The sequence below is a fragment of the Lathyrus oleraceus genome, chromosome 7, assembly GCF_024323335.1.
Source record: "Lathyrus oleraceus cultivar Zhongwan6 chromosome 7, CAAS_Psat_ZW6_1.0, whole genome shotgun sequence".
In the NCBI taxonomy this organism is placed as follows: Eukaryota; Viridiplantae; Streptophyta; class Magnoliopsida; order Fabales; family Fabaceae; genus Lathyrus; species Lathyrus oleraceus.
The window spans coordinates 510,127,453-510,265,676 of record NC_066585.1 but is presented as its reverse complement, the minus strand read 5'-3'; the positions used below and the strand labels follow the sequence as shown (position 1 = coordinate 510,265,676).

General features: G+C 34.9%; 5 protein-coding genes, 1 non-coding gene and 1 pseudogene across 10 annotated transcripts; 2 read left to right on the top strand and 5 right to left on the bottom strand.

Annotated features, from left to right (window-relative positions):
* Nucleotides 1–12,294: 12,294 nt before the first annotated feature.
* Nucleotides 12,295–12,380, bottom strand: TRNAY-GUA (transfer RNA tyrosine (anticodon GUA)). The gene is given in 2 exon segments: nucleotides 12,295–12,330; nucleotides 12,344–12,380. It is a non-coding gene; the product is annotated as a tRNA-Tyr (tRNA).
* A 3,697-nt stretch (nucleotides 12,381–16,077) lies between these two features.
* On the bottom strand, nucleotides 16,078–20,771 carry LOC127105719 (TATA-box-binding protein). Of its 3 annotated transcripts, none has more exons than XM_051042917.1 (10): nucleotides 20,494–20,765; nucleotides 20,173–20,254; nucleotides 18,488–18,575; nucleotides 18,108–18,179; nucleotides 17,860–17,910; nucleotides 17,664–17,708; nucleotides 17,443–17,535; nucleotides 17,063–17,164; nucleotides 16,902–16,975; nucleotides 16,078–16,476 (listed from the first exon to the last, which is right to left on the bottom strand). In XM_051042917.1, coding segments are annotated over exons 2-10 (603 nt in total). In that variant the 5' UTR covers nucleotides 20,250–20,254; nucleotides 20,494–20,765; the 3' UTR covers nucleotides 16,078–16,475. The 3 variants fall into 3 exon arrangements, with proteins under 3 accessions (XP_050898874.1, XP_050898873.1, XP_050898875.1); XM_051042916.1 differs by having other exon boundaries at nucleotides 16,384–16,808; nucleotides 20,494–20,771; XM_051042918.1 differs by having other exon boundaries at nucleotides 16,384–16,800.
* A 35,000-nt stretch (nucleotides 20,772–55,771) lies between these two features.
* Nucleotides 55,772–55,871, top strand: LOC127109197 (uncharacterized; annotated as a pseudogene).
* Nucleotides 55,872–68,510: 12,639 nt separating this feature from the next.
* Nucleotides 68,511–71,736, bottom strand: LOC127105718 (CBL-interacting protein kinase 2). The gene is made up of 2 exons (XM_051042915.1): nucleotides 71,557–71,736; nucleotides 68,511–70,530 (listed from the first exon to the last, which is right to left on the bottom strand). The coding sequence occupies exon 2, from the start codon at nucleotides 70,124–70,126 to the stop codon at nucleotides 68,750–68,752; it is 1,377 nt and encodes a 458-aa protein (XP_050898872.1). The 5' UTR covers nucleotides 70,127–70,530; nucleotides 71,557–71,736; the 3' UTR covers nucleotides 68,511–68,749.
* A 33,659-nt stretch (nucleotides 71,737–105,395) lies between these two features.
* On the bottom strand, nucleotides 105,396–108,113 carry LOC127105717 (uncharacterized). 2 transcript variants are annotated; one of them, XM_051042913.1, is made up of 6 exons: nucleotides 107,934–108,113; nucleotides 107,513–107,599; nucleotides 106,746–106,891; nucleotides 106,363–106,560; nucleotides 105,847–105,906; nucleotides 105,396–105,774 (listed from the first exon to the last, which is right to left on the bottom strand). In XM_051042913.1, the coding sequence occupies exons 2-6, from the start codon at nucleotides 107,592–107,594 to the stop codon at nucleotides 105,610–105,612; spliced, it is 651 nt and encodes a 216-aa protein (XP_050898870.1). In that variant the 5' UTR covers nucleotides 107,595–107,599; nucleotides 107,934–108,113; the 3' UTR covers nucleotides 105,396–105,609. The 2 variants fall into 2 exon arrangements, with proteins under 2 accessions (XP_050898870.1, XP_050898871.1); XM_051042914.1 differs by lacking the exon at nucleotides 107,934–108,113 and adding an exon at nucleotides 107,811–107,900.
* An 11,568-nt stretch (nucleotides 108,114–119,681) lies between these two features.
* LOC127105716 (WEB family protein At2g38370) lies at nucleotides 119,682–122,527 on the bottom strand. Of its 2 annotated transcripts, none has more exons than XM_051042911.1 (2): nucleotides 122,078–122,527; nucleotides 119,682–121,331 (listed from the first exon to the last, which is right to left on the bottom strand). In XM_051042911.1, the coding sequence occupies exons 1-2, from the start codon at nucleotides 122,459–122,461 to the stop codon at nucleotides 119,853–119,855; spliced, it is 1,863 nt and encodes a 620-aa protein (XP_050898868.1). In that variant the 5' UTR covers nucleotides 122,462–122,527; the 3' UTR covers nucleotides 119,682–119,852. The 2 variants fall into 2 exon arrangements, with proteins under 2 accessions (XP_050898868.1, XP_050898869.1); XM_051042912.1 differs by having other exon boundaries at nucleotides 119,682–121,328; nucleotides 122,078–122,461.
* A 3,888-nt stretch (nucleotides 122,528–126,415) lies between these two features.
* LOC127104652 (zinc finger BED domain-containing protein RICESLEEPER 2-like) lies at nucleotides 126,416–130,305 on the top strand. Its single transcript, XM_051041828.1, has 9 exons — nucleotides 126,416–126,932; nucleotides 127,131–128,198; nucleotides 128,286–128,494; nucleotides 128,569–128,653; nucleotides 128,933–128,992; nucleotides 129,741–129,816; nucleotides 129,968–130,001; nucleotides 130,069–130,171; nucleotides 130,265–130,305. Exons 1-9 carry the CDS (start codon nucleotides 126,416–126,418, stop codon nucleotides 130,303–130,305), a joined length of 2,193 nt encoding a protein of 730 aa, XP_050897785.1.
* The last annotated feature ends 7,919 nt before the right edge of the window (nucleotides 130,306–138,224 follow it).

The window sequence follows — 138,224 nt, the reverse complement described above, 5'->3', positions numbered from 1 at the left end:
TAACGTTAACTTCAAATAAAGTTATGGAAATGGATTTCCTAATACAGAAAGAGACGTTAACTCCAAAATTCAAATGAAAAGGAACTATTTTTGAAAAGTAGTCATTCAAGGAGAGAAAGTTGTTTTGGCAACAAGCAACATAAGTTATGGCACTAATTATTATTCAAGAGTTATTATCTGCTATGATTTTTCAACGGATCCTTCTCTTCTATATAAAGGATTGCAAATCAACATTGAGGGTACTACAAGATTTTACTGAAACATCAACACACATAAAAACGTTTTATTCTCTCAATCTTCACGAAGCTTTTGCTTAGTACGTGAAACACTTTGTTCTTACTGTTGTAATATTTGCTTATCTTAGAAGCACTCTAGATTACATTGTCTTTCATCTATTGTTTTTATTTTCCTCAAGTGACTATGCGTAGTCTGTATACTTGAGAGGACTAAGAGATCTTTCTCTTAGACGTTGTTTGTAAACAATCTTTCAAGATTAGTGGATTAAGTCCTTGTTGAAGGCGAAATCACCTTGGTCGGGTGGACTGGAGTAGCTTTGTGTTATAAGCGAACCAGTATAAAATCCTTGTGTGATTTTCATTTTGAAAAAGCGCTTATTTTCCAAAAACAATTCAAACCCCCCTTTCTTGTTTTTCTCACCTTCAAAACCTTGATATCATTATCCCAATGATATCACATGTGTTTAATTATGCTCATGTTGAATTCTTGAGCTTTACTAGTGTATGTGTTTAATTGGCTGCATTATATGGTAAAACACTGGTTGGATTCTAATGTCTTGACTGATGTCATGACATGGTGTGTAAGTGTGACTGCATTGTAGGTTAGAATATCTAATTGTACTCTGATGTCTTGACTGATGTTATGACACACTTGAGTAGTTACTGCAGGATTAGCTAATACAGGATTTATTGAATGTCAATCTGGATACTGTGACATTCATCCCTGTCAGCAGATACTGAGGAATAGAACAGTTGGTGTTCTGTTAGAGCTCAGTATTCATTTGCAGTCTGGTTATCAAGGAAAAACCAGACCTGACATAAGGCCTACTGTATGAATGTCAAACTGGATGTTATGACATTCATCATGGACAGTATATACTGAATAATAGACATAGTGGTGTTCTGCTACACTTCAGTATGTTTCTTAGTTTGTTCTCCAAGAGGATAACAGAACTAACTTAAGGCCAAATGTGTAAATGTCAAATTGGATACTTTGACATTTATTAATGTAAGTTGTTACTGTAGTATGGTCATTTTGGTCATGTACAGGTCAGCAAAATTGTACAGTCTGTTTTCTGGAAAAACAGACTCAGCATATGATCCTTGATGTCAAGCTGAATGTCGTGACATTCATTCCTGACAGCATATGCTAAATTGTAGGTTGTTCAGTTTTCTGTTTCAGCTTTTTCTCAGGCTATTCTTCAGGGATTCAACAGTTGAGAGAAAATCCAGGAAATCAACAACCAAGTTACATTTAATGAACCTAACAAATAGCCTATTTGTTATTAACCTAGATATTGAATTTATGGGAACTCGTGTGACCTTAAATTCAGGAGAATACAAGTGCAAAAGCCCAGGTACTGCAATATAAAAGGAAGTCGTTCCTTCATTCAGTTTTGGGGATTTTGAGGCGTGAAGATTAAGTGTGTCCATCATACTTCACTGCTGTATTTTTGTGAGTCTTGTATTAGACATATCTTGTAAGCCAAGCCTTTATCACGTTGATGATTGCTTTGGCATAGGGTGTTCATTGAGTTGTAAGTGTTGTGTCGCTCAAAGCTTTTAAGCGTGAGTGCTGTGTATCTTGATTAAAGCTGTTAAGCACAATCAAGAGTTGTTTGAAGTGTGACTTCAAAGTTGTCTTTAATATTGATTAAAGGTAGTAATCACTGAGGTGATTGAGGGGGAGTGAGTAGGAACTCTGATCTTAGAGTAAGATTGAAAATGCATTGGATAGGGATTAAGTGACAAGTCGTAAACGGGTGAGTTTAGCTTTGAATTAATACTACTAATAGTGGATTTCCTCCCTGGCTTGGTAGCCCCCAGATGTAGGTCATGTTGGACTGAACTGGGTAAATAATTACTTGTGTTATTTACTGCACTTACTGTTAAGTTCTGCATAATTCTTGTCTGTGCAGAATTGGATGTCATAACAACCCGTGTGACATCTAAAGTCTGATAACTAGAATTTCAATTGGCATCAGAGCAGGCACCCTGCCTGTGAATTTCTGGGTGAGATCTAGGGAAGTTACTTTCTAGTACCATGGACAAGGATATAGGACACTCAAATAGACCACCCATGTTGGATGGCTCTAATTATGATGACTGGAAGCCTCGTATGATAGCCTTCTTAAGGTCTCTAGATAGCAAAGTCTGGAGAGCTGTCAACAAAGGATGGGAGCATCCAACGAAGACAGGTGAAGATGGAATCAGTGTGCAGATTCCTGAAGAAGAGTGGGACAAAGAGCAAGAGGCATTAGCTCTTGGAAATTCCAAGGCCTTGAATGCATTGTTCAATGGAATCAGTAAGAACATCTTCAGGCTGGTGCAGCACTGTGAACTAGCTAAGGAAGTTTGGGATACCCTCAAGGTAACTCATGAAGGTACTTCCAAGGTGAAGATGTCCAAACTTCAGATGCTGACCATCAAGTTTGAAAATCTGAGGATGAAAGAGGATGAGACTATTCATGACTTTCACATGAATATTCTTGAAATTGCAAACACCTCTGGTGGACTAGGTGAGAAAATGGCTGAAGAGAAACTTGTAAGAAAGATTCTCAGGTCCTTGCCTAAGAGATTTGCTATGAAGGTCACAGCCATAGAGGAGGCACAGGACATCTGCAATATGAAGGTGGATGAGCTCATTGGTTCTCTCCAAACCTTTGAAATGGGCTTGTGTGAGAATGCTGAAAAGAAGAACAAAAGCGTAGCTTTTGTATCTAATGCTGAAGAGGAGTCAGAAGCAGGATATATTGAAGGTGATGAAAGTATATCAGAAGCCTTAGCCATGCTTGGGAGACAGTTCAACAAGCTCATAAAGAAATTTGATCAACAGGGTAGACCTAATGTCAAGAACATCCCGTCTGACATAAGGAAAAGATCAACTTCTGAAGAAAAGTTCAACCAAGGCAAGGGAATCCAGTGCCATGGATGTGAAGGATATGGTCATATTAAGGCTGACTGCCCTACCTTTCTCATGATGCAAAGGAAAGGGCTATCTGTCACCTGGTCAGAAGAAGACACTGAGAGTGAATCTGAAGGAGAATCTGCCAAACATGTCACTGCTATGACCAGTGTATGTGCCTCAGAGGATAACTCAAGTGGGGATGAGCTCACCTTGGATGAACTTGCTACCTCATATAAAGAACTATGTGTTAAAAGTGCAGAAGTTTGTATCCAAGGAGAAAAGCAGAAGAAACTCAGCAAAGAGCTAGAAGCTGAGAAACTAGAGCAGCTGAAAGTCATAGAGGGTCTGAAAGGTGAGATTTCCTTGCTGACCTCTAAGCTAGACCAAATGACCAAATCCATCAAAATGTTGAATAAAGGATCTGACACCTTGGAAGAAATCCTAAAGGTGGGACAGAAGTCAGGACTCATGTCTGACTTAGGAAGCACTAAGCACTATTCATCTGAACTCAAAAAGCCTAAGGCTGTATTTCAGAAATTCAAGCAGAAGTCACATCCAATGTCTCAACATCGGAGAACCAGAATGAGCAATCATCAGAAGAAGAAATTTAAGAGATGGAGATGTCATTACTGTGGTAGATTCGGTCACATAAAACCCTTCTGCTATAGGTTGCATGGTTACCCAAACCAGACCTCGCAAGGTAGGCCTAAGAAGAAGGTGTCTAAGCTTAATGTCCCCATTAAGAAACAAACATGGGCGGCTAAGCAGACATCTCAGGTCAATCCTAAGCAGCAGGCATCTAAGCTTCACTCCTATCCTGAGAATCAACAATGTGTTGCTAACCTTGCTCACACATCTTCAAGGGCTCATATAAGACAAGACTGGTACCTTGATAGTGGTTGCTCAAGGCATATGACTGGGATGAGCAACCTAGTGGTGAATCTACATCCTCCTACCACCAAGTTTGTGACATTTGGTGATGGAACTAAAAGAGAAGTCGAGGGTGTTGGTAAGCTGGACTGTCCTGAAGCTCCAAAATTGAGTGGTGTATTGTTAGTAAAAGGACTAACTGTGAACCTCATAAGCATAAGCCAGCTATGTGACCAAGGATGCAAGGTGGAATTTACTAAGGGAGGATGTGTGGTGTTGAATGGGTGCAATCAAGAAGTGATGAGAGGAGACAGATCCAAAGATAATTGCTATCTATGGAAATCTAAAGACTCTCTCAACTTTCCCAAGTGTCCTTTAGCCAAGGGAGATCAGGAAGGGAAGCTGGGATATGGAAGAGTTGACCACCTTCAGGTAAAAGGAATGAAGAAGAGCAGTTCCAAGAGAACTATGAGAAGAGTCTCATATCTGTCTTTAGATAAAAGGACAGACTGTGGAAAATGTCTGATTGAAAGTAATGAGCCATTGGCCCCTATTGGTCATCATACAAATGATATGACAGCAAGGGATAGACAGAGGTGTGTATTATTGTCGTCTGCAGAAACTCAATACCTAGCGTGTGGTAGCAGGTGGTCAACCCTAGTATGGAGGAACCTGATGCAGACAGAGTACAATGTCACCCGGAATGTCATGACATTGTACGCTGCTAAGTGTGACAATAGTAAGGGCAAAGAGGGAATGCGTACGTCTGAAAATTTATAGCAACTAATGAAGTTAGTTAGCTACTGTTTAGTAAGGCAAATTATTAAACAACAAATAGTGAGCTCTGAGTGGTCAAAATCTAATAGACCTTACTCTTGCATAAAGCGTTTCATATTCTGTCGCTTCAAACCCCATTCGTGCAAACCCTCTTCCAAAGAAACGGTTCAACTTCCCTCTGAGATATTCAGCATGGCACACCAATACGATACCACCTCCTACACTACCGTGTCTGATTCTCACAGCACGGAGTTTGGCAACCCCAACCGGGAGGAAGTTAGTGTCAACGCTGCAACGTCGTCCCATGCAAGAAGACCAAAAGAAACGGTCTCCAGAATCTCCTCAGCTATCGCTCTGGACAACCCTTCCAAGGAAGGATCGAGGTATGTGCAGAATGCCATTGCCTCTATGGTCACTAAGATTCTGTCCGGTGATCAGAATGTTCCTGGGGTTTCCGTTCCCTTGAACAGTATCGTACCCGATGATGTTGCATGTCGTGAAACCGCAGTTGTGTTAAGGGAGAATGTGTCTGGATTACCTGAAGAGGGTCCTAAGAATGATAAACATGTAAGCAAGGTGAGAGGTGAGAAGGTAAGTGTCCCTCAAGATGTTGAGGCCAACCCTAGAGCTGACACAGTCAACCTGGAAGAGTTCTCTGATAACGAACTGTTGGCCTCAGTTATCCCTAGCATAGCCAAGAGGGTCAGGACTAGGAGAGGGAAAAAGACAGTGATGCAAAGGTCTCCATCCAAGGAAGTTGATGAGACAACTTCTCCCAAGCAAACAGTGACAGAAAGTGCACGCAAGAGAAAAGGACATGGACCTGCTAAATCTTGGAGCAAAGAGGTGCCCAAGAAAATGAAGACCAAGGCAGTTGTGGTGGAGTCTGATTCGGATGTTCCATGTGATGCCACAACATCCCTGTCCAAGAAGAAGCCAACCTCTAGCAAGTTGGCTGCTAGTGTTCCAGAGGTTCCCATTGACAATGTGTCCTTCCACTTTGCCTCGAGTGTGAACAGGTGGAAGTATGTCTACCACAAAAGACTGGCCTTGGAGAGGGAACTGGCTCAGAATGCCTTGGAATGTAAGGAAATTGTGGAGCTGATTAAAGAAGCAGGGCTAATGAGGACTGTGACTCAACTCCCAAAGTGTTATGAGACCTTGGTGAAGGAGTTCATTGTCAATCTATCTGAGGAATGTGCAGATGGAAAGTCCCATGAATTTAGAAAGGTCTATGTGTGTGGCAAGTGTGTGACCTTTTCCCCCTCAGTAATCAATCTGTATTTGGGAAGAGCAGATGAGGTGCGCCCAGAGCTTGAAGTGACTGACAACAGAATCTGTCAAGTCATCACTGCAAATCAGGTCAGGAAGTGGCCTCTTAAAGGGAAGCTGGTGGCTAGTCAACTCAGTGTGAAATATGCCATGTTACACAAAGTTGGAGCTGCAAACTGGGTCCCTACTAATCACAAGTCAACTGTGTCTGTGATGTTAGGAAAGTTCATCTATGCTGTTGGTACCAAGGCAAAGGTGGACTATGGTACTTACATCTTTGATCAGACCATGAAACATGCAGGAAGTTTCAGTGTGAAGGGACCTATAGCCTTCTCGTCCCTCATTTGTGGCATTGTGTTGAACCAATTCCCAAACATCTTGACAGACAATGACTTTGTGCAAAGAAGAGAGAGTCCATTGGCCTTCAGCTACAAACTGTTTCTGGGTAAGCATGTTCCTGACATTGCTATGACATCTGGAGAAACATCCAATGTTGGCAACCATCCAGACAAGGTTGCTGTCATTGCTGTGCTCAGAGAGACATGCAAAGAACTGGAGGTTAGGAAGCTCACCTTGGAAAAGATGATCCTTCAATTGGAGATGTCTGCTGAGGATACAGATGGAGCTGCAAGGCAAAGCTCAGAGGGTGAGGAGGAGGCTAGTTCTGAGGAGGAGGCTGATGATGAAGTTGAGGAGTAAATACTTGTCTTTTTGTGTTTTCTGTCGTTTCTGTGTAATTCTGCTTACTGTTTGTGGATCTGTAACTTAAAGTGTTGCTTTGGCAACATTTTTGACAAAAAGGGGGAGTGACAAGTGATACCCCAGGACAACAGAATTTTATTATTTTGTTAAAACAGGTTCATGACATATTCAAGTTTTCCTCTCCTGCAGCTGATGTGTGATGAAGTTTGTATTTAACTTCTGTTTGTATGTTGTTGTGTGTGTGAAGTTTTTATTTAACTTCCTCCCCTGCAGCTGATGTGTGTTAAAGTTTTGTATTTAACTTCTGTTCCTCTGTATGTGTGCTGCTTTGTGAAGTTTTTATTTAACTTCCATATATGTGAGTGTGTTGCCACTCTAAGTGTATTAGCTAGGTTTATTTCCTGCTAGATGTGTGATTCCGCTGCTATGAACTCTGTTATGGGGATCAAAGTGTTTTAGCCAAAAATTTGCCAAAGGGGGAGTTTGTAGGTGTTTAATTGGCTGCATTATATGGTAAAACACTGGCTGGATTCTAATGTCTTGACTGATGTCATGACATGGTGTGTAAGTGTGACTGCATTGTAGGTTAGAATATCTAACTGTACTCTGATGTCTTGACTGATGTTATGACACACTTGAGTAGTTACTGCAGGATTAGCTAATACAGGATTTATTGAATGTCAATCTGAATACTGTGACATTCATCCCTGTCAGCAGATACTGAGGAATAGAACAGTTGGTGTTCTGTTAGAGCTCAGTATTCATTTGCAGTCTGGTTATCAAGGAAAAACCAGACCTGGCATAAGGCCTACTGTATGAATGTCAAACTGGATGTTATGACGTTCATCATGGACAGTATATACTGAATAATAGACATAGTGGTGTTCTGCTACACTTCAGTATGTTTCTTAGTTTGTTCTCCAAGAGGATAACAGAACTAACTTAAGGCCAAATGTGTAAATGTCAAATTGGATACTTTGACATTTATTAATGTAAGCTGTTACTGTAGTATGGTCATTTTGGTCATGTACAGGTCAGCAAAATTGTACAGTCTGTTTTCTGGAAAAACAGACTCAACATATGATCCTTGATGTCAAGCTGAATGTCGTGACATTCATTCCTGACAGCATATGCTAAATTGTAGGTTGTTCAGTTTTCTGTTTCAGCTTTTTCTCAGGCTATTCTTCAGGGATTCAACAGCTGAGAGAAAATCCAGGAAATCAACAACCAAGTTACATTTAATGAACCTAACAAATAGCCTATTTGTTAGTAACCTAGATATTGAATTTATGGGAACTCGTGTGACCTTAAATTCAGGAGAATACAAGTGCAAAAGCCCAGGTACTGCAATATAAAAGGAAGTCGTTCCTTCATTCAGTTTTGGGGATTTTGAGGCGTGAAGATTAAGTGTGTCCATCATACTTCACTGCTGTATTTTTGTGAGTCTTGTATTAGACATATCTTGTAAGCCAAGCCTCTATCACGTTGATGATTGCTTTGGCATAGGGTGTTCATTGAGTTGTAAGTGTTGTGTCGCTCAAAGCTTTTAAGCGTGAGTGCTGTGTATCTTGATTAAAGCTGTTAAGCACAATCAAGAGTTGTTTGAAGTGTGACTTCAAAGTTGTCTTTAATATTGATTAAAGGTAGTAATCACTGAGGTGATTGAGGGGGAGTGAGTAGGAACTCTGATCTTAGAGTAAGATTGAAATTGCATTGGGTAGGGATTAAGTGACAAGTTGTAAACAGGTGAGTTTAGCTTTGAATTAATACTACTAATAGTGGATTTCCTCCCTGGCTTGGTAGCCCCCAGATGTAGGTCATGTTGGACTAAACTGGGTAAACAATTACTTGTGTTATTTACTGCACTTACTGTTAAGTTCTGCATAATTCTTATCTGTGCAGAATTGGATGTCATAACAACCCGTGTGACATCTAAAGTCTGATAACTAGAATTTCAACTAGGAGATATGTTCTCAAGGTTTGTCACGCCAATACAAAAATGCTTTAGAAACTTTGCAATCATTGAAACCTAACATAGAGAAGACCCTATGTTACAATATAGCAAACATTCTAGAACCAGAGTAGTTTGGCCAATTGATAGGAACTTTATGTTAAAGTAGATACATTAGATGAACCTAAGCTATGTCAATTTGAGAATCACCATCCTTTCATAGGTGCAACACATGAGTCACAATCCAATGTAGAATACATGGATTTTTCTTCAAATAACCCGTTGACATTTTAGCCAAGTTATTTTCTTCCCAAGGGGCTTTGAGACAAGAATTTAGGTAACATATCAAATCAAAATTAGGATGAAAGGAATAATCATAAAAGGTATAGTAATTAGAGAATATAGATAACCCAAATACTTCCATTCATGTGTCTTCCAGAACATGATAGGAGTGTTTTCCCATTTGAAAACGAAAATTGCATCCTTGCCTTGACTCGAATCCAGCATAAAAGACTCGAATCAAGTCTTCATTGTAATCCATTAAGAATTTTAAACAATTGTTGATCTCTTGACAATTCATCAAATCAACAATCTCTGAAATGTGTAACTCACCGGCAACAACAGGATCATACACATGTTGCTTAATCACAATCTGATGCCTTAAGGATTTTTCAAAATCAGCAACACAAGAAGGATGTAATAATGAAAGAGAACTTACAGGTGTTGATGAAGAAGTGCCAACAAAATTTTTCCCTTTGTTCAATTTAGGAGCCATAATTTTCAGGTTTAAAGGAGTGCACACCAGGTGTTTGAGAAAAGGTGTGCATGAAAATGGGTATATTTGAAGTGATATTGAATAACTCAACTACCCAACCTAAGAGAGATAGATCTTAATCACACAAATTAGAAAACAAGATATGAAAATAATAGATTTTGAAAAATAATGAAAAATGATGACAAAAAGGTTTTATATGTGTTTGAGATTAAGCACAAAATATGGTTGAAAATGTTATTTAGATTCGAATCAAGAGCATTTCATTATTTGAATAAACTGAACAGGTGAAGTGAAATAAAAGAAAAACAGAGTGTTGATCAATTTTTCAGTTAATTCTAATCAATAGAAAAGTATGATTTGAATCAAAGACCCTGTGATTCGAATCAAGTGTTATTTCTAATTTGAATTAATCAAGTTGAGCCAACAAAAAAATATGGAAAATTGTCTGATTTGAATCAGGTGTAAAGTCTAATTCGAATCAATTCTAGCAGGGGTGAAGCAGAATTGGATGATTCGAAATATATGTAAATTTTGATTCGAATCGAAGTGTTTGAAAAAATTTGGTTTGCCTCTGTCCAAAGTGCCGAATCAGGATATGTGTTTGATTCAAATCAAACACACAAAATCTCAATTTTTCATAATTTTCAAAAGACTTTGAGATTTTTCTTTCCACCTAACTTGAATCAATAACATATATTGTTCTTATTTCACTGACTCATGCAGTTGATCAAAAGCATCATAATCAAGTTCAAACCTAACAAATGGTTTATGCATACTAAAATCAAATCATTTCAAAACTTGATCCAGAGACGTGCAATCATGAAGGAGACTCAATAATCAAAAGTAAATCAAAATGAAAGCGATAAAACAAGTAACAAAATAATCATATGGGGTGCTCCCCTGAATGTAATAGGGACATACAACTACAAAATGAACATAATAATAATATATAAGTGAAATAGAAAACCTTTAATTGCAGTGTATAATCAGTACAAACTTGCTATAGAGAGAATTTCAACAATAACATAAACTTAAGCTTGCAGAAGAATAAAATGCAGAAAACTCTAAATTGTTTAGAAATGGAAATTGTATGTAAACTTCGTAATTTTTTTTGAGCTTACAAGCTAATATATATGCCTGGGGTAATAAAATTTGCATTAAAGCCTTTAACTATGGAGAAAAACGGCAGAGAAGTAGAATGGTCGTCAAAGAAAACGTCGAAATGTGAAAAGCCAACTTTGATACTGCAGTTATTACGACCGTGGTAGGATATACAGGTTGCCCGTAATAATCTCAGTGGTGTTAATTCTTGCTACGCTCTTAGCGTAATTTCTAATGATGGCTCATAATTGTAATATCCTCTTAAGAGGAAATTACGGTCGTAATATACATTACGTGCAGATCGTGATTTCCACTTATGGTTGTTTTTTCTTTGGTTTTGAGTCCAAACCATTATTCATTGGTCTTGTACTTTGAAAATACCTAAAACACAGACAAAGTAGAAATACGGAGATAAAAATGAATAAAACGGAGCAAAAGCTTAAGAAGAACAATGAAATATTATTGATTAGTAACCAACATACAACATTTTCATATATATGCATCTTACTCTAAAATTTTGTCCCCTGATCCCTACCTATATTTTGTATAGTGAGTGTTCCACTTTTGAGGGTTATAGGAACTTAAAGAGTGGGGTATGTATCCCCTCGTTTGTACAAGATATCATAGATGGTGGATTATGGGTCGTGATTGTTTTCTAACCTTAGAGGCTTCTTTAACAACTTTGTAGAATCTTTTTTATAAAATATACTTCATGATTGGCGTCATCGAGGTTGTTTTAGAGGGCAATGGTTGTAGATAAGTTGTTACCTCAACATAGACATTGGGACAATTAATTTCTTATGTATTATTTACTTATGATTTCATGTTTAGTGTGATGTCTAGATTTTATAATATATTTGCGCGCACGTTTTTTTCTCGAAAATCATGTTGGATCTAAGCAGTTGAGAATTTTCCCATGATTTATTCAGAAGTAGCAAGTACTTTTGTATGATAGATTCCTTGGCTTGGCACTATTGTAGGAAGGCAATTTGTGAGGACGTCAATTGCAAGTTTCTGCGATGTTTTACTTCTTCTGCTTCGACTTCGAACTATTTGGTTATGTTAATTCATTTTAAACATGCTTCATATTTGACTTTGTTGTGAGAGGTTTAGAAAGAGAATCTTAGTTATACTTTAATATGGAGAATGACTTTGTTCTTGAGAATGATTCATTCCATATCGTCTTTGGTGTTTGACGAACTGTCTACGAACACAATCCATTTGAGAAGGATTTACTTGATTGGGAGTGTCATCTCAACTATGAAATCTACAAGGGTTTGAGACTTTCAAAAAAATTTTATCCTTTAAGAATTCATATAATTTAGGTAAACATCTCGTCATTCTTCCAGCAACTTCAAATTAAAAAAGTTAATATATTTCAAATTAAACTTTAAAAGGTTTATAAATGAAAAAAAATATTTAATTTAATTCATATCACAGTTAGCATTTTCAAACTAAATATATTTTAAAATAAATTTAAATATTCAAAAATAAATATTTTAACTTATTAATTTTTAAAAAAAAATTACATCATTTTGTTTTTACTAGATTTTATAAAATATTATTATTTCAATCAGTAGATTTTCCGAACCTTTTTAATTTCAATTACATAATTCTTTAACAATAAATTTACATGCCAGCCGTTTACTTTGATTGGAGATTCAGTACATGCAAATAATAAAGAAAAAATAAAATCAAGTTTTCCGACCTACCGGATTCGAACCAGTGACCTAAGGATATCTGCTTAACCACTACAGTCCTCCGCTCTACCAACTGAGCTAAGGTCGGATGATGGTATTGGTTGTCGTAATTATTTATTTATACTATACTTAATAAAAAAGTTGTAATGTTAGTCACTTTGAAGATATCTATTTCGTTTTCAATACAATTATGTGCAATATTTTCTGCTTTTTATCTATAAATTTAGGAGAGATAGGTTTTGAATTGTGCTAAAAGGTGATCTTTACAAAATTAACTTCTACATTTTTAATAAACTTTTTTTAAAGTTATTCTTTTATAATTAACATGAGACTTAAGGTTTTTTCTCATTATTACAACTCTTCAACATTAATATATTAATGGTTTTTTTGTCTTTTCTATATCATTTCTTTTAAATTTAAAATATATTAATTATTTTTAAACTAATATACTCATAATTATGTTTTTTTTTTACAATGTGTAATAGATATTTTTATATAAAAATTAAATGATTATCCCTATTAAAAAAGTAATATGAGTAGTTTCAAATTTCTCATCCGTTTTTTACATGCATAATGATAATGTTCTTTCTCATCCTATATCAGCGGCTAGGAGGGTTGGTGTAGGGGAATTTTACATGTATAAAGTCAATGTATTTTCTCATCCTATATCAGCAGTTTTAATAGTTGGTGTGGGGGAATTTTATGTCAATGTTTTTTTCATCCTATATCAATAATTGGGAGAGTTGGTGTAGGGGAAAGAAACGGGGTTAAATGTGTGGGTAAGGTGGGGTGACTAGAGGTATTTTTTTCTTAAATTATGAAGCTAGTGAGTTATAATGTTAAGGGGTTAGGTGGTGAGGTAAAAAAGAATAAGGTACTGATTTGGAAACACAATTTAGATGCAATTTGTATTTAAGAGGTATTATTGTTTAAAGTGTTTTTTAAGAAAACATATGATTCAGTGGATTGGAAATATCTAGAATATGTGATAGAGAGAATGGGATTCAACGAAAATGAAGGGGTTGGTTTGAATGTCAGATGTCGGAGGTCATTTCTGTCTTAGTGAATGGTAGCCTAGTGGAAGAGTTCTAGATGTGTAAAGGGTTGAGGCAAGGCGATCCCTTATCACCCTTCTTATTCTTATTGGAAACAAAATATCTAAACTTGATCATGGCTAAAATGTAAAGTTGAACATATTTGGTCAATTTCAACTTAGGAGTCAGGGAATGTGTGCTTCCCACCTTCCGTACGCAGACAATACGTTAATAATATTAAGGCTAGTTTGCATCTTTTTGAACTAGTGTCTAGATTGAAATTTAATCTTTATAAAATCTTCCTAATCATGGTCAACATTCAACAATCCTGGATGAATGAGGCGGCGTTATAACTAAACTGCATGTGTCATTCAAATACTTGGGTTTTCCTATCGAAGGTAATCATAGATGGGAAGGGTGTGGAATTCAGCTGTAGATATAGTCAAAAATAGGATGTAATATTGGAACAATCGACATCTCTTAATTGGTGGTTGTATTATCGTCTTGAAGTCTTTTCTATATGTCTTACATGTCTATTTTTTCTCATTCTTCAAGGCTCCAACAAGTATAATCTTAAAATATGAGTCTTTTTTAAATGGTGGGTGGAGAAGTGGAAAATAGGAAAGTCAATGGGGTTCATTGAGAGAATTTGTGTAGAGATAAGGAAGCAGGAGGGTTGGATTTAAAAAATTTAAAGGTATTTAATCTAGCTTTATTGGGTAAGTGGAAATGGAGATTTTGAATGAAAAAAATAGTATGTGGGTTAAAGTATTAGAAAGAAAATATGAAAATTATGTTCTGGGAAGCATCGTGGTTGGAAGCGATATTGTTAAAGAACTTATATTCGAATATGTATATTTAAGTTGAAAATAAAGGTGAATTTATTATATGGGTGGGCGAGGAGGTATATGGAATCTTTTGAAGTCTTGGGATAAGAAAAGACAAGTGTAGTGGGGGAAATTAGAGAAGGGTGAGAAGGGTAGTGTTTGTTGAGTGAGTTTTTCACTAGGGAATATTGAACATTATGGGACTTCTTCTTTATAGAGCAACACCTTTGTGAGAGACACGCCATATATATCACCCAAAATCTTAAAGTGGTAGGTGGGTGGATTTTCTCACTTATAAATGCTCAAGTCTCCATATTTCTAACAAATGTGGGACTCTTACCCACACTACTCACACTTGATACATTCTCAACACTCTCCCTCAAGTGTAAGTCCACAATGTTTTCCCTCAAATGAAAGTTCATCTTACTTCAACAAACTCTTGTACCGCACGGAACGTTTCTTATTCATCACACTGGCGTCGTTGACACTCTTCAACGAAACATATACTTGCGCCATTAAATTTCGATACAAGTAAGTCAGACACTTTCTCGAATCAGAGGATCATGATACCATTTATTAGGGGAATTTTTCACTATGGAGCATTGAACACTATGAGACATATTTTCTAGAGCAACACCTTTGTGAGAGATACACCACATATTCACTCAAAATCTTAAGGTGATAAGTGGATGGATTCTCTCACTTATAAATGCTCAAGTCTTCATATTTCCAACCAATATGGGACTATTATCCACACTACTCACACTTGATACATTCTCAACAGTGTTGAAAGAGAATGTGAAGGATACATGGATCTAGTCCAAAAGCATTTATTCGGCTAAAGAGACTTATTCAGTCATTACCAAGAATTTGGCATATAGTTCTAAGGTCATACCTATATCTCTTTTAGTGGTGTGGTGTAAGCCGATTCCTTTAAAGGATTCGGTGTTAGTTTGGAGAGTTTGGCTAAACAAAGTTCTAACAAGAGGCGATCTAGTAAAAAAAGTCATCTTGGTTGAATCTCAAAATTCATGTTCGTTTGGATAAGAAAATGAGAAAATGTATCTCACTTTCCTTTAATGTCTGTTATCATCGTTGGCATGGAGTGAGGTCTTAAGATGGCTCAAATTTTCTTCAGCATTGCATAATTCAACTCTGGTGCATTTTTTGCAAGTCGGAGGTTTGATCAGTATGGAAAAATCCCTCAGAGAAAGATTCAATACCATTTGATATGTTATTTAACAAAATCCTAATAATAGAATATCCAGGAAGGGTGGTAGTGTTAAAGTTGATAATTATGTTGTTAGAATTTATTTGAAGTCTCACATTGTTTAAATTCCTAAATTGTTGATTGTATAAATATGTGAGGGCAATTTTACCCTTTAAACCATCTTTTGGAGTTGAAATTCAAATATATTTAACATGATATCAGAGTCGGATTAAGGACTATAATGTGGACATTTGATTCATAACCACACTAGCTATGAGGATGAGTACTTAAGTTGATAGTTGTATTATTGAAGTTTGTTTGAAATCTCACTTTACTTAGATTCTCTGACGATTGATTGTATAAATGTGTGAAAACAACCTATTCTTTAAGATAACTTTTGGGATTGAGATCCAAGTATATTTACCCATGAGAATGGAGATATGTGGTTGAAAGTAATACAGTTGCTTTTTTTAAATGGTTAAAGACCATATGAATAGATTATAGCTGGATATTAAATCCTACGGGGTGTTTAGGGATGACCAAAAACAGTGAGTTCTGACTTCTCCAGAATTGTTTCATTCTTAGAATTGTTTCATTCTTCTAATGCTTTGATCTTATAGTTGTTGGCTTGGGTTTAAATTTGTAACATATGAATAAATTACATCAACTTTTAGTATTCTTAAACCAAATTTGTATATTAAATTGGCCTCTCCATAAACAAAAACTATAAACTTCATACAACAAAAAGAGCTGTTTATTTTTACAGTTAAATGTCAGAAGCTGTTCCAATAATGGTTTTAACTTTGTTAACTGAAACTGACAGTTAAAAAATCAAGCAACCATAGTTCAAAATTTCATGAGATGATAACTGTCAGAAAATGTTATTCCATCTAGCTCCTCCCACTTTGTTTTTTTTTTTTTCTTTCTTCTGCCTCTTCAAAATCTTTTTTTTTTTCAAAATGTCAATTCAATAGTAAAATATCCTTCACATAATACCAAAACTAGAACCAGAGAACTACATTCAATTTTATCAATTCAGATAACTCCTTTGTCTTAGTTTATGTACAATTCGACGAGCTTCTCCGCAAGAACACCACTTCTTTTGACAAAATTCTGCAATAAAATCAAATATTCATAAATGATTTTGGTACATATTGTTGTTTTTACCACTTGTGACACACCATGTTGGTACATACAATCAATTTCATTTGCCTAAATTGTAATTGTTGTAATTGGTGTCTACATGTAAGTTTCGTGTATAGTAGTGCATACATATTGCTCCTTCTAACACTTGTGCCACACAATGTTGGTACATACAATCAGTTTCATTTGCCTAAAATGTATCTGGTGTCTGGTGTATATGTGTCAGTATCAGTATCGTGTACAATGTCTATGAATGTGCTTCACAAATACAACCTACGCCCAATGCAGATATATCTGGACAGCTAAAGGAGGAAATCAGAATAGTAGTAGACACAACTAGCATTGATTCATTGAAATTATAACAATATGAATCATAAATAAATTTGTGTCCATACCATTGTTGATTTTTCCTGAACTCAGTAAGCACTGGATATATGTTTTCAAAGGCTGCATAAGTCTCATCTCTCACCTAATAAAATGAAAAATATATAAATTTGAATGAACCAATATTTTGAGGATGAAAATTCTAAAATGGGATTGTATATAAAAATGTTACCTTGGCTCCGGTTAGAACTATTTTTCCAGAGACGAAAATAAGCAAGACTATCTTCGGTTGCTTCATACGGTATATTAATCCGGGAAACAGCTCTGGTTCATACTACCACCACATATACCAAGTTTAGCATATATTTTTCTAACTTATAGACATTCATACATATATAAATATAAAGACTCAATATCCTAGACATTTAACACAAGCATCAGGATTTCAGCACCACAAGCTATGGTTATAGATAGAACATTATGGTTAAAGTTGATCCATGTAGCCGACCCCACTTAGTGGAATAAGACTTGGTTGTTGTTGTTGTAAGCTATGCTTAAGTAACTTTAAAACAACAATTATAAACGAACAGAGTGGGTAATAAAATAGCTTACACTAGAGAAAGCACCATGGGAATATGCAAGACCCTCCAACCGTATCGGGAACTTAACATCACAGGAGCCAACAATGTTCTGGATCTTGAAATCCTGAAGCATGAGGCCAAAGGAACAACTACTTGATCAAGTACTACTTAGGTACTACGAGACAAAGCGCAAATAGACCGTGGTTGATGAAAATTTTCAGTTAGGCTAATCTGAAAGGGTATATATTTTACCTTAAATTTGGCCGGGAAACCAAGTTTTTGGATGATACGCGCATACTGAAAGCACAAGTAGAAAAGGTAAATTAGAAAATATCAGAAATTTCTGAAAAATAAACAGGCTCAAATCCAATTCAACACAAATGGCTTAGTTCTCCGGCCGAGTGCCGTCAATGGTGGATGGCGGGCCATGGAAGAACAAAGAACACACCTTCCTTGCTGCCAGTTTAGACTGTTGCTCACTCTTGGCTCCAGTACAAACCTAGTCATACCAGTTAAATTAGAACATAAGAAAGAGAAACCCTTCACTAGAGCCATGCCAATTTATTTTTGTTTAACAAAAGGAACATTAGGGACATGGGCAAAAACTTTACAATCTTTTTGTTTGACTACAATGTTAAAAAGACAAACAAAAATCACTTCTTTGACAAAGGCGGAAAGTGCAACAAACGAACATACCATCTTGCCAGAAGCAAAGATAAGTGCAGTTGTTTTCGGTTCTCTGATTCTCATAATGACAGCAGCAAAACGCTGCAAAGAATTGATCACAATCATCAGTGTCGACATCAGTATTGGCAGATTATTGAATTTGTGTAACAAAAGAATGGCAACAAGTAATTGATATCAAAAGGGACATTAATATAAAATACTAGTAATATGATAAACTAAGTTTCTCTAGTCTAGAAAGAAGTGCAAGAATTTTCAAATTTTGGGATAGACAGCAGTGTAACCATCAAGTCAACTTTTACTACCAATGCAATGGAAAAAGGAAAGACGCGTATTGCATACATAACAAAGATGTGTTTGAATAAAATTCACTATCAACGAATAAACCTTGCCTTGGGATTGTACTCTGCATTACGAGCTTGGAGTGCAATTGCTTTGAGGTCCAACTTACAGTCCAAATTGACTGTTGAAACAATATTTCTGGAAGTACAAACACCTTAGTAATTAGTTTATTCTAAAGTAAATAGGAAAAAAAGTTACTATTAGATATGCCAATCTAAAGTGAAGCAAATTTATTACACACTCCAATCTTCAAAGTAAATAATAACTAGCAAAATTATTAGATATTTTAATGTAAAATGAAGTAAACGACAAAATGGCCTTTCTCAACTTGGTGGCGAATAACAATATGAATTAAGCAGCGGAATATTTTCCAGTTGAGAGTGATGTCCAAAGAAAGACAGGACAAACAACTAACTTTAATTCTTATTAATAATTTGGCTTGTGGGTTTTATTAGTTTCTTTCTACCTTTGATTAAAGGCTAACCTCCATGTGATTCACTTTTCTTAGAAACGCTTCCGAAAAATCTTCCCGATACAAACTACACAATAAAGACGATTATCTACCATCTTTTACACAATAAGTTGTGACCGGAGTTTCTCTCTAAAGCTTTGTTTTATAATCTTAACCTGTGCATTTCAATTTTGTCTTATTTTCTTGTCAACTCTTTACCGCCTAATATTTATTTCGATATAATGCCACAAATCTAATGATTATGAGATAAAATTAATTATTTTGCTTAGGTAATATTTTCTATCGCCTTTCATTTATTCCATATAAACCATGTGGTTTGTCGAGTATTTATTGGCCACTTAATGTAATTAGTTGACTTATTAAAGTTCACTGTGAAAACTCGGACACAAACATTAATATCATAGCCTCTCCTCCAACAGCTACAATGTTATATGCACTAATTACAATTGTTACAATTCAAAAGAAAGACACATTGACAGATTCAAAAATTATCCTCAATCCAGGTAAATCCATCATTGATTTTCCCCGTGCAAAATCACAAGATAACCAGCAGTATCAGTCAATGTACAGAAACAGAGCTATGAGGGGGACGGAGTAACTATGGAACTAAAGGCTTGACAATAGAAATAGTTTATATGTACATACGCCAGAGAATAATATTGAGGCCAAAGTTTTGTTAGGCAGTCACGCTAAACGCTGTAGCACCAACACCTCAAAAAAGGTGCGCCCGTGTCAATGTCTTATGTTTAATTTATTCATTTTTTAAAATTATTATCTATGTCGACATATCAGTGTTGTGTTTCCGGTGTCTGTGCTTCACTTCATAACTTCCAACTTCTTCCTTTAGTTACATGCATTGCTTAATTTGTCTAACATCCAATCCATCCTCCCCTCAAATCTCTTAAAGCTTATAATACTTATTGCCCACAAAATAATTAGGTGTGCTTCACTACCCTTTGATGTTTATATTTTTTGTTGAACCCTCCCCCACCCCTCAGTTCTAGCTCAACTACCAACCATTATTCAGACAAAAATTCCCAATACCATTATCATAAACATCCATTGGGGGAATCACTTCAACAGTTTAATTGGATACTAACCATTTCAAGTCACTATCATCTCAAAACAAAACAAAAAAAGAGTATAAACCCACAACTCAAAACCCTCCAATCATCCAACAAAACCAACAAAACCTATGATTTATTCATACCCATTAACTAAACAGTAGGTTAAAAATATATATAAATATATTTAGATACTCACTGAAGGGTGGGCACAATCCCAGAAGGATGTTTCTGTAGATCTACCGGCTGGCTCCCTTCCAATCCTTGATCAGCCATCAACCCTAATATATATATTTATAATAATAACAAATTAAACCCTTAATCAATCAAACACAGAACCACCCATCAACAGAAAACCAAACACCATTTTCCAAATCAATCATTCACTTACAACAATTTTCATCTAAAAAAAATTGGGTGAAAAAAAAGTCAATTAAATAGGGTTTTCATGAATCTAATTCAAAATTTGGGGATTTTTTTTATGTATAACGATTTAGATGAAGGTAGGTTAAAATCAGACCTTATTTTGTAGAGAGAGAAATTAGGGTTTATATAGGATAAGAGAAGTTGGGTGAAAAGGGAGTGGAGAGAGCGCGAATGATTTGAAAAATGGTTCTTTTATATAGAGAGAGTGATGGAGAAATAGAGATTTGTATTGTGAGGTTTTTATAAGAGAGAGTGTGATTTGGGTTTGTGCAGATTTGCGATGAATTTAGAGAGAGAAACAAGAGAGAGAAAGAGAGAGAAAAGTGGGTATTTGTATTGTGATTGTGGAAAGATCTGGAAGTTATATGGAGCGAGAGTTTGATGGCTGTGACCTTATTTATATGAGAGACGAGAGTTAGGGTAATGATATTCTCACATTGTGAATTTGATTAGGAGCCAATGGATGTGTGACACGTGTTATATCGGTTCAGTGAACTACGGTGATAATATAATAGTGAGATTAATTTTGCTAAAATTTAATTGATTTTTTTATTTAAAATTGTTTTTTATAATTATTTTACGAGTGTGTTTAAAGAATCAAATTACTCTTATAAATTAGTCTCATAAAAATAGTTTTATGTATAAATTTCTAATGTTTTTACAATAATATTTATGGCTATTATTGTTTTAAAAACAAATTTAAAAATTAATAAAGGAAGATAATATATGGCTTTGATAATCTTCATATAATAGAGACAATTTTTTCGGGTATTTATCACAGAACTATATATTAATTTTTAAATAGTTATTTTTTATAAAAAAATAATTAAAATATAAATAAGTATAATATGATAAGTTCATTTTTTTAAAATAAGTATCATTATCGATCCTAAAGATAATTAGATTATTTTTTATAAAAGAGGGCTAAAGAAGATAAGGAAAAAATTAAAAACTTTAATAAGCTTAGAGAATGAGATTTTAGAGATATTATTAGCTATTATAATCTTCAACGAAGAATGAATAGTTGGCTAGTCAAACTTCATATTGATTTTCTTGTCGATAGTAGTTCAATTAATCACTAATTTTATTGAGACATTTTTTTGATTCTACATACTAAGGTTTGAAAGTTGTAATTCTTTTTTGCCAAAACGGCTTCATCCCATGCAAATTGTTCACATTTATGTAATAAAAGCATCACACAAACATATTTTCTATACATATCTCTTATCTCAATTTTCAAAGAAAACCCTAAATAAGCCTCTACATCTGTTCATGGATGTAAACTTCTTATAAGTATCATCACAATTTAGCTTAATCCAATTGTTGAACATGTTTGATCTCTGAATTTATGGATTGTTATGGGTTGGCCAAAGACCTAGAGCGAAAAACTCTATTATAAGTGTCATTCACGTATTATTATAAAAATATTTTTTTAATCAATTAATAAGTGACACGTAGTTTTCTTAAAATTGTATGCAACTATGACCTATTTTTTCTCGTATTCGAATCAATGATTTTTTTTTTATGAACTTTTTGTGATTGTATCAAGTACATAAAAAATTATTATATAGTCATCATTGTATAGCATACGTGGTATAAAATTAACATCTTACCATAAATTTAAATTTAAATATTACTAATTATATTTTGATATATTATAGTGTTTGTAATGGTAGGTAATATGTTATTTTTTTAATTGTTAAATAGTGTTACGTTTCATGATAATTACTTTTGTTAATGATAAGATTTGATAGTATTTAAAACATTTACTTTATTTATAACATTTAAGGTATGAATGTTTATGATTGACTTTTTATCAATGTAATAAAAATCAGATTGGATTAACCAATTCAACAGAATTCGGATTCAAAATCTGGTCCGAATAAGCCTTAAATTCGTTGTGATAATAAATCAAATAATAAATTCAAAAACCAGACAGAACCAGAAGTTTAAATGATTCACTGGTTTGAATATATTTGATTTATCTCTTAAAAAAATGAAAAAATGGAATATTTTCAGATTTAATTGTCTTTTTCCACCTTTAATTTTATTTAAAATATAAATAGAACAATAGTAAGATGTAGAAATCGGGATATTCTTAATCATTCAAATTATTAGTATAAGATTAAGGAAAGAGAAGTGGAAAGAAACTATGATCGAGAAGAAATAAAGAAGACAACAAAGGAGAAGAAAAATGAAAAGAAAATGTATATTTAAAAAGTTAATAATGAAGAATGAGAGAAGAGACGGAAACAACTCGGTGACGGCTCTTGCTTTAGTGATTTGGTTTTTTAATACTAAGGTTATTAAAAGATCATGAGCTAGATAAATTAAAGTCATATAATATTATGGGTGTAATCGGTTCGGTTGAACCGGTTTTTAGTCAAAAAATTGTCTGAATCAATGATATTTTCATCGGTTTGTTTCGGTTTGATTTTTAGTGTTTTTTAAAAATGGAACTAAACCAAACTAACTGGTTTGGTTCGGTTTGGTTGATCTATTTATAACACTTTTTTTAAACATTATATTCATCTATGTATTATCTGCTATCATGTATTTTATGCTACTATTTTTTCAAGAGATTAATTGTTATACATTGTCAGTGTAAAAAAATTTACACTGTCAATACATTACAATTATCTGTTTGTATTACTTTATATGTGATTATAATAAAAGTCAAACTTCTCTAATAAATCAATGGTTGTAATTAACGGACAGTGTAAAATATCTTTACACTGTCAGAACATTTCAATTAAATCATTTTTTCAAATATACATTTTATATAATATATTTAATGTACTACTTTTCAAACAACTTATAATTTGTTCTTAATACATATGAAGCATGGACATGATTTTAATTGCATCATAAAATAAATTCATTATCGAATATAAAAATTAGCGTTTTCCATGAGAAGACTTAGAAAGGGTTTGAAAGATTAAAAACATAAAACACAACAATAATAACAAAAAGTTTCAATACACATAAATTAACATGTTTCACACCTCAAACACGCATGCAAATTATTCTGTAACAACATTAGAAGGAAATTCGTTGAAGAAGAAGAAACAAAAAAATATAAAAATAAATAAATGAAAATTAACGAAGAGAACTTGAATACGAAGGAAAAAATTTGGGAGTAAGGTTTTTTTATGTTGGGAGTAAGGTTTACTTGCATGTATTGTTGAAAGGAAAGAAGTGTCAACAAAGATGGAGAATAGTTGGAGAGATACAAAATTTAGATTTCATAAAGAGATAAATAAAAAATTAAGGGGTGTATATAGTCACCAGTTTGGTTCTTCGATTTGGCGGTTCCTAAAAATAAAAAATTGAGAACAGAACCAAATCACCTCGGTTTTTATTGTTTTGGTTCGGTTTTTGAATCGAACAAAAAAAACAATAGATTTTTTTTTCGATTTGATTTGGTTTGAATTGTGGATTTAATTAATGTTTTACAATCCACTTACACCCCTGTATAACACTAATGAAAAATTGAAATTTAGCTCATGGAGATATATTTTTTTGGTAAATTAGCCTATGGTAATTGTACTATCAGATTAATAGATGTACTCATGTATAATCAAAACCAATACATCAAATATTATTTAATTAATAATAATACAATTTTTTTCTACAAATGTATTTCCTTCTTCATTTTAAATTAATGAAATTTGTGAAATAAATAATGTAAATAATTAATACCAGTTCGATAACAGTGGAATCTTTAAATCTTAAACTCCCCCTATCTTTACTGGTTTAGTGCCCGATCCAATTTTAGTTATCTTACATTTTATCTATTAAAATTAAATATTAAATATATATCATATTTAAAATAAATAGTAAACAATATGTTAGAAAAAACAGTACCAGAATTAAATTCCCCTGTATAGGGAAAAGTCTTAAGGTGAGAGAGATAATATTAGAATAAGAATATTATACTTTTCTGCCCTTTTTCATTTATCTGTCATTCCCTTTATAGAGTAGGGATCCACAATTACATTCTAGTAGAAGGATCTAGAGACACTTGTCCTTATCCTTCAAAAATAAAACAAAATTCTAAATTATTGTTTGTTCTTATCCTTTTGCAGGATAGCTGTTGACAGCTTACAGTACCAAAATCCAGCTCAATACTAGTACTATTGGATGCTTAATCAGGAATTCTTCAAGTGATAAATCTAATGGGCTTTTGTATCTTCCTTTCTGACTTACGAACAGGCCCATGTTGTGTTGTTTTAGTAAGCCCAGTTAGACTTTTCTGAACTGTTTCCTTTGGCTTTGTAACATTACCGTACCCATTGAGACAAATCTTGTCCTCAAGATTAAAGTGCGGAAATTTCGATGTCAGTTCACAAGTGCTTTCCCACGTGGCCTCAGATGCTTGATGTCCTTCCCATTGGATCAAAACCTCGGTGATTTCATTGTTGATGGTGCGATGGTTCAAAACGGCGAAGGGGTTAGGGGTCGCCGGCGGAAAAGCGTCTAGATCCGGTAATGGAGCGGTTTGGGTAGTAGGGGTTCCCTGACAAAGTTTGAGTAGAGAAACGTGAAATACAGGGTGGATTCGTGAAGCCTTGGGGAGATCCAATTCATAAGCCACAGAACCAATCTTCTTGATGATCCGGAACGGTCCAAAGTAACGTTTCGCGAGTTTCTGAGAAGATCGTTGGTGGACAAAGCTTTGGCGATAAGGCTGAAGTTTTAGGAAAACGCATTGGTCTACTGCAAAGGATTTGTCCTTCCTATGACGATTTGCCTGTTGAACCATCCGATTTCTAGCTCTGGTAAGGTTTTCCTTTAAAACTCTGAGGATTCTGGATTTGTTAGACAAAATCTCATCTAATGATTGAATGTTGGATTTTCCTGCAGGATATGGTAACAAGGATGGAGGTTTTCGACCATAAAGTGCTTCGAAAGGCGTCATGCCAATTGAAGAATGGAATGAAGTGTTGTACCAAAACTCGGCAAGGGAGAGAAAACGTGTCCACAACTTAGGTTCTTCGCTGACAAAACACCTAAGATAAGTTTCCAAACACCTATTCAAAACTTCTATCTGACCATCTGATTGGGGATGGTATGAGCTGCTAAAGTGTAATGTTGTGCCCAGGTGTTTGAAGAGAGAACGCCAAAATTGGCTCACGAAAATACGGTCCCGATCGCTGACAATGGTTTTGGGGGCACCATGAAGTTGTAGATTTCAGAAATGAAAGTTGGGGCTAGGGATGCTGCTGTAAAACTTGTGGGGAGCGCTATGAAGTGAGAAAATTTGGTGAGACGATCTACGATGACCCAGATGGCAGTTTTGTTGTTGGAACATGGAAGATGGGTGATGAAATCCATCGAGATATCGTCCCATACTTGTTGAGGTAATGGTAAAGGTTGCAAAAGACCATATGGGGCATGAGTATTATACTTGTTGTGTTGACAAATGTGACAAGCATTAACAAACGTTTTGACATCTTTATGCATTCCAGGCCAATAAAAGGAAGCGGACAAACGAGCAAGGGTGGCTTGAATGCCGGAGTGGCCACCTAGAGGAGATGCATGGAATACTGTTAGCAGTGAGGAAATGAGCCCTGATTCTGTAGGTATGAATAGTTTGTCTTTGAAGTAGAGCAAATCTGCCTTAACTGTGAATTTTTGCTGCATGAGTTGATCTTCCGATGCTTTCTTTAACAGCTTCTGACCTGCAGGGTTAGTCAAGAAAAAATTTTGCAATTTGGAAATAACAAGGGAGCAGGGGGAACTAATCATGGCACAAATTTCTGCAACTGGTGGCTCATTTACTCGCGATAATGCATCTGCGACAACATTCTCTTTACCAGGTTTGTAATGGATCTCATAGCTATAGCCAACTAATTTAGTCAACCATTTTTGTTGTTCGGGTGTTTGGATGGTTTGGGTCATGAGGTTTTTGAGGCTTTTGTGGTCAGTGTAAATTTTGAAGGTGGATCCTAATAGGTATTGTCTCCATTTTTTTATTGCTTCAGTTAAAGCATAGAGCTCACGCACGTATGTGGAGGACAAACTCAGTCTGGGGCACAACTTTTTGCTAAAGAAGGCTAAGGGTCGGGAGTTCTGAGATAACACAGCGCCTATGGCAGTGTTTGAAGCATCTGTGGTCACTTCAAAATGATGCTCGAAATCTGGAAGGGTAAGTGCTGGTAGTTTTGCCATTGCTTGTTTTAATTTCTCGAAAGCTGTGGCTGCGGTGTCTGTCCATACGAAAGCGTTAGCTTTGAGTAAATCCGTAAGAGGGCTAGCTATCGCTGCGTAATTTAGGACAAAGCGTCTGTAGAATCCAGTTAGACCCAGGAATGCGCGAAGGCCTGTGATATTTTTAGGTGTTGGCCAGGCAGTCATGACTTGGATTTTAGTTGGGTCAGCTTGTACACTACTGTTTGTGATGGTATGCCCTAAGTAGTCAACAGAGTGCACACCAAATTGGCATTTTGCTAGCTTGGCAAAAAATTTATGGGTAGATAGGATGGACAGAACTTGGTGTAGGTGAGTAAGGTGAGTTTCCCATGAGGGACTGTATACAAGGATGTCATCAAAGAAAACAAGCGCAAATTTGCGCAAGAATGGTCGAAGAAGGTCATTCATGGCAGCTTGGAAAGTAGAGGGGGCGTTAGAAAGACCAAAGGGCATAACGAGGAACTCGTAATGCCCATCAAAAGTGCGAAATCCTGTTTTATGGATGTCTTCTGGGACCAATCTGATTTGGTGATATCCCGAACGGAGGTCTATTTTTGAGAAGAATATCGCACCATGCAACTCATCTAAGAGTTCGTCAATAGTGGGAATGGGGAATCGGTCTTTGATGGTGATGGTGTTTAAGGCTCTATAGTCGACACAAAAACGCCAAGTGCCGTCCTTTTTCTTGACCAATAGTACCGGGGATGAGTAAGGGCTAGTGCTTAGTTGGATGATACCATCTTAAAGCATTTCTGAAATGAGTTTTGTCATAGCGTCTTTTTGGTAATGGGGGTATCGGTATGGTTTGATGTTGATGGGTTGGGTGTTGGGGTTTAGATGTATGTGGTGATCGTGTGGTCTTGTTGGTGGAAGAGTTTTTGGTTTGTCAAAAATGTGGGAAAATTGAAGGAGTAGTTGTTGTATATCTGGGTGACAGTTGAGGATAAAGTTGTCCCGGTTTGTTGAATCATTTTGTGCATGAGTTATGGTAGATTGGGTGAGGGGTATCATGGTAACCGAGTGGAATGTGGCCACTGAGTGTGTGTGTATCATTCTGTTAAGTTGGTGGATGGATGCGGGAGTGGCAAGTTGTGGTTTGGTGCTGGTGATTGTAAGTTGTGTATTTTGGTGGTGGAATTTCATTGAGGGGACGGAGAAATCAGAGATAAAAGGTCCTAGTGTTTGCAGCCATTGGACTCCTAGGACTAGGTCTGCCCCTTGAATTGGTAGTACATAGAGAGGGATTGTGAAAAGATGGTTTTGAATCATTAATGGTGTATCCATACATAGGCCGGAACAATGCAAGTATTCACCATTTCCAACCATGACAGGGAAAGATGGGAAATTGTGAATGGGTAGGTGTAGGAATGTTGCAATTCTAGGTTGTATAATGTTGTGGGAGCTTCCTGAGTCAACTAGGACAGTGCGATTGTGGCCATAAATGGAGGCAGTGAAACGAAGGGTGCGTGGAGATGGTTGGCCGGTGGCTGCCTGTAATGAAAGTTGAATGGAATCTGGGGCTGTTTCAGATTCGGTTTCCGTAGGAAATGCAGGTGAATCATGGGTTTCAACAGGGGTGGAAGTGGGGTCAGTTGTGTCGGTTAGGGTTAAATGTTCTTCATCTGTGAGTAAAAGCAAGAAGGGTTTTGTTTTGCAGCGGTGACCGGGATGGAAACGTTCATCGCAATTGAAACAAAGGCCTTGGGATTTTCGTTGTTGCATTTCCGTTGGGTTTAGACGGCGTATTAGAATATGCTGTTGTGGGTCTGGTGGTTTTGGTAAAGTAGGAGTGAAAGGAGTGGGTAACAGTGGTGGTTTAGAAAACTTAGAGGGGTTAGTTTGGTAAGGTCGGGAAGCAAGTGTTTTTGAATCGATTAGTTTTGCCAAGCCAATAGCTTGCGATATGCTGGTGGGTTGGTGGATAGCTAACTCATTTTGAATATGATTTTTCAAACCAGAAATGAAACAATCAATTATAGCGGTAGGTGAAAGACCGTTTACCCTGTTGCAGAGGCGTTCAAATTCTCTTTGGTAATCTGTCACTGTTGTTGTTTGTTTGAGTTTAAACAATGCTTGTTGATGGTTGTCATAAGCAGCGGGACCAAAAGGGACCTCCAAAGCCTTAATGAAAGCATCCCATGTCGACAATAGAAGGTTGTGAAACATCCATTGATACCATCCAAGGGCATCACCTTGCATATAACCTGCTACATGAGCCAAGCGTTGGTGGTTGGGAATGGAGTGGTGGGTGAAAAATTGGTTAGCTTGAAAAATCCAATCAAGTGGGTTATTTCCATCAAATGGTGACAGACGTAATTTTGGGGGTTTGATTGTAGGTTCTTGGTTATTGTTTGAGCCACTATTGGAATGTCGGTTGTTACTAGGGGTAGGGGTAGATATTTGTGAGTGAAGGGTTTGAATTGAGGTGAGATAACTTTCATGGCGGTGGTCTTGTTGTTCACGAAAAGATGTAAAAGCTGCTGCTAAATTGTTGACAGATTCCTGCAATTGCTGCAGTGATGGTGGTTCAGGTGGTTGTTGTCGGGGAGGCATGATGTAAGCAAATGAGAGCACCAAATTGTTAGAAAAAACAGTACCAGAATTAAATTCCCCTGTATAGGGAAAAGTCTTAAGGTGAGAGAGATAATATTAGAATAAGAATATTATACTTTTCTGCCCTTTTTCATTTATCTGTCATTCCCTTTATAGGTAGGGATCCACAATTACATTCTAGTAGAAGGATCTAGAGACACTTGTCCTTATCCTTCAAAAATAAAACAAAATTCTAAATTATTGTTTGTTCTTATCCTTTTGCAGGACAGCTGTTGACAGCTTACAGTACCAAAATCCAGCTCAATACTAGTACTATTGGATGCTTAATCAGGAATTCTTCAAGTGATAAATCTAATGGGCTTTTGTATCTTCCTTTCTGACTTACGAACAGGCCCATGTTGTGTTGTTTTAGTAAGCCCAGTTAGACTTTTCTGAACTGTTTCCTTTGGCTTTGTAACACAATAAGAAAATAAATTACTTATAAGTGTTATCTATATTGATTTCATGTATAAAGAAAGAAAAAATATCATGCATAAGTATATTAAAATATATAATAAACTATTATTAAATAATATTGATTTCATTCTCTCATTCTCAAAGTCATAAACTTTAACATTTATCCTTTAACATATTCTCATTCTCATGTGTATTTGGTTCTCAACGTTTTTTAAAGATAATTACCTATTTTTTATCATCTCAAGCTCCTCCACATATTTGTATAAGCAGAATTTTAAAAGGAATTCGCTTGAGAATGAGTCATCTTTAAAGATGTATTTCTAATTATTTGGTCTTTATCTCTTAAAATTTCACTTGCATGAAAAAAAAATATTCATATTCTTTTAAGAGGATAAAGATTGTGTATTGTTACCGTAAAAAAAATATTATATTGATATCCAATCAAAATATTTTATATTGTCAAATCATAATAGTATTTTAAAAATGTGATTGACAATATAAAAATATTTTACACTGTTAGTACATAATCTTTTTTCTCTTTTTTTAATACGAAGAGTTTGAATTTACAAATACTTTTTATGGATTTAGTTTTTTTTTTGTTGTTTTTTTAATTTTATTATGCCCTTTTATTTTTTATTGTAGATATGGTGGATTTAATTTTTTGTTTTTTATCAGACAATTTGAAAAAAAAATAGTGGTAAATAAATAAAAAATCTTGATATAATTCATAAATTTAATTTTGTTGAAAAACATAAAAATTTAAAATTGAGTTTTTTTGTAAGTTAAAAAAATTACTTATTTTCTTTTATTGATACATTATTAATGAATTTATGAAGAGAAAAAAATCTATGAATTTTTATTTATTTGATTATTTAAAAAAGATGCTATTTATTATTTAACAAAAAAGGATAAAGTTGTGAAATGTAAAAGAACATAATTTATAAAAGTATTTGTAGAAGAATATATTACTACGAATATACTCATTTTACTCGGACGTAAAGAGGATTTTACCTCGGTTAGACAAGCGAGGTAACAAAGGGCGACATAAAAATATGTCATTTTAGCCCTCAGTTTCTGAATAATCGAGAGGATAGTTGAAAAGATTATTGGTTCGATTTCTGACAACATTGTTTTTTTTATTTCAAAACTATGTAGCATGCTTCATATACCTCTCGATTTTTGTTAATAACCAGGGGGGAAAAGACCCATTTTATGTCAGTTTTTGTTAATAACCAAAGGATTTAACATTTTTTTTGTTTTAAATCTCACATTTTGAGACTTGTATCATTTTTTTTACTGATAACATATCAATTATGTGACAAAATCAAATCATTTGTGTTTTATACATAACATAACATAGAATACCAAATATAAATTGTTTACAAAACCAAATGTACAATACTTACAATGACATTTGGGATACACAAAACATTTACAAAGAGAACCTATACATATTTGAACTTATTCATATTTGCATCTATAGTGACAAAACCTTTATACAATGCTTACAACAACCAAGTAAAACTATTTTTTATGAGATTCATGATAAGATAGGAAGACATCGGCCCAACATGATCGGATGTCATCTACATCTTCTTGTTGGAATGACATTTCAGCGCTAAACTCCTATAATTTAAACACAATTTAAATCATGATAAGCTAATAACATCAACATTAACTTAACAAATATACATAAATTACATGTACATGGATAAAGTTAATAAACTAATTCATCAATTGATAATGCCTCCGAAGACAATATTAAACATATGTCTCATAACATGGTATCCACATTCAAAGCTTTTAGGTTGTTTTCGCTACTACAAATAAATTTTATACAGTTACTAATTAATACACACAAAGCACAAGTAATACATTAGCAAAAATAAAAGAATGTCAAAAAGCATAACTAATACTTACATGTGGTTGTATGAACTTTGGCTTTCTACCTTGTAGATTACGTTTCAGAAAATTGTATCCCTCCATAGTGTCGGTAAAAATTAAACATGAATAAAAGATATTCAAAACTAAAGGTAAAATTTGAGTATTACAAATAATACCACTTATCCGCTCGAAGCCTTTTGCATATCTTCATCAAGTTTGTAGTGTAACGAGCATAACATAAATACAACATTTTGTTTCATACATAAAATAATTAGGTGTCAACGGTCCTTTCATAAGCACTCAAAATAATTAATAATATGTATAAAATTGATTTATAAATGAAAACACAAATTAAAGCATATACTTACTTATGGATAAACGGTGCCAGGAAACATTCTTTATTCTCATTCACCAACTTATTTTGTATGTGCATATGAGTAGTGCTTGTTGCATTACCTCAAAATTGAATGTTCAATGAATCTAAGAAATAATATTTTTTTCAATTTCCTTTCAACGCATAACTCATGCGAGACCCTAATTAAAAGTTAATGCGAAAGTCAAATCTTTATGTTAAAGTATGAAAACAATGAATATAAACCGAAATCACTATAAAAATTATACTTACATTCACCACAATTGTATTACGAGTATGTTCAGCCAACCATCTACCTTCAAAAATTCTACAAGACAACTCTTATGAAGTATAAAAGATTGTTGTTGTTCATGTTTTAATTTAAACTCAGAGAGTTATGGAATCTCGTTTATTATCCTTGATAGTCTATGAGTGTTATCTACTTGAGATGGTGTGGTCTCAATATTATGATGCGAGGTAGAACAACTATCTTTTGTATTTTCACCATCCATAACAACTTTCTCAACTAATTTCTCATGTATGTCCAACAAATTTGGAATTGGGCGGTTGAGTACACCCATTGATTTCAAATTCTACATAATAAAAACAACTGAAATACAATACAAAAATTAAAATACACAAACAATAAAAACAACATACAACACAAATATTTTAAATTATACTTATACCTCAATCACATCGTTGGTACACTTCTCTCGTTCAATCTTCTCCCGCTCCTCCTGCAACATTGTCTTTCGCTCTTCTCGCACCTCCTGCAAATCATATTTAGCTCTTCTTGCACCTCCTACAACACCATATCCCGCTCCTGTTGCAATATCATTTCCCACTCCTCAAGATGCACCATCTCACGTTCCTCCCGAGTCCACTTCTCCATCACCTCATGAGTCCACTTTTCTCACTCCTATCTTAATACCTCCTTTATATTTTCAATAACTATCTCTTTAATTTCTCTCCTACGATTTACTTTGTTAATTCATTACGATGGTCCAAAAAATAACTTCAAGTCAACTCCTCTTCCAAGACCACGGACACGTCTAACATGCTCCTCGATTCCAATCGTTTCTACCAAGATGTCACAACGTTCTTATGAAATGAAGATACCAACTTTGACTTGTTCACCTAGTACATCCTACAATACATATAAAAGTTTAGTGATATTTACCAAATCGAATTAACTAAAATAAGTAATATTGAAAAAAGAATCTCCTTACAATCTTTTCAGCCACTTTGTGTGTAGCCTCTGATGTGAACTCGTCATTCGGTCTTTGACGTGCCCTCTTCTATTTCTTATGGCGTGATGGTGGAGATGGACTTTGATCAAGGATTCTAGAGAGACCTCCCAACTCTAGTTCCCTTTGTTTTCTTTTTTCATTGATCATTTTCTATTCAAGTTTATCATATCATCCACGAGACAATCTATGTGGATAGATATTTCTAGCTCTATTCTCCTTTCCATTTTGGCTCTTAGCTAAGAATTCAGAAGTGGTGCGAGACTTTACAAAATCCTTCCAACCTTTCTTATCAATAAATGAATACTTCACGTATGGATGCTCTACATAATCTTTTGGATGTTTAATATTTTTTCGTACCTCGAAAAATATGATCCTTCATAAAGCGTATTACACACTCGCGGAAAATAATTCGAACAGAGTCGCCACCAAACTTTATTTATTCCAATAAAGGAATAAGTAAATATTGATAAAACCTTTAAAAAGGAAAATGGTCGTCGCAGCCAAATTCGGGTTCAGAAGTCAATTACGCAAAGGGATGGTATTAGTACCCCCCACGTCTGTTGTACTCAACGAGAACCTTTTAGTTAGATTAGTGATTGAATGTTAGCCTACGTCAATTGTTTTCTTCGAGTTGTCATAAAGTAAAAGAGAAAAAGAAAGAGGTCACAAAAAGTTTTTTTATTAATGTGTTTGACAAGATCGTGGGTCTTGCTCCTACGTATCTCCAGGTGCGATGGAGAACTCAAGGCTACATAGTTATGGGTAGAAAAATATTTTGTTTGTTGGCCGATTTTAGTGAAAGGCACTTAGTCGCAATCGAGCAGAAAACATTGCTTACTACCCAAAACATGGAGAAGTGAACATTGACATCGCATCATAATGGATAACATAATACATATCCTCACATATTTGCTTTTGTCACATTCGAGTAGAAAGTGTTCTAACTTCTTGCACATGCAAGAACAAAGCTTGTTTGCGTCGTCTCGGAGTGAACGAAGCATATTTCATTTATGAAAAAAGGTTTTGATCGCACGAGGCGGGAAAAGATATGTTTGATTGGTTTTAGTGTGTTTTAAGCTTGAAAGATGAGTATGCATGACTTACAAGCGATTAACACTTGGCCTAATACTCGGTACTATGACTGGACCTTTCACCCAATAGTCTTTTTCTTTCAATTTTTTTACAAAAATGTTTGAATATTTACAAGTGTTTTGAATGAAAGACGAACACTTGGGCTTGCATGCAATTACTATTGGGGCTTAGTGTTCGGGACTATGACTGGACCTTTCACCTAAGTAGTATTTTTCTTTTGATTTATTATGAAATTGAGACACACTTGTATCTTAGTGAAAGACAATATATTTATGGCTTGCAAGCGATTACCACTTGGGCCTAATACTCGAGACTATGACTAGACCTTTCACTCAGGTAACATTTTTCTTTCATTATTGTTTGAAATGGTCAAAGTATGAATTAGTCATTTTGATTTTGATTGTAAAAAAGGGCTTGATGTTGGGTAAAGCGTTTGATTTGCATATGAGGGTGAATTGAGTTATGAAAATGGTTTAGAGTATGAATGGGATCGAATGAGCTTGGTTTGAAAATGATTGTTGAAATGATATTGAAATGGTTTTATTTGTGAAAATTGTTCGACGCTGGGTCGAGTATATTTTGTTCTTTTTGAAAGATGATTGATTTTACGCAATAGGAAAGCGGTAAAATTGTCACATGTCATGGGAATTGGGGTACATTTTGTCGAATGGGGATATAATAAAGCGATTAAGAGAAAAACCGTCAAACAAGTAAATTCAAACAAAAGATCTCGTTGTAAGAAGGCCTAAGAGCAATCTACGGGACCGAAAACCAATCAAAATCAAAGGCATACTGAATTTAACGCTAAACTAACTTAAGATGGATTCATCTAAGAATCACTCTATAAGAAGCTGAGTAAAAATCTATGAACCCAAATGATTTTTGAAAGTTAAATTGGATTTAAACTCGAAAATCGTAATGCAATGAATTAAACCAAACAACATTAACTTATCATAATCATAAAAAACACATGAAAACCAACCTGAGGTGTAAATAGAAAGAGATAGATGAGCTTGAACCAAGTTCTAGAGACAAGCCCAAAAAGCAAACATTTGTTTCTTTCTTACACCAATTGAAAATAATAATAAGAGAAGAGAAATGAAAATAAATATTCTCTACCTTTATCACATGAAGTTCTTCTTCACATAAGCAAACATGGTAGAACATGTCAAAGCAACATGAGTGGCACGAAAATGTTGTTCATCTTTTCTACGTGAAAACAGTGGCATCCAAACAATAACGGAATATTCGAAACAAGATGAGAACGATACCTCGCATTTGTGGTTTTGAATACGTTTCGGAAACTATTTCTCCTACAATAGTAGCTTGTTGTAGCGGAAAAGAGAAGAGGTTGTCACGTGGTGTTGGTGACTTGTTTTTTTTTTGTGAGTCTTGCGGTTCTTCAAGGGTGTTTGAGAAGGTTTAATGGTTGTTCAAAGGTGGGTTGAGTAGTGAAGAATATGAGGTGTTACATGGTGTTGAGAGAAGGAAGAAGGAGGGAGATCGGCCCTGAATAGTAAGTGCGTATGCATAGTGAATTGTCGATCATTGGTTGAGCTCAACAAACCTCATGCCAACACACATAGAGCGCTCTAGAAACTTTTTTTCACATCCTTGAACGTATCAACACAAACTTATACATACTCAAGCTATCACGAATTTGAAACAATGGTTTGTGATGTGGTGAACATGAAAGCTTATGAGTTTCATGGTGTATTGAGATGTTGTTAGGGTGGTTTGAGAGATATTCCGTATGAAGAAGGTGTTAGGATATGGTTATGTAGGTGATGGATGAAGCATGTGTGTGTCATACCCTAAATTTCACCCTGCGTTTTCACTCGCATCAGCATAGCATAAATTAATCCATTTTGTCGTGCATTTTTATCAGTTAAAAAGAATTCATCAGTCACATTTTTCAGTTTGAGCTTTTTAACCTAGTGTAGTCATTTTAATTTTTTTATTACTTTTTCAGTCACATTTTAATCCGTCTGAGCTTTTTAACCGGTCGTTTTTTATTTCAAAATTTGATCAAATTTTGTATGTTTCTGAGAAGTTTATTTCGTGTTGATCATTTTAATGCATTCCGTTTAATTTTTCATCCACTTTTGCATCCAATTTTTATCCATTTTTATCCGTTTATTTTGGTTTCTTTTGTCAAAATATATGAAAGAATTAAATAGAAATTGTTATGCTTTTATTTTAGTTTTATTTTAATTGTCTAATTTTGTTTAAATTTTTATTTAATTAATTGGTTTTGAAGTATTTTGTCACTAAGTATTTATTTAAAAGATTTTTTTTGTGACATCCATTAAAATCAAAAAATAAATTATTAGAACATAATTTTAAATTGTTGCTGCAAATTGAGGATGGATGGCAAAATCACAAACCGACCTAACTTGTTGAGGATATTTTTCTCAAATTTTCAAATAAGGCAATGGGAGAAGACACACAAAAATATACTTCCTTCTCTCTTTCTCTCGCCTCACATTCTTTTTCTCAAATTTTCAAATAAGTCAATGGGAGAAGACACACAAAAATGATACTTCTCTCTTTCAAACTAGACATCACCATCATTAGTTAATATATTTATATGTATATTATTACTAGGTTATTATTATTATTATATGTATTATTATTTTTATTTGATTATTTATTAATATTTATTATTATTATTTACATTATTATTATTATTATTGATTATTATTAATTATTATTTATTACTATTATTATGATTGATTATTATTTATTGATTATTATCATTATTAATTATTGATTATTATTATATTATGTATTATTCTTATTTATTATTTATTATAATCTTGGTTAATATAATAATGATAATAATTAATATCAGTATTTATTTCTATTGTTTATCATTATTATTTATTATTATGATTATTATTTGTTTATTTTTTATTTTTTTCATATTTATTTATTGATATTTATTTTATTTTAAAAAATTGTTAAAAAAAAGAAGAATTTTTTTTTTGTCCGATTGGTTTTTCACATATGCATTGCAGTTTCGGAGTTAAAATTCAATTTAACTTCATAAACTGCTTAAACGCATACAATTTTGTTGACCGACCTCAGATAGGGTGATTCCTACATGAACCGCTTTACGATTGCTTAATATAGCACTAAATTTCTTTTAGTTAAATTTTTTATTTTTAATCAGAGTCCCTTGACTTTCTCTTGGGCCTTATCACAATGAGATTCTTTTATTTTATAATTGTCTTTCAAAACTTGTATGATTTAGTTATTGTGTTGCATCCCCATTCAGCAAAAATGTACCCCCATTCCCAAAATGTATAATAAGTTCATCGTTTTTATTTACTTTACTATATCAGTTGATTGTTAACTCAAGATTAAAATCAACAACTTTTAGAAAAGAACAAAAACAAACACTCAATCCAACGTCGAGTCTTTTTCCTAAATCAAATCCAAATCGAATACAAAGTCGAGTAAACCCCCGCGACATCCAAACTCTTTTCATAATCAAACCTTAGGTTAAACTCATTTTTGTAATAAACTTGGACGAAAAAGGAGGTCGTCTGGAGCCTTCCATTCCCTTTCCCGAGTACTTGGATACAAGTAGCCTTACTCGGTCATTCGATTATTTATCGTCCATCCAAAATATATTAATTTTATCTAAATCCTTTTACAATTAAGGATGAAAAATAAGATGATCTAGAGCTTTTTATTTCTCTTCTTGAGTACTTGGATACGAGTAGCCTTACTCGGTCATTCGAGTAATCGTCATCCAATAAAACACTCAACCAACCAAACTTATTTTCCGCCCTTGTGCGACCCCAAAAACATTTTTAAAAAAAGAGTATGCTACATCCATTTTGATGCGAAACAAACAAAGACTTCAACCTCCAAGAGCGAGCAACAAGTAAAGGTTTAATTGCTCAAATATGATCCAAACATTACTCTCTTTAAAAGCAATGCATCCAATAGTTCTCTTTGAGTAAAACTACGTATGCCTTGAGTTCTTCATAGCACCTGAAGATACGTAAGAGCAGGATTGCGAAATCTTGTTAGGCATATTAATATTAGAAAACCCTAAGTCTTTCATTTCTTTCTTTCTTTTTCTAGCTTAGTAAGTAGAAGATAACGATTGACATTAGCTAACACTCTATCTCAAATCTAACTAAGTGGTTGTCGTTGACTACAACGGATGTGAGGGGTGCTAATACCTTCCCCTTGCATAACCGACTCCCGAACTCGAATTTGATTGTGACGATCATTTTCTTTTTTTTGTTTTTCGTGGATTTTATTGATATTTTCCTTTTCTTATTTGGAATAAATAAAGTTCGGTGGCGACTCTGTTTGAACATATTTTCCGCGAGCATGCGAGCGCCTTGTGAAGGATCGCGTTTTTTTAGATGCGACAGTGTGAGGATGAGAAAATGAAGGTTTGATCATATGGTGTTGTTGTTAGTTCACTATGTATGCATGAAAAAGAAAGAGATATGAGTTTTCTTTGAAGTGTGGTTGTAATAATGAGTGAATATTGGTAAGGCTTATTGTTGTGTGGAAGGTGGTAGGTAGGTTGTAGGAGATCCGGATCAAGTGGTATAAGGTGAAGGGTGGAAGTATGAATGGCATTTGAAGGATTTCCGATGGGTGAGTCTTGCTTTGCCGACGATGTTTAACAGAGGAAGGATTTGGAATAAGAACAAGGTTGTTGGAAGAGGTGTAAGAAGGTTAAGGGTTTGTTGTTATGAGGTTTTTGTTGTAGTAAGGTTGAAGAAAGAGAAAAGACTCAAGTTTGCATAGAGGTAGTTGTCTTATAGTATGGTGATGAAAGGTGAACAAATGGAAGGTTGGTTAAGTTTTGGGTGTGAAGGCTTAATGAAGAAGAGTACTCTTCTTCTGAATTTCACTATTCACCTTTTTTATTTTCTATTTCTATTCCTTTTGTTGATTTCTCTTTGAAATGGTGAGAGGGTGTCGTGCATATACATGGCATGTTAGATGATGGGTGGATCACGTGTAGGGGAAATGGATTATTTTCATGAGAACTAAGTGATCTCTCCTTTTCATTTTGCCAACCTTTTTATCCAAAAATGAGAGAGAATCATTACATGTTTATCCCTTTTTTTTCTAACCCTTCCTCGCTCTCTTTCTATCACTTGATTGCATTATCTTTTGAAAAGGAAATCCATTACATCCTTCACAGTTGGGCGCGTGTCCCTCAATCTGTGGATGACTGGGTAAATAAATGTTCCTTCCTCTTTCCTCCACTCACCAATCCGTTGGTGGCCAACATGTGAGAGTGATTTATTAGTTATCAAGTTGTGGAAGATTCTTATTGGTCAAATATTTTTTTTAAATGAGAAGTACATATCAAATATGGAGTTAAAAATATGTAAATAATACAAAGGAGTTAAAATTATTAAAATTAACTAAAACTCAAATATATATTTTTTTAAACCAACAAAAAAATGAAAAATATAAATAAAAATTATATTTTTGTTGAACATCTTGATAAAAGGACAAAAATAAAAGGGATTAAGATGAATAAAAATTGGCACAAAATTCCTCAAAAAAATAAACTGAATGCACTAAAATGATCAGCATGATATAAATTTCTCAGAAACATACATGTTTCGATCAATTTTTAAAATAAAAAATGATCGATTAAAAAGGCTCAGGCTAATCAAAATGCAATTGAAAAAGTAGTCGAAAAAATAAAATGAGCACGCCATGTCAAACTACGCAAACCGTAAATTAATAAAAACTGACGTCTGCAAGCTCAATTTTGAAATTTTTTGTCCACTAATTTTACGTATATTTGAAAATTGATTCAACCGGTATGTCTATAGATCCGAAAGTTTATTCTTGTTGATATTTTAGGCATCATGCATGATGAAATACATATTATGCTATGTAGATGATGCAAGGTAAAGTAAAGTCATGATTATTACCTTGATTCGTTAATTTATGGTCAAAATTGAGTTGTGACAATATTCATCTGTGAGTTATGTCTTAAAGCCCCTCAAACGCTCATTAGCATATGCAAGTCATTTATTTTTTAGTATACCATCCTCAAGAATAATAAACACTTCATAAATTTACATAATAGAGTTAATATTAGTATTAAACCAAAAAAATAAATGGTCATATATACTTGTAAAACAAATAAAAAAATTCATAATAAATATTGTAATATTGGTTCATATGCTATCTTTCAAATCACCGTCAACCTCGTGCCAATTATCTATCAAAATACTCATTTTTTTCTACCTTGTAATGCCTCGCAACCCTTAAAATCATTAGCATTTTCACCATAAGCCTTACCGGTTCTCTGATCAAAATCAATCGGTGAGCGAACACCGTTTTCGTGGTTTTTTTTTACATTGGTATACATTGTGGCACCTCTAGTTTTTCTTTTACTTTTTGTATTAATAGAGGTTACAGCAAATGTTGTATGAGAGGTACTTGTCGAATCACCCATGTTTATGTAAATTAAAAAAAATAACAACATATAACAGAGGCATCAACATGAACATCAAAGCAACATCACACAACACTTTATCATATCTAGAATAAATATGCAGTAGTGAGAGACCATAGAATCATATTAAATAGAAATATGCAGTAGAGAGACACACAAAAAAAGGAACAAGCAAAAAAAGGAGATATATTGGTTTTCTTAGTTCTTCTTCTAAGCATTCAACCATTGAAATAAAACATCTTGTCCTCTAGTTTCTACTAACTATTAAACCAATCATCTTGTATATGATGTATACTTTTCTTTCAATATACATTTCAGTGGAAGAGTTATGATGAAACATGTATGGAAGAGTTAACGTTGAAACATTTTAGTGGTATTATAATTCTAACGCATTATCCAACAACATTTTAGTGGTAAGAACATTTATACAAAGTTTACTTATAGAATGAATGATAACATTTTCACAACTCTACATAAACAAAAAAAGCAGTTTAAATGTCATACTCATAGAGTTGACGTTGAAACACAACAACTAAACCACAATCAGAATCATGATAACTAGAAACATAGGCAACAAGTTATGATGAAACATATATGGAAGAGTTTACGTTAAAACATTTCAGTGGTATTACATTTTTAACACATTATCAAACAACATTTCAATGGTAACAATACTTCGAACAACATTTCAATGGTGGGTTACGCACCTCAAGCGTGATGGTGAAGCTTCGACGAGTTTTGAAAAGAGACGATATTGAAAGAGTTGGCATTGAAAAGAGATGATGTTCGAGTTGATGTTTGAAGAGTTTTGATGAAAATCGCCAAGGCTTTTTGTGAAGAAAATGACGATGAAGTTAGAGTGAATGTTGATAGGTAGATGAAAGGTTAGAGTCTACTTCTCTGAACTATTCATGCAAAAGAACAAACACGTCGATTTTTAGACAAAACAGCGAGAATATATCAATTGAAAAGTAAAAATATAAACAGAAAAGCCTCATATAGCGTAATATTCTGCGAATTCATTTAAAATAACTATCACATTAGTTTCTATACAAAATTGAGGTAATAGATTAATTAATAATTACAAAATAATATAAAAAAAAAGTATTTAAAAATATTGATGCAAAAGATATTACCCCTCAATTGGCCAATATAACAAAGGGTAATACAAATAAAAAGTAAAAAAAAAAAGGAAAAGAGAAAGATGTCATATATATATATATATATATATATATATATATATATATATATATATATATATATATATATATATATATATATATATATATATATATATATATATATATATATATATATATATATATATATATATATATATATATATATAACATTAACGGGAGCAGTTTGAACTTACAGTTTGAAGTGTGTTGAATTTGATTTTATCTCTTGATCATTTTGCAAAAATACAATATTTAATTTATTTAAGAAAATAAATTCATAATGATATTATATATTGAATATTAACAAGTTTAATTAACCAAATATCATATCCCTTATCCCTGACTTTTATCCCCGATTTATCCCTTGATTTATCCCTTGTTTTTATCGCTTAAAACCCTAGAGTTTTATCTCATATTTATCCCTAGTTTTTAATCCCAAATTTCTATCCCATAATTATCCCAAAGTTATCCCATAGATTAACCCTAATTTTCCAAATTAGTTAATATTCCATAATTAATCATATTATTTATATTAACTCATTTAAAAATTAATCATAATTTTAATATACTTAGTTATTCTAGAATTAATCCCTAATAATAACTCAAATTCCTCCTCGGTTATACTTTTTGTACTTTTTAGTATTTTAAAAATAAACACACTAATGGAGATAAGATGACATTTTTTCGGCTAGAAAAATTATATTAATAATACAAAATGATTATCATATATGAAAAAGAGAAAGACCAAACCTAATATTTTTTTGTGTTTTTTATTTATAAAAATCAAACAACCCATTGTATATTAAAAGTCGTTAATAGTAAGTATTATTTTATTTTGTTTAACATTAGAAAAAGCTTAAGGAGAGATTTATCAATTTTACAAAGAATACTAAAAAGATGCATTAGTTCAAAATGGCTATACTATGAACCAAATCTAAACCCATTAAATAGCTCTTAGGCCCACACATATATGTATATATCCATTTTACCTAATCCTTAGTGAAACAAAAATAAATAATAAAATAAATAGATTAAAACAAATTAGAAAACAAAGCCAATCAAAACAAAACATGAGAACCACTTTCTCTACTACTACCAATACAAAATTTGCAATGAAACTAATGAAAAACAATAAGGGCCAAATATGAGGATATCAAAATCTACTTTATTTTGTGAACTATATAAAATATAAAATATGGTAAAAATGTTCTTGGAAAAAGAAAAAGAAACTATAGTTTATTGAATAATGGAGTGTGGTTTTGTTGGATGGAAGTTAGAAAATGGTGTTATTTAGAAAATGTGTGCGTTGTGTGGAGGTTAGAAAACATCTAACGAGAATGAGGGATTATTGCGGGTGAGTGAAAATTTTATAATGAATAAATTTTTACGGAAAAAAAAATGAATCATCGGAGAAATCATTATATGGTTTGAAAAAATAAATTATAGTAAAACAAATGAAACAAATGAAACAAATGAAAAAACTTATTTAAAAAAAGAAAATTGAGATTCTAAAAAACTTGAGACTTAATGGGATTTCGTAATGGAATTTCGTGTGACTTTCTGTGTAATATTCATGTGAGAGTGTCCGTGTAATTCTTCTCTAATTGGTGTCCCCCTAAATTGTGAGAACAAGAATCATATTTATAGGAAAAATTAGGTCATTATAAATGGATATGAATTAAGTGTGATAAAGTAAATCCTATCAGAAATCAGATCTAGAAAAATTGACCAATCAGAAAAGACTATGTCAAAATACATTGAATTTGTACACTTTTGATATTTTAATATTTTTTATTATTGTTTATTAAATAAAAAGGAAAAAATAAAAAATAAATATTTTAAAAATAACTATTAAAGAAAAAATGAAAATTAATTTAGAAAAGATAAAAAATATAATTTTTGTGAAAAAAGGTTTAAAAAAAAAATTTTAAGTGGAAGAGGTTGAACTCAAACCTAAGACCTCATACTTGTAACTTTTACAAGTGCTCTTCTACCAAATAAGCCAATGTATTTAATTAAAATAGAGTAGAACCATAATACTAATATGTTAATGAGAGTTAATTATATTAATAATACTAAAACCTCTATAATTTCATCAATTTATATTTTTATTAAGTAAATACTACCCCTAATTAATTGATTTTTTAAAATAAATAAGACATATTATCCTGATTGTTAACCCTACTAACCTTCCTAAAAATTAGTAGTAAATACCATTTTTAGCATGCTCCTACAAATTATACTTTTTTTTCAAAAATCTAAATAATACCCCTAAATTAAAATCAACTCCTAAGAGGGACTAAAAAATCAAAATGGCCTCCTTTTGACTTTTTAGGTCATTTGACAAGATGATTGATATATTCTGGATGTGTTAGTGTCAGCTGAAAATGAAAATGCGGTCAAAACTTGGGGTATGATAATATATGCGACAAAGTTAAATAAGTGTGCTGAATAAAATTAATGGATTTTAAAAGTCTGATGAATGATATACCCTTACTTGCTAGAAATTTTTTTAAAAAAATTATACCCTTAGGGGATTACTCTATGCACCTTTAGTGGTGCTCGCACACCTAATGAAAAATTAATAATACCCCTAAAATCAAGAACTTAACCTCTTGACGCATCCAAAATACAACTAAAGTCAAGTCTCAGTAGGCCGAAACATAGATGAAAATATCTAGAGGTTAAATTTCGTATTTTTTACGGATGTTAAGTTTTGTACACATTTGATTCAAATAATGCGACATACCTTTCCTATTCCTTCTTCTTCATTTCATTTTAGAAAGTTTATTCAAAACCCAAAATAGAACTCCTGAGTAAACTGCATTTGCATCATTTTTTAAGATTTTTCGCTGGTTCTGTTGCATTGCATTTGTTGCTATGACATCAGCCAACCTCTATTCCGCTTCATGATCGCGACTTTATGAGTCGAATTTGGGGTACAAACTGCAAGTGCACAGTTCTATCGCGTAGTTTTAAAAGATATCGATCCCACAGGGACTTATGAATCGATATACCGTTATCTAAGGTTACTTCGTAAAGCTAAGGTGAATAATGGTTGATTGTTTGGGGGTGAAGCTAAAAACTAAACTAAGATCTAGATTAAATATTAATAAAGCGGATATCGGTATGTAGTTCGTCGTAATTAGGGAATCAATTCTTTGTCGGTTTCTTGGTTTTAAAATAAATCGTTTCAGTTAACTTTACTGATTAAAGGTTTTATCTCAAACTCTCGCTCTGTTGAATAAACCATGATTTTATGTTAATGTAGCTGTCACTTATAATTAAGTCAAAAACCACTTTTTGAAAGCAATAAAGTTGCAGAAACTCTTTTTAAGAAAACACTGACCGTTTTAAACACCCTTATCTCAAACTCTCGCTCTGTTGACTTAGGTTATACAATTAAACCCGAATGCTTAACTCTCGTCCTCACATTCAATCTTTAAAAATACTTTTTGGAAAAGGTCAGAATTTAATTAACTCTAAAACTTGCTCTCGCCCTGATCTAGAATTAATGCCTAATTTACACTGTCCAGTTAAAACCTCAAACTCTCGCTCTATTGATTTTAACTTCTTTATGTCTTCTACTTTTGTAAAAAATTCTTGTTATTAAACCTGTAAATTGAGACCGTAAAAAGATTGATTTTAATTTTAAATTTAATTAGACCGACTTAGTCTTGATCCCTTATTCCGCTTACTTTACATACCGATATCTAGGCGAATTAGCCAGACATACTAAACAAACAAAAATATATATCATGCATAAACAGACTCATCCCAGGCAGATAATATAAATAAGTAATAAAACAAAGCATTAAATAATAATTAAAGAACCTGAATGCGTTAAACAATAGTCTTGAACACTCCACCACAAGCCGGTAGGATTTGTTCTTGGATTCTTCAATTAAACAACAAATTAAAACGAAGGAAATAAAAACTAGATTCTAACGTAAGGTTAGATCCGGTAAAAGTTGCACAATAGTTTCCGGTGTAGAAACTATTGTGCGAAAAGAATTAATTAAATGCTAAAAAAGGAAAGTATAAATTGCAAGGGAAATAGTGTAGAACTTGTAAAAAATAAATAAAGAAACAATACTGAAATTGCTGGAAAAGAAAATAAGCAAAAGCGGCAAAGGAAAAAATTGGAAAAGCTTCGGAACCCCTTTAGGTTTTCCAAAGTGGCTATTTATATTGGTGTCATTAGGTAACTGTCTGCTGCCAAAAGGTCTTTAACGTGGCTAATTGCATGGCGTGGATATAGGGCCCAACACTCCTCAACGTCTCTTCAAGTCTCTGAGGCGTCACTTGCGCCCAAAAAGTAGGGGAATGGTGTGACGTTCGTCACATTATGTGTGACGCTCGTCACAAGGCTGTTTTGCGTGACGCTCGTCACGCCCTCTGTGACGTCCGTCACAGGTACAGCGTTTGTGTTTTGCGCTTTGGGCTGGGCTTTGGCATTTGGTTCTTTTTCTCTCCTTTTTGCACCTCCTTTTCTTCCATTTTTACTAGTGCTTCGAAATAAACCACCTGAGACAAATAGGAAGAAAATACCGCGTAATATCTTATAAAATGAAGTGAACTGAAATAAATAATAGTAAAATTTAATTGAATTAAGTCCAAAAATATGATATAATTTCGTGTTATCAAACTCCCCCATACTTAGATCTTTGCTTGTCCTCAAGCAAAATACAGTATAGAACTTGTTAAGATTTTTAGCCAGATGAAATTTCAAAACACACGTCAATCCGTATTAGGCTGCATGTAAACTTTGTTTAGAGGTAACTTGAGTTAAATCTTGACATAAACAACCACCGTCACAACCTAGATAACCCCACCTTATGCAAATCAGTTCAAGTACACTATGATAGCTATCCTAGTTCCTTCACTCTTATTTCACCCGTTTTCATTCTAGCGAAATCACATTAAGCCCTTTATCTTTTCGCGCACATAGTGGAGTAACCGGTTAGCGATTCTGATTCCCTTTTTAGCTTGAAGTTCTGGTACATAAGTCGGATAACTTCGTTATTCAGTCCATTGCAAATTGCGGGGGATCGAACCGTAGTCCTCCCTACCAAGTTCAGTACCAGATACCTGCTGAACCAACTCATAATGGATCTTTCATATTATGCTTTTGTATGATCTGCAACCTTTAGATTAAATGATCTGGTAAGGATCACCTAACTTAATTAGTGCATTTCCTGATATATATATATATATATATATATATATATATATATATATATATATATATATATATATATATATATATATATATATATTTTTTTTTTTTTATGTTACTTTGGGAAACATCCACTTATATTCATCGGCTCTCCACGTAGTTTGCTATTAAGATGGTGCTGACTTCTCGTATAAACTACTTGGGGTTACTATAAAACTTGAAAGTTCAAGGAATTGGTATAATAGGTACTTATCCTGATCTAACGTGTTGAGGTTCGTTTAGAGTGTTTGGCGGCAGTAGTCTTTGTCTTAATTCGTCTCAAGTTCGATAAAATGAGCAACCTTTATACTTATTGGGTGTTGAATTTTTGTTGTGGCTCATGAAAATTTGAGGGAATAGATAATAGGAATTTGTTCACACTCGGGACTTAACTTAAAATAATAGATATTTTTTTTTTTTTAAGTAATAAAACAAAGAAATAACAATGAAAGGAAAGGTACATACTTGAAAAGAATGGAAATAGAAAGAACATGGTTTTCCCCCCCATACTTAAATTAAACATAGTCCTCAATGTTTGAAGGGAAGGAAATACAATAGGGAAAGGAAAAAGAAACTACAACTAATTATGCCTTCCGCCTCGTGTTCTTGGGCCAGGTGATCGTTGACGTATGTCTAAGTTGTCAAATCTGCTGAACAACTCAGTAAACCGCTGGTCGGTTATGGCATTCCTAGCATCCTGTTGTTGTTGCATTTGACGCATCATTTGCATCATCTCGACATTTTGTGCTTGCATACCATCAATAGCATCCATGATGTCGTCGTTGGTTGCAGGCCTTCTTCGTCGACGACGTGAGGATGAGCCAGTTGCATTATCGGAAGGGTTGAGTGGGACTGATTTTTGTGCAGGAGGTTGGTCACCTTGCTCCATTTCTTCAAACTCGTCTGTGGGCGGGTTTGCTTGTGAAGGCTCGGTGGCTTCGGGAGCATTTAGATCATAGAGGAGGCGGTTGCGGTTTGTGACATCGGTCAGGGCCATGTTGGGTAGGACAACGCTTGGGATGGCCTGGTTGTTCACCATAAGATAATATCCTCCTCCTACTCTATTCTTAATCATGCGGCTGGATCGACAGTAGTTGATGTCCATAAATAGGGGAGGTAGAGATTCTAAGGTTTGGAGTCGGTCCCCTAAGTTTAAGCCAAGTGCAATGGTGGTGATTAATCCACCAATTACAAAGGGTTGGCGGCCTCTAGCACATAAGGTGCGGATATGATGAAATAGAAAAGAGGCAGCGTTTACCTTAGCAGTCGGTTCGAAGACGCATTCGAGGAAGAATAGTTCTTTTGCGTTGACCTTACTGTTGTTTGGTCTTCCAAAAACGGTGTTTTGTAGGATCCGGAGAAAATATCGGATGGTTGGGTTATGTATGTGGGAAAGAAGGAGTTCTTCCCAGTTGTAGGCATCTAGACCGGATATTTTTTTAAAAAGGGTTGAAACGGCAACTGTGCTCCAGTTTATTTCGGGAGGGATTCTGGGGTAGACCTGACCTTCTGTGGGAAATTGTAGCATGGTACTCAATTGGTTTTGGGTTAAGGAGTACTCGGTGTTAAACATACGGAAGGTTGCGGTACCGGTTAAAAATTCGTCTTCACCGGCGGGAGTGGTGTAGTCGTATGAACTTAAGAATTCTAAGGTTAGGGATGAGTAGGTGGGTTGATTATGAGTGCAAAGGAAGGTTAAGTTGGCTTGACGGAGCATCCATTCGATACCTTGGAGTAATCCTAATTGTTGTAAACAAGTTACATCGGGGTACCTGGTGGAAACGACGCCTCGCTGTTGGAAACGCTCGAATTGCTCTCTTTGATAATTTTCATCTTCGGATCGGAAGATGATATTTCCGAAATTCTGATTTCCCGCCATTGTGATGAATGAATTTTGGAGGGGTGATTTGGAAAGAAAAGAAATGTATTTGATAAGAGAGAATGGTTTGTGGTGAATGAAGGAAGGTTTGGAAGGGTATTTATAGGAGAAGAATTTGGAAGTTGGAAAGAAAAAGTGGTTGAAAAGTAATTAAGTGTGGTTGAATGGAAATTAATGGGGAAGGTAGAAGGTAAAAAAAAAAAAAAGTGTAACGTTCGTCTCCAACGGCTCCTTAACGTTCACTAGTCTGAAGGGTGTTACGCTCGTCACAGGGGTGTGACGTTCGTAACAGGCACTTGGTGTGCCGTCCGTTATGGATTATGTGACGCTCGTCACACATTCCATTTTGGCAAGGCGTCAGTAGCGTTTCACAGAATCACTTTGGTAAAGGATTTTATTTTTGTTATTTATTTTGTTTTGTTTTGCTTATGATTGGTTTATTCTGCAATTTAATTTATCGTGCACGCTTAATCTGCTTTGTATAATAATAAGTCATAGGTAGCAACAGTAGAGCATAATAGCTATTGCATAATAAAATTAAATAAACAGCTTCAATAAAATGATCATAATGTAATACAGGAAAGGAAAACAATGAAATGAAAGAGAAATAAATGTGAACATGAATTCAAATAACATTAATGAATAATCTAACTTAAAACTAAATAACTTAGAAAAATAACTAAATTCTATCCCTCTGTACGATCTCTGGCCGGAGGAGCAGAAGAGTTAACACGATGTAGCAACTCGTGAAACTGATCTGTCATACTGCTCATGTATCCTAGAACTTCGTGTCTCATGTTAGTAAATTCTCCTCTGAGGGCGTCTTGTTCTGACATCAAAGCTTCAATGGCGGTGTTATAATCAGTTCCGGGCATATGATGCCGGAGGTCGGATATGGCTGATTCTTCGGTCTGAACAGGCTGAGGAGGAGGGTCAATATCATAATAGCCGGATGGTGTCTGAGGGTCAGATTCAGCATGAGGGATCTGGTCATCATAAGTCTCATAGTCATCACAAATCTCATAGTCCTGGATGGATTCAGTGGATCTAGCAGGAGTGGGAGTTTCGTTCAGGTTGTAGAGCCAGTTACTGCGGTTATGAATGCTAGTCCTAGGATCAGGCATGGTGAATAGGCAAAGAACCTGGTTATCAATAATAAGCTCAAACTCGTCAGACCCTAGGTTTGCTATAAACATAGTGTTGAAGAGGAAGGGTATACTCATAGTAGTAATGCCACAAAAAGGGCTTAGGTCAAGCATAGGCTGACGTAATCCAATAGCATTACCTATCATAGTTATCAAACCGCCTATTCTAATGGGTGCTCGCTCATCCTGGATAAGGTGGTCCAAATTAGCTAACATAAAAGTGGCACCGTTTACTGGACGGTTCTGGGAAGCACAAAATGTGATGAAGAGTTCATCACGCGAAACTGAAGTACTATTTGGCTTCTTCCCAAATAAAGTGTGGGTCAGGATCTTATGGAAATAGCGAAAGGCCGGGTTGTGTATGTTTCCAGAGAGAAACTCATGTTCTTCGGGCTCATCATTTCCAGTCAGCTTACCCCAAAAGTGTTCAAGTTCTCTATGTTCAAAAAGTTCTTCCTGGCTTACTGTGAATGTGTCAAAGGAGGTAGGAAAACCCAAAAGATTGGTAAAGTCTCTAATATTAAATTGGTACTCCATATTGAACATTCTGAACTGGATAAAACCTCTGCTAATTCCTTTTCCATGGCTGGGTAGATAGATTAATGAGCTAAGGAATTCTAGTGTGAGTCTCCGGTAGGTGGTGAAATGTCTCAGGATAGGGGATGTCTCCCATCCTATCTGGTTAGTGTTAGCTAGAGAAAAGAAAACATGAGTTTTAGTCAGGATTTGGCCAAATGCCGAAAGAAGAAAAAGATTATTATTATATATATATATATTTTTTTTTTCTTTGAATTAAAATAAATCAGGAATGAATACTGAACAGAAATTAAAAGAATAATTGAGGAAAAAAAATAGGAAAATGATAATAATAGAATAAGAAAATAATTGTGGGTTGTCTCCCACTAAGCGCTTTGTTTAAATGTCGCAAGCTCGACAAAGAAACTGTTAAGTATAATCTATAGGTCCTGGGGGCATTTCGTCTAAGTGTAGGATTTGCGAATCTCCATTGGTTTCCGCATAATGATAGTGTTTTAGACGTTGCCCGTTTACGGTAAACGGTTCTGTGGATTTGCCTTTAATTTCTATTGCTCCACTGGGGAAGATGTTAGTGATATGAAAAGGTCCTGACCATCTGGATCGTAGTTTTCCCGGGAATAACTTTAGTCTAGAGTTAAATAAAAGGACTGCGTCGCCTTGCTTGAAGATTTTCCTTGATATACGCTTGTCATGCCATTGTTTTGTTCTTTCTTTATAGATTCTGGCATTTTCATAGGCGTCTCTTCTGAGTTCTTCTAATTCGTTTATGTCAAGGATTCTCTTTTCACCGGCGGCTTTATAGTTTAGATTCAGATTTCTAATAGCCCAATAGGCTTTATGTTCTAATTCTATCGGGAGGTGACAGGATTTTCCATAAATGAGCTTAAATGGGGTCGTCCCTATGAGGGTTTTATAAGCAGTTCGGTATGCCCACAAAGCTTCTGGTAATTTCAATGACCAATCTTTCCTTGAAGTGGCGACCGTTTTTTCTAGTATTTGCTTGATTTCTCTGTTAGATACTTCCACTTGTCCACTGGTCTGAGGGTGGTAAGGTGTCGCTATCCTATGTCTCACTCCATATTTAAATAATAATTTTTCGAGTACCTTGGATATAAAGTGCGATCCACCATCACTGACTACTATTCTTGGGATGCCAAATCTCGGAAATATTATATTCTTAAAGAGTCTAGTTACTACTCGGGTGTCGTTTGTTGGGGAGGCTACAGCTTCGATCCATTTTGATACGTAGTCAACTGCCACGAGTATGTATTTGTTACCGAAAGAGGATGGAAAAGGTCCCATGAAGTCTATTCCCCACACGTCGAAGATCTCTACTTCCAAAATACCTTTTTGTGGCATCTCGTCATGTCTAGATATGTTTCCCGTGCGTTGACATCTGTCACATTCCTTAATAGCCGCATGTACGTCCTTCCATATAGTTGGCCAATAAAAGCCGGCTTGTAGGATTTTAGAGCAGGTCTTGGATGTACTTGTGTGTCCACCATAAGGAGCGGAGTGGCAGTGTTGGATTATATTTTCTACCTCTTCTTCGGGTATACATCGACGGAAAATACCATCGGGGCCTCTTTTGAAAAGTAAGGGATCATCCCAGTAATAGTGTTTTATGTCGTAGAAGAATCGTTTCTTCTGCTGGTAAGATAAAGTAGGTGGAACTATTCCGGCAGCTAAATAATTGACGAGATCAGCGTACCATGGTGTGGCCGATATAGCTAAGGTGGTTTCTACTTGCATGTCGGAGTTGTTCTCTTCCAAAGTAGCTATAAGTTTGTCATACGAGAAATCATCATTAATTGATGTTCTTTCCGGTTCAAGGTTCTCAAGTCTAGAGAGGTGGTCTGCTACTACGTTTTCAGTTCCTTTCTTGTCCTTGATTTCTAAGTCGAATTCTTGTAGCAACAAGATCCATCTTAGGAGTCTAGGTTTAGCATCCTTTTTTGTTAAAAGGTACTTGATAGCAGCGTGATCAGTGTAAACTATTATCTTAGCTCCGACCAAGTAAGAACGAAATTTATCTAGCGCAAATACCACTGCTAGGAGTTCTTTCTCGGTAGTGGCGTAATTCATTTGCGCTTCATCCAGGGTTCTGCTTGCGTAATATATAACGTGAAGCTTTTTATCCTTTCGTTGTCCTAAAACAGCACCTACAGCATAATCGCTGGCATCGCACATTATTTCGAATGGTTCATTCCAGTCTGGTGTCTGCATTATGGGTGCGGAGATCAATGCTTGCTTAAGCATTTGAAATGCTTTTAAACAGTTATCGTTGAATATGAATTCAGCATCTTTCATTAATAGTCCGGTTAAAGGTTTAGTTATCTTAGAGAAGTCTTTGATGAATCGTCGGTAAAAACCGGCGTGTCCTAAAAAGCTTCGTACTTCTCTCACGGTTCTTGGGGGTTGAAGATTTTCGATTACCTCTATTTTGGCTTTGTCTACTTCAATTCCTCTATTCGAGATGATGTGTCCTAAAACAATTCCTTCTTGTACCATAAAGTGGCACTTTTCCCAGTTAAGTACTAAGTTTACTTTTACACATCGCTCAAGAACTCTTTCCAGGTTTTCAAGGCATTCTTCGAAACTTTGTCCGTATACAGAAAAGTCATCCATAAATACTTCCATGATGTTTTCGAGAAAGTCGGCGAAAATTGCCATCATGCATCTTTGAAAGGTTGCAGGGGCATTACACAGACCAAACGGCATTCGTCTATAAGCGAAGGTACCAAAAGGGCATGTGAACGTTGTCTTTTCTTGGTCATCAGGGTGAATTGGTATTTGAAAGAAGCCTGAATAACCGTCTAGATAACAGAAATGTGAATGTTTTGCTAATCGTTCTAACATTTGGTCAATGAATGGTAAAGGGAAATGATCTTTTCGGGTTGCTTTGTTTAGTTTCCTATAATCAATGCACATTCTCCATCCTGATTCGATTCGTTTAGTTATGGTTTCCCCTTTTTCGTTTTCAATAACGGTTATGCCTCCTTTCTTTGGTACAACGTGCACAGGACTAACCCATTTGCTATCAGATATAGGATATATAATACCTGCTTCCAATAATTTGGTTATTTCCTTCTTTACTACCTCACTCAGGATCGGGTTTAGTCTTCTCTGGTGTTCCCTAGAGGTTTTACAGTCTTCTTCTAACATGATGCGGTGCATACAAATAGAAGGACTTATTCCTTTAAGATCGGTGATGTGGTACCCTAGTGCGGTTGGATACTTCCTTAAGATATGTAGGAGTTTTTTTGTTTCGAGTCTTCCTAGGTCTGCATTAACTATCACAGGTCGTTCAAGTTCTAAGTCTAGGAATTCATATCTCAGATTTTTGGGAAGTGTTTTCAGGTCAGGGGTTGGTTTGTTAAGACATTGCGTAGGATCCGGTGTTATTGCTAAACATTGGTTAGATCTGTCTTCTACAAGGCAGTCAGATGATTTGTCTTCTTCTAACTCTGCTTCTTTTATGCATTCATCGATGATATCCATGAAGTAACATGTATCTTCTATTGCAGGTGCTTTCAAGAATTGGGAAAGAATGAACTCAATTTTCTCTTCACCTACTTCGAAGGTGAGTCGTCCTCGTTTTACGTCTATGATTGCACCGGCAGTTGCTAAGAATGGTCTTCCCAGTATAATGGGTGTAATATCATCTTCTCTAATGTCCATAATTGTAAAATCAGTGGGAATGTAGAATTGACATATGCGTACGGGAACGTTTTCAAGGATTCCTACAGGATATTTGATGGAACGATCTGCTAGTTGCACAGACATTTTGGTTGGTCTTAATTCTCCCATTTCCAGTTTCTTACATATGGATAAAGGCATAACGCTAATTCCGGCTCCTAAATCGCATAAGGCTTTGTCGATGACAAATTTTCCTATGTGACAGGGTATAGAGAAACTACCTGGATCCTTGAGTTTAGGGGGCATGTTTTGGATTATAGCGCTACATTCGGCAGGGAGTGTAACGGTTTCGCTATCCTCAAGTTTCCTCTTATTAGAAAGGATTTCTTTTAAGAATTTAGCATATGAGGGCATCTGCGTAATAGCTTCGGTGAACGGAATTGTAACGTTTAATTGTTTAAGGAGATCAACAAATTTTCTAAATTGGCCCGCATCTTTGGTTTTAACAAGCCTTTGAGGGTAAGGTATAGGTGGTTTGTAAGGTGGTGGAGGTACATAAGGTTCCTTCTTTTCTAGGGTTTCCTTATTACTCTCTTCCTTTTCCTTAGGTTCACTTTCCTCAGTTGATTTCTTAGGGTTTTGGTTTTCTATCCTTGGATCAGACGGTCCTTCCACTTCCGTTCCACTTCTTAATATAATTGCATGAGCATGGCTTCTCGGGTTAGGTTGGGGCTGTCCAGGGAATGTACTAGTTGGGGCAGCAGTAGGTGCTTGTTGTTGGGCTACTTGTGATATTTGTGTTTCCAGCATTTTGTTATGGGTAGCCAAGGCATCTACTTTGCTTGCTAGTTGTTTAAGTTGTTCGCCAGTGTGTACATTCTGGTTTAAGAAATCTTTATTGGTTTGTTGTTGGGAAGCTATAAAGTTTTCCATCATGATTTCCAAGTTGGATTTCCTAGGGGCGTTATTGTTAGGCATGGATGGGTTCGGTTTCTGATATCCCGGAGGTATAGCTGGGGCTTGATTTGGAGACTGTCCAGGTGCGTACAAAGCGTTATTGCTCTTATATGAAAAGTTTGGATGGTTCTTCCAATTTGAGTTATAGGTGTTCGAATAGGGGCTTCCTTGAGCATAGTTTACTTGCTCTGCTTGGATTCCTGTCAAGAGTTGACAGTCCGTAGGAGTGTGGCCTTGGATTCCACAGACCTCGCAATTCTGAGTTATAGCAACCACGGCGGCTGGGGGTGATACGTTTAAACTTTCAATTTTCTGGACCAAAGCATCCACTTTTGCGTTAACGTGATCAAGGTTACTTATCTCGTACATGCCAGTTTTCGTTTGAGGTTTTTCCACCGTTGTTCGTTCGGTTCCCCACTGATAGTGGTTTTGGGCCATGCTCTCGATAAGCTGGTAAGCATCGGCATAAGGTTTGTTCATTAATGCACCACCTGCAGCGGCGTCTATTGTTAACCTTGTGTTGTATAAGAGACCATTATAAAATGTGTGAATTACTAACCAGTCTTCCAAACCATGGTGTGGGCAAAGTCTCATCATGTCTTTGTATCTTTCCCATGCTTCGAAAAGAGACTCGTTGTCTTTCTGTTTAAATCCGTTTATCTGGGCTCTTAACATAGCTGTTTTGCTTGGCGGAAAGTATCGGGCAAGAAAAACTTTCTTCAACTCGTTCCATGTGGTGACTGAGTTGGAAAGGAGAGATTGAAGCCATCTTCTAGCGCTATCTCTTAATGAGAAAGGAAAAAGACGAATTCGAATTGCCTCTGAAGTGACACCATTAGCTTTAACAGTATCAGCGTATTGGACAAATACGGATAAATGACGGTTTGGATCCTCGGTAGGATTTCCAGAGAATTGGTTCTGTTGCACCGCCTGCAACAGCGAAGGTTTAAGTTCGAAGTTGTTTGCTTCGATTGCGGGCGGAGCAATACTTGAATGCGGCTCATCTTGCGATGGAGCGGCGTAATCTCTAAGAGCACGAGCTGGTTCTGCCATCTCGGTTATCGAAGGAAAAAGGTTTTTGAAATCAGGAAGTTCTATAGGAGGGAGATTGTTTGCAGCACGATATTCCCGAATTCGTCGTAAGACTCGGAGATATAGTTCGATATCGTTGATTCGTAAATAGAGCGGTTCACCTTGTGAGCGAGTGCGTGGCATACAAATCAACGAAAGAAAGAATAGAAGAAAAAGAAACCTTAGTCTCTACAGCGTAACGGAAGAGTTACGATATCGATTAAATAAAAGTCCCCGGCAACGGCGCCAAAAACTTGATCGCGACTTTATGAGTCGAATTTGGGGTACAAACTGCAAGTGCACAGTTCTATCGCGTAGTTTTAAAAGATATCGATCCCACAGGGACTTATGAATCGATATACCGTTATCTAAGGTTACTTCGTAAAGCTAAGGTGAATAATGGTTGATTGTTTGGGGGCGAAGCTAAAAACTAAACTAAGATCTAGATTAAATATTAATAAAGCGGATATCGGTATGTAGTTCGTCGTAATTAGGGAATCAATTCTTTGTCGGTTTCTTGGTTTTAAAATAAATCGTTTCAGTTAACTTTACTGATTAAAGGTTTTATCTCAAACTCTCGCTCTGTTGAATAAACCATGATTTTATGTTAATGTAGCTGTCACTTATAATTAAGTCAAAAACCACTTTTTGAAAGCAATAAAGTTGCAGAAACTCTTTTTAAGAAAACACTGACCGTTTTAAACACCCTTATCTCAAACTCTCGCTCTGTTGACTTAGGTTATACAATTAAACCCGAATGCTTAACTCTCGTCCTCACATTCAATCTTTAAAAATACTTTTTGGAAAAGGTCAGAATTTAATTAACTCTAAAACTTGCTCTCGCCCTGATCTAGAATTAATGCCTAATTTACACTGTCCAGTTAAAACCTCAAACTCTCGCTCTATTGATTTTAACTTCTTTATGTCTTCTACTTTTGTAAAAAATTCTTGTTATTAAACCTGTAAATTGAGACCGTAAAAAGATTGATTTTAATTTTAAATTTAATTAGACCGACTTAGTCTTGATCCCTTATTCCGCTTACTTTACATACCGATATCTAGGCGAATTAGCCAGACATACTAAACAAACAAAAATACATATCATGCATAAACAGACTCATCCCAGGCAGATAATATAAATAAGTAATAAAACAAAGCATTAAATAATAATTAAAGAACCTGAATGCGTTAAACAATAGTCTTGAACACTCCACCACAAGCCGGTAGGATTTGTTCTTGGATTCTTCAATTAAACAACAAATTAAAACGAAGGAAATAAAAACTAGATTCTAACGTAAGGTTAGATCCGGTAAAAGTTGCACAATAGTTTCCGGTGTAGAAACTATTGTGCGAAAAGAATTAATTAAATGCTAAAAAAGGAAAGTATAAATTGCAAGGGAAATAGTGTAGAACTTGTAAAAAATAAATAAAGAAACAATACTGAAATTGCTGGAAAAGAAAATAAGCAAAAGCGGCAAAGGAAAAAATTGGAAAAGCTTCGGAACCCCTTTAGGTTTTCCAAAGTGGCTATTTATATTGGTGTCATTAGGTAACTGTCTGCTGCCAAAAGGTCTTTAACGTGGCTAATTGCATGGCGTGGATATAGGGCCCAACACTCCTCAACGTCTCTTCAAGTCTCTGAGGCGTCACTTGCGCCCAAAAAGTAGGGGAATGGTGTGACGTTCGTCACATTATGTGTGACGCTCGTCACAAGGCTGTTTTGCGTGACGCTCGTCACGCCCTCTGTGACGTCCGTCACAGGTACAGCGTTTGTGTTTTGCGCTTTGGGCTGGGCTTTGGCATTTGCGCTTTCGTGTTATCACTTCATTCAATCAAAAATTGTGGACTTCTCATATGAAGTAAGTTTTTTATTTTCTTTCTTTTTTGTTTTGTGATGCAATAATTTGAAGTTAAACGCATAATAGTTTGTTTATGGTACATTATAAAACATAATAGGTTGTTTAGTGAGGCATGCATGTAAATTTTTAGAAGTTTGAAGTTAAAGTGTTTGGGCATGCTCAATTTCTGCATTTTTCTAGTTTCAGGAGGATATTGAAGTTAACTTCCGAGTTTTATTATTCCGCATTGTGAAAGTTAACTTTCGAATTTTATCGTTTTGCATTGTTTTTCTGATTTTTCCTGTTTTGTCCCTTGAGTTTGGCTTATTTGATTATGATAAGATATTTCTGGTGTAATTACAGGTAAAATGTATGACAACATAGATAGGTTGAGGTATGGTAGAGTGACCTAACATGCTTCCGTTCAGAGGGAAAAAGCTAGACCCTTCCGTCCAACCATTGGTTCCACTTGTTAATACCTTAGGATTGACATTACTTTTGTAAAATAAATAATGTAATCATCTCTGTTGTTTTAATATGTTGGGTTGAAGAAGTTCAACATCTGGACCAACATGTCATGTACGATGTCACGACATCATGTCTGTGACATCGCACATGTGTAGAAAACTGAATTAATTAATTCAGTATACATTCTGGGATTAGTGAGGATATCTGGTGAATATCCTAACTCCCATGTGGAGGTCTTAAAGACTCAATCAAAATATATAGGCTCTAAATAAGGAGATATATATGGAGAGATTTAAGGAACTAAAAGACTGAAGACCTTATTTGTAGCAGAAAGTTTCTGCTGATGTTATAATAGCAAAGGAGAAGTTTGCTGCGATTTCTGAAGGCCCAAATCCAGTTGGGTGATTAGGTTATAAATAGCATATTGTAACCTAGTTTTTGTAAGCCTCATAGAATGAAAATTTAGGGGTATGTGTGAGGTAAACCTCCCAACCTGTGGGAAGGTTACCATGTGTTTCTCAGTGTTCAAAGCTGAGAGTATTTGTAACTCAAAGCCTGTAGGCAAGAGTGATTATGTGCTTGAACGAAGCTGTGAAGTAAGTTCAAGTTATTTAACATTACATTGTTTTGTAGTGATAGGAATGGAAACTGGAGGTTTGTATCTAGGAGTTCCTAGGTATAGATTGCATTGGGTAGGGATTAAGTGAAGAGTTGTAAACGGGGGAGTTTAACTCTGAATTAATACTGCTGATAGTGGATCTTCTTCCTGGCTTGGTATGCCCCCAGAGTAGGTGATGTTGCACCGAACTGGGTTAACAATTTACTGTGTTTGTTTTCCTTCTGCATGTTATAATCCTTCTGCCATAACTCAGCTGGTATTTCAGTCTGCTTATCAAGATACTAACAGACCTGGTACATAGCCTTCTGGTTGAATGTCAATCAGAATGTTTTGACATTCATCATTGACAGCATATACTGAATAATAGGCATGTTGATCTCAGTTCAATATTTAGTTAAGTCTGGTCTTCAAGAGGATAACAGACCTGGCCAAAGGATCATAGTGGAACTGTCAAACTGGATGTCTTGACAGTTGTTCGTGTAGGCTGATACTGAAGTAGAGACTGGTTAGTCTTTTACAGTACAACAAAGTTAGCACAGTCTATTTTCAGGAACATAACAGAATCCGCATGAGGTATATGTTCTGGATGTCAAACTGAATGTTGTGACATTCACACCTTACAGCTTGTGCTAAATTGTAGGATAACTAGTTTTTCTGTTTCAGCATTTTTCTCAGGCTATTTTTTAGGAATCCAACAACTGAGCTAAAATCCAGGAAAATTGCAACTAACCTACAATTAATGAACCTAACAAATAGCCTATTTGTTAGCTCCCTAACATGTGGAAATTAGGTTAACTTACTTGACCTTTAGTTTAGGAAACACGAGTATTAGGCCAGCAAACTGGAATACAGTAACAGGTGATGTTCAAATCAATATTGATATATCATGCTGGTAACTGTGCAAACACAACAGAAGTAAGTATGGTGGTTGATCTCTACTGCGTCCTTGTACCAGATGGACAGAACTAGGTGTTCTTCCATTCTAGGGTAATATAGTAGCAGATGTCGTGACAACTGTGAAAGCGTGCTTTAATACAGGGTTTCAATTTGTATAACTGCCTTGCTGTATTAGTTACAATGTTGGATCAGATGTCATGACTTGGAGTAGAACATCTGAATTCTGACTACGCCAGAATTTCAAATGGTATCAGAGCAGGCATCCTGTTCTGTTTCTGGATGAGATCCATGGGTGATACTTTCTGGTATCTTGCAAGGAGTTGTGTTAGTACTGATGTTGGAACCTGTGGAAGGTTCTGTGATGTCCCTGAATGGTCCCTTGAAGTAGGTGGATGGACTATTCATGACAGGAAATGTGTGGACCTGTCTATGGAGGCTGGCAATTGGCCCTTGCGTGGGACAGATGTGCCAGTATTGAATCATATTCAAACTTGGTATGGTCTTGGAGGCTGATCTGGTGAAGTGTGTGTTCATAGGTTGAGTTGTATTGTGATTTCCGCTGCATAATACCTGGCAAAACTCAAACTTTGTTGTAGTTACCTCTCATGTGGAGGAAAGACTGCTGGATTCAAGATGTCATCGTAATCTACTGAAGATGTCCAAGATACTTGAGCCTCCTTAAGTCCACTCATCATGGTAAGGATCACCTGATCACTGATTCCTTTTGCTCCCTTGGGTAGTGCATATAAAGTCCTTGAAGACTTTCAAGGAGAGTTTGTTCCAAGGAGGTGGAACTAATGTTCTATGAGATGTTAGAACATGATGTTCAACAAGTCTGCAGCTACTGGTTGAAGAGCAGATGTTTAGGTGTCAAACAAAGGGATACTTTTGTTTGGAACCTACTCCTGGCCTGGAAGAGGAGACATCTGTGTGTACTAAGTTGACAAGGGTAGGGTCAACTGTGTGTGTGCTCAAGAAGGTCACTTTTAGAAGTCTGATCTCTAGAAGTGGAGCTGGTTGAGGTGTGACATTGTGCTAGTTCCTGCTGTTTGCCTTATTCGTGTAGATTGATCAAGGTTGGATAGTTATTCCCTGAAGTACTATGTTGTGTTGGAAGGCAAGTCCCCTGGATGTTAGAAGTCAATAATGGGGTAACCTGATTGATATTTCATTTAAGAGGATTGGAACCATGAATCTTGTTATTCAAACACCACGCTCAGAAGTGGCAGTTCTTTCAAGGAGTGAGAATATGAAGATTCAGAGGCTGGTTGAGGTAGTATGCTCTGGCAATGCATGTCTGCTATTGACTGGTGTTCCTTTAGTACTTATGGTCAGCTGGAGTCTGATTGGTGTGATTGGAGTATGTCTAGGTATAACTCTTAGAGTTAGGTGCCACTGGTAGGGATGGTGTATGTACAATGCATGGATATTGGTGTGGAGTTCCCATGATTGTTAATTTGAGGGGGAGTTTTGGTTAACCTCCTCACGTTTGGTCAGCCTAGGGTCTGGTTGGCTGTTGAACTGTGTCACATGGGTTCTGGTTGTTGTGTGACACATTTGCAAGGAAGGATTCATCTCTCTCATTCCTAAGGGTGAATCGAATCTGGAAAAATTCTCAAAACTATTGAGGTACTTGCAAGCAGAAGATGTTGACACAATACGAGTATGGTCAAGGTATTCTTATGGTGGAAGTGTCTGGGAAAGGATTTAAGATCAATGTCTACTTGTGCCAAGTACAAATATTTAATTGATTATCCTTGGAACTCAAGATAACTGATGTTCTAAAAGATGTTGGAACATCTCTTCTTCAAGACCCTGTGCAGAATCACAAGAAGGATAATACATTGGTTTATGATCTATCTCTTTGGTGGCAGCAAAAGCATATGATCTCTGAAAAGGCTTCCTGGCAAGAAACATGTTCAGCCTTGGTGTGTACAGGAAGAAGAAGACATCATAGTCTTGATGATGGTTACTTGGATCAGTTTATTTCTGATCTAGGTAAGGAAGTGCATTGACTAATGCACACTGTGGAGTTAAGAACAAGTGGCAGCATTCTTAACATCATGGAAACAGCCTTGCTTTAGGAAGTGGAATCCTAGGTATAGCTGAAGGGTTCGTCTCTAACTGGTCCTTCTGAAGACTCATGCATCAGAGTGTCTGATGTCTTTGGAGAAGAAGCAGGGATTCATCAAGGTGTGAGCTTGGTTGACTTAACTGCAAACCTGCAGGATGGAGGTTGTTTACTCAAACTTGGTTCCACAATCAAGTCTATGAGAGCATTGAACTCTTGTTCTGTGTAGGGAGGAAGTTCCTTTAAGTGGCAGAAGAAGGAGCTGAATTCAACAGCTAAATGTTAAAACACATTGTTGTGACATTTGGTTCAACATCAGAATCTTAGTTGGTGAAGTGGCACATCAACTTAAGATAGAAGGGTCTACAGAGTTGTAGATTGGGTACTTCAAAAAGATCGTTCTCATTGCAGTTCTTTGGAGTTGCTGGATGGAGAAGGTGTTACATGTTCATGTCTTAGAGAATCTAAGTTTCGTTTAACATGTAGCTTGAAGTTCAAGTCTCACTTGGAAGGTCAGAATATCTTTGGGAGAAGTCTGATAAACTTGGAGAGGTCAAAAAGTGGCATTTGACTTTTTCATATGAGGATTCATGAAGGAGGTAATCAACCAGTGGCAGTTGGTCTATCTCAGAAGTGAGTTCGAAGAATCAATATAATCAACATATGGCAGCTGATTATTCTTGAGGAAAGTCTGAGACAAACTACATTTGAGCAGAAAAGTAGTAAGTTGAAGACAAAAGGAGGTGTGTTCTATTCATCTCTTGGAGCTTGTGGTAGAAGTTTCGAGCTATCTATGGAAGATTATCTCTGGTAATGGGATGAGAATGTATATGTCTCAATTTGTGTCTGGTTTCTTTTGGATCAAGCTGGTGACTCAGTGACGTCTGAAGATTATCAGATGGTGTTCTTTGTTATGTTGTGAAGGATGTCCCAACTAATGTTAGAACATTTTGTGAAGTGGTTTTCTGTTCTGGTTAGAAGAGAGATTGACACTGAGTGTGGATGTGTTCAGCCAAGAGGGTTGAACAGAGGGGGTGCTCTTGAAGACATGAAGATGCGTCTTATGTCCTCCATTCATCAAGTAGTCTGGGTTCTCTTTGAATCAGGAAGTATGTGCAGGTCCAACTTTGGGGTGTTGGATATGCTAATGTGTGATCTCCAAGGTTCAAGAGGAGAGGTGGTTGTTCATGACAGGGGGAGCTCTGTCTTTGCGCTGCAAGTGATCATCAAGCTTGTGGTCTATGAGTTCTCAGATAACAAGGTATGGCACCTTGTTAGTTATTGGGATGATGTGGTATGTGTCAAGGCTGAGTGACCAGAAGAATGTCTGACCGGATGTCATAACATTACCTTGGACAATGCTGTTATTTCCTTATGAATCTTAAAGTCTTGAGGAAATATGGATGTGGTATGTCTAATTATGATAAATTAGAATAAGCCTGAGTGTTACAGTTGTGTGGTACAGGGGGAGTAACCATCTACTAGTGCTTGTATTGTTGGCTTTAGTAGTGCCAGATGTCAAGTTTCTACTGGAGGTACTAAAGTGGTCTTAGGAAATGTGGATAGGAAGAATACTTGAAGAATGCAAGCAAAAGCCACGTTGAATGTTAAGACATCGCGTGCAACGTGTCTGACTGCATTTATGGAATAGTCTCCTTGCACTGGAACTGTTGTTTTGGAAAAGAAACAGTCAAGAGCTATAAAAGGTATTCAAAGATAGTCTGAGATTTTGTTGGTGATTCTCTGACTGTTTCTCAGCAAATATTAATGAATCTTGACCAAGCATTTATTCCTACCGTTAATTCCTAAGCACGGGCTGGACTATTTAAAGGATGTAATAGCACTCCTCTTCTCACAAGAGAAACACTCCATTTCCTCTAAACCATGGGGTATGTTAAGGTTTGGGCAAACTGCGCCTGGATCTGGTTTTGTGATGGGTTCAGTTACAAATGTTTAGCTAAAAAGGGGGAGAGAAATATTGTCATGAGAATGTACCAGAAGCAAGTAGAATGTGGTAGCAAGCAGAAGTTGGCTTCGGGCACAGAAGTCACTAACTGGGCATATCACTTGTGTCTTGTGATCTGAGTTAAGAGGACAATTGTGTCTTGTGATCTGAGTTACATTATCTATGTACTCAGCATCACATATTCTTCTGGAAGCTCTACCGTTGAAGGGAAGGGTTCTGATGCAACTGATTCGTGTACCTCTACTTCCTCATGTACACCAACTTTGGTGTTTGTGGTGGTGAAGATAATGACAGAGGCTTATTTGTTTTAGCTAAAATTTGCCAAAGGGGGAGATTGTTAATACCTTAGGATTGACATTAATTTTGTAAAATAAATAATGTAATCATCTCTGTTGTTTTAATATGTTGGGTTGAAGAAGTTCAACATCTGGACCAACATGTCATGTACGATGTCACGACATCATGTCTATGACATCGCACATGTGTAGAAAACTGAATTAATTAATTCAGTATACATTCTGGGATTAGTGAGGATATCTGGTGAATATCCTAACTCCCATGTGGAGGTCTTAAAGACTCAATCAAAATATATAGGCTCTAAATAAGGAGATATATATGGAGAGATTTAAGGAACTAAAAGACTGAAGACCTTATTTGTAGCAGAAAGTTTCTGCTGATGTTATAATAGCAAAGGAGAAGTTTGCTGCGATTTCTGAAGGCCCAAATCCAGTTGGGTGATTAGGTTATAAATAGCATATTGTAACCTAGTTTTTGTAAGCCTCATAGAATGAAAATTTAGGGGTGTGTGTGAGGTAAACCTCCCAACCTGTGGGAAGGTTACCATGTGTTTCTCAGTGTTCAAAGCTGAGAGTATTTGTAACTCAAAGCCTGTAGGCAAGAGTGATTATGTGCTTGAACGAAGCTGTGAAGTAAGTTCAAGTTATTTAACATTACATTGTTTTGTAGTGATAGGAATGGAAACTGGAGGTTTGTATCTAGGAGTTCCTAGGTATAGATTGCATTGGGTAGGGATTAAGTGAAGAGTTGTAAACGGGGGAGTTTAACTCTGAATTAATACTGCTGATAGTGGATCTTCTTCCTGGCTTGGTATGCCCCCAGAGTAGGTGATGTTGCACCGAACTGGGTTAACAATTTACTGTGTTTGTTTTCCTTCTACATGTTATAATCCTTCTGCCATAACTCAGCTGGTATTTCAGTCTGCTTATCAAGATACTAACAGACCTGGTACATAGCCTTCTGGTTGAATGTCAATCAGAATGTTTTGACATTCATCATTGACAGCATATACTGAATAATAGGCATGTTGATCTCAGTTCAATATTTAGTTAAGTCTGGTCTTCAAGAGGATAACAGACCTGGCCAAAGGATCATAGTGGAACTGTCAAACTGGATGTCTTGACAGTTGTTCGTGTAGGCTGATACTGAAGTAGAGACTGGTTAGTCTTTTACAGTACAACAAAGTTAGCACAGTCTGTTTTCAGGAACATAACAGAATCCGCATGAGGTATATGTTCTGGATGTCAAACTGAATGTTGTGACATTCACACCTTACAGCTTGTGCTAAATTGTAGGATAACTAGTTTTTCTGTTTCAGCATTTTTCTCAGGCTATTTTTTAGGAATCCAACAACTGAGCTAAAATCCAGGAAAATTGCAACTAACCTACAATTAATGAACCTAACAAATAGCCTATTTGTTAGCTCCCTAACATGTGGAAATTAGGTTAACTTACTTGACCTTTAGTTTAGGAAACACGAGTATTAGGCCAGCAAACTGGAATACAGTAACAGGTGATGTTCAAATCAATATTGATATATCATGCTGGTAACTGTGCAAACACAACAGAAGTAAGTATGGTGGTTGATCTTTACTGCGTCCTTGTACCAGATGGACAGAACTAGGTGTTCTTCCATTCTAGGGTAATATAGTAGCAGATGTCGTGATAACTGTGAAAGCGTGCTTTAATACAGGGTTTCAATTTGTATAACTGTCTTGCTGTATTAGTTACAATGTTGGATCAGATGTCATGACTTGGAGTAGAACATCTGAATTCTGACTACGCCAGAATTTCACCACTTTATTTGACGATGAAGCACCGACTTTCGGAGTTCCGTGTCTCCGACATCATCCTTTCGGAGAAGTGAGTCCGCTACTACTGCCTCTGATGTCCCAGAAGTCCATCATGTTGTTTTTGTTCCTGATGCTTTTCCAAGAAACCTCTTTGTTACCTCACTACTTTGTATGTATGCAGACCATGTTACCAGACACGTGTGAGATCGAGAGGTAAAATAAATTTTTATTTATTCTTTTAAACATAAGTGTTATAATATTTGAATATTCTAACATTTATATATTGTTTTACAGCACCATGAGTCGTTGTAGCTATCCGAGCTGCAAGATTTATGCAGGACTGGATATACTTTTATTAATCATAGTTTGTTGTCTACTTTCATCGAGAGATGACATTCATAGACTTCTTCATTCCATCTTCCGGTTGGTGAGATGTCCATGTACATGATGATGTGTCATCTCTCCTACATCTTCCGATTAAGGGAAGATTATTAAAATACTTCAAATTCACTAGACCTGGCGCACTGGACATGATGATGCAATATTTGAGAGTTAACCCATGTGACGCCCAATAGGAGACATATGACACCAAAGGATGTCATGCCATGTTTGAATTTCTAGAGAGGTTGCATATATACCACCTGTATGTCGCAGTTGAGGTTGACGATGACGATGCACAGGTAACACATCATAGAGTATGTGTAGTGAGGTCATACCTTTTGTATTTGTTTGACACATCCATATTCGTGGAAAAAAGTGCATAATATGTTTATGTCATCCACCTGAGATACTTCATTGACTTTGAGAAAATTCATGAGTATAACTAGGGGCTCTTATTTGGTTTACCTCTACTCCAAGTTAGGTGAAATTTGTTTAGAGAAGACTAGATAAATGGCAACAAGTAACACCTTATTTACAATAATATATTTTCACCTTTACTATTACTTATATTCCATAACACTTGTGCTACACTATTACTAATATTTTATATGAACCATTTGCAAACATGAATCCTACATCACTTTCCACGTCTCTTCGACTAGGCATATATGGATAACTACATCAAGGCTTTGCCACATGCTTGCTCCTTCATCCCGCTCAGAAGGAATCAAGTGACTGAGTCATTTTGAGTTTATCTTGACCATACTGTTGCAGATGATATAAAATTTACACCGTGCAACGATCATCGTGAGACACACTCGTTCGATAAGATATCCTTCTACTCTGAATGGCCGACTTGTGGATCACGACTGATGTACCCAGATCTACATGAGCGAGTCATGCGCCCGTTTGGGTATCTGTAGGATATTCCTAGAGTCCCCATCGTTGTTGTTCCTCCCCTCCTCCTTAGAGATGATGATGAGATATTTGTGAATTACCATGATCATTTAATCTCAGAGGATGTACGTAGTGTGATAGCTCATCAGCTAGGGAGTACTATGTTAGACTATATTCAATGGTTTTTCAGAGTGTCACATCCTTACATGACACTAGATGTAGAGTGAGAGACACCTAGGCCAACTCATTAGAAGATATTAAGGAGGAGCAATCTAGGACAGACTATGTCGTTGATGTGTTGTCGATTTGTCAACATATTATGACTATTGTGCGAGCAACTATAGAGAGGGAAGAGTTTCAGGAATACACTCTTGGGAAGACCACTATAGAGACCATGACAGCCAAGACAAAACATGCTTTGTAGTATAGGAGACAAAGTTGGAATTAGGGGCCATATATATTCAGTAATTGACTTTTTCTTTGTATTTTGATCATATATTTTGGTTTGTATTTCGTGAACAATGTTTGATTTGCGTTTTTACTTAATATATGATATTTTGATTGAATTACATAAGTTTATGTTTTGATTGAATTATATATGGTATTTTGATTGTATTTTGTGATCAATGATTGATTGATTAAATTATATATGATTTATTAAAATATGTCAAATTTATAAAAAAAAATACTGTCTAAGAGGGCCATTTACTATCCTGAGAGTTAATTCAGAACTTAACTTCTACATTATCCACTGATAGTGGAGACATAAACACACTGCCATGAGTTTAAAATGTGTCCAATGATTATTCGCAACTTAACCCAGATACTCACCTTTCCAATAATATACAGGATAACTTCGTATTACTTTTTTGCAAAATGTAGATTGCCCACCTACAAAGTATTTTGATGTGTAATTCAACTTAACTAAAACAAACGAAATGAAAGAGAACAGAAAAACAGACACCTCAATTTAAGGACAAACATTATATGCAACTTCATCATGCCACTATTTAAGCTACAAAATGAAAATGCCATTTCCAACAAGGTCAATAAAGAGAGCACAGAAGACCCAAAAATAGTCAAATAGTTACACTAGCTGAGCAAGCAAATACACATGCTTAACCACAATTATCACATGACAATTGCAGAATAGACAGTGTTCACTACTAAGAACATAATAAAGAAGCGAAAAACATACAAAAAACTCATTAGGAAATTGGGTGTAGAACAATCTCTGATAAGCTAGAATCAGAAAACTGTTCCTCTATCTGCATTTGATGTGGTTGTTCTCCTTGCCATGTCCAAACAATGTCCTTCAGGTTGTTCTCCCTGCCATGTCCAAACAATGTCCTTAAGTGAAGGCCTAACATTCTCTTTCAAAAGCTTTTGGTACTCCAATGTGTCTCCGTTCGACTTTTTCAACTCGACTAAATGGAAGACCGGTGTGATCTCGAAAATCTCTGCATCGATACCTAAACGTCCTTTCCTTCCTTCCTTCAAACCTTCTAACTTGAGCAAACCTCCGTCTTTTTTCTTCAATTTTAGCCCGAGACTCTTGCAAATTTCTTCAAACTTGGAGATGATAACGGAAACAGGCTTGTTAGACGTAAATCGCATCTCTGTCTTTCGTTCTTTCTCATCAAACAAACTGGATAAGTCGAAACCTGACGAAAAGGAGATGATATCGAAAGCGTTTAAGTTACTGCAAGGTTTCGGAAGATCAACATTATCGCCATTCTCAGAAGCTTTAAATACTTCATCTATGTCGAGAGGAGCTAGTTCTTTGTTGTCTGTGTCGGTAACAATAGGCTTCTTTAACCCCTTTTTGAACCAAGAACTTTCCATGATTTTGGCCAAAGATATCCTCGACTTTGGATTTGGATCCAATATTTTCGACAACAATCTTCGTACGTCTGATGAAAACCAGTTAGGATATTTGAAATCCGCCTTACCAATTTTTTTATACATCTCTATCAAATTTGGATCTCTAAACGGAAGAAAACCAGCCAACATAACATACAAGATCACACCACATGACCATATATCAGCTTTAGTCCCATCGTATCCTTTTCGGTTGATCACTTCCGGGGCGACATACGCAGGGGTGCCACATGTAGTATGGAGTAATCCATCTTGGTGCTTAGTGTTGGCAAGTGCGCTTAACCCGAAATCTGAGACCTTCAAATTTTCGTTTTCATCCAACAAAAGATTTTCTGGTTTTAAATCACGATGACACACGCCTCGACTATGACAGTAATCAACGGCACTGATCAATTGCTGAAAATATCTCCTAGCATCATCATGGTTGAGCTTTCCTTTGGATATCTTGTCGAAGAGTTCGCCGCCTTTGACATACTCCATGACAAAGTAAATTTTGGTTTTGCTCGCCATTACCTCGTAAAGCTCAACAACGTGTGGATGCCTGACAAGTCTCATCACTGAAATTTCGCGCTTAATTTGATCAATCATCCCAACCCTCAAAACCCTTTCTTTATCAATAACTTTGATGGCGACATTCATGCCGTTTTTGAGGTTCCTTGCATGGTAGACCTTTGCAAAAGTTCCCTGGCCTAACAACTTCCCGAGTTCATATCGTTGCATAAGCACACTTCCATTTCGTTCCATTTCTAGCAACACTTTTATTTTTGTACAATCCAATGCTAATATCAAGAAACCTTCTCGAGAAACTCAAAGCTCAACCATCTTCATCAACGTCGAGTTTTGAAATCTTACAATGGCGGAGAATTGTAGCCACCTCAATCACTTGAGCACGATAAAGATATGAACATTGGACTAAACATCCAATCTCGTCAAGGATGATTAAGAGTACCTCAGACGGAGGTACAGCCTCGTTGGCCTCGGGAAAAGTGTTTTTAACTAGCAGGCACATCTTTCAGCATTCCCTGAATTTTGTTATGACACCCAAGAGTATGGACTTTGTAGAAAACTTGTAGAGTAATCAAGAAAAAAGCAATACCTAATTAACCTTTCAAATTTTCAAGTATCAGAATATAGAATGAAAAGCACACCTGAAAGAAATAAAGCAAATCTGATAAGTAACAGAAGAATCAAATCAGACTAAATAAGTTACATAAAATTTGTATGCACAAAACCAGTATAAGATGGCAAAGAAAATTAAGGTTGAAAAAAGGATAGATTATGGATTATAAATAATCTGAAATCCTGCCATGCCACCCATTTCGCGGTGCTATTATTGCAGATTATGACAGAAAAGCCTGTAATATCGGCCGATATTTACCATTCCGGCGAGCCCCAACACCGCCATGTATATCCACCATAGCATCGCCACGGCGGATATTTGATAACACTTAAAGTGAGCAACAAAAATCACACAATTGTTATACTTAATACTAAACATGATGCTAAGCCTTGTTATCATGTCTTCTCCTCTCATGTTACAAAAGAAGAGAAGCATGAGAGTTTCAAATCCAAAATGGGGAAATGATGACTACTTGCACAAAATCAAATCTGAGTCGCGTCTAACTCAACTCTACGAAATCGGCTTGTAAGGTCATAGATGCGCCTCTATAAACTCGTGTTCAAGTTATGTCATGAGATGCGAGACTCCTAAAACGTCACCTCACGCCCACAACTAGACATCTAGAGCTAATAACGGGTGACCAGAAGAATCTTGAACATAACTCAATTCTACAAAACCGGTTAAGAGCGATCAGATACATCTCCCACTTCTAACACAATTTTCAAACCACATTTCAAACAACATGAAACTCTTATAAACAACAACTATAATGAAATACAAATTGTAATAATCTCCCAACACACATCTCGTGAAAATCACAAAAATCATTTTCAAGTAACACTTTCAATTCCTCATTCGTCAAGCAGTATCCTCAAAACCCAAACCTCGGATACAAATCTAACCCAATTCAAATGCCCATGAAAAGAAAAAACCAAAAGAACGAAACTTTAAACGCAAAATCAAAAACAAATTTAAAAATTTCAAAACAAAGAAAAGAAGAACGAAAATCCAAATGCAGCACGGAAGAAAATAGAGAATTATTATATAAATTTACCTCGCAAAAGATTTGCGATTGTTTTGAAGATCTTTGCGTTGTGATTTGGGGTGAAGAACGAAGAGGAAGAATAAGAAGAAGTTAGAGGCTAGGATACAGAACTTGACCGAGAAGACAAACAAGTTGCTGTTTTTTTTTTTCTTTAACAAACAAGTTGCTGTTGATTTGAGGCAAAAGAATATTCTACATGATTCACATAATATAGTGTCCTTTAATTATTATGCTATTATTGTAATAATATAATAATCAATCTTTAATTATTATGCTATTATTGTAATAATATAATAATCAAAAGTATTATTGTATATAAAAAAAAGTAAGATATTATTAAAAAAAATCCATTTTTTTTTTAATAATTAGGTATGTTTAGTTATTTTTATTTCATAAAAATATGAAAAATATTATTCTTATACTAATTTTTATAATTTCATATAAGCAATTTTTTATTTTTTATTAATCAAATTTGATTTGTCATTAAAAATTAATTTTAATATTTTAAACGTTTATTAACCAATTTCATCGCTCCATAATCAATAATTTATATTTCATTAATCAATTTTATTTTATTACTTTAAAGTTATTGTTCATGGATAGTGCTCACTGATACTGTTCATAAAAAAAGCTTATTTAAAAAAATATTATTTACCGTATTTATACGGTGAACAAATATATACAATATTTGTATTTAATGTAAAAAAGAGTATAGGAATATTCTTGTAAAAATATATACATTTTTAAGTGTAATATGTTTGAAACTTGTTCATCTAAAATAGAAAAGATTATTTAAAATTTGAATTTTATATATAATTCAAAAGTATTTTAGAAATAAGATCATCAAATATATATACTCGTTTTTCCTTATTTTTGGAAATTGGAAGGAGTACTTTTAAAAAATACTTTTTTTTTGTGTGAAAAGTAAAAGTTTAAAGAAATTTGGTCTAATGATCGAGACTTAAAGAGGAGTATATTTATTATTTTGTATTTTATACTAGTATTTAATAAAAATAATAATTTTTCATATAGTTTTATTTTAGCTTTTCTATAAAATAATTATTGATACAAAACTCTAAGATACAATGTTGATGAGTAGTTTTAAGGACTACATTAAAAAATGAAATGCAAAACCATTTTTTTATGTTAAAATCAATTATTTTAAAAATTATTATCATAGTCTAAGAGAAACAACCTTGTTATGCATAACTTTTTGAATTTATTTTTTTGTAAAATATTTAATATCTTTGGTGTTAGGAAGTAAAAAATGTAAAATAAAAATGATATGAAAACTGTTGGTGCAAAGGTAGAATATATGATGAATGAAAATATTCTTATTCAGAGAATGATGGCTACAAAAAGGATTAAAAGTTACAATGATTGACACCCTATTTATAAGCCTCTAACAAACTTAAATATGAATCAAATCTAATATTTAAATCTAATATCTAACAAACTTAAATATGAATCAAATCTAATATTTAAATCTAATATCTAACAAACTTAAATATGAATTAAATCTAATAATTAAATCTAATACCATCCCTTAATTCATATTCCATCAAAACTTGTAACACCAATTCCATCCCTTAATCTGAGAAATTGATCAGTCTTGATAGCTTTCGTCAGAACATCTGCCAACTGCTTCTGAGTGCTGCAGTGTACAACTTCTATCACTCCCCTCTGAACTTGATGTCTCAGAAAATGATACTTGGTCTCAATGTGCTTGCTTCTCCCATGCAACACTGGGTTTCTGGCAAGATTGTTTGCAGACTTGTTGTCAATCATCAGCTTCAGAGGTTTGTTTACTTTAATCTTCAGATCCTGCAATAGATTCAGAATCCACACAGCTTGGCATGCAGTAACAACAATCTTACAATTCTTCAGATCAAATCTCTTCAGAAGTTCTAATTCATACTTGAGCTGATGCAAAATAATACCTTTCTCAGAGTATCTGAACTCCATCCCTAGAAAGTATGTCATTTTGCCTAGATCAGTCATTTCGAATTCATTCATCAGAACTTTCTTGAACTTGGCTATCTCTTGTTCAGAACTTCCAGTCTTGTTTCTCTCTATAGCATCAAGTTCTTCTTTCATGGCCTTTAGCCAGAGCTTCTGCTTAAGAGCCTCTTCTGTACTTATGGGTTCAGAGTCTACTAACATGGCACACTGAATAACTTCTCCTTCAGAGTCTACTTCAGTGTCTTGCAGCATGTCAAATTCTGCATATCTTCTGGGGATGTTTCTGACTCTTTGTGGTCTCTGAACTTGTTCAGAGTCTTCAACTTCAGAGTTTCTACCTTCAGATGGTTGACTTCCTCCAGAACTTTGACTATCTGAAGGTTCTGGCATATTTCCAAAGTCTGAATTGCCACCAGAATCTGGATTACCATCAGAGTCTGGGTCATCAGAGTCAGGATCATCAGAGTCTGAAACATCAGAGTCTGCAACATCAGAGTCTGGAACATTAGAGTCTGGAACATCAGATTCTAGATCACTATCAGAGTCAGAATCAACGTCAGAATTTACTCCAACCTCAGAAATTCTGAACTCTGACCTTTCTTCAGAGGTTCTAACATCAGAGTCAGATTGAGACTTATCCCAATTCCAAACTTCTGATTCCTTCACAATCACATCTCTGCTGAATTCAATTTTATTGGTTTCTGGACAATAGAGCTTGTATGCACCTGTACTGTGGTACCCTATCAGAATCATCACTTTGCTTCTATCATCCAGCTTCTGTCTTCTGGCTTCTGGAACATGTTTATAGCAAACAGAACCAAACACCTTCAGATGACTAACACTTTGCTTATCTCCAGTCCACTTCTGTATTGGAACTATTTCCTTCAACTTCTTCGTAGGACATCGGTTGAGTACATACGTTGCGGTGGCAACAGCTTCTCCCCAGAGCTTCTGAGGAAGCTTCTTCTCCTTTAGCATGCTTCTCACCATATCAAGCAAAGTTCGGTTTCTTCTTTCAGCAAGACCATTGTGTTGAGGGGTATAAGGAGCAGTAACCTCATGCTCAATTCCATTCTCCTCACAGAACTTCTGGAACTCTTTGGAGTTATACTCACCTCCACCGTCAGTTCTAAGAATCTTCAGCTTTTGACCACTCTGATTCTCAGCCTTCATTCTGAACTTCTTGAATTCATCAAACACCTCGTGTTTGAACTTAATAAGGGATACCCATGTCATTCTTGTGAATTCATCAACAAATAACACAAAGTATTTATTCCCTCCCATCGATGCTACTGGAAATGGACCACACACATCAGAATGTACAACTCCCAAGGCATGTTTTGCTCTTGGAGCAGTTTCTGACGCAAATGGCAATCGTGGTTGTTTTCCTTCCATACAAACTTTGCATGACTTTTCAGGCTTCTTAATTGCAGGAATTCCATGTACCAACTTCTTTGAATTCAGATGTTTTAAGCTTCTGAAATTCAAATGACCAAATCTTCTGTGCCACAGCTCACTCTCCTTCTCAGCACTTGTTGCACTAAGACATTCTGAGTCTGCAGTTCTGACATTCACCTTGAATGTTCTATTCCTTCCCTGTTCTGACTCCATAATCAACTTCTGATTACAGTCGTACAGCTTCAGAAGATTGTCCTTCATGGTAACTGAGAAACCTTTCTCAATTAATTGTCCCACACTCATCAGATTGCTTCTGATGCCAGGTATATACCACACGTTCTGAATCAATGCTGTTTTCCCATTGTTCAGAGTCACTCTGACATTTCCCATACCTTCTGCATTAAGATATTTGTCATCAGCACATCTGATCTTTGTCCTCTTTTCAGAGTCAAAGTCAACCAGCCATTTCTTGTTTCCAGTAAGATGATTTGAACAACCAGTGTCCATATACCACCAGTCTATCAGATCCATATCATCAGATTCAGAGGCCATCAATAGCACAGATTCGTCATCAGAACTTCTGGCTATATTTGCTTCTTCTGATTTTCTCTCCTTGTTTGACCAACAGTCTCTAGCAAAGTGACCAAACTTCTTACAACAGTAACATTGGATTTTCTTCTTGTCATACTTCTCTTTTCCCTTCTGAGCATTTTTTTGTCTATCAGAGGTTGAGCTTTCTGACTTCTGACCACCATCAGATCTTCTCCTGGCTTCTGACTGCTTCTGATACCTCCTATCAGAAGTTGCTTTCAGAGCCTGCTGCTCTACTTCCCTTTCAGAAGTTCTCTCAGTCAAACGCAACTCTTGCGCTTCTAGACTGCTCTGCAGCTCTTCAATTCTCATGGTGCTCAGATCTTTGGAATGTTCTATTGCTACCACAATGTAATCAAATTGAGAGGTAAGGGATCTCAATACCTTCTCCATGATTGTTTCTTCAGAAAGAGTTTCTCCACACGCTTTCATCTCATTAGTGATCAGAATCACTCTGGAGATGTATTCAGAAACTTTCTCATTATTCTTCATGTTGAGATTCTCATATTGCTTTCTCAAGGACTGAAGCTTCACCTTCTTCACTGATGCGTCACCACCATAACATCTAACCAGTGTGTCCCACGCAGCCTTTGCTGTCGTTGAATCTGCAATCTTCTCAAACACATTTACATCAACACATTGATGAATGAAGAACAATGCTTTCTGATCCTTCTTCCTTACTTCCTTCTGCGTGTTTTTCTGTTCATCCGTCGCATCTGCTGCTACCGGAACATAACCATCAGTGACAAGATCTAGAACATCTTGAGCACCGAACAGTACACGCATTTGGATCATCCAACGATTCCAGTTTTTACCGTCAAATACTGGAAGTTTGGTGTTCATGTTGCCGTTTCCGTTCATCTTTCTACCTTGCACAATACACTCAGATTTCTCACACAGTGTTTCCCAACCCACAGAATTAAAATTCTGATCAGATTTTGTTCAAGATTCAACACGAATCTAAGAATCAAAATCAAACACACAAGACCTCACGTTCACTCGTGTTTCCCGTGTTTCCCAATGAATCTGAACCGGAGCTCTAGATACCAATTGTTGGTGCAAAGGTAGAATATATGATGAATGGAAATATTCTTATTCAGAGAATGATGGCTACAAAAAGGATTAAAAGTTACAATGATTGACACCCTATTTATAAGCCTCTAACAAACTTAAATATGAATCAAATCTAATATTTAAATCTAATATCTAACAAACTTAAATATGAATCAAATCTAATATTTAAATCTAATATCTAACAAACTTAAATATGAATTAAATCTAATAATTAAATCTAATAAAAACACGTTGATTGTCAACACATGTTTTATCATATTTGACCACTTTACTTAAAATGATTTTAAGAGTTATTTGTTCTATAATTAAATCTTAATTATTCAGTCCCACAAATAGGAAAACTTTTTCAAGTTCACACATACGTGTGTTTTCCTCATACTTATTTGCACATTAAAACATATGTTGGCCTAAGTGTCAATCTTCCTTTATGTCGATCGATCAAGAAATTCATAGACGTCTATTTCTTCAAAGATACTTTTGTCCGCTGAAATATATTAAAAAGACACTCATAACAAAAGTATGCTGATATTTAAAGCATGAAAGCTCATATCAATGAAATGTGTGTTCCCGAACATATTTGTTTTAGGATGACCAAAATAATTCCACATTACTTAGAAATCGAGACTAAGAGTAGTTTTTATACAACACTCATACACCTCAACCCAACTAGACTTCTTATCTAAAAGACAAAGTCGTGAAGGTTCTCACACTCAAAGATGACAATACCTTATAGCCGCAGTGACGCAAACTTGAGATCGATCAAAACATTGATAGTTTACCTCCGCTCTGCCATAACGGAAACTCACTCCATCACATTAGAAATCAAGTCTATTCGATATTCACATATTTTTTATTCATGTAACGAGCTTTATCTAAAAGACAAAGTCGTGAAGGTTCTCACACTCAAAGATGACAATACCTCATAGTCGCAGTGACACAAACTTGAGATCGATCAAAACATTGACAGTCTACCTCCGCTCTGCCATAATGGAAACTCACTCCATCACATTAGAAATCAAATCTATTCGATATTCACATATTTTCTATTCATGTAACCAGCATTATCGTCATCTGTGGGTACTTGAATTACACACCATACCTCTTAATCTCGACTATGAGGCAACTATTATGAGTTGGCCAAAATAATCTCACATTATCTTAGAATCAAGACAAAGGATAATTTATATACAACATACATACACCTCAATCCAACGAGCGTATTTTTTAAAGAACAAAGTCGTGAGAATTCTCACACTCAAAACAGACAATACCCTATATTCGCAGTGACGTAAAATTGAGATCAACCAAAATTGTATACATCTCATAAATATGAAATAAAAAAACCATAAAAGCAATATTTAAAAATAATACAATACTCTACGAGTAATATATGCTGGTCTAGTCTATTAATAGAAATAACTCGGAAGAAATCCTAGTTTCTAAACATGTTTTCTTGAACACACATTTTAGTAAAAGAAGACACTCACCACAAAACATGTTAAATTTTAGAAGAACGGTATACTTACTAGCAAAATTGGCATGGTAGTGACGTATTCCACCATCAAACTTTATTAGAGGTGTTAGTTAAGAATCCATAAGGTGTTAAATTTTTAATAATTAAAATTTTAAAATTTATTGTATAATAGATGTATAATTCTAAATCAAATTAAAAGTTAAGATAATATCATATATATTTATTAAAGTCATCGTTAACAAAAAATATTAAAATAAGCTTTAAAACTTATATAATAATAATAATAATAATAATAATAATAAAAATAATTATTAGGCGTGTGTTTAATGTCATGATAACAACAATTAGGCGTGTGTTTGGTGAGTGTTGGGTTGGGACAATGAATCTATACATATATATGAAAAATAATCCTTCACAAACAAACACAATTCAATTCAATGTTGATTAATGCTAATATTAACGTTGATTAATCAAAGACAAACGAGAGTTCCATACGATCTTCCCTATCCAATCATCATGCGACATGTTTCGAAAAGATAATCGTTTGTAGCTGTTCTGTTCCACCAATAGATGTAACCTTCCCCAAGCTATGTTTCATTGATAGGTTTATTTGGCAGTAATGATTGACATGTGTTGGTTTATCATTGGTGGTAGTGATGGACTTGTTCACGTGGAGAGGACCACATTGAGTTGGAATTATAGAGAAATATACACGCTCATGATAAAGTTTTTATAAATGAAGGATGCATTATATACTTTTTGTCTATATCTTTAATATAGTTATATATTTTACTTTTCGTATTAATATATTCATCCGTTTACTTTTAGAAAATTTGAAAATAGGAACTTATTCAAATGTGGATATTAGAGATATTTGCGGTGCAATTCGGTGACTTTTACCTTAAAAAAATAAGGTTTGATTTGATTAATTTTTATAAATAAATTTGAATCAAACAAATCAAATTAATGTAGGTTGGATTGATTCGATTTTTTAAGTGGATTTTTTAGCTTGCAGCCCACACAAGTGGTTCTATAAATAGAACCCTTGTGCAGAAGCATTTAAGCAGTTGAAACTTCGTTTCTCTCCCTCTCTCACTCAAAGCCTTCATTTGTAGCAGCTAGCACTGAGATTGAAGGAATCCATTCGTGTGGATTGAGTAGAGGCGTTGTCATCATTCAACGTTCGTGATCACTCCTTAGATCTGCATCAAAGGTTTCAATCGCCACAACAGGTAACGATTCTATCACTAATCATGCCCATTCGTAAGGATCACTAAAGGAGAAAATTTTAATTTTCGTTACGTTTTGATCGCTATTCTCTTTTAGTTGTTTCATAGAAGCGTGCAAGATGTGCCGATGGGTCTCTAATCGCATTCCCGTCGAACAGATTTTCTCTTAAACCTGAAAGTACAAAAAAATTAATATCAAAGTTAGCAGGGTCGTCCGGTACAAACCCTCTTGATACCTGTAACTCTTCAGTGTGTTTACAGTAATCCCTATAGTTAAGGGTTGTGTAACTGCCATGACTTTTTTTTTTCAGAATCAAAAGAACTTAATAGTTTCTATTCTTCTAGTATTCCTCCATTCAGAGCTGCTTCTTTAATTGCTTTTCTGTGAGCACGTGCGACTCTTTCAATTTCTGGATCCAATGGAATTAATGTTGATCATGAACTGCTCATACATAAACAAAAAATACCTTAATTGCACTATGATAAACAAGAAAAATTAAGTAAAAATACTAAAAATAATAAAAAATTTGCACAAACGTCGCCTTGTTGAAAAATCAACAGTCCTCGGCAACGACGCCAAAAATTTGACGACTTCTCGGTAAGTGTATCGATATTGTCGAAGTAATAAAAATATCGAATCCACAAGAACTTTCTTCAAGTAAGACAAAATGTGTGTAATTTATAGAAAACTAGTAGGGGGAGGGGTTTCGAGTTTCAGTGCGAAAATTAAATAAACGAGTAAATAATGTCACGAAAGTGGCAAGGTTGTGTTGTAGAATCCCATATTCCTCTATTGTTATTGTTTGATGTCATGTATGAATAATATAATCACTATAATTCCACAGAAAATTAACAAAATTGTTAGAACCGATTCCTCGTGAAATAACTCATTAACCATTACTCAGAGCTTTATATCCTTAGTCTGGAAGCATAAGTAGGGTTAGACGATGTCTAGAACGTTAGGTCTTCTATCCCTATTCAACCAGCATAAGTACAAAAATTGTCCTAGATCCAACATATAGACTAATGGTCAGTATTCCATATATGCACAAAATCAAATTAAAAGAGTATCTCACATAAAAAGCATTACGAACAAGAAGCAATTGCATAAGATTATAGATCAATAGGTTCATACAATGGTCAAATTAACATAGAATCCAACAATATAGAAATAGGTTCATCATAACACAACCTAACCTAGAAGAGTTTAGTTACTCATAGTGCAACTAAAAATACCATAATTGATTGATGAAAACAACATAAGAAGTCCCTTGAAGGGATGACCTCCAATGACTTCAAATGCTCTAAAAATCTGCATTTGTGCTTCAAATTCGTGTTTCAATCTCCCAAAATAGTAACCCATATGAAAGTGCAGAAAATCTCTTTTTAAAGGCATCAGGATGGAGTAGAACGCGTCAGAAAAGTCCAAAAAAAGTATCTATCACGCGCGCGATGCAACTTTAAAGATCGTATCGCGTGTGTGATTATTCTTATGGATGCATGCCTTTCCTTCATTTTCGCTCAAATTTTCATCAAGTCCACAATTTTCACACTTAGCTATTTTTTCTTCATTTTTTTGGTCAATCTTCTTTATTTTAGCTCAACTTTCACTTGTTTTTCTCTAATTTTTCGACTAAATATATGCAATGGCGGACTATCATCAAGTTTGTAAGTGCAATAATGTACAAGCAAATATTTGGATCTTTAAGGTATCTATGCAACACTCGACCTGATGCTTGTCAAAGTGTCGAGTTGTTGAATATATTCATGGAGAAGCCACAAGAATGTCATCTAACTGCAATCAAGAGTGTTGAGAAACATAAAAGGTACAATTGATCATGATGTGTTGATGTCAAGGCGAAAGAATACCAACATATATGCAGAAGTACATGGCTACATTGATTCAGACTTCACTGGAGATCAAGACGAGAATAAGAGTACTACAGGCTATATATTCATGATTGAAACAACTCAAATCTCTTGGAGATCGAGAAAACAAAGCATTATGGCTTTGTCATCTTGTGAAGCTAAGTACGTAATTGCATCGTATGCAACGTTTCAAGCAGTATGGATAGATATGCTAATCGAAGAGCTCAAGATCATCAGACCTAAGAAAATGAAGTGTTTGTTGATAACAAGTCAGTTATCGATCTGTGAAATGATCTTGTGTCTCATGGTCGAATTAAACACATAGAGAGGATGTGTCATTTTCTTAGGGATGAAGTAAACAAAGGAAAACTTGAACTTTAGTATTGCAAGTAAGAATGACAACTAGCTGATATACTCACCAAGCCACTGAAGAAAATAAGATTTGATGAGTTGAAGAGAAACATTGGGATAAGAAATCTCAAAAACATGAATTTTGAGGTGTCTTAGAAGATATAGTTTAGTGTTTTTGTAGGAAATATGTGTTCGACATAGTTGTGTCAGACAACATTGTCGAAGTAATATAAGAAGGAGTAAGTTGTATTTGACGAAGTCAAATACAACATATGTGTCGAAGTGTGTAAGCAAGTATTCGACATAGTCAAATACTAGAATTTGTAAATTATATGTTTTATATATATATATATATATATATATATATATATATATATATATTTCAAATGTGAGTGTTTTTTTTTGTTGAAGTGGATTGAGAGGTAAGATTTCTATTTGTATTATTTTGGCTTTTATTACAATCCATTAAGATAATTTTATTAAAAGAACTAAAATGTAAAAAAAAACTTAAAAAGCCAACTTTTATTAAAAAAAAACTTAATTATTTTTCTCATTTCTCTGTCACCTTATTCTATTTTCTTTAACACTAATCATCTCTAAGAAAAACGAATAAAGAATGCAACTCCTGCAAAAAGTCTAGATCTGCGGTACCAATACTTTTGTCCATATATTAAAGGTATCAATAAATATTTAATTTCCTGTTTTAATTATAAAATTAACCTATAGATTTCCTATGTTTCCTCCAAATTTTTAACCTCTTCAAATATTTGTGAGTAGTTTGAAATTGAAAATTACCCTTCAAATGCTTGATTTCACATGATTGTTATGTACAATTACTCTGGGTTGGTTATAATTTTTATCATATAATATTGTTGTCACACACTTGTAAGATGTACTTATATTTTTATAAATAGTTTAATTGTTAAAATTTTCATATTTTCAAAATAAACAAATAAGAAATCATAAATTCAAATATGTGATCAGATATCCTTATACAACTATTAATAACGTTAATTTAACATGACATATATATTTATATTTTTATCATCTATTATTGCCGATAGAAGTTTTGAATTTATAAATGAAAATGAAAAACTTAATTGTACAAATTCACGCTATTGGTGTGATTTTGTTTTTGAAATAATCAACAATTTCAAATTAAATATCAAAATAATCAACATTTTCAAATTAAATATCAAAATAACCATGGTTTCAATTTATTTACCAAACTAATCATATTTGTGGGAGCATGCGCCACTGCAATTGGCGCATGCATGTAAAATATAATAGCATGTGTCATTGTAATTGACGCATGCATGTAAAATGTAAGAGCATGTGTCACTGCAATTGACGCATGCATACTGCAATTGACGCATACATGTAAAATATAAGAGCATGCGCTACTACAATTGACACATGCATGTAAAAAAATAAAGGGTAACCACATGCATGCGCCAATTGTAGTGGTGCAGTGCATATTCCTATATTTTACATGCATGCGTCACGCTCTTACATATTACATGCATGTGCCAATTGTAATGACGTTTGCGTACAAATTGATCAATGCATGCGCCATAATAAATTACGTCTTGTTTTTTAAGTGGTTATATTGATAAATACTTTAAAATTATGGTTATTTCGTATTATTTTTGAAAAAAAATGATTATTTAAAAAAATCTATTAGTGTGGTTATACTTGTTGAATTGTAATGTCGAAGCAGGTTGCTCGACAAAACAAGGAAGTGTCGAACCACCTAATATGTTGAGTTGTGTTAGTGTGTCGAAGTGTCGAAGCATGTTGCTTCACACAGGATTTCGACTTAGGCCTATTTTAGTAGTGTTAGCTATTTTGGACTTTTATAGTTTTGGGCTTTTATAGTTTTGGGTTTTGACTAGAGGTCCAAGTTAACCTAAATCTATAAATAGAGTGAGTAACCCTTATTCTTGTAATGAAGTGAATAAAGTATTCGTAACATTGTAATTCACAGTATTTTGCAGTTGCAAAGTGAATAAGAAGTTTTCCACAGTTTGTAGGTAGAGAAAAACTCTGCAGAATTTAATTCTTTTTCTCCTTCATCATTCTTTACTTTCTTTCTTTCTCCATTGTTCTTTTATGTTATTGTCATTGTGTGGGTGATAACAATCTTGTTCATCAAGGTTGATTGAAATTCTCCAAAGGTTTTGGTGGATTTCCAACATCTGGTATCAGAGCCTAGTTTAATCGATTCGTGGGAAGAAAATCAACATGGCAACGAATCATCCAAAAAGACATTTTCCTTCAAATCTTTCGATTCTCAAGAACAACAATTATGAGATTTGGTGCAAACAGATAAATATTGTGTTATTTTATCAAGATCTTTAGGATCTTGTGAAGGAAGGAGTAACAACGCTTGTAGAAGACGCGACAGATCAAGAAAAGGTTGTGCATAAAGAGTTGAAGAAGAAAGATTATAAAGCTCTCTTTATAATCCATCAATGTGTTGATGCAGATAACTTTGAAAATGTTAGTGATGCAGAGTCAATGAGAGAAGCATGGGAAATTTTAGAGAAATCATTTAGAGGCGCGAAGAAGGTGAGAGAGGCGAGGTTACAAACTCACAAAAGGACGTATGAATTGCTTCAGATGGAAGACAATGAAAGCATAACTGATTTCTTCACCAAGGTTACGAAACTGGTGAATCAAATGAAGGTATATGGAGAAGTGTTGACATCAAGATCTGTTGTTGGAAAGATCTTGAGGTCGTTGGCTCCAAAGTTCGACCACGTGGTAGTAACCATAGAAGAGTCGAAAGATTTGTCAAAGCTGACAAAGGAAGAACTTTAAGGGACGTTTGAATCTCATGAACAAAAAATGGCTGAAAGAGCTGTAGGAAAATCGAAGAGTGATATGGCTTTGCAGGCGCAATCAACAAAAGAAAGGAAAGGCAAAGGAATTTGGAATGGAAACAAAGGCAGATGAGGTTACATCAATTCGACTTGTCGAAATCAGAAAGAAGGAAACTGGTCGAATCAGAGAAAACCCTGGAACCAAGGCAACCAAAGAGGTGGTGTTACAGGTAGAGGAAGAGGTGGTGGTAAAAACCAGACAAGAGTCACATTCAGTGTTACAATTGTCAAAAGTATGATCACTATTCTAGTGATTATCCAGAAAAGCAGAAGAATCAAGAAACTTATGCAAAGCTGGCGAAACATGAAGAAGAAGAGACGTTGTTGATGGTTACAACAAGAGATGAAGAGAGATTCAAGGACCAATGATACTTGGACTCGGGATGCTCATCACATATGTCTAGAAGGAAAGATTGGTTGGTCAATATAAATCCCTCAATGAAGAAAATGGTGAAATTTGCAAATGACAACACTCTACCAGCTGAAGGTGTTGGTGATGTTCTGATTATGAGGAAAGATGGCAAGAGGTCAATAATTTTAAATGTGTTGTACATACTAGGCATGAAGAGCAATTTGCTCAGTATAGGGCAGTTAGTCGAAAAGAACTACAAGGTGTCGATCAAAGACAAAATGATGAGAGTTCTCGACTCAAATGGAAGGTTGATCTTGAAGGCCCCAATGTCTCAGAATAGAACCTTCAAGATTGAGCTAAATGTGATGGAGCATAAGTTCCTTGGAACAACAGCCAACAGAGATGAATGGATATGGCATTATATACTTGGCCATCTCAATTTCAAAGACATCAGAGATTTGAAGAGAATAAATATGGTTTCAGGATTACCAAAAATCGACATTTCAAACGAAGAGTGTGAAGAATGTGTGCCGAAAAAGCATCATAAGAACAACTTCAGTAAGGATGCAAGAAGCAGGTCGAAGGCAATTCTTGAAGTCATATACTTTAACATATGTGGTCCTCTTCGGGTGGATTCGATTGGAGGTAAAAAATACTTTGTTACATTCATAGATGATTTCAATCGAAAATTATGGTCTTACCTGATCAAGAAGAAAAGTGAAATGATCGAGGTATTTTCCAAGTTTAAATCTGTAGTCGAAAGATAGAGCGGTCTAAAGATAAAGATTTTGAGGATTGATGGTGGTGGAGAATGTGTATCGAAAGACTTCGATGTATAATGTGTGAAAGAAGGGATTGTGCATGAGGTGGTGTCACCCTACACTCCACAGTAGAATGGAGTCGTAGAAAGGAAGAATAGAACCATTATGAATATGGTTAGAAGTATGTTGAAAGGCAAGGGTCTACCTAAAGAATTATGGGGAGAAGTTGTGTCGACTGTGACATATATCCTAAACAGATGTCCGACGAAAAAGCTAGAAGGAATCATGCCAGAAGAATGTTGGTCTCGTGTCAAGCCTAGCTTGAGTCATCTGAGGGTGTTTGAATCTATAGCATATAGACATGTGCCAGATCAGCTGAGAAGAAAACTTGATGACAAGTCAAATCAGATGATCCTGATGGGATATCATTCTACTGGAGGATACAAGTTGTTCGACCCAGTGAATAAGCAAGTGGTGATCAGCAGGGACATGATCATAAATGAGCTTAAGGAGTGAGATTGGACTGAGAATGTCAAGAAAGATTGAGTGAGAATCTTTTATGATGAACCAACTAGTGAAGTCGAAAGAGAAGTTCGACATGAAGAAGTCAGAGGTGAAGTAGGCCCAAACAGACATCAAAGAACAAGACACATGCCTGCAAGGTTGCAAGAATGTGTGATTACATCAAATGAAGTGGTCAATGAAGAAGGTGAGGTGGTACATTATGATTTCTACGCTGATGTTGAACCTGTCAATGCAGCTAAGCCATTGAAATATTCGAAATGGATGAAAGCAATGGACGAAGAGCTGAAATCAGTCGAAGTCAACAACACTTGGTCACTTGTCGAATTGCCCCAAGACAAGAAGGAAATCAATGTGAAGTGGGTATACAAGGTAAAGTTGAATCCTAAAGGAGAAGTGACTCTACACAAGGCGAGGCTTGTGGCGAAAGGATTTCTTCAGAAAGAAGGAACCGACTTCGATGAAGTTTTTGCACCTGTTGCTAGGATCGAAACAATCAGATTAGTTGTTGGTCTAGCAAACATAAACAACTGGCAGATGTGTCAAATGGATGTAAAATGTGCATTCCTGAATGACCCCTTAGAAGAAGAAGTTTATGTTGCACAACCAGCTGGGTTTGTGAAACATGGCAAAGAAAGAAAGGTGTACATGCTACATAAAGCCATGTACGGACTTAAACAAGCTCCAAGAGCTTGGAACAATAAGATAAATGATTTTCGAATGGAGAATTAATTTGTCAAGTGCAAATCTGAACATGGTGTATATGTAATAAGAAGCAAGAGTGAATTGCTTATACTATGCCTCTATGTCGATGACCTGTTGATAACAGGTAGCTGCAAGAAGGAGATCAAATACTTCAAAGGTGATCTCAATAAGGATTTCGAAATGTCAGATCTGGGTGACATTTCATATTTCTTTGGCATCGAATTCTACAAGAGTGGTAGAGGTTTAATGATGCATCAAAGAAGGTATGGAGGAGAAATACTCAAGAGATTTGAGATGCAAGATTGCAACCCAACTTTGACTCCAGCTGAGCCCAAATTACAAATTTCGAAAGATTCAAATGAGGATGATGTCGAACCAACCCAATATAGAAGACTTATTAGGTCACTTCGATACCTTTGTCACATAAGACCTAACTTAGCATACAGTGTATGTATGGTGAGTAGATTTATGCAGAAGCTAAAGGTATCACATCTAGCAGCGACGAAGAGGATACTAAGGTATCTGAAAGGAACTCTTGACTATGACATTTTTTTATGCAACTGATGAAGGAAAAGAATGCAAACTAGTGGGATACACCGACTCAAGTTGGTGTAATGATGCTGAGGATCGAAAATCCACAGTTGGTTATGTGTTTATGCTTGGTGGTGCATCAGTTGGTTGGAGTTCGAGAAAAAATCCAATAGTGGAATTATCATCGTGTGAAGCAGAATACATAGTTGTTTCCCTTGTGTATGTCAAAAAACGTGGATGTTGAATCTGGTCGAAGAGATAACAACAAATAGTCATGGAGCAATTACCATGAAGATCGACATCATGTCAGCTATCAATCTGGCGAAGAATCTGATATCATATGGTCGAAGCAAGCACACTGAAATGAGGTTCCATTATCTTCGAGAGCAGGTAGCAGATGAGAAGATGAATGTGGAACACTGTAGAATTAAGAATCAGATTGCAGACATCATGAAGAAGGGAGTCCAGGTCGAAGTGTTCAGAAGACTAAGAGATATGATGAATGTAGATAGCTTAGACACAATGAATTAGGTGGTATATTAAATTGTAATTCCTTGTGTCGAAGAAAGTTGCTCGACAAAACAAGGAAGTGTCGAATCACCTAGTATGTTGAGTTGTGTTAGTGTGTCGAAGTGTCGAAGCATGTTGCTTTACACAGGATTTCGACTTAGGCCTATTTTAGCAGTGTTAGCTATTTTGGGCTTTTATAGTTTTGGGTTTTGACTTGAAGTCCAAGTTAACCTAAATCTATAAATAGAAGGAGTAACCCTTATTCTTGTAATGAAGTGAATAAAGTGTTCATAACATTGTAATTCACAGTATTTTGCAGTTGCAAAGTGAATAAGAAGTTTTCCACAGTTTGTGGGTAGAGAGAAACTCTGCAGAATTTATTTCTTCTTCTCCTTCATCGTTCTTTACTTTCTTTCTTTCTCCATTGTTCTTTTCTATTATTGTCATTGTGTGGGTGATAACAATCTTGTTCATCAAGATTGATTGAAATTCTTCATAGGTTTTGGTGGATTTCCAACGGTACTTAGAGAGTGAGGAATAATGAGATGATTGAATAATGTATTTAAAAGACTCGCTCTTTGATATAATATTACTTTCCAATGTTAATCAGATTCACATGTTTTAGATCATGAGAGAAGAAACCTGAAATAAATTGTTCAAACAATTTAGAAGAATAAGTAGTTGAGTATATAATGTTCTTTGCATAAGAGACAATATTAGACTTTTTTTAATGTAGTTTTTTTATTAGAGATCAAATTTTTAGTTAAATATTTTAAAATTTAAATATCTATTATTTGAATTATACTAAAATCTAAATCTAAATATCCTTGGCATCGAATTTTTAGTTAATTAGATTTGAATTATACTAATATTAATGCCTATATGTATTATTACTATATGTAAGTCTCCTAAGAATGTTTTTACTTCTATCTTTTACTTCTATTAGTAGAGAGAAATTGTAGTTAGTTACAAAAGTAAAGTAAAATGTATATTAAAAAAATATTATAATGTGTAAAAAGTCTTTTTTATATATAGAGAGAAAAAAAGAAGAAGAAGAAAAATGTTAGAGTAAAATTAAAGGGAAAATAGTTAACTTTATTTCATTAGTCTTATTAGTTACTTTATTGACTCTTAACTCCCTTAACTACTCCCTTAACTACAGACTTCACATTGGTTGAGTGGAACAAAAGTCTACTTTCTCAAAATTTAGGGTTTAATCTTGGAGATAAAAAAGATGGTGAATAGGAGGGATGACTCCACTAAATTGGTAAGATAAATTTCCCTAAAAAGATTATTTATAAAAAAAAATCAATTTTCACTAATATGATTCATTTTTCTATAGAAAAATCTTAACTTCAAAAGTATTTAAATTCATGTCATCCAACATTGATCACAACATCCAACATTACACTAACACATAGACACATGTAATTTAAGAAAATAAAAAATGATTAAATTTAAATATCTTTGTCAATGTTAGACATCCGAAGTATCACAAAACAAAGGGGTAAATTAAGGATTTGGATCCCCTGTTGAGTTCAACTTTAATTTTATGTGTGTGTGATGAGAGATATATCAGAAAATAAAAATCAAAGTGAAGAGATGAGAGAGATAGACACATAAAAGAGTATGAAAGAGGGTTGCAGAGATTAGTGCAGTAGAGAATCCCTACCCGTAAAATATGTTAAAGTGTAATTCAAATTCAAGTAGTTAGTTGTATTTCATTTAAGTGTCATTTAAGTTTAGATTGCATTTGAGTTTCATTTCAGATTTGAATTTGTATATAATCTGAATTTACATTTAGTTAGATGTATAACTCTTTTTGTAATAGAATTTAAAAGTTAGTTACAATTTTTCCCTTCCATCATCTTCTTCATCTTCATCCTTGTACTCCAACAATTGGTATCTAGAGTTCCGATTCGGATTCAAGAACGGAAAACACGAGTGTACGTGAGGCATGTGTGATTGATTCTGCTTAATCAATTCATAATGAATTGAAGATCTTAGTCGAAACAAAATCATATTTTTTTAGGGATTGAAAAACACGAGTGTTGGTGAGTTTTTAAGTGAATTTGAACAAGAACGAAAATGAACGGCGGAAATGGTAGCTTGAACACAAAGTTTCTAGTATTTGATGGAAAGAATTAGAGTCGATGGATGATTCAAATGTGTGTGTTGTTTGGTACTTGATCAATTCAATGATGGTTACACAGCTGTTGCAGTAGATGCAACTGAAGCATAAAGAAAGACGCATAGAGAGATGAGGAAGAAGGATCAGAAGGCTATGCTCTATATCCACCACTGTGTGGATCTGAACATGTTTGAGAAGATCGTTGATTCAACAACAGCAAAGGCTGTGTGAGACACATGAGGTGCATTAAATGCTACATATGCCTCTTTTCATCCAACACTCAATCTGGCCAAATTGATTGATGTTTGGTGTCTCGAAACGTCACTTCAAAACCAAAACGTTTCCCAAGACCTGTTAAACGCTTATGCCACACAAGGACTCACCTGCGAGGGGGAATTGTCCCACAACATCATCCTCAGTCGAGGGAATCATCGACAAAGCGAGGGATGCCTTTTGAGAAGAAGAATGGTTTTAAACACTTCGCCCTTTTACGAAAAATGCCTCGTGTTTAAGGGACTGTGTAATGTCATATTTGGTAAAGTCCTGGGTTAAAGCACCCCCACATAACAATTTTGGGCCGCTCGGCAGAATTCAAAGGAGTCGCGCATCCGGTCCATACAACACGTAAGAGAAAGTCTTTGCCGACTCCAGAAGTATAGACAGACAATAACCTCCCTAATAAGGGGAGACGATTAAGACCACGTCCAGAGGGGCAAAAACCGTAGCCCATGGAAATCCATATAAATACCTTATCCCTCAAAGGGATAAGAGAGATCCTTAAGTTATACACACTTATTACTACTAAGAGAGCTACATGCTCCTAGTAGCCCAAACACCGTTAAGCTAATCGCTCATTTGCAACCCAACATCGTCGACCATCATCAGGGTCTCTCACCACACATGAGTTGCTCCCTCAAATAATCTCAAAAACCATCGTAAAGGACTACTTGCCGCCAGGAGTTAGCCCTCACTATCCCAACTTATAGTATATTTATTAGGGTCTTTGAGTATCCATGCCCTTCTAGGAGAAACTCTTACACTTCAGTACTTTTTATTAGTACACATTTTATTAAACTTATAACAATACACTTGTAAATAACACCTTTCCCATTTCAAACTTATCTTACATTTTGAATGACCTGCAGCTTAGCAATGTTTTATTTGTTCCAAATTTTCATACAAAATTGATTTCAATTCCACAACTGGTTAAAAGGAAAATAATTGTTCTAATATTTTTACTACTAACCATTGTATATATTTGTAGGAAGCACCAAGAAGATAATTTGTATAACTAGATTGGTTGGTGGTCTATATATTATTCATGCTCAAGCAATCTAGTCTAATTCTAATTTAGTTTGCCTTACTTCTTTTCATTCATGTTCTGATTGGAATTCCAATAATGCTTCAGATTCTATCCTATGACATGTGAGATTATGTCATATCTCTTTACATAGACATCAATGAATATCTGTCAATTTTTCTTTATTCAATTCAATAAAGATAAAGCCCCATGTGATATCTGTCATTTTTGTAGCAAAGAAAGTTAACATATTTTAGTAGTATCATTAAAACTTCTAATGTTTTTAATATTATTAATGCTGATATTTGATATTTGGAGTCCATATTCCTACACTTCAATTTTAGGTTATAAATATTTTCTCATATTAATTGATGATTATAGTAGATTCATTTGGGTGATTTTGGCGAAATTTAAAGCTAAAACAAGAATCCATTTAATCCATTTAATAAATTTTATTTCCTTCATTGAAACACAATTTAGCCCTAAACTAGAATGTTTAAGGAGTGATACTCGCATTCTTTCTAATAAATCTCCTTATCAAATTCTATAGAAAGAACCACTTATTATAGGGCATCTTATATGATTTGTCTTTTCATTAGATTTTTATTTCTAGAAGTGTAATCAAATTTAAATTCTTCTTTATTTTCTTCTCCTATATCATCTCCTATTGTTCAACCTTTAAATCATTCTACTATAATTAATATTAGATCAAGTTAATTACAAAATTATCATTGCTAATGTACTAGTTGTTTCATTCATCTTTAGGTCTCAAGTTGATGACTCCTTGGTTATCAAGGCATTTTCTTCTCAACTTACATCTTTATTAGCCTATGTTGATGACATAGTGCTTACTGGTAACTCAATGACTAAGATGTAACATGTTAAACAAGTTCTAGATACCCTATTCAAAAGTAAAAGTAAAAATTCAGGTCCTTAAGATTTTTCTTGGACTAAAAGTTGCTCGTACTAAATCTGATATCTCATCAAATTAGAAAAAATATACCCTTAAACTACTTTGTGACAATGGTACCCTCTACGAAGCACAAACAATTTTAGGAGTAAAGGTGTCGCGGTGTCTGACACTTGTATGACACTCGTACAACATGTGTCGAAAAAATCAAAGAAGTGTCGAAAAAGTTAGACAAGTGTCCACTAAAAAATGGTTTTTTCTTTACTTCGACACTCTTCGAATCAATCGTTGACACCCTATGACACTCATAACATATTTGTCAGACAATTCAGACTAATGTTTCAAACAATTTTTTTTTCTTATTTGTTTCAACCTACATTTATACATGTTTTGGACAAATCTCACATAAATTAAAAAAATGTTAAACGTGTATTTAAATAATATTATCAATAAAGAATTAACGATATTAATTTTGATTCAAATATTTTCAACTTTTTTAATCATAGATGGAAATAAAGCTGAAGTATTATCTTATATGTAGCAGTGTCGGTGTTCTATATTTTAACATTATCAGTGTCTGTGTCGTGTCGTACCCGTGTCAGAGTTTGTGATTCATAGGGTACTTTTGTTACCAAGCCTGCTACCACCCTCTTTAATCTTCCACTAAACTTACTGTTAAAGGTTGCCCTGTTAATCTAGATCATTCAGCTTATAAAAGGTTGATAGGTCAATTAATTTATCTCACACATACCATATTGAATATAGATTTTTTTTGTTTAGCAACTTAGTCAGTTTGTATTTAAGAATCTAGAATCTCATTTCCATGGTGTTACTCGTGTACTTACATACATAAAATTTACTCCTACTTATTTTTTTTTTCTTTTCTTGTAATTCTCTACAATTATCTAATTTCTTTTATTCAGACTAGGCTTGTTGTTTGGATACTCGCAAGTCTATTACTGGCTACTGTGTCTTTTTAAACTCTACTTTAATTTTTTGGAAATCTAAAAAAACAGTCCACAATATCTAGATTAGGGATGGAAAAATGAGCCTCGTCCGTTGGGCATGCTCATTTTTCCCGCACTTTTTCGCGAGACGGGACAAGGCTTTAGATCCGCTCCCTCTAATATGTTTGTCATACCTTACCCATTTTTTGCAGGCTTTTGTAGACACGAGCATTAAAATAAATGACCACTCACCATTTGTGTTATAGTTATTATCATTTTAACAGGTGAAAGTAGGCAAGTTATTTGCATTTTTCATATGGTTTAAGTGGTTTTTACACCTTCTTTTACCGTTAATGTCATTTAATCTTTTCACTATTTTTCATCAATTTGTTTCTGTTTTCCGCATTTAATGCTTGGGTTGTGTGTTTTTACTGTTTTCAGGATCAATCAAATGTTCAAGAAGGATTTCGGCTAAAAACTGTGAAGAATTGTGAAGAATAAGAAAAGTATGGTCCAAGGAACAGTGGAAGACCATCTCAACTGATATCACCTCCATTAGCAACTCCGAGTGGAAAAACTCATATTTCCATTCCAAAAGCCATGAGAAAGAAGAGAAAGCGACATCAAGGTAAGGATATGGAAGTTGGAAAGGACTTGTGGCATAAAGGAGTCCATATGTCTGAAAAATATGATTTCTTAGTTTTGGAAAAGAAGTGCAACAAGGTGTGAAAGCTGAAGTCCCCCCCCCCCCTAACAGGAGGAATAAAACGTCAAGCTAATAACGATAAATGAGTGTTGCTTGGGAGGCAACCCAGGGAAAGTATTCGTAATTTTTATTTTATAGTTTCAATTTTATATTAATTTATGAGTTTTATTTGCTTTAAGTGTTTTATTTTCTAGTTGTTTACTTTTATCTAGTAATATGATAATTGTAGCTTTAATGGTTGTGCAAAAAGTACCCAAACTGAAGGCAAGTGTGTCCTCTATGCATGTTAACTCGCCAAAATATTTTTTATATATACTTCTAAATGATCAGATTGGTTTAATTGAGTTGGACTGGAAGTTGAGCAGGTTTACCACAACTGATTGAGAAACCACATCGAGCAAGAGGTACCGTGGAGATTGTCAGCTCTACCCAACATGGTGATAGTAGAAAAAGGCAAATACAATATACATCATAAGAGAGCATGCAGATATGTCTTTATCATTCAGAACTTGCATACGTTCTTTTCTGATTTCGGTTGCATGACTACACACATTGAGGCACTTTTTTTTTACCCCTGAGCCTTTCTAGCCATCCGTTTTATTATTATCCATTGTTAACCCTATTTAAGCCTTTATCCATTTGTTTGTTTTAAAAACCACATCATATTAACCTATGGCCTGAACACTCCCCCACCATGTTCAGAGTATTTATGTGAGTTATCAGATCCATGTTCATTCTAAGTTTAAGGTTGTTGTTGGGATAACAACCTTTAAAGTTTGGGGTAACTGGCAGTGTTAGTACAAATGAGGGCACCTAATGATTGAAAAAAAAAGATGCAAATTTGAAAATCAAATTGAAATGAATAATAGAAAAATAATCATCATGGCACTTGAAAGAAAGAGAAGTCAGCGGACATTGAAAATAAAGACATATTCAAAAGTTGAATCCTCGATAATAATTAATCCTAAAGGACCAGCACAAGAAATAATTCCAGCACTAATCCATCAGAATGAGCATAGTGAAGATAATGATCGTATTGACTATGAAACTTAGCATACTTTTCCAAAATTATCCCACCTTAACTCTAGCCCCGTTACAATCATAAAGACTTCAAATATTGTGTGTGTGTGTGTGTGTGTGTGTGTGTGTGTGTGTGTCGTGCACCTTGATATCAAAAGAGAATTTATTCAAGCCTATTGTATGGTATTGCATACTATGAATTTTGAGTGTACAACATATTAACACCTGAGAGATTTGGTGAGAGTGTGAATTGAGGTGATGGGTGAATCATTACTTTCAAGTGAAGGTGTGGTCAATCAATCGACCTCAGTAATCCAATAAAAAACCAAAGGTGTCAACAAATTAGGATCATGGAAGATCTTAGAGGTATGGTGGTACGTGAAAAGTTTTTCTTTCATTTGGGAATGACATGAGTTCTTTGTACTTAAAGTTTCTTGACAACAAGCAACAAGCTAAATTTGGGGTTGTGAACAATCACCATTTGTGCTATAATTATTATCTTTTTAACATGTGAAATTAGGCGAGTTATTTGCATTTTTCATATGGTTTAAGTGGTTTTTACACCTTCTTTTATCGTTAATGTCATTTAATCTTTTCACTGTTTTTCATTAATTTGTTTCCGTTTTCCATATTTTATGCTTTGGTTGTGTGTTTTTACTGTTTTCAGGATCAAATAAATGTTCAAGAAGGACTTCGGCTAAAAACTATGAAGAATTGCAAAGAATATGAGAATATGGCCCAAGGAACAGTGGGCTGCTACGACCACTCGTAGCACCTGCTATAGGCTGTAGAAGAGAAGTAGTTGAAACCCTAGTTAAAAGGAAAAGGAACAGAAATAGTGGTCTGTTACGGCCACCTGTAGCACCTGCTACTGACTGTAGCAGACATAACCCTCCAATTTCAGTTGGCAAGCCAGAACCAATGGCCTACTACGAACACTCGTAGCACCTGCTATTGACCGTAGCAGACATAAACCTCTAGCTTCAGTTGGCAAGCCAGAACCAGTGGCCTGCTACGGCCACCTGTAACACCTGCTATTGGTCATAACAGACATAAACCCCCAGCTTCAGTTGGAAATTATTGTTGATTGATCTATTTTCAGACCTGATCTTATTGTCCAGAAAAATTGGATTGACTAGAGGAATCTGAAAAAGGGGTATTTCTCTATTTAAGCGAAATTGCTATCACATTTGAGGGGACTTCTTCTTGGACGGCAAAAATGCATAGAGAAAGATTGGAGAACACAAAAGCTTTGGTGAAAGACTGATTTTCATGAACGGAAGCGATTGAAGATTCAATTTCATCTTAGTACCCGTAATATCTAAACTTTGTATTTTGTTTTTATTGAATATTATGAGTAGCTAAACTCCCCAATGTTAGGGGGTGTCTCTGATTTGGATCTATAATGACTATGATTCTCTATTTGCAATAACAATGTGTTTTTCATAATTAAATTATTCTCTTGATATTTGTAATGCTTTCTCTTTCGGAAAAACTGAGATTGATGTATGATGAACAACTAGGTTGGACCACCTTTGGTAATGCTTTCATGAGAATATGCTATGGTAGATATATCTTAGGACTAGGGTTACCCTATAATAACCAGATAATTCTTGATATAGTAATGCTTAATTTCATCAGTAATCATCTATGAGCATAGTAATTTGGGATGAATGATTAAAGGTTTTCTCACTAAGGATTTAGGAGAAAACAACTTTAAGAACTAATATTGATTATGTAAAATATGTTGTTGCAATGATGATTCATAGTTGCTACAAGAAAGAATCATACACTCTCTCTAGCATGATGCTCATATCTGTCAAAGCCATTTAAATAATCTATTTATTCTGTGCACAATTATTTTTATATAAATCCGCACAACAAATCCCAACTTTAGTTTTTGTTTGATTAAACGACAATTAGAACTCATTATTAATACACAGTCCTTGAGATCAACATTTGGGGAACTTTCCTCATTATTACTACATAGGCAAAATAGTACACTTGCTATTTTTCTAATCAATAAGGTTTTTCATTTTTAGGCTAAAATAACACAGTTCCCACGGGCCTGTTTAGCCCCGTCCTCATTTTTTTGCGAATTTTTAGGGAGCAGGTCTAAACAGGATGGACATGCCTGTTTGCCACACCTAATCTAGATCCTTCTCTGAAGCCAAATACAGAGCCTCAATAAGTATTTATTGTGAGGTTCAATTATTAAATTATCTGCTTTCTGATTTGCAGATTACACGACATGTTCATACTTCAATATGTTATAATAATGTTTCAACTATTTACTTGACTCATAAACCTACATTTCATAAGCGTACTAAGGATTTTTTTTAAATAACCATTTTTTAAAAAAAAATCCCTAAAAAATAACCACATTTAAGAAAAAAAACCAAAGTAATCACCTTTCAGACAAAAAAAATTCTCCCCTAAGAGGATGCATCACTGCCTGTGGCGTATGCACTCTTTTTTTAGTCTAAGTTGCCAATGCCTGTGGCACATGGTCACGTGTCATGCCACTGTCTGAGGCGCATGCGTGCAACCTTTAGGAGCATGCGCCATGGCTACTGTGTTATTTTTTTATAAATTACTTTAACAACAAAATAATTATAAATCAAATGTTTAATAAAAAATAAATCATAATATTATCCCATCAAATAGAATTACACAATGATTGGAGAGAATTTTAATGACCCGCTCAATTGTAATGTCCACTGGTTCCATACCCCGACGTATTCGCTTGCCTTTTAGGTCTCCCACAAATTTCCCGTGGTATTTGGGGTCTCCTAGTATTCACCCGAGCCAAAGGTGACTGGTGCGGGGTTCCTGGGATATTAGTTTTATCTAAAAAAATCTTCGATCATATCTCCCAAGTAGTCGGTGTTGCCGTAATTGAGTTTGGTGCCCATGTTATTGTAGTTGGTTCGTGTTAGTTGGATTACGTGTTGGCGGGCTAGTTGGTTGAATTTGGACAACGAATCATTGTGGAAACGAAGTAATGGTTCTTGTGGTATTTGAAAGACATGTGTTGGTTGGGTGCTTTGACGATGTGATGTTTGAGTGCTTTGGTGGTGTGATGTTTGGGTGTACATTGTTGGGGTGTTATGGTTGGATGAGATGGAATCATATACCTCTTCGAGGATATAGTAAGACATGGTGGAAACATATGGTTATTGGTAGTATGGGTCATGCTCTTGGTTTTGTATTTGGGTGTGTGACATGAATTGGTTGCGGGGTTAGGTGTATGTGGGTTCATAATCATGTTCAATTGGTTGTTGGGTGTATCTGGTATGGTGATGTTGTGGGGTTTGGATGGGTTGATAATGTTGTAGCGTTGGTTGTCGGGCGGGGGTTGATTGTTGGGCGTATGATGACGAAGCCCGTTGACGTGGGTCGATCAAATACCTTAGGTCAAACACAAATCGTGTCATTGTAATCGATGTATATTAGTTCATATAATTTAGAGTTGGTCTAACATCATGCATGATAGGTTCGTTTATGATCCGTTGATATCGATGCTTCCATTGATGACATGCCTCCCTAGCGAACTCTCTCCAATCGGAATAATTTCATTGGGCATCGACTCTTATTTGATGCCATTGTCCTAAACACGTCGGAGGGTCTGAGATTTGTTGCTGCATGCCGAATTACAATTTGACATAGTCAATCTGGTGCATCTCCACAGTAGTGAACCTGATTATTGTTGGTTTTGCAGTCCAAACTGCAACATCCTCGGGGTTAATCTCATGGTCGAGACCCGGATATGGCCTCCAGGTAAACTATAGAGGAAAAATACATGATTAAAATATTTTTAAATTGGTAATGTTAAAACTAAATTAACAAGATGACGAGTTATTTAGTTGTAATACATCATTCGATCAAAGGTGATCTATAAGATTTCGATAGACCGTTATAGTGTGTTTGGGATATTTGTTGTAGTTCATCCCTAGAATAGACCACCTAAATCGAAAAGAGTGAAAATAAATTATTTATAGTTAGTTTTAGTATAAAGTAAGCAAATGGAAATAATGAGATAAACTTACTGTCGCGTATGGGAATGTGAAGCTGTTCTCGTTGACGGGGGCGAGTGACAACATTCTCGACCAACCCCGTTATTGGAGCAAAAAAGTGCAACAATAAAATGAACAAGTACACTTTTGTGCGTTTTTACACAAAGAACTATATACATGGGACAAAATAGATGAACTCCAACTATATGTTCTTATTTTATTTATGTTTCTTAACAAAAGTAAATACATAATATTTACATATTACCGGTAGTTTCAGGAAATAAAAAATTATCAAATAGTAATATAATATAACATCGAATTTTAATTATTTTTTTATCCTCGATCGAATCTTCAGTTAATATCTTACTTGAATAATGTTGTTTAAGATACTTTAAATTAATACATTGACCCCTTGTTGTGTCTTCAAACAAAAGGGCACCCAAAAGTTGTTCGCATATTGTGTTATCTTGGTTAACTCGACCATTAACAACCCTACCTTCGATAGATAAACCCAACAACATGTACATGTCCTCTAGTTTAACGATACATTCACGGAGCGGAAGGTGAAATGTGCGTGTCTTGGGTCTCCATCTTTCTACTAAAGCGAGGATAAATTTGTAATCAACAGAGTATGAGACTATGTTGAGTAAATTACCAAAACCGAGTGCTCGTAAATACGATTCTATCAATTCGTCGTGTGGGATATATTCATGTACACGACAATGAAATCTCTTTGGATCCTAACAAAAAATAATATAAAAAATAATTAAGGAAAATGATTAATGAGAAATATAGTAATGTAGCGATAAATTTAGTAATAGATTTGAAATAATGACTTACACACTCCGCAATTTTGTTGATGGTTCCTCTATGTGTCTCACCCATGGTTAATAGAGCCATATTTTGGAATGTTTTGTGTGTTTGTTGTTGATAAAATGTGTTTGTTGATTTTTTTTATAGAAATGTATTGAGATAAAAACATTTTTATATAGGATCAATGCAATCACGTGGAAGTTTTCTTGCATGCAAACAAACACTAATGTGTCATAGCCTATGGCACGTGGGCTTACTTTCCACACATGCGCCAGTCAAAGTGGCGAGTCCTAGGGGCATGCATGCAGTGCAACATGGCAGTTTTGCAGGTTAGGAATGCTAGAAATCAGCATGGCATGCATGCATGGTTGCAGAACACGTGACAAGCCATAAGCAATGGCGCTTATGTAAAGCATATAAGACATTCGCCATTGCTTATGGCGCATGAGTAAATTTTGGTTGATGCTTTTTCCAGCCTAGTTAAATGCACACGTATTCGTTTTTGAACCAAGTTACATTGTATTATCACCACCAAAATATACTACAAACAAACGAAAATACGCTACTAGCAAACCAAAATTTTCACAAAGTGGCTCTTTCACCACAATACATGATCAATACTCACATAAATGGTGAGATATTTGAATGTGAATTATTCGGTTTTAATTTTCGTAATACCGATGTTACCCAGTGTATATTAAATAGAAGATCAAATTTTTCGCATTTGAAAGAGAGAATAGAGGCGAAGTTACAGTGTGGTCCATGTCACAAATCATTTACAAAAATCTAGTTATTTTTGTCAACAACCAAGTTAAGTTTTTTCAGCTAAAGGTTCAAGATGATGAAGATGTTCAAAATATGTTTTAAACTCATAAACATTTCAAGTTCAACGATATTTACTTGTATATTTTACTACAACAAAATCAGTTGTCTCAGATCGTTAGTCTTGAAAGAGAAGGGCGATCCAAAATGCAGCGGAATTTAAATTTTTTCTCCTTTAGTGATCCTTACGAATGGGCATGATCAGTGATAGAATCGTTACCTCTTATAGAGATTAAGACCTTTGGTGCAGATCTACAGAGCGATCACGAACGTTGAACGGCGACAACGCCTCTACTCAGTCCACTCGAATGGATTCCTTCAATCTCAGTGCTAGCTGCTATGAATGAAGGCTTTGAGTGTGTGTGTGTGTGTGTGTGTGTGTGTGTGTGTGTGTGTGTGTGTGTGTGTGAGAGAGAGAGAGAGAGAGAGAGAAACGAAATTGCAACTACACAAATGCTTCTGCACAAGGGTTCTATTTATAGAACCACTTGTGTGGGATGTAAGCTAAAAAAGCCCACTTAAGTGTATGTGGCCCATATCTTATAATATGCCAAAATCACTTAAGCGCGTGGTACTTTACCATATTTCGCATTCTACTTAAGTACACTGTACCTTACGATGTTCTACAATTCACTTAAGTGCACCGTACCTTACGGTGTTCCTTAGTTACTCTATCTCTCCTCAATCCGTCCTTTTGTATGTGACCCTGTAGGTTTTCGCGACATTGACAATCATATTAAATCACGTATTTAACATAATAAATAGTGAGCGGTATCTAGCAACACATCACTGCTACCCAAGACACGAAATGTCATGTGATCTGACAAATCCTTTTGTGATAATACTTATGTGTACAATTACCCTTTTTTCCCTTATGTCTATATTGAACCCAAAGCATAGACTGTGTCATCCTTGTCCAGTTCAATATTGGGCCCATAGGCATTTATCCTGTTACGCAGGATGGGAAAATTCCATCTAGGTCACTCATGTCCTTTAGCATGCTTCGTGGAGTATCCATCAACTGTCTTTATGGTCATCCAGTTACGGATAATGTTTGATCAACAATAAGGCACTCGACTCTACATCTAGGGTCCATAGTGGTTTCAGGTCAAAGGATGGTATACACCATTATCACCATGAGAATAACTTATGACACTTTTCATAACATTCTATATAGTATTCTCATAGCGGGTCAATCCAGTATAAATATTACTCTTAATATTCATACCTATGTTTAAGATTTGATAACTCCTTATCCATGATCCATGAGATGTGATCATCAGTCTATATACATAATAGTCTTAATGCTTTAATGTTATCCCACTTCACAATAAAGCTCGACTACGAATACTTTAAGAATAGTGTCCTTATGTTTAATGTGATCTCATGATTAAGTCACACTTGATACATTAAATAGACTAGTTATTCTAAGGACTTTATTAAACAAACATAATAAAGAAAAAGCCTTTTATTATTAATAAATAATTCGATACAAGTACATAAATATTGGCCTCTAGGGCTTACACCAACAAATCTTTCACAAGTTTTTTACGAAATTGACGACGACGAACAAGCCAAAGTCGATTATATTGACGAGGAAGAAGAAAAGATGAGCTATTGATTGATCATATTGTGGGCGATGACATTGTCAACCACGAGCAAGAGTCGTTACCTTCGAGTCATGTGTATTGTCCGCCTCAGCACATGACAAACTTGAACTTGGGTGTAGACAAACCATCCTCGGATATATTTACAATCTGTATATGCAGACGGATGGAGCTTTAAAAGTTGGATACAAGTTTCACATAAAATAAGACTGTGTGATAGCTATAAAACAAATTCACATGGAAATCTCAACTAATTATACCATCAATCGCACTAATGTGACGAGGTATAAGATTTTGTGTCGTAACGTGCTCTGCATGTTTCGGCTGACAACATCTTATCGGAAGAGGAATGATTATTAGGAGATACGTTATATGGGTCCACCTCACACTTGCATAATCACATGTAGGATCATCGCAAACTCAACTCTCAGCTAATATGCAATGAAATATTATTTGTCTTTAGCAAGGATCCGCCATTGAAGGTGAGGACAATAATCTCGCATATCGTTACACGATATGATTATACTCACTCGTACATGAAGGAATAGATAGATAGAACTAAGGCGGTTGAACAAGTATACGAAAATTGGAAGGATTCGTACAAAGAACTTCCACGATACTTGGTGGCACTTAAGCATTATGCTCCAGGGACTGTTGCAATTTTGGAGACCCTACCGACATATACCCTAGACAGAACTTGGGTTAGTGGAAATGTAGTATTCCACTGACTCTTATGGGTGTAGGAACCATGCATCAAAGGTTTTGCACTCAGCAAATCTATTATTAAAATTAATGGAACATGCTTGTACGAGAAATATAAAGGAACGCTACTCATGGCAGTGGCACAAGATGGCAACAACAATATTTTTCCAATGGCCTTCGCTCTGGTTGAATGGGAGACTGTTGGTGGATGGAGTTTCTTTCTAAAGAATCTCAAATTACACGTTGCTCCATAATCTAACTTATGTTTGATTTCAGACAGACATCCATCTATTGAGAGTGAATACAAAAACCTTGATAACGACTGGCAAGATCCTTCTTCTACACATGTCTACTGCATTAGACATATCGCTCAAAATTTTATGCGAGAGATCAAAGACAAGACACTTCAGAAGAAAGTTATGAACGCAGGCAGGGTATGCATTACCAGAACCTTCGTTCCAACATTACCGCAAAGAGATTAGATTGACAAATACATATGCATTAAGGTGGATCGATAATATTCCAGTGGAGAAGTGGACCAGGGCATTTTACAATACTCAATGAGTGGGCCACATGACAACCAATCTTGTAAAATCAATGAACTCTATCTTCAAAGGCATCTGAAACTTATCGATAACCGCTTTGGTGAGAGCAACCTATTTTAGTTTAGGGTCACTGTTTGAGACCAGACGTTCAAAATGGAGTTCAGTGTTACAATCGGGGCAACTGTTCAGTGGAAGTTCTATGAAGTTTATTAATGAGGAAGCTGCCAAAGCTAACACACATGTAATCACAATGTTTGACAGTCGTAAAGGTTGATTCAGTGTAGATGAGACAATGGACAACAATGAGGGGAGACCAAGGGGTACTATCGGGTCGAACTAGATAAATATTGGTGTCATTACGAAAAGTTCTAAAACCTTCTGTATGCCTTACTCCCATGTCATAGCGGCATGTTCACATGTTCGGCAGGACCCTTTTAACCTACTATCCGCCGTTTACAATATCATAAACTTATGAAATGTGTATAACAATAGCTTTCCGGTGGTAGGAAAGGAGGATTATTGGCATACATATCAATGAGGAATAGTTTGACATAATGGAAATATGTGAAGAAAGAAAAAACATCGCCCTAATAACATATTCAAACCGAAATGGATACAGCGAATAAAATGGTGAAATTATGTAGTTCATGCCGTCATCCCGAACACAATGATACAAATTATCCCAATGTTAGAGCAAGCTCCATAACATAATTAAATAATTCACTTTTAGTTCTGCCTTTTATATGAAATTTATTTTTTGTAACCATTTAATTTAATATTGAAAACAACGTTCTTTTCATAAAGATTACAACTTTCAGTTACAACAATTAAAACAATAACACGACAAACAAATAAAACGACTAAACAACATATCTATGCGATTACAATCATCAGAATAATTTCACCTGAACTATGCATCATAATATGACAATCACTGCCAGTTTTAACTGACTCCCATATACGAAGTTCTCCATTATTGTTTATAACGATGTAACAGGTCTTCCAATTCTTCTGATCTTTTCACTGTCTTCTATGTCTCCATCTAACAACCAAGCTCCTCTGAAGATGCTCGAAAGTCTCTGTGATTAAAACTCGGATCTTCATCGAAAGTTTTACTGCCGAATAAATCAAATTGTCATTTCTCTTGATAATATAAGACGACATCTTAAGGAAAAATTAAAGGAGAGAAATAGAAGATGGATGGGAAATGGTGGGGAGGGAATGATTTATATATATAAGAAAAACAGTAATCACAGACTATGACACATGCTCATAAAGGTTGCATGCATGTATCACAAACAATGACATGACACATGACCATGAGCCTTAGACTAAAAAATAAGTGCATGCATCAATGAGGCATCCTCTTAGGGACAAAAAAAAATTATTTGAAAAATGATTAATTTGATTTTTTAAAAATATGATTATTTAAGGACTTTTTTTGAAAAATAGTAATTATTTTAAAAAAATCGTATTAAACATATCAAAATTGACTATCATTTTTTTTAAAATCTTAATATCCAGCCTTACGACTAATCCAAGAGGATCAATTCCATCATCCACTAACGAGGACTCCGTTTAAAGTCAGAGCAAAGCTCCGTATAGACTGACCCAATGGATTCAAACATGATCACGCTCTCAAGACCCAATATTTTCACTATGTGAATTCATTTAAGTTTTAATTTCCAAATTGAGACTTTACAACATCCCCAATCCAACTTGAAGGGAAATATTAATATCATTAATATTGTTGGTTGTATTTAAACTTAACTCTAGTTATCTTTAATCATAGTTACATTTAGCTCTTAACTTTAATTAATTATAACTAATTTTGTTTTTCGGTTAGTTAGCCTTTTTCTCATCTTGTATATAAGTTACCTTGTAACTGATTTGATCAGTTTTTGTATTCACTTATTCAGTTTATCATAATGAGAAATTTTCTTTCTTTACATATTTCTTCAGATACCAAGACACATTTCAAACAAGTATAATTTTCCTGCAATTTTCTGCACTTCAAAGTAATAACAAGAATTCCAAAAGAAAAAAGTATAACAAAATATGTGAATGAACATAATTGACAAATAACATGGCACTTTAATGATATAGCAGGAAGAATGAAGAAAATAAAAGGATGATCAACAGTTTCCATAAATCATAATTTCATACAGAAACACTTTCACTGCTTATAAAGTTTGCATTCCATAATTACAATCTTAGACAATCAATGAGAGTTAAACCTTTTCAGCAGAAGGACAGATTTAGGAACAAGCACATGAATCTTTAATGTACTTATAGTATTTCTTCCATAATGTAGCTTCCAATCCAATGATTAAGAATCAGAAAGCAATGGTTTTTCTTCCATGGTTGTAGCTTCCTGAATAACAATAGTGGAAGCAGGGCAGGCATGTAATGCAGTGCATATATCTGTTGTCTTCAGGAACTTCTCCGCATTCGCTAGAATCAACGGTCCATACTCAAAAACCGCCTTCTTGCACTGTAAAAAGAATTTGAAGATTAAGCAAAATCATATATCATCTCTAGCTGGAATTTCTCATAAGTTTTTTACCTCCTTCTTGTACTTCTCCACAGAATTGCAAGCCTTCAGAAGTTTCTCTATTATCTCTAGCTGTCATTTTACAATAAAGTCTCAGTTAAGAAACTAATATTCATTATCTTGAAGAATTTATAAAAATAAGTTCAAAAGATTTATGAAAAATGTCATAAGCTGTTTTGATTAAGTCTTCCAAACAATGTCAGAAAACTTATGGCAGTAGATAAGCTCAAATAAGCTCATCCAAACAGCCCCTCAATGAAGTAAGCCAATTTTTTCCATCTCTGAAAAAGTTATCAATTTTTCTTGTCATTTGATTTATGATTTTAATCCTAAATTGTTGAGGTTCCTATATGATACACTAGATATAAATATTGCTATATCACTTGTATTTACATATAAATATCATATTCTTTATTTATAAGTAATGTATTTTAGAATTCATAACAAGACTCAACAAATGATTCTTAAAAGAGCTCTTTTGATTCGCAATAACAAGGAGGGATAAGGTAAGTCGGTCAAATCACCAACCTTAGTGTCAGGATCATTCAACTCAACCAATAAGGCTGCAATGGTATCTTTGCAAAGGCCGCAGCTATTATTTCTATGAACTTGTGAAGAAATCTTTGCAGACTCACAAAGGTTGAACTTCTCGCAGACCTCATCAGGCTTTATTGGAGCTATTTCTGAGAAGAAAAGTGGAGCGTAATAATCCACCAATTTACCGCACTGTAAAATGTGCAATACAGAACAATCAGAGATCAGTTAAAATAGGGCCAGATAAGCACTTATTCCTTCACACATCTACCCTAAAATGGTAAACAGAAAAGCAAGAAACTAAATTCAATTTTTGCAAGAACTCAGAAGCACAACTACAAAATCTAAATAAAACAGAATCCAGAAAAGAGACAAACCTGCTGGTTTAAAGACCGGAGTTGATGGCATGTATCATGAAGTGAATCAATGATTTCTACCTGAGTATTGTTATCCTTTAGATAATCAAGTACCTGAGTTGTATATTCCTCACAAACTGAACACACGTCTGGTTTTCTGTTTAATTCTGCATGAGAAAAATATATCAACAATATTAAATAACGATGTTACATTTGTGTTTCGAAATTATAATTGTGTGTAGAATAAAATTTTCTTTAAAAATTTTTCCACATGATATTTAATCTAGAAGTGTTTTTACTTTAAGTGCTTAAACTTTTCCAATCACACATCAAATCAGTTTGAGCTTAATTTTGGCAAATTCTATACTGGTTCTGAGGATAATTCTCAACAAAACCGTAAGACTGTTGGTAAGAGGGACATAAACTATCCTCAGCCGTTGCGGTCGTGGTTGCAGATGTTGTGATTGCGGTTGCTACAATGCGCACTGCGGCCGTTGCAGCGTGGATTTTGATTGAGGTATTTGAAATATATCATCGAAAAATACTTTGATGTAATGATTTTTCATTACATCATAAAATCATTGCATCATAAATAAATTGAGTTTTGAGGGTTCTCAAAAATTTATTTTTAATGAAAATACTTGAAGAAGTTGTTTGATGCAGTTCCTGATAGGGTCAGACACATGATTTTAAATCACACCGCAATTGCAGTCCGACGCGGTTGCGAGGACTAACACAAAAGAGAAAGTGAATACTAGAACAAATAATAGAGAACAAGATATTGTTACCAGGGTTTACTAATTCTCTTGCATCACAAACCCAAGCAGCACCCAACACAATCAGAAACAAAATCCCCATCTTGCCCTCCATAGTTTCTGTAACAAACAATCAAAGAACACGGTGTTAATCAACAACCCTTAAAAAAAGCCAAAAATTAATAAAAATTAAAGTGCTATTATTCCCAAATACACATGCAATATCAAAACATGTAAAATTTGAACGGAAATAAACAAATAATAACATAATGAATAAAATATTGTGAATTTTAATCAAAAACATAAAAAATTGATGAATGAGTTAAATTACATGATCAAAACATGGGGAAAATGATGTGAATTATAATTAAAATAACAAGGGAGGAAGAAGAAAAGATAAGAATATTATTATTATAAGAATTAATTGACAGAAGAAGAAGAAGAAGATGAATACCTTTTGGGGTGGAGTGTTAGGGCAATGTGATGGAGACCTGCGTTTGGTGCCGACTAACGAGAGGGTGGAGAAGAAGAGAACGGAAAGCGTGGCAAAATGGTAAATACACAATTTATTTTCTGAAATCGTAAAAGGGTGTATAATATATAGTGGTAGCAGTTTCATCCATAGACCGACATGACATGGTATGTATTTATGGGTAATGCTAACTTCAAAGGTTAAAATACTCATAAATAAAAAATTTATATTAAAAAAACAATAAAATAATAAATTATAAATTTATATTAAAATTTAACATACATTTTTTAAAATTTCTTTAATATATTTATCTCATTAACTTATATTTTTCATAATCCTTTATTTATTATTTAATCTTCATAATCCTTTATTTACTTTTAACTCTCATTAACTTATCTCATTAAGATTAAATCCTTTATTTAATTTTAACTCTCATTAAGATTAAATATATTAATGATAATCCTTTATTTAATTTTAACTCTCATTAAGATTAAATATATTTTTCATAATTCTTTAATATATTTATCTCATTAACTTTTAACTCTCATTTTCATAATCCACTTAGTGGCAAGAGTCATTATTTAAAGATGTACAATTAGGATTAGGATTAGGATATGCGGATACTTTTAATTTTTTTTTTATAATTATCAATTGAATTGTTTTTAAAGTATATAAAATTTGACTCATGCATTTACGATCTCATCTATTAAACATATTTTAAACTGTAAATACATATTTCAAATTAAATGTTATTTTTATAATGGTAGTCAGAAAATGTTTCTTTCATATCTTTTTAAGTTCTTTTTGTCTAGTTCCGTTCTTTTTCTTTTAAAAAGAATCATGTACAATATACTTTGATAACTTTGATGCAAATGAGAGAATTGTATTGAACGCGAGATTATTATATAAGTCTTCACAACATATATTTTACTATAAATATTATATCACTCAAGTGTAGTCTTGCTTTTTTTCAAGCATTGAAAGATGTGCTCTTCAAGATATTTGCTGAGTCGAGATCTATATGTGTTTGGGTTCAGATGTTACTTCTTCCTCGTTGCACTTTACAAGTGTTCAAGCCTAAGAATATGTGGGATCGAGGTAGAGTGCTTAACTATTTGGAGGGATGCAAATGGTCTTACCAAGTTAGTTGATAGTGTGTTAGGAAGCTCTGTGTAAGATAAGTTGGACCATGAGGGAGTTCATATTGAGGAGAAAGATGAAAATGTGAGCTCTAACGTCAAGCAATGCCTTCGTAAGATTGCAAATGGTCACTTCACGGCGGTTGTGAAAGTGTTGGGGTCATTTGGAGTTGTCCTCTGTAATGCACATATGATTAAAGCTTTGAAGGCTAAACATTTGTACAAACTACCTCCCTCCATGTCGACCATTGTGTTCTCTGAATTTCCTTTAGGGGTTGAAGTTGATATTGTCTTCAGGTGCATTAAGTCATTCCCCCAAAGGTACTTCATGTGGTAGAGATGGTTTACGGGCTCAACATTTATTGAACACAATATGTGGAAATGGTTATGTTGTGTCTAGAGATCTCTTAGGTGCAATCAATCTAGTTGTTAACATATGGTTGGAATGGAGATGTCTGATGAGTTTGACATAGTTTGTTTCCTTATCACCTTTGACATTGTTATTGAAGCCTGATGATGGGATACGATCAATTGTTATGGGTTATATCTAAAGGCAGTTCATATATGAGGTTGTAATGAAATGGGTCAGTAAAGATGTAACACGATATCTCAATGACTTACCGTTTGGGGTTGGGTATCCGGTGGTGATGAGACCATTTCTCACAGTACCAACATGGTGTTAAGCAAGCGACATGGAGATGGCTCTTTGACTATACTCCCGATAAACTTCATAAATCCTTTCAACCTGGTAGATCGATCAACCACTCTGCGAGAGGTGAGGGTGAGATGCTCATCTATTTCCTTGTGGGTTGAGTTTCTCTATGTTTAGGCAATAATGTTGTATATTGGGGACATGCATTTTATATCAGCCACTAGAGTGTAGCAAGGTGACCTGTTAGGTCCTCTCCTTTTTGCCCTTGTGTTACACCCTCTTACTCATCAGATCAATGACAATTATAAGCTTCTTATTCATGCTCGATATCTTAATGATGGGACAATCATAGGGGATTTAGAGGAGGTGGCTAAATCCATTGACATCATTTGGGAGACCGGTCATGAATTAAGTCTTGAATTGAATATTCATAAAACTGAGATCTTTTTGTCTTTGTGTGATGATAGTAAACTTAGTGGGGAGTTATTTCCTTTAGACATTGGGGGGCCGATGTTAGGGATGAAGTTACTTGGAGGGGGTGTTAGTCGATATGAAGGATTTATCAATGATTTGTCCATGAAGAGAGCGGTAGGGGAGGTTGAGTTGATGTATCTTTTTCCACGACTAAGAGATCCTCAAAGCTAGTTTCTTCTACTTCGTTCTTGCATGGGTATCGCCAAACTCTTTTTTGGCCTTAGAATGTGTCAACCTAATCATATGGAGAAAATAACTATTTGGTTTGATAAAGAGTTGTGAATGGAGGATTTTTTGCCTATTAAATTTGGGGGATTGAGTTTGCGCTCAACAATAGAGGTTGCCTTATACCCATTTATGGATTTTATGGCCCAATCTTGGGTGTTATAGAATCATATGTTGATAGGCATTGTGATATATGGTATGAACCTTGATTTCGATAGAGCTTTGGTTAATCTTAGTGTTGTGATTCCAGATTTTGACCTTAGGGATTTTACTAGAAAGGGCACCGTCCCTTCTAAAGCACAACATGTTTTGGAGAGTTTTCTTTTAGTAAAAGTGTTTAGGACATGGATGTAGAGTTTGACATGACCACAAGACAGAAAGTAGTTTTTGTTTGTTTGCAAGCAACGCATGCTCATTATTTTCTCCTTTAGATCATTATTGACGGTTTAGGCCAACATATGTCACTAGTAGAGTATCGCATCATCCTTAAATATCAACTTATAATTCCCTTATTTCCTGTTGATGAGGTTTGCCCCGATTACCATAAGACGTACTTGGATACATTTGGGGAGTACATTATTCATTATAAGGAGTTCCCAGGATTCAAATACCAACATGACTTTGTTAGGGGTGTTTATTCGATATATTTAGGCATGTTGGGGTATCTGTGAAGAAAGAGACACCTGTGAATTTCTTTACTGGCCCACAAGAGAGGAAATCGACTTTTAGGCCAACAGATGCTCTGGTGTATATGTCGGTATAAGGAAAACATGCATGTGTAGACTTGATTGGGGTTTCCCCACTAGTGGGACTGAGGACTGGAAGTTTTACTATGAGACAAACAACACTCAAAACCGCTTCAAGTCAAGTGGCTAAATATGAAAAAACGTGTTCGGAGAAAACATGTTTTTATACCATTGCCTTTGACACTTTTGATTTTCATGCACTAAAAACAGTAGATCTTTTATAGAGAGTGTAAAGAGTTATGTATAATAACCTTGTGTCTTTTAGAACAATAAATATGGTTTTTAAGATTATCAGTTTGGGCATCTAAAAGGGGTAGCGTTGTATTTTTTTTTCCTTTTGCTTGATATTTAATTTTAGGCTAATGTTAACTTGTGCCCTAAGGGCACATGTTAAGCTATTCATAAATAGAAAGTTTATATTAAAAAAAGTAATAAAAATATTAATTATAAAATTTTGATAATGATCATGCACAAGTTTCAAGAAAACATTTCTACAATTATTTCTTAACATGTGTCCTTAGGGCACAAGATAACATTACCCTTAATTTTATAAATTTTATAAATGTGCACCTTTATTAATGTATTTGCGATGTAGTGTTCTACCGAAGCTATATATAACTATAACTATACATACTTATGTCTTTATCAAAGCTAGACACTATTTTTTTTTAATCAAATTGTAGTGCGCATAGAGCATCACTAATATGTATTAAAGTGAAAGGAAAATTGCAAAGAAAAGGTGGGAAACGTAGCCAAGACTCTCCCAAACTATAAGAAGAAAACACAATAATTTTATAGAAAATAAAAGATGTCGTAATGATGTAAAATTTTACACCATTATTTAATAAAACAAAGTATATTCTATTAGATTCTATTGATATTTTAAAATGACTTAAATAATTTAATAGGTTAATGATTTTTTATTAGAATATATATTTTTTTTATAAATCTAGTGTGGATTGTACATTAAATTCATAATTTATACGAACAAAGTCTTCTTTAAATAAGGTCAAGATGTCATTCCACTAAAATTTATCACAGCCATTTTCTCTTTAATGTAATTTCTTTTTTTAAATTTATTGAATAATTAATGTATTTAGACTATAAATAAATCAAATATATTAATTTTTCAATATATTCACAAAATAGATTTTTTTTATAACAAGAACCAGAGATAGTATTTGTGTAGGTAATTATGAGTCATTTTCTTAATGTTGTAGCAAATTTTAGTGTGTTAAAAAACTGAAGACTCTTTTTAGATTAAGCAAATCATAACATATGAATCAATATTTTTAAGTCAACATATTTTGGATTGAGTTTAAATTAATTTATAGAAAATTTTATTGCAAGTATGGGGTAATATGTCTTATAAATTATTTGATAAATGATGATAAATTGAAATAAAAAATTTGAGAGTGATTGGAGAAAAAGTTTATTGATTATTGTGTATGTTTCAATTACAATGAGTGGTGGTATATATAGACACACTAGCCACCAAATTAAAGTTAAAACAAACTGTCTAAATAAACAAAACTGATATACTCGCCCGAGTCTATGATATACCCCTCGGGTATATTCTTAAAGCAATTTGTCTAACTAAAACATATATATCTGCCCGAGTCTATGATATACCCCCAAGTATATTCTAAAAGCAGTCTGAATTAACCACAATACCCTTCCTAGTTCAGTTTGTCATGCTTCTCATTCCCATTAGCTTCTTCAAACCTTCAAAACTTGATTTATTGAGAGGCTTTGTCAGAATATCAACTAATTGCAACTCAATTTTACAATGTTCCATGCTTAATCTCTCTTAACTAACTTGGTCCCTAAGAAAATGGTACCTACTTTCTATGTGCTTGCTTGCTCCTACCATAACTCATACGGTAGTTTTCCAAATCAATTGCTGACTGATTGTTCACTAGCAACTTAATTTTCTCACAGTTGCTCACACTCAACTCTTCAAGCATCATCTCCAACCAAAGTGCTTGACATGCTACATAAGGGGTTGCAACATACTCTATTTCACATGAAGACAAAGCTATAATTTCTCACTTCTTTAAACTCCATGAGATTGGTGTTGATCCAAGCATGAATAAGTTACCTATTATGCCCTTTCTATCATTTTGATCATTAGGCCAATCTGAATCAAAATAACTACACACCTTGGCACCTATTCTTGTGTTTTGTTGATTTGACATGAATAATCCATGGTCAGGTGTACCTCTAATGTACCTTAATATCTTGTGTGCTGCAAGTAGATGACATAGCCTTGGTTTCTTCATGAATCTACTAACCAATCCCACACTATGACAAAAATTCGGCATTATATTGCAAAGATACCTCAATGAGTCAATGATCTGCTTATACAAAGTGTTATCTACAAGTTCATCATCAGACTCCTTCCTCAATTTGGTTTTGGTCTCTATAGGTGTAATTGCAAGATTGCAATTGCTCATCTTAAACCTCTTCAAGATGTCTTCTGCATATTTCTTCTGATGCATAAAAACTCTTTGTTTGGTGTTCACAATTTCCATTCATATAAAATATGCCAAATTTTCTAGGTCTGACATTTCAAACTCATTCTTCATGCTTGCTCTGAACCTTGTCAATTATTTTTCATTTGAACATGTAACCTACAAATCATATACATAAAGACATAGAATGACTTGGTCTTGTTCATTTGAGCCTTTGACATAAACACCATGTTCTGATATGCATTTGTTGAAACCTAGCTTGACTAAGAAGATATCAATCCTCTTGTCCCAAGCTCTAGGTGCTTGCTTCAATCCATACAAAGCTTTTCTCAACATGTACACCATTTTCTCTTTCCCTTTTATGTCAAAATTGCTTCACATAAACTTCTTCCTCTAAAGGCCCATTGAGGAATGCATAATTCACATCAAGTTGGTGCATTTTCTAGCCTTTGTAAGTTGTTATGGCCACAACTAGTGTGCTTGTTTCAAGCCTAGCCACAAGTGCATAAATTTCATTAAAGTTTACTCCAAGTCTTAAAAAAAATCCTTTTTCAACCAACCTTGATTTGTAGTTAGCAATTTCATCATATGGTTTCAACTTCAGTTTGTAAATCCATATTACATTAATTGCTTTCTTGTTTGAGTTCTCAACCAACTCCTATGTCTAGTTTTTCTCAATGGCCTTGAGTTCCTCAACCATTGCAGCTTTCCGATTTTCATCATGCAGAGCTTGCACATGATTGATTAGTCATGCCTTAGACATCATGGATTCTTCAATTAGTTCATCATTTTCCCTGATTGCTTGATCAAGAAATCTCTCATAGTCATTCAGCCTAACTGATGGAGCTCTAGTTCTCCTTGATTTTCTCACTCCTTGAGTTTGTACAGGCTTAGTTGGTGCAACTCATTCATCATCATTCAGAGTAGTTATGATGTGGCTTTAACTTTCACCTTTTTGCATATGATTTTCTGGAATTTTTCAGCCAATTCCGACCTTTTCTTTCATCAAACTCCACATCTATATTGATCACTACCTTATTTACAGTTGGTGAGAACAACTTGTAGACACCTTTTGAATGACATCCAACCATAACCATAACTTGGCTTATATCATTCAACTTTCTTATAAGTTGTTCATGATCATGTCTAAAGCATAGTGAGCCAAAGATTTTGAGATAACCAACACTTGGCTTCAATCAAACCAGGCTTCATGAGGTATTTTGTTGATCAACTTCTTTGTTGGACATCTATTGATGATGTACACTGCAGTTAAAGTGGCTTCACCCAATAAGTGCCTAGGCATCTGCTTTGCTTTGAGCATGCTTATTGCCATATTCAAGACGTTTCTATTCTTCCTTTTAGCAATGCCATTATGCTGAGGTGTGTATGGTGTTAACACTTCATGCTCAATCCCATCCTGATCACAAAACAGAGCAATTCACATGAGGTATACTCACTGCCACCATCACTTCTTAACCTTTTGATGGTCTTTCCAGCTTGCTTTTTAACCAGTAATTAAATTTTTTAAAAGCTTCACTTTTATTTTCCAACAAATAAATCAATACATGTCTAGTGGATTCATCTATGAAGGTTAAGAAATAACAATTATCTCCTAGTCACCTCACTTCAAAGGGACCACACGCATCTGGATCCACAATTTCAAGATTATGTTGTGACTTCATTGGCAAGTCATATTTGAATGGCTTTCTGGTCTACTTGGCTATGCAACATTCCTTACATAACTACTTTGAAACTTCAATCCTTGGAAGTCCATACACCATCTTCTTCTTGTGCATCAAGCTAAGACTCCTAAAATTGAGATGACAAAATCTTTGATGCCAAACCCAATTTTTATCTTCAGTTTTGGTTGATGCAAGACATTGGTGATCAAGCATATTAACCATGACCTTGAATATCCTGTTGGTTGATAAAGGTGTCTTTAGAATCAACCTAGACATTTCATCAAACACCTTGAGTTCCCTCCTTCCAGCTTCATTGTGTAATTCTTATCAAGTAATTGACCCAAACTAATCAAGTTACTTGTCATTGAAGGAACATACAAGACATCATTGATGATATCTTCATATTCATCCTTATTTTTCACCCTGGTGTTGCATATTCCTTCTGATGTCACCATGTTGTTGTTTGCAAAACAAATTGATCTTCTAACTGATTCATCAAACTTGAAAAACTAGTTCCTGTTTCCTGTCATATGATTACTGCAGCCTACAAAACATGAATTGAGTTATTTATAGAAACCTTTTGGATCTAGATATTTAGATCCAGGGAGTGGTTATTCCTTCTTCAGAAATATGTGGGATATGAGAGTCGTTATTCCTCCTACTATCAGTGAAAACGTGGCTCCTCCCCTTGACCTTTCTATTCCATTAGTACGTAAGTATATGTCACTCCCTATGCTTTATACGTGGGTGAGAGGTTGACAAACCCAAACACGAAACAAGTGAGTGTTACAACCAATGGATGATCAAAAACACAAATTCGAACGACCTATAGTGCTAACCTTGTGTTTCTTCGATGTTAATGTGTCTGACTTTAAAAAAAATTATCCTAGTACATCTACTATTCAGAAATAGAGCCTAACAAACTCTATAGTAGGTTGCATGAAAGTAGCCTTTGAAATTGAGCATTGGTCATTTGATGCGTGCTTAAGTTACCAAGTAGCATTTGGGATGGCTTTCACAGACGTGTATCATAATAATTAAGTCTGAGTCCATTTAGAAAGAATAATTAAGTTTGAATCCATTTTGTATCTCTTTCATATATCATGATTTGTTTATTTAATAAAAATGAGTTGTCTAGTATTAGTATAAATAAGACTCTTCCTCTCAAATAAGCGTTGAAACCATATGTGTATCAGTTGATATTATGACAGTTTAATCATCCACATGTTGGGAAGTGCCCTATGGGGTATTGTTTCTGCCATATTAGACTATTTTGCAAGATCTTGATAAGAAATTATTATCGTCTAGACGGAGCTATTATGTTGAAAAGGTGGACCCATGTCCCATCGTATTTATTATTGATTCAAGATTTAATATTATAAATAATATATTAATATATTTGATATATTAAAAATTATGAAAAAAAATTAATAATGGGAGAAAATTTATTTTTAGAGTTTTGTAGTGTTTGTTTGAAATTGTTGTGTTTGTATCAATTTTATAGTATTATTATGAATTTTCTGAATATGATTTTGATTTTGATTTTTTGTTTTGTTTTTAGTAATAAGTAATGGAAAAGTATTTCAAAAGAAAATCAACAAAACAATCATCAACTTCTAATCCTTAAACACTTAATGAACGTCAAAGCCCCAAGTTGAATTCTCCCATGAAAAAAAGGTTTTTGGAATTTGAATTGAAAAAACTTCCTAACAGTCCCGGTTTAAGGTCAAAAATGTCAGATTATTATCTAAGTGATAGAGATGAAATTAGAAGATATTATTTGCAAAAGGGCTCTTATCAATCAAAAGAAATCATTTTTCCACAAAAAAAAATTGAAGATACTTTTCGTAAGTTTAATTCAGATTGGTGTTTAAAATATGGAAGTTGGTTGGAATATAGTCAAAGTGAGGATGTTGCATATTGTTTATGTTGTTATTTTATGAGGTCACATCTTGAAGAACATAAAAGTTGCGGTGATGCCTTTATAATATAAGGCTTTACAAATTGAAAAAAAGTTGAAAAGTTTCGAGTTCATCTTGGAGATGTAAATAGCTCTCATAATCAAGCATGAAGAAATTATTAAAGCTCTAATGAAACAAAAGCAGCACATTCAAGGTGTCTTGTGTAAACAATCCAATCAAGTTAAAGATGACTATTAGATTCGATATTTATTAGCACAAAAGTTTTAGGAATTACACATGATTTATCTCAAGCATTAAAAGAAGTGATCAAAATATTGTAAATGCTATGAAGTTAGTAAAAGTGTCCAAAATAAGGCTACAAGCTATAAGAGATAACGATTGAGATTCTTTGTTGAATAATGTTTTATTATTTTGTGAGCATAATGATATTGACATTCCAGATATGGATGACACTTTTCAACTGACACAAAAAAAGTCAAATAGAAAAAGGGAGAAAGTATCTAATTTACATCATTTTCAAGTTGAATTGTTTTATGAAGTGATTGATTGGCAACTTCAAGAGTTGAATAATCGTTTTACAGAAATGAAAACTGAGTTGCTCCTTTGTGTAGCTTGTTTAAGTTCAAGAGATTCATTTTCTGCATTTGATAAGGAAACGTTGATTCGTTTAGCTTTATTTTATCCTTCATAGTTTTCTCAAGTTGAATTATTGGCATTAAATTGTCAACTTGAAAACTATTTCTTAGATGTATGCTCTGACAATGGATTTTCAGAATTAGAGGGGGATTGTTGATCTTTCTATCAAACTCGTAGAGACCAAAAAACATGTTGTGTATTCGTTGGTATATTTGCTTTTAAAGTTATCTCTGATATTATCGGTGACAATTTCAACAACTGAAAGAGCTTTCTCTGCTATGAATATTATCAAGAATCGAATGCGAAATCGCATGGGTGATGATTGGTTAAATGATTGCTTAGTTACTTACATTGAGAGAGATATTTTTGTTGATGTTGAAAATGAGAAAATCATTCAACATTTTCAGAACATGAAAAATCGTAGAGAACAACTATAATTTATATTTATATTTTTGAAAATGAAATGTTATATGTATGTTGACCCCACAACTCAAAATTTTCTGACTCCGTCCCTGCATGCTGGAACCTGACCAGGAGTCCTTGTCGTCTTATCATACAATTTTGTTGGTTCCTGATAAGAAGTCCTTGTCGCCTTACTACACAATTTCGTTAAATCCTGATATGGAATACTTTATACCTTATTAGGAAAACACGCCGGATTCTTATAAGGAGTCTTTTCGTGTTATCAAACACTTTTTTTTGGATAATAATAAGGAATGTTTGCCGCCTTATTAGACATTCACAGTTGATCTTGATAAGGAGTCTTTGTCACCTTATCAGACAATTTTGTTGGATCTTAATGAAGAGTCAATGTTGCCTTATTAGGCTATTTTGCTGAATCCTGATAAGGAAATTTTGCCACCTTATTAGATAATCACGATTGATCTTGATAAAAAAATCCTTGCCATCTTATTAGGATATCACATTGGATCATGATAATGAGTTATTGTCGCCTTATTATGTTATTTTATTTGATTCCTAATGAGAAGTTGTTGCCACCCTAAGAGAAAATCTCATTTGACTCAGGATTGGGAATCGTAACTGCCCCTCAAGACTTCGTTGTTCATGTCTTATGAGGTTTCTTCGTCAACTTAAGGAACACAAGTCTTAGAAAAACGAATAGAGGGAGAATAATAACACAAAAGTTTGATAAATATATCGTCCAAAGGGGAATATTACAAAACACCTCTAGGGGCAATAGTACGAGCAAATTATAAATACAAAAGGCCTTCAAAAGCCATCACTTCAACAAATTCAAGATTAATAAATGAAAAAAAAACCCATAAATCATCTATTTATAGAGCACTTAGGCCAAATGGCCATCATTGTCCAACAATAGGTTTGCCAGAGCATCAATGGTTCATGTTGTAAGCATGGAATGCATCACATGCCATTAGGGTTCCAAACGTCACTCGCTAGAGGGATTTTCCCTTCCATGTCTTATCTAAGGGACTCACTTATCAAAATCTCGTTTGAGTAATTAACATGTTGTTTTCAATTTGACTAAAGTTAAATATTGATTTAAATGAGTTTAAAAAAAAAGTTACTTGTTTTTCCAATATGTTCCGAAAGAAGTTTGTTGCAAAACTCCCAACACTAGCACAAACACCTACATTATTATAAAAAACAAATTTGACCCTTGTTACTTTCCATGTATCAAATTACTTGGACTCCAAGCATAGCAAGAGTTAAATGGATACAAGTTAATTAATATTGTATAATTGATTTTGATTAAAAATGATGTGAAAGTAAAAGTAAAGTAAACCTCTACAAATTAGCATAGCAAGTAACAATAGACACACATTAAATAATTAATTAATAATTTGTATACAAACAAGAACATACAAATACAAACCCAAATATCATAAATACCAAACAAGAATCTAGCCTAGCAATTTCAATCACAATAACAAGTCTCATTCTTGTAAAAAATGTTCAAGTAACTTCATAATCACCTCAAGTTCAAAGTTGGTTTTTTCTTCTTTTGTTGTTTTGTCAAATGCAGAGAAAATCTACCAAATCCAAACTTCTTTCTCTTAGCAGAAAACTGCTTCTGACCATTTTCTTTCTCAACTTGCTTATCAAATTCAAAACATGATGGATCATAGTTTTGCTTACCAAGCATCTGACCCAACGACACTTTCCGTTTCATCGAACCTCTTTCTCGTGTCATCCCACCTTCAAACTCTTCCGGCTTCATCAGTTTCCGGCTCAATATTTGTCCTATCGACAGAGTCGGCTTGAGAACAGGTTGTTCAACTTCATCATCAACCTGATTCATTCCATATAGGTCGAATAACCGAGTGTGTCTCTGATGGTGCGACGGGTTTTTAAACTTCATATTATTATTCACCGACGATCGCCTTTTTTGACCCTCCGATCGCCAGTTTCTTAAAGCTTCTTCGACGACTAACTTTCCTCTAGTTGCAGCCTCTACTCTTTCCAAAGCTTCTTCAAGAGCCACTTTGCTTGTTTTAACTTCTAATGTAGCTTCCTCAACCCTCTTTAAAACGTCCATTTTCGATAAATTTGCTTCTTCAGCTTGAGACATGGCGTCAAGAACTCTCTTCTTAGATTGTTCCTCGGCGCCACGAGCTTTGCACGTTAGAGCATTATACTCTTCGAAGGTTAGAGTAACTCCGTCGCGCTTTTGCATACAATCTCCATCGTGATAAGATAACGCTTTTATCTCGGCCATTGCAGCAGCTTCGGCCGCTTTAGCAGCTTCCTTCATTTTTCGAGCAGCCACCAACCTTATCTCGGATGTTCTTATCATAGCTTTCGTCTGTTCAATCTCAGACATTGCTCTCGTGACTTCCGATTTCGCAGCTTCTCCCATTTTCTTGAACCGTTCGGCCTCAGAACTCAACCGTTGAAGCTCTTTCGTAACATCAGAAGGTTCATCCGAAGAACCACATTCGATTTCAGCTTCTTTCACTACTTGCAGCTTAAGTCTTGTTTGGTTTAGCTCTTCCTCTAGATAAGTTATTTTCGAAGAATTCTGAGTTAACCTCGCGCGGGTTTTCTCGAGAGAGATTCTTTCCTTCTCTAGTTTCTTGTTGAGCGATTCAACGGAAACTCGAACATCAGCGATGTCGTTTGTAGACCGGTTTAGATTCAATTTCGCCTGCTTCAATTCCTTTAATATTAAACCAGGTGATGTTGAATTGTAAGGAACACGACTCACTTGGTTTTCCTTTTCTTCTTCTTTCTCATTCTCCTTTTTGTCGCATAAATTCATCTTAATATTCAAATTTGTTTCAGATTCTTCTGCATGAAGCTTTGATTTCAAATTTTCGACAAGTTTTTTCGTACTTTCCAATTCTTTCAAGACATCAAGAGTTTCCCTTTCTTTGAGTATAAGCTCTTTCTCCAATCCCGCTGTTTGTTCTTCCAATTTAACGGTATCAAGCTCGCTTGTGCTTTGCTGCTAAAGAAAAAAAAGATAGGAATTTTGATTATTTCACACAAAACATATGCTTAAATTCATGGTTTTCAAATGCAATCCGCAACCGCAATTGCGGCCACAATATTGTTGATGTGGTAGCCTCATCAACCGCATCAGACCGCAATTCCGATGACACTCACTCATGTGCGAGGGTGCATTATTCAATGAACCCGATGAACTCATGAGTGCATGTGTGAGGGGATGGCTTGAAATCCAAGTCCTAGACCTGGGCCTTGATATGTATGGCCATGTTTCTTGAGTTATTTTGATCAAAAGCTAAGAATCTCAAAACTCAATTTTCTTTTGATGTAACAAAAAATCTTGACTTTAAGTATCTCTCAACTATGTATTTCAAGCACTTTACACTAAAATTTCAGAGTGCAACAACTGCAATGCACATAGCATTCTCCTCAACCACAATGCACATCACAACAACCTCAATGGCCAAAATCGCAACAGCCGCGATAGCATTCGCCGCAACCGCAACCAAAATTTAAAACCATGCTAAAATTAACAGTATTTAACTCAAAATCCATTTTCAAACGCAATGTGAGGATCTAATATCTATTTTCACCCAGATCCAATTGTCCCTTAAATCATTAAAAAAAAAAAACAAAAATGCAAAGTTTGGACTGAAGTGCATTAAAAAAACAAAACACTATTAAATAAATTTCCAAAAGAAAAAAAAAGCAATTAATTTAAATTGAATAACATAAACACAAATATACCTGAGGAGTGATGAGGTTAACCGTGTTAGTAGGTTTCCAGTAACCAACACCGCCGAATCTCGTAACGGCTTCTTTCACAGACTCAAACGGCGCCGAAGTATCAATCTCGGCTTTTAAACCGTTCTCCTTTGAACCCGGTTCGATCCGGTTCACTACCACAGTATGAGGAGTTTCCATGGAATGAGAGAAGAAGAAGAAGAAAGAAGACAAGAAAAGAAAAGGTTGTTGTGTTGTGTTGTGTAGTGTTTGGGAAATTGGGATTAGTAGTAAAGAAGAAAGTGTGAGAAGTAAATAAACATAAACATTACAAACAAACGGTCTTGTCTGGTCAACTCGAGTTGTGCGTTGTTGATGATGTTGATGTTGAAATGAAACCGGAATCATTGCCTTGATTTTCGAAATTTTGTGGGTCCTTCTGGCCCCACCGCACCACCCAAGGAAGTGTCAACGGTAACAAACACCAAAAAGTGAAAATGCAAGAGTAACGTACTAGTACTAAAGTGAAATGAATTTAATGTCTTATAATTTTATTCATGATTTTGATAAATTTAAACTATTAGAAAATTTATCTATTAAATGGTTTATATTGGTCATAGCTGAAGAGATCTCGTGACAAATATAAATCAACAAAGTCTAATGATTGTCCTTGAGATTTGTTTATTGTCATAGCAAATGTGACAATAATGAAGAATTGTCTTCTTATAAGTTTGGATGGCCAAGGTGATTGGGAAGGTGACAAAGAACCCTTGGGATGTAAATAGTGTTTCAGATATTTATACATGATATAATTTTTGCTTTGATGACATGATTTGCTAGCCTTGTAACGATCAATCTTGTACCATTGTATAAACCTTCAAATTCATCCAAATTCCGTATTAACATTAACGTTGTGTCAGTCTTTAGTTTCATGGAATGATTAGGCAATCTAGAAGTATTCAAATAGCTTAAGAATTCATGTGTCAAATGTTAGTAAGCATCGTTGGCATTAACTTCAGATCTATTAGTGGAATCACTATTAAAAAACTCTTTAGTTTCATCTGAATGAAAGTAGGAAGTGTATTAACAATAACATAATGAAAATTGAAATGTGGTGAAAAAAATGTTGTTAACAAAATAATTATCTGGAAGAAGATTTGTGATGTAATAACTATTTCATCAACAATCTCAATAGTTGATGCTAAAATAGCTCTACTTTATAGGAAACTTGTATTTGTGTAATTTTGAAGGAGATTTGGGTAAGTACTTGTAATAATTTTCTCAATAGCGTCTATGTAATCCGTAAGAAGTAACTCAGATGGAATTTTCACATAACCATTATTTGGTTCAAAAATTTGACCATCTCCTATTTTTAAAATCCATTAAGAGAACAATTTAATAGTTGCCGCATTAGTAGAGTTGGACCCAACTTCTAAACACGTATTTTTTGTTAGTTTTAGTACCTTACAATGATCATAGATGTAGGAAACGTTAATGGTTGAATGCACAATATCAGACCTTGTTCCTCTTGGTACAACGGGTAGTATTTGTAAAAAAATCACAATCAAAAACCACTACTTTGCCTCCAAAAATTTGCTCACATGTCACGTTGTCATGACCCATAATATCTTTCAAGGACTTGTCAAGAGATTCAGAATAAAATTTATTTGCCATAGGTGCCTTATCCCATATAATCAGCTTTGTTATTTGCAATAGGTCATTAATGTCATATTTCTTCTCAATGTTACAAATGGATGATTCTATCCATGGTACAAGTATCTTGAATCTTGAATAGGCTATTCTACCTCCTGATTAAAGTAGACTTGCGATTCCACCCGATGGACATTTAGAACAATATCTCTGTTAGAACGTAAAAAGTTGCTGAAAATGTGTTCCACATGAAAGTGTTTTCAGTTCCACCATAATCGTGTAAAAAACACACATACTTTCTTGTTAGTGATATCTTGCATGCTTTCTCTAAAAATACCGAGTTGTTCTTCCGTGTAAAACGGGGATGAGAATTATAACATACATGTGCTTAATGTGAGAAGAGTAAGTATAGGGAAGAAATAAATAAAAAGATAAAAGTTTAACGTGAAGTGCTTAGTGTGAGAAGTATTGTCATCAATTTTTGAAAATTAATGAAAAGAACTTGTGAATAATGAATGGGCCAACAACATAAATAATAATGCAATGTAAGAAAATCCTAACATGTTTTGATATGAAAGCAATCCAACAGATAATCTATTGTGTAAGTCATTAATGCAAATGGAATGAAAAATAAAATCTTACAATTGAATGTTGGTGGAAGTAAAAACATAAGAGTGCTTCTATCGGAAGGCAAGATGGATGTCCATTCATGCTGGTTGTGATTAGGGGTGGACATAAACCGTCCACCCGGCCCAACCTGGTGAAACCCGGAAGAAAAAAAAGGAATTTGGGCGATTTGGATCGAGCCAACGGGTCAAACGGGTTACCAAACCGGGTTACAGGGGGTTCAAAAGAACGGGTCGGGTACCAAAAATGGACCCACGGGTACCCAGACCCGCCCATTTACGAAAAACAACATTTTGTCAAGTGAGGGGAAGGGATAATACCTCAGGCTCAGAGATTCCTCTTGTTCTCACTTCTCTCACTCTCATTTTTCCTTCCCATATTCTCTCACTCTCTCGTTCCCTCACTCCTCTCGTTCCCAGATCTTTCACTCTTTCATTCCAGTTACAATGTGATTAATTATTTCCTTCCCATATTCTCTAATGTTTTCACACACTCTTAGTTAGGATTTTTTAATTAGGGTTTCTGAATTTAAGGTTTATGATGATTGTTGTTGTTATAGGTGATTAAAGGCTTTGGACCAATTCTCTCACTCTACGGGTGATTAGAGTTTGTGTTTTTTTGCTTATATTGTTGTTGTTTCGATGAATCTCTTTGTTCTCTTTAACTCTCTAACTTAGAAACTTGATTTATACATAATATTTGATTACTTTGGATTGATCTTTGGAAACTGGAATGTGACTTTTGCTACCCTTGCATGAACCGTGATTTTTGGAACTTAGGTAAAGACACAACTCATGATTTTGCTCCGTTTTCACTCTGTTCCTTCATCTCTTTCCCGCAACATAAGCTACTATACATTATGCTTTATTAGTTGTTTGAAATATTGAGTTTTATGTCGGTTTCTTTTTTGGTTTATGTTAGAAATATTGAGTTTTATGTCAGGTTTTTTTCCTGCTATGTTATCTGATATTTCATGTATCCGGTTTTCTGCGATCCGCTATTAATAACAATTAAACTGGTTGTAGTTGCAGGTGATATTTCAGTTCTCATATCAGTGGCTAGTCTTGCCTTGGAAAATTAAACAAATAAGGTATCATAGTCTTACATGTTTCTACCAAAAGTCTTACATGTTACTTTTTAATTCTTAATAAACTCATATGATTGAAAACAATTTAAGTCTCACTCATTACTTCATATGGTGTATTGGTTACCCACTTCCATCAAGCTGCCCATGAGAAAGGAGGTGTGCCATGTATTATTGTAACAAGTCCAACACATTGTAGTTAAAACAAAATTTGGTATAATAGAGAATCATAAGTTTTTTAGCATGGTATGTTGTTCTTGCTTATGTGCTAGTTTAGTGCATACCAAATGTATGGTATATTGTTGTTGCTTATGTGCTAGTTTAGTGCTACCAAATGATGACACTTTTAATGCTACCTTTTGTTTCTCTATTACATTGTCCTCTAATATCATCTTGAAACTGAATTTCTGAATACCATTCGAAACTGAATTGTATGCAAAATAGGTTTTAAAATAGTGCAATATTATAACCCTTCCATTAATTGTTTATAAATTTTACATTATATATTGATATTTAGTGCAACAATAGTGCAGTATAAACTAACTGTACTATTATTGTTTATAAATAGTCCATATTAAAAATTTTAATAGTCCATATTTATAAAATAGTCCATATTTATAAAATTCATTACTGGAAGGGTTATATTACTGCACTATTTTAGATATTTGAATAGTGCAGTCTATATTTTACATTATATATAAAATTCATTAATTCCTATTTTATTAACTTTTTAAATATTGATATACTGATAAAATTCATGCAACTAATTCCATAGGATAAGGCTTGATTTATTATTATTTTGGTCTTCAGTACTCATTTTACAATATGGCTTTGATTATTCTCACTGCATATTAGTTTTAATGGATCATGCTAATTCTGCTATTTAATGTACATTGTGAGGATACTGTCAGCATTGGCCAAGTAGTAAAATGTGTCATTATCAGCTATTTAATTATCTTTCTGTGATGGTTTGTTGATTATGGCTCCTTCATTTTTCAGTGATGGATCAACCTAATCAAATTATACCTACTCAATATGTCATGAATGAAGTTGGTTCAGCAGCAACAACTGAAGTTGTTAGACTAGAATTAGTTAATACCCAACCTACAAAGAAGAGGAAAGCTGGTGCAAGTGGTTCTAGGCAATCATCTGCTTGTTGGGAGCACTTTATTAGATTACCAGATGACTTAGTTGATACACCAACTGCAGCTTGTAAACATTGCCACAAAAAATACCTATGTGACCTTAGGACTCATGGCACCACCAACATGAACCATCACATTTTAAAATGTGCAAAGAAGCTTAGAACCACTGATCCCACCCAAACTATTCTTACATACCCCTCTGTAGAAGGATCTAGTTTGGGTCATGTTAGCTCCAAATTTGACAAGCAAGCTTGTAGAAAAGCTTTATCAATTTTTGTGGTTCTAGATGAACAACCATTTAGTGCAGTTGAGGGGGAAGGTTTTAAGTACTATTCTAAAGTAATGCAGCCCCAATTTACTCTCCCATCTAGACGTACAGTAGCCAGAGACTGTTTTTAGCTACACTTGGATGAGAAACAAAAACTAAAAGCCTTCTTTAAGTCCGACTGCAATAGAGTAGCACTTACTACTGATTGCTGGACTTCTATCCAAAATCAAAACTACTTAACCCTTACGGCACACTTTGTGGATAACGAATAGAACTATCAATAAAGAATTATAAGCTTCACAGTTATTCCAAACCACAAGGGTGACACGGTAGGTAGGAAGATTGAAGAGGTGTTAAGGGATTGGGGAATTAGGAATGTGTCTACCATAACTGTTGATAATGCAACTTCAAATGATGTAGCTGTAGCATATTTGCATAGAAAAATATCAACTATGAATGGGACGATGGGGGATGGAAAATGTTTTCATATGAGGTGTGTTGCTCACATATTGAATTTGGTGGTAAATGAGGGTTTAAAAGATAAACATTTGTCTATTACTAGTGTTAGGGATGCTGTTAGATTTGTCAAGTCCTCACCTCATAGGGCAACCAAGTTTAAAGAATTCATTGAATTTGCTGGAATAGCTTGTAAAAAACTAGTATGTCTCGATGTTTCAACTCGTTGGAACGCGACATATTTGATGCTTGAGGTTGCAGAGAAGTTTCAAGCTGCTTTTGATAAGCTTGAGTATGAAGAGTCGAGCTATAGGAAATTCTTTGGAAAAGGTAGTCCTCCTAGTAGTGATGATTGGGACATTGTTAGAGCTTTTATCTCTTTTTTAAAGTTATTCTATGAAGCAACTAATGTTTTTTCCACATCTCAAAGTGTGAGTTTGCATAGTGCTTTTCACCAAGTGCCTGCGATCTATTGTGAGCTAAAGCAAGCTACTAGGAACTTGAATGGTGTTTTTGCAAGTGTGGGTGGGGACATGATGGAAAAGTATAATAGATATTGGGGGTGTGCTAGTAATATGAACAAGTTGATTTATTTTGGAATTATTTTGGATCCAAGATACAAGTTGAGTTATATTGAGTGGACTTTTAAGGATATGTATGGAGTTGGATCTGTGTTTGCTACCGGGTTGATCAAATCTATAAAAGAGAGATTACAAAAATTGTATGATTGGTATAAGCAAGCTTATGACCAAAATCATAATAGACAACCTCTTGGTAGTGGTGAAAACAATGTTTCCAATGATGAAACAATAGTTGGCCGTCCTTCACTAATGGCTAGAGCCGATGCTTTTAAGCAACATTTAAAGGAACAAGACTCGATTGATCAAAAAAATGAGCTTGAGGGTTTTTACTCTAGTAAGTGTGTCAAAAGGGATCCTAAATTTGACCTTCTTGTGTGGTGGAAACACAATTCAACATAATATCCTATTTTATCTACAATAGCTAAAGATATTTTTGCCACACCAGTGTCTATGGTTGCATCAGAAAGTGCCTTCAGTACAGGAGGGAGAGTCTTAGAAACTTATAGGAGCTCCCTAAAACCTGAAATGGCAGAGGCATTAATTTGCACCCAGAATTGGTTAAAGCCGTCTTTTACTTATTTCAAAGACTTGAACCTCATGGAAGATTTTGAGCTTTCTGAAGATATTATAGTAGGTAAAATTATTATATCTTTATTTCATAATTGTTATATCTTTCTAAAAAAATGTTTATTTCATTATTTCAGAATTTGAAGAAATTTCTTCAGCAGCAAGAAAAGGATCTTTACCGTCTCAGCCACAACCTTCTGGTTGTGCTTGAAAAATATGGAGGTACATTTACTTTATTAATTTGATTTACTTATTACTTTATTCCTTTTTAAAGCTTAATATTTTTCTTGTTTAATTTTTCAGTTCAACTATTTTTTTTGAAGTCATATGTGACTTATATTTTGTGACTGCTCAATGGCCAAAAAATATATATTTGTCCCGTGGATTTTGAAGATATTCAAGCTAGCCAAATTTTGGTATGCATCAATCAATATATTATTGTGTTAATTATCATTAGTGATTTATTAGTTGGATTTAATACTAATTAATTTTGAACTGAAGTTGGTAATGTCATGGTCGGTTGTCCAATAGAACATTTTGAGGCCATGCAGGAACAACTTGGTAAAATTGTGATGATACACTATATAGCCAGGATCAATTGATACATTTTGTAACATCTTGGTAAATGAGCAGCAACATACGCTATGTTAATTAACAGTGTTATGTTATTGGTTAAAAAATAGTGTCATGTTATTATTTTTTTCATTATTTCTTAATTTTCTCTTACAGGCTGAAAATGATGCAGTTGACCAAGACCTTCAAAATTGATGTGTGTTTACTTTATATCGGTATGCCTTTACATGTGTAGAATTAACGGTTTTGATTTGATTAAGCATTGTCTATCTCTTCATGATAGCCATATGATAGTGGTAGTTTATTGTTTCCTATTTCTTGAAGAGCTTGGCATCATCTTTTCATTGGATTCTCAAGCATTTGGTTTTGGTTTAACAAAGTTATGTTCCATGGGATTATTAAAGATAATGGTGGGAGGGATAAATATTCTGTTAAAATGAAATATTCACTCTTGACACATATGGGTTAAATTGAAATCCATTTGATGTTGTAGAATTTCATTTGTATCGGAACTGTTAGGATCTGCCACTTGAACTTGTTGGAATCAACGTTAACTCAATGAGTTTTGTTGCTATTGTGACATGATTGGTTATAAAACAAGTTAAACTCAATTAGTGATGCTTAGAATAATTACAATGCTATTTCACTAAAGCTAAATGGTAGATTGACTCTAATGATTTAACTTCTACCAGTGTTAATCAACATTTATATTTATTAATTAAGCTTGATATTGTAGTTTTGATTTGGGTATGTTTTATGAGTTTTTACCTTATGCTGAGAAATGTTGAAATTGGTTTTGAATTGCAGGTTAGGTGAGAGAGGAATACATGTTGAAGAACTAGAAAGAGAGCTCAAATTATTATTGGATAGGATCGAGTAAGTTCTCTTATTTTTATATTGTCTTATTATGGGTATGATAAGCATTTGCTTATGATTTAAACTAAAATTTGTTCAATACTCCAGGTTGTCTATAAAAGCTCTTGAAGATGAAGGTATGGTATTCTCCATACTCCCACAAATAATGTTATGGTCTGCCTTATCGATAATGTTATTGTCTGACTTAGGTGGAAGTGGCTTATGTGGAAGTGGAAGCACTTGTAATTCAAGAACCAAAACTTGACACAAATATTTTGAGTCCTATCATCCAAAGACCAACAATTTGCAACTGTTTGATATACTTTCAAAAGTTCTCTTGTTTCTCATGTATTTTGAGTTTTTGTATATGATACAATGGTTGTAATTTATTAATTTCTTTTTAAGGTCTGTGTGGAAGTAGCATAACAATTGTTATTTTGGATTGAAGTTTTTGATAATTTAAATTTATTTTGAATCTAAGTTGTAGTAATTTGTAGCTCAAAATATTATCAAAATGTATTATTGGGCTCAAAATAATATCAACCCAGTAAAACCGATTAAACCATATGAATAACTTTCATGTTCACCAAAAATCCATTTGAAACTTGGAAGGTCATCATTAATTTCAAAACATTATAGGTCATTTTAACTGAAACCCTAATTTTGGGTCAACTTCCAAAGGACCTAACTTCCTTAATTTTTATGATTTTAAGGTTAGACCAAATTCATTGGAAAGCTTAAGATGTCTACTTAAAATGTTATGTTGGACAAATTTTCATAATCCTAAAAGAAACACATGTGATAATACAAAACATTATAGGTCATTTTGGACCTAAGTCATTGAATTTGAAAAATACCCAACTTCAAGTGCCCATAACTTTCTCATGAAAAATCCAAATGATGCAAAATTTAAGTCTAAATTGATCATCTTAAAAAGATCTACAACTTTTATGTTGGATGTGTTTCCATTTAAAGCTTGAATCGATGAAACAGAAGGGCTTGAAGAGGCTTGCTTTTGGTAAAAAATTTCAAGGTGACTTAGACATGTTTTGTACCTAAACTTTCACAGCCAGTTTTCACTAATTTCCAAATGCCAAATGAATTTTTGGCCAACATGACTTTTGTTCCTTATTTCAAGGGCTTTCTAACCATTACTCACATTACTCTTTTGGACATCCCATGTGTGAGTTTCGAAGAGTTCATTCTTTATGTCCATTTTGGCATTTCATGATATAACTTGATGTGCAAGCTTGTGAAGATCATTATGCACGTCCAATTCATTTCCAATTGATTTCAGCATGGTGTATCACCCATCATTGGGCCTTACATGCGCCTGTACAGGCCCATGCAAGGAGAATTCAAATCCCATGCACACGAGGGAACCATGCGTTGCAACCCTCTTCAGCTATAAATAGGAGCTCAATCTCCTTCATTTCACAACCAAGTGGAGATTTGAATTGCTGCTGAATTGAAATCCCAATCCTTACTAAAGGAATTTTCAGTTTTCTCTTTCTCTTTCAAGCTTGAAATTCAACATCATTAGTTGATTTTCAAAGCTCAATTCCTTAACCTATCATCTCCATCACACTTCCAGAGCTAAAGTAGATCAAGATCTTGAAGAATTCGTGGCATTTGAAGCTTCATTTCAGAGGTAGAACCTCAAACTTTTTTGATCTAGATCTTGCAATACAATGTGATTTTCTTTGGTTTGTGTGGTTTTCTGAAGTCCTCATACTAGAGGCAGGCCAATGGTGGTCTCAATTGTTCAAATCGTGCCATTTCAGTTGACACACCATGATCTTCCATCTCACATTTCTCTCTAAATAGGAAGAGTGAGGATGATCCATGGTTACAGTGGTGATGTACATCACCTAAGCTTCATTTTGATGTCCTTACATTTCATTTTGATTACAATTTATTTTCCTGCACGTGGTGGCCGGAAATGGTTAGATCACCGGAGAAGATGGTGGTTTCCACCACCATCCTCACGTGTTTGAGTATCAGCCCTTGGATCATGTCTAAACGTTATAATCGTGGCCATCCATTGTGATTACTTGTTTTAATGCCATGTGCTACGCGCTTGATTTAGATCACCATGCATCCGCGCCTCTGAGTCATGTGATCCATGCCACGTCAATTAATGAAATGATCTGATGGCGCTGGATTTTTCTATTTTTCTTATTTTCTTTTAATTTCAGTTAATTTCTTTTATTTTCAAAAATTCATAAATATTTTATTTGAATTCACAAATATATGAGACCAATGCGAAAAAATTTCTTGAAAAATCTAGTTTCATATTTTGATTTTTAATTATTTTTGTGACTTTATTTAATATTTTTTATGAACTATTTGATTTTTAATAGTTTTAATTCATTTTTAATTACTTTCTGATATTTGAAAAATCCAAAAATATTTTCCTAACATCTATGGATCATAATAAGTCAATGAAAAATAGTCTCATCAATTTCTTATTTGATTTGAGATTTATTTGAGATTTTAATTCATATTGTGTTATTTTTTATTGTTTTTTAATTGTTTTAAAATAGTTTCTGATTTCAAAAATTATTGAGAAAATTTGTCAAAGTTTGTTTGACCATGTTAGACCTATGAGAATTTAATTGGACTTGTTGAAGTTGATTTGAATTAAATTTGAGGTTTGACCATATTTTGATTATTTTATTTTGCATTTATTTTTAATTCAAAAAATACCAAAAAATACATGTTTGACTTGTTGACTTGTGATCTTCATTTCTCTTCTGTTTGGCATTGATTGATGATGACTTAGTTCACATTTGATCAATTGGATTTGATACTTGAATTCTCTTTCCATTCATTTCATCTTCATCCCTTTCTTTTTATTTTGGCCAATGAGTTAATGTCTTATGGTTGGTCTTGATAAATGAGAGGTTTAACCTTCTTTGATCTAAACCAAACTCAACTTGATCCAAGATCAAGTGAGTTGTTTTGTGTCCAAGATAGGTTGCTTCTTAGTCAAGCAAAAAAAACTAAAGTCCATACAAGGCCCTTCCCCTTTTGTTTTGGCATGGCAAGTTTGTGGAGCTTGGATTACTAGTCATGATCTCTAACTTGTGTTTATTTGCCTATAGTTTTATTGGCCGACCTCAGATAGGTGTGACTACTACATTAGTCCACTTACGATTGCTTAACATAGCGCTACATTGTCTTATGACAAACTAACATAACTTCACTAATCACTAACTTTAATTTGAGCATTTAATTTCTCGCCCTTTACTTTAATGCCATTTATTTATTGCAAATTTATTCATATTACTTTTCATTTTTCTCACTTGAGCACATATTTTATGTTTATATCATTTTTGCTCATTTGAGCTCATTATTGTATATAAATATATTGTTGTCTTGTGTTTGTTTTGTCTTTGTTTTGTGTGAACCTAATGCAAAAGGAGAAAGGACTTAGAATTAGGATATACTTATGCTTAAAGGAGTTCAATAGCAACTAGGCCTCATGCCTTTAGAATGCTAAACTTGTTGAAGAGCAACTAGGCCTCATGCCTTTAGAATGCTAAATTTCAAAGTTGACTTTAGAGGACTTCTCATCTAAACCCATTCTTTGTCCATTCCCCTTATTGTGTTGTGAACTTTTTGATGTTTGCTCTTGTGTGATAGGGATTCCATCTTGAGAAAATAAAGAGGACCATTGTCATGAGTGGCCAAGTTAAGAGAGACAATGCCAAATGGAGATCCTAGGAGCTTTAATCCAAATTATTTGATTGCTTGATTGTGTGTTAAGTCCAAAGGAAATGAGCATCTTGAATCATCTCTATGATTCCAAGAAAAGGAACTCCAAGGGTTTATCTTTTCTCTCTTATCTTTGCATGCTTAGGACTAGCCCTTCTCTTCTTCTCCCCACTCTAACCAAGCCAAACTCTTTTCTTTCAAACTTTGACATTATTTCAAATTAGAAACCTAGGCCTTATGCCTTTGATTTTTCAAACCTCTTTTCATCAATACTCATTGTGAATAAATCTTAATCCAACTTTGACTTCATTTTGTAAATAAACCTAACTTGTAAATATAACTCACTTCAAGTGGTTTTGAAATTCTGGTGTAGTCAGAATTCAGATGTTCTACTCCAAGTCATAACATCTGATCTAACATTGTAACTAATACAGCAAGATAGTTATTAACCACTGTACTAATATGCACACGTTCACAGATGTCACGACATCTCATTCTATGTCACCCTAGAATGGATGAACACCTGGTTCTGTGCATCAGGAAGAAAGACTCAACAGAGATCAATCCTAGCACTCACTTCTGTTGTTTTCTTACACAGTTATCAGCATGATGTCTTACTGTTGATTTTGGACATCATCTGTTACATTGTTCCTGTGTGTTTGTCTTTTACTTGTATTTCCTGAATTAAAGGTTGAACACGTTAATCTAATTTCCACTTATTAGATTGCTAACAATTAGGCTCTTTGTTAGGTTCATTAATTGTAGGTTAGTAGTTGGTTTCCTGGATTTTAGCTCAGCTGTTGAATCCCTGAAGAATAGCCTGAGAAAAATACTGAACCTGAAAAACCAATCATCCTACACTTTAGCACCTGCTGTTGGGAATGAATGTCACAACATTCTGTTCGACAACCAGAACATATGCTGATTCTATTATGTTCCTGGAAACGTACTGTGCTAAGTTTGCAGTACTGTAAAAGACCAACTAGTCTCTACTTCAGTATCAGCCTTCAGTATGAACTGTCAAAACATCCAGTTTGACAGTTTCACAATGATCCTTCAGCCAGGTCTGTTATCCTTGAATAGAACAGACTTAAATGAATACTGAACTAAAATTAACCTGCTTATTATTCAGTATACGCTGTCACTGATGAATGTTACAATATTCTGATTGACATTCAAACAGAAGGCTATATACCAGGTCTGTTATCATCTTGATAAGCTGACTGGAATACCTGCAGAGTTATGATAGTAATAAAAACACATGCATAAGGAAAACAAACACAGGAAATTGTTAACCCAGTTCAGTCCAACATGACCTACATCTGGGGGCTACCAAGCCAGGAAGAAGATCCACTATTAGCAGTATTAATTCAGAGTTAAACTCCCCTGTTTACAACTCTTCACTTAATCCCTACCCAATGCAATCTATACCTAGGAACTCCTAGATAGAAACCTCCAGTTTCCATTCCTATCACTACAAATACAATGTAATGTTAACACACCTTGAACTTGCTTCACAGCTTCATTCAAGAACAAAATCACTCTTGCCTACAGGCTTTGAGTTACAAATACTCTCAGCTTTGAACACTGAGAAACACATGGTAACCTTCCCACAGATTGGGAGGTTTACCTCACACACACCCCTAAATTTTTATTCTAAGAGGCTTACAAAGACTAGATTACAATCAGCTATTTATAACCTAATCACCCAACTGGATTTGGGCCTTCAGAAGTCGCAGCAGACTTGTTCTTTGCTGTTACAACTTCAGCAGAAAAATTCTGCTACAAACAAGGTCTTCAAGTTCCTAAACTCTCTCCCTATATATCTCCATATTTAGAGCCTATATATATTCTGATTGAGTCTTCAAGACCTCCACATGGGAGTTAGGATATTCACCAGATATCCTTGCTGATCCCTGAATAATTACTGAATTAATTAATTCAGTTTTCTAAACATGTACGATGTCACAGGCATGATGTCGTGACATCGTACATGACATGTTGGTCCAGATGTTGAACTTCTTCAACCCAACATATTAAAACAACAGAGATGATTACATTATTTGTTTTACAAAATTAATGCCAATCCTAAGGAATTAACAGGTTTTGTGGTTCCAATGGCCACCTTTGGTAAAACTTTTCAAAAACATTAGTCATAGGTTTGAGTTATCATAGTGGTTGATGTAAATCTCACCTCATCCTTAGTTATTGGATTATAAGTCTTCCATACTTATTATAGGGTTAACCCCTCACTAGTATGTTGAAGCTCTCCTCACATGGTGGATTGTTAGTTTAGGTTGAGTTTTCTCCCATTGATAACAAAAGACCTTAAGGCTTTTGATCAAATCAATTCACCAATCTTTGTGATTTTTACCCCGAACTACGAGGTTTTGATCCTCCTTTGTGATGGTACGTAGGCAATGGGTTCATCCATTCAAACAACAAAATTTGTACATATAATCTATTCTCTTCTCATCCCCCCAATATTTTGCACATATTTTCACAAATACCAACCTACAACACATATTTGCAAAAAGGGTTCCCTTAGAGTACTAAGGATGTTTTGGGGCGTAAAACCTTCCCATTTCATAACCAGCCCCCTTACCTAGATCTCTGACATTTTTATTAGTTTTTTATTTGATAAAACTTCTTACTTAGCTTTTGTTCGCTTTTTAGCCTTTCCTTTGGATAAATAAAAGTGCGGTGGCGACTCAAATTGTATGTTCACTTTTGGTTTAGTCAATAAACCTAAAGGTAACGAAAACCCTGCTACAGAAAAGTGGCGACTCTGCTGGGGACGAACTGGCTCTCTAGTGGGTTTAGCCTACTTTTTGCTTATGTGTGTTGTATGTTTATATTTATTGGTGACATATTTTTGTGCAAATTTGGGATAACTGTATTGTTTGTAATGTATGAATTGCTCGATATATTAATTGCTTGTATGCTTGGTGGTTTCTTGTGAGATGAGTTCTATACCCGAACTCGAGTGCACTTATGATAGGAGAATGGCATAGTCTTGTTGACTTGTGTGGAGTTATTCCTTAGCAAGTTAACTTGCAAGCCTATTCACTTGGTGGAGGTCTTGTTGAGATCAATAGTGTCACACGAGTAGTCGTGGTTAGGCATTACTCTTTCCAATATAAACATTAGAAGCCAAGGACCTTAGATACCTAGCCCATCTTGGCCTATTTTAGGATGTAGTGCGAAGATCGTTCAAGTGTAAGATTTGATACGATTGTTACGCGATACTACACTCATAAGAGTCCCTCTTGAGAATATTTTTAGAATACGAGTAGTCGTTTTATCCGATAATATCCGAAAGATGAGATGATGACTATGGGGACCTTTTAGAACATGATTGTCAGGTTTAACCATAGTACACTCCCATTGGGTGGTTCTTAACCAAGACTCCATGCTCGTGACTCACAACAAACCCTTAATTCGCGGTCGATCCGTTCTCGTATATCCTCAATAACAATGGAACTTGGGTGTTGATGAGGTGTAAACCGTAATCCACCAAAATGGATGATTGATATTGATGATGACTTGAGCCATCCCGTGACCTTTGTATGGTGTGACTTGCTTGATCCTAGAGTGTGATTGTTGCATCCATGCATTCATGCACTCATTCGCATCCATATCATCAATAATAAAGAGTTTTCAAGGGACTTAAGAGGTCTATTTGCAAATTTTCAGACATGAATAGGAAAAGAAGGAATACGAAGAAGTACAGTTTCAGACAACCCGACTTGAAAGAGTTAAGGAGTTTGATATCTTATGTATTAGAGCCCTTGGAGTTCAAAGCTCTCCATGGGAAGCTTCTGTCTATTCTTTCTACTAAGGTGGATGAAGGTCTAATGAGTGTATTGGTGCAGTTCTACGATCCTCTGTATCGGTGCTTCACTTTTCTGGATTTATAACTTTTTCCTACACTTGAGGAGTATGCCTATCACATGGGTATACCTATTCTTGACCAGTTGCCGTTCAGTGGTTTAGAGAAGATTCCTTCTTCTCAAGAGATTGCTGATATGCTTCACATAGATGTATCAGACATTGTGGCTAATATGACTACCAAAGGTGGAATTCAAGGTCTCCCATCTGATTTTCTGATTGCCAAAGCTACTTTGTTTGGGAAGGCCATGAGTAAGGAAGCTTTTGAAGCCATATTTGTGCTCCTCATCTATGGGCTAGTGTTATTTCCCAACATCGACAATTTTGTGGATGTGAACGCTATTAGGATTTTCTCTTCTCTTAATCCCGTTCCTACTCTGTTGGGTGACACTTATTTCTCTTTGCATATGAGGAATGCAAAGGGTGGTGGTTCCATTGTGTGATGTCTGCCTCTATTGTACAAGTGGTTTATTTCGCACTTGCCTCAGACGCTCGCCTTCAAGGAGAACAAGGGATGTCTACGGTGGTCTGCGAGACTCATGTCTCTCACTAATGATGATATCTCTTGGTATAATCGTGTTTATGATGGTGTTCAGATTATTGACTCTTGTGGTGAGTTCTCCAATGTCCATCTTCTTGGTACTAGTGGTGGAATTAACTACAACCCTGCTTTGGCTCGCCGTCAGCTTGGGTTCCCCTTAAAGGATAAACCTAACAACATTTTATTGGAGGGCTTATTCTTTCAAGAGGGTAA

Bases quoted from the DNA above. Each gene is read 5' to 3' on its own strand.
- LOC127105716 (XM_051042911.1), bottom strand. From the start codon at position 122,461: ATGATTCCGGTTTCATTTCAACATCAACATCATCAACAACGCACAACT. The intron at 121,332-122,077 runs GTATATTTGTGT...TTTTTTCTTTAG, and splicing joins TTAACCTCATCACTCCTCAG to CAGCAAAGCACAAGCGAGCT.
- LOC127105717 (XM_051042913.1), bottom strand. From the start codon at position 107,594: ATGGAGGGCAAGATGGGGATTTTGTTTCTGATTGTGTTGGGTGCTGCT. The intron at 106,892-107,512 runs GTAACAATATCT...TTTCTCATGCAG, and splicing joins AAGAGAATTAGTAAACCCTG to AATTAAACAGAAAACCAGAC. The intron at 106,561-106,745 runs GTTTGTCTCTTT...CACATTTTACAG, and splicing joins TCCGGTCTTTAAACCAGCAG to TGCGGTAAATTGGTGGATTA.
- LOC127105719 (XM_051042916.1), bottom strand. From the start codon at position 20,249: ATGGCTGATCAAGGATTGGAAGGGAGCCAGCCGGTAGATCTACAGAAA. The intron at 17,709-17,859 runs GTGTGTTCTTTG...TTGTGCTTTCAG, and splicing joins CTAAACTGGCAGCAAGGAAG to TATGCGCGTATCATCCAAAA. The intron at 17,165-17,442 runs GTAAGCTATTTT...ATGTGGTGGTAG, and splicing joins CCCATGGTGCTTTCTCTAGT to TATGAACCAGAGCTGTTTCC.
- LOC127105718 (XM_051042915.1), bottom strand. From the start codon at position 70,126: ATGGAACGAAATGGAAGTGTGCTTATGCAACGATATGAACTCGGGAAG.
- LOC127104652 (XM_051041828.1), top strand. From the start codon at position 126,416: ATGGATCAACCTAATCAAATTATACCTACTCAATATGTCATGAATGAA. The intron at 126,933-127,130 runs GTACAGTAGCCA...TAAGCTTCACAG, and splicing joins ATTTACTCTCCCATCTAGAC to TTATTCCAAACCACAAGGGT. The intron at 128,495-128,568 runs GTAGGTAAAATT...TCATTATTTCAG, and splicing joins AGCTTTCTGAAGATATTATA to AATTTGAAGAAATTTCTTCA.